The sequence below is a fragment of the Pelobates fuscus genome, chromosome 4 (assembly GCF_036172605.1).
Source record: "Pelobates fuscus isolate aPelFus1 chromosome 4, aPelFus1.pri, whole genome shotgun sequence".
In the NCBI taxonomy this organism is placed as follows: Eukaryota; Metazoa; Chordata; class Amphibia; order Anura; family Pelobatidae; genus Pelobates; species Pelobates fuscus.
Window position 1 is genome coordinate 381,223,879 of NC_086320.1, and position 144,179 is coordinate 381,368,057.

Genomic DNA, 144,179 nt, shown 5'->3' on the forward strand with positions numbered 1-144,179 from the left:
AGAATCTCACAAACAGCAACCAAAGGAATACTTAAAGGCGATTTATTCACTTGAAAAAAGGTTGAATTGAATAAAATAATAAAAACAAATAAGACAGAGATGCTGGTCCTACGCGTTTCGTCCTTCTACAGCAAGGACTTCCTCAGGGACCTCTTTCAGTAAATCAAATTTTACAGGTACAAATAACAGCGGAGGATGCTGTTATTTGTACCTGTAAAATTTGATTTACTGAAAGAGGTCCCTGAGGAAGTCCTTGCTGTAGAAGGACGAAACGCGTAGGACCAGCATCTCTGTCTTATTTGTTTTTATTATTTTATTCAATTCAACCTTTTTTCAAGTGAATAAATCGCCTTTAAGTATTCCTTTGGTTGCTGTTTGTGAGATTCTATGCTGACCTGGATACCCTATCGGCTATCACTTGAGGAGGGAATTTTAAAGGAACACACCCCCCATTTCTACCAAGGGGAGGCACCTATAACACGCATTATTATTCTGGAATATGTGAGTGCATTCTGATCACCGGCAATATTCATTATATTTTAGTAGCAATATTTGCACTATGTTTTGTCCTCTATTATAGGTACACTAGCAATATCCCAAAATATCCCATCAACTATACAGTCTTGCAATTTGGTTATCAGCTGGGAGATAACCCTGGGAGGCCGTGTACCTATCAGTTAAGTTAAAGTTTTTGTGTTTTTTATCACTTTTCCACGGGTGTCCGTGTTGTTTTGTTATTAACAGGAAGGTTTAGCTCTATCCTCAACCCTAGTGCAGCCAGAGGAAAACTTTAGGGCAGGAGAGGGAGGTTTTAAACATGGGAATAATATATGAATAAATGTGTAACTGTGTGTCTATGTATGTAACTGTACTTGCCATTTGATGTGTGTGCATGTGACTGTGTGTCTATACATGTGACAGTATATAATTGTGTGTCTATTTATCAGTCTGTGTGTGTGATTGTGTGTGTGATTGTATGTGACCATATGTCTGACTCTGTGTGACTGTGTGTCTATACATGTGACAGTATATAATTGTGTGCCTATTTATCAGTCTGTGTGTGTGACTGTGTGTGTGATTGTATGTGACCATATGTCTGACTCTGTGTGACTGTGTGTCTATACATGTGACAGTATATAATTGTGTGTCTATTTATCAGTCTGTGTGTGTGACTGTGTGTGTGATTGTATGTGACCATATGTCTGACTCTGTGTGACTGTGTGTCTATACATGTGACAGTATATAATTGTGTGTCTATTTATCAGTCTGTGTGTGTGTGATTGTATGTGACCATATGTCTGACTCTGTGTGACTGTGTGTCTATGTATCTGAAACACATCCACGTTATTACTTAGAAACACATTTTACTGAATTCAATGCTGTGAAAACAAACAATCAAGCTCTGAGTGATCGTTACGAACACTAAAGTAAAATTCCAGCTTTAATTCATAATTCAAGATCTAACATGTTTCCCAGTTTCCTGGCTGCCTGGGGGGGTTATTTCTTAACAAAAATATATTGCAACAAGTTGCAACGACTAATAGAAAAAAAAAGGACAAAAAAAAAAAGGTTTCAAACTATATAAAAGGAGCCCCCTGGGCTGTGTGTCTTGGAGACTGAATCACTGAGTGACCATGGACGGCTTTCTGAAGATTATCCTTACACTTGGGGTGAGCTCAGTGGTAACCGCTGCTTATCTACCCACAATTCCTGAGACTAATCAGAACATATCAGCCCTGGCAATAACCTGTACTGACTACTACAACAAGGGATCCAGTGAGGACTCAATCTTCCAGCTAGATGGCACCGAACATGGGACATTAATAGTAAGTATCGTGACTGGTCTATAGTATACACTGCACCATACAATCTACTAATGCTGTAACAGAGACAAATAGAAAGAGACAGAGACAAAGACACACATACACAGACTAATAGAGAAACATATAGCAAGCACAGACAGAAAAATAAATATATACAAAAATAGTAACCAATAGCAAGGACAGGTAGAAAAGGCAATGACAGACAAAGACACAGATAGCGAGTACAGACATGTATGTAACTAGATAAACAGACAGATATAGAATGATAGATGCCATGAGAAAGTAAAATTCAGAAAGAATGAAACATAGAACATTTATATCCAATTATTGTATTTATTAGATACTTAGCAGGATATTTATCATTACACGTGACCTGCGTACTGAGCCTACTAGTCCAGATTCTTCATTTATTTATTGAATAGGACAAAGATCCGACCTTCCAACAGCTCACTTTCATAATAAAGGAGACACGGTGTAAGAAATCAGAGGAAAACATCAACAAGCCGTGTGCTTTCAAAGAGGACGGAGTAAGTTACCTGCTCTTATTATCAACACTAACTCTGTGTATTATAACATAACTATAACATGTAAAACACCGGGACTCTACGAAGGTGGAGGAAATATTAATGTAGATAAATTCACCATTTGGAGACAGAGTTAAAAAAATACAAAGCGAACAATGTTTATACAGATATACATTTTATTTTAAATATTTGAAAAACAGAATAATAAGAAAATGCACTTTAACCATAAAGTGAGGAGAATTAAATAACTAAATATGGCAAAATAATCTTAAAAAAGAAAACTGTCACTTCGCCTTCACAATGCTCACGTATTCCTATATTAGATAAATACACATATGTGAAGTGTGAAAAATAAGATATTACAAGATCCTAATTAAAAATTTTTTTACATAGAACATTGAAATTATAAATAAAGTTATCACGGTGTAAGTGATTTTCAATGTATTCTTCAGTGTTCTCAATTGATGGATCCCATTTAAGTAAAAAACATATTACATTTAAAACTGAACTACTAAAATATACTTAAAGTAGATAAAAAGAAATATAGATGATTTGAACCTTGTATTTATGTTTGAATGACAGGTTTTCTATAATTATGAAAATAGGTTGTGAAAAGGCATTCCCAAATACAAACATATATATGGGCACTGAAACTCCTACTACTCCTGGCCGGCAGCAATGACTATAGTATTATCAGCCGCAATACCTAAACAGGGACAGTTGGGAGGTATGATACCGTGTGATTATAAATCAGGAGCTGGTGTATGACAGTAATAAAATTAGCTGTGTACAGTCACAGCTTCAGGAATAAGTGTGATGTAGCTTTAACCCCTTAAGGACCAAACTTCTGGAATAAAATGGAATCATGACATGTCACACATGTCATGTGTCCTTAACCCCTTAAGGACACATGACATGTGTGACATGTCATGATTCCCTTTTATTCCAGAAGTTTGGTCCTTAAGGGGTTAAGGGGTGAAATGACGGTGTTTGGGGAGGTTTGTTCCATTATGATGTTTTTGAGATGCTGTGCCATTTTTCCTAAATGGATTCACTAATGACATTGATATTTAATTTTCCTGCTGACTCCTTATTCAGTTTCTATGGGATCATTTCTATATCTGTTCACCTAGTGCAGTGGTAGTCAACCTGGTCCCTACCGCCCAGTGGGCTGTTTGGGATTTCAGGTGGGCGGTGGTGGGTTTTGCAGAAAATGCCCAGTGGGCCTCGATGGCCATGGGGGGGGAGGGGGGAGGGAGATGAAAGGATTGCGCAGAGCCAGCCTTGCTGTAAGCCCTCTCGAGCTGGAGAGGTGATCAAAGATCTTCCTCACTGGCCCACTGCCAACAGAGGGAACTCTGGTCTCCGCGAGCAGTCTGGTCGTAGCGTTGCCGTGCATTACCATGGCAACACTCTGATACACTGCTGTGCATGCAGGAGGACAGGAGAGTCAGCCTGCAGCCTGCACACACGGCACCCCTTACACACACTGCACTCTTCACACACACAGCTCCCTTCACACACACACACACTGCTCCCTTCACACACACACTGCACTCTTTACACACATCACCTCACAGACACAGATAGAAAAAAAAAGTAGAATAGAAAATAGAAAAAAAATGATACATTTAAGTATATATATAAAAAAAACCCTCCTTTCTAAAAAAATAAATAAATAAATCTCACTTGCGCTATAAAATTACTTACTGTGCCACTAATGGGCATTAAGGACATTTTACCATCAACAAAAATACAAAAGTGGGTGGTAGGTATTAAAAGGTTGATACCCCTGACCTAGTGTATAAAGAAATAAAGTATAAAGTGAAAATATCACAGGAATACAGTATAAAAAAAGGGTAAGGTTAGCGCTAATAATATAATGAACAGGCAGCGACCTTTTAGAGGGTAACCCTCTAACCCTCTATATAAAAGATACACAGTAAAGAGAGAGAAAGGTTGCGCCCGAAATAAAATAAATAAAAATAATAATAATAAAAATAATAATAAAAAATAAAGATAAAAAATAAAAACAAATATAAAAATAAGGTAAAATACAAAATAATAGGTAAGTTCCAATGAGTGTCAGGAGATAAGATAAGTATAGTCACTAATTCCGCTGTGGGGGTAGGTTCTCTTGTTGTAGTAGTTCACACCGTCTCGGTATATGGAAAACACAAGGAGAAAGGACCAATCGTGCGGAGTGTATACACTTAATGTGACAGTATTAAAAATATATATGTTGCACTCACATTTGAGTGAGCTATAGCCAGCTCAGGGTTTGTAGGCATATAGCGGTATAATCCCCGCTTACAGGATATATTGGTGCTTGTCCTCCAAGGGGTTTGTCCAACTCTCAGGAGAAGAAGGAGATAAAAACAGCAGATAGTGCTCTCTGATGATATTTTAAGGTGGTGAATAAAATAAGATAAAATATACTCACAAGTAAAGTGCAGGTCACACTGCACTTTAGAAATAGCGTTAGTGGTATAATCCCCACTTCAGGATATGTAGTATAAAATGCCAGGAAAAAAATAAAATAGTAATAATAGTGTGCAAAAAATTATAGTGGTACAAATATCTAACCAAAAATCATTTATTTTATAAATAACACAATATAAATAACCATTAACGCGTTCACCGCTGGGGCTTTATCAAAAATGGAATAACATATAACCTGGCACATAAAGAATATATATAGGTACACTAGTACTTTAAAAAATGGCGCCAATATGACATCATTACTTGGTAGCCAATCAAAATCATACAATGTACATTTTTAAAAATCTAATAAAAACTTTGAACATGAGTGTGTTTCTTTAATATACTGTATATCCTATCCTTGTAGGTTAAATGATATTTAAAAACGAGGTTCAAGAACATAAATATGATAGATTTAAACATTGCGCGTCACGTTTCTCGCACAGCACCTTGGGGAATGTAGTGCGCGAGTCACGTGATCGGCGTGGGATGGCTGATGAGGTAGTGCAGCCATCTTATTGGTGGCCGGCATGCACTACTCTGAAAACGGATCGAAGATCAGCACGTGACCCGCGGCCAATGGGAGAGTGATGTGCGGGTCAAGTGGTTGGCAGATCGGCGAAAGGGTGCATGGGAGATGTAGTTTTGAGCGCCCTTTCATCTGAAGCTGAATATAAATAAGAGGATAAGAAAAATTCATATTGTATATACATATAGATAGATATAATAGTGTAAAAAGAGACAGACTGAATAAATTAATTAGTCAATAGGTAAAAACAATATAGTTAAGCATATCATATATATACATATTGAAGAAACTGAGTATCATAGTTTAAATAAGGGGCGCAAAGTTAGTTAGGAGCATTTGTATAAAAAAATCAAATGGTGTGTACATAGTCATTGGAATACATAAAATAATTTAAGATATAATAAAACATTTAAAGAGCCATTATAAAAGAAAACAAATATTCATTTATACTACATATCCTGAAGTGGGGATTATACCACTAACACTATTTCTAAAGTGCAGTGTGACCTGCACTTTACTTGTGAGTATATTTTATCTTATTTTATTCACCACCTTAAAATATCATCAGAGAGCACTATCTGCTGTTTTTATCTCCTTCTTCTCCTGAGAGTTGGGCAAACCCCTTGGAGGACAAGCACCAATATATCCTGTAAGCGGGGATTATACCGCTATATGCCTACAAACCCTGAGCTGGCTATAGCTCACCCAAATGTGAGTGCAACATATATATTTTTAATACTGTCACATTAAGTGTATACACTCCGCACGATTGGTCCTTTCTCCTTGTGTTTTCCATATACCGAGACGGTGTGAACTACTACAACAAGAGAACCTACCCCCACAGCGGAATTAGTGACTATACTTATCTTATCTCCTGACACTCATTGGAACTTACCTATTATTTTGTATTTCACCTTATTTTTATATTTATTTTTATTTTTTATCTTTATTTTTTATTATTATTTTTATTATTATTATTTGTATTTATTTTATTTCTGGTGCAACCTTTCTCTCTCATCACAGGAATACAAACTGTCCTAAATCATCCTATTAGAAAGTTCTTCATGTCTCAGTCCCTGCCCTGTCCTTGTATTTACTGTGTTATAACTGTGTCTCCAACATAGGTGGTAAAGCAGTGCACAGCATCCATTTTCCCTGGAGACGGAGAAAGAAAAATGATCGTTACATGCGACACTTTGTATCAAAACGTAAGTTTCTCTGTTACATAAAGCGAAGTATAGTTAGGATGATTGGAGCTTGGTTTATAGACTATACAATTTACATTATGGATACAATCTCATTTCTAAGGGTTTCCTTTACTTGTTTAATTGATTCTAATCTGGCAATAGGTCTGTTCTTTCACCAGACATGGCCTGCAGGTTAGGACATCACAGGGAGGATTCTTACTGCGGGGAGGGGGTTATAGAAACATAGAATGTGACAGCAGATAAGAACCATTCGGCCCATCTAGTCTGCCCAATTTTCTAAATACTTTCATTAGCCCCTAGCCTTATCTTATAGTTAGGATAGCCTTATGCCTATCCACGCATGCTTAAACTCATTTACTGTGTTAACCTCTACCACTTCAGCTGGAAGGCTGTTCCATGTATCCACTACCCTCTCAGTAAAGTAATACTTCCTGATATTATTTTAAAAACATTTGTCCCTCTAATTTAAGACGATTTCCTCTTGTTGTGGTAGTTTTTCTTCTTTTAAATATAGTCTCCTCCTTTACTGTGTTGATTCCGTTTATGTATTTAAATGTTTCTATCATATCCCCCGTCTCGTCTTTCCTCCAAGCCATACATGTTAAGATCCTTTAACCTTTCCTGGTAAGTTTTATCCTGCAATCCATGAACCAGTTTAGTAGCCCTTCTCTGAACTCTCTCTAAGGTATCAATATCCTTCTGGAAATATGGTCTCCAGTACTGCGTACAATACTCCAAGTGAGGTTTCACCAGTGTTCTGTACAATGGCATGAGCACTTCCCTCTTTCTACTGCTAATACCTCTCCCTATACAACCCAGCATTCTGCTAGCATTTCCTGCTGCTCTATTACATTGTCTGCCTACCTTTAAGTCATCTGAATTAATCACCCCTAAATCCCTTTCCTCAGATGTTGACGTTAGGACTCTATCAAATATTCTGTACTCTATCCTTGGGTTTTTATGTCCAAGATGCATTATCTTGCACTTATCCACATTAAATGTCAGTTGCCACAACTCTGACCATTTTTCTAGTTTACCTAAATCATTTGCCATTTGGCTTATCCCTCCTGGAACATCAACCCTGTTACATATCTTAGTATCATCAGCAAAAAAAAAACATACCTTACCATCAAGACCTTCTGCAATATCACTAATAAAAATATTAAAGAGAATGGGTCCAAGTACAGATCCCTGAGGTACCCCACTGGTAGCAAGACCTTGCTTTGAATATACTCCATTGACTACAACCCTCTGTTGCCTGTCACTCAGCCACTGCCTTACCCATTCAGCAATATTGGAATCCAAACGTAAGGATTGCAGTTTATTGATAAGCCTTCTATGTGCAACAGTGTCAAAAGCCTTACTGAAATCTAGGTAAGCAATGTCTACTGCACCACCCTGATCTATTATTTTAGTTATCCAATCAAAAAAATCAATAAGATTAGTTTGGCATGATCTCCCTGAAGTAAACCCATGTTGTCTCTGATCTTGAAATCCATGTGATTTTAGATGTTCAACAATCCTATCCTTTAACAGGGTTTCCATTACTTTCCCCACTACTGAAGTAAGTTTACTATGTGAATGGGCACAACATTCGCTTGCTTCCAATCTTCTGGGACTACTCCTGTTAACAATGATTGGTTAAATAAATCTGTTAATGGTTTTGCTAGTACACCACTAAGCTGATTTAATAACTTTGGGTGTATTCCATCAGGCCCCATTTACTTATTTGTCTTTACTTTTGGCAGTTGAAATAGAACCTCTTCCTCTGTAAACTCACGTGTAATAAATAACTCATTTGTCCTTTTTCCTAACTGAGGTCCCTTTCCTTCATTTTCATCTGTAAATACTGAACAAAAATATTTATTGAGGCAGTCAGCTAGATACTACATACCTTCATTCTTTTGTTTTTAATCTAACTAATTCTTGTTTTACTTTCCTTTTCTCATTTTATATCTAAAGAAATGTTTTGAAACATAGAAACATAGAAACATAGAATGTGACGGCAGATAAGAACCATTCGGCCCATCTAGTCTGCCCAGTTTTCTAAATACTTTCATTAGTCCCTGGCCTTATCTTATAGTTAGGATAGCCTTATGCCTATCCCACGCATGCTTAAACTCCTTTACTGTGTTAACCTCTACCACTTCAGCTGGAAGGCTATTCCATGCATCCACTACCCTCTCAGTAAAGTAATACTTCCTGGTATTATTTTTAAACCTTTGTCCCTCTAATTTAAGACTATGTCCTCTTGTTGTGGTAGTTTTTCTTCTTTTAAATATAGTCTCCTCCTTTACTGTGTTGATTCCCTTTATGTATTTAAATGTTTCTATCATATCCCCCCTGTCTCGTCTTTCCTCCAAGCTATACATGTTAAGATCCTTCAACCTTTCCTGGTAAGTTTTATCCTGCAATCCATGAACCAGTTTAGTAGCCCTTCTTTGAACTCTCTCTAAGGTATCAATATCCTTCTGAAGATAGGGTCTCCAGTACTGTGTACAGTACTCCAAGTGAGGTCTCACCAGTGTTCTGTACAATGGCATGAGCACTTCCCTCTTTCTACTGCTAATACCTCTCCCTATACAACCAAGCATTCTGCTAGCATTTCCTGCTGCTCTATTACATTGTCTGCCTACCTTTAAGTCATCAGAAATAATCACCCCTAAATCCCTTTCCTCAGATGTTGAGGTTAGGACTCTATCAAATATTTTGTACTCTACCCTTGGGTTTTTACGTCCAAGATGCATTATCTTGCACTTATCCACATTAAATGTCAGTTGCCACAACTCTGACCATTTTTCTAGTTTACCTAAATCATTTTCCATTTGGCTTATCCCTCCTGGAACATCAACCCTGTTACATATCTTAGTATCATCCGCAAAAAGACACACCTTACCATCAAGACCTTCTGCAATATCACTAATAAAAATATTAAAGAGAATGGGTCCAAGTACAGATCCCTGAGGTACCCCACTGGTGACAAGCCCAAGCTTCGAATATACTCCATTGACTACAACCCTCTGTTGCCTGTCACTCAGCCACTGCCTTACCCATTCAACAATATTCGAATCCAAACTCAAAGATTGTAGTTTATTGATAAGCCTTCTATGTGCAACAGTGTCAAAAGCCTTACTGAAATCTAAGTAAGCAATGTCTACTGCACCACCCTGATCTATAATTTTAGTTACCCAATCAAAAAAATCAATAAGATTAGTTTGGCATGATCTCCCTGAAGTAAACCCATGTTGTCTCTGGTCTTGAAATCCATGTGTTTTTAGATGTTCAACAATCCTATCCTTTAACATGGTTTCCATCACTTTCCCCACTACTGAAGTAAGGCTTACTGGCCTATAGTTGCCCGACTCCTCCCTATTACCTTTCTTGTGAATGGGCACAACATTCGCTAACTTCCAATCTTCTGGGACTACTCCTGTTATCAATGAATGGTTAAATAAATCTGTTAATGGTTTTGCTAGTACACCACTAAGCTCTTTTAATAGCTTTGGGTGTATTCCATCAGGTCCCATTGACTTATTTGTCTTTACTTTTGACAGTTGAAATAGAACCTCTTCCTCTGTAAACTCACGTGTAATAAATGACTAATTTATCCTTTTTGTTAACAGAGGTCCCTTTCCTTCATTTTCATCTGTAAATACCGAACAAAAATATTCATTGAGGCAGTCAGCTAGACCTTTATCCTCATCTACATACCTTCCTTCTTTTGTTTTTAATCTAACTAATCCTTGTTTTACTTTTCTTTTCTCATTTATGTATCTAAAAAAAGTTTTGTCCCCCTTTTTTACTGACTGTGCTATTTTCTCTTCTGTGTGGGATTTGGAAGCTCTTATAACTTGCTTAGCCTCTTTCTGCCTAATCTTATAGGTCATTCTGTCTTCCTCACTCTGGTTTTTTTTATAATTACTAAATGCTAACTTTTTGTTTTTTACTATTTTGGCCACATCTGCGGAGTACCACAGTGGTTTCTTGAATTTTTTGCTTTTACTGACAAGCCTAATGCAATTTTCTGTTGCCTTCAGTAGTGCAACTTTTAAATAATCCCATTTATTTTGGACTCCATTTAAGTTGCTCCAGTCTGATAATGACTCCTTTACACATATTCTAATTTTAGAAAAGTCTGTTTGTCTAAAGTCTAAAACTTTTGTTTTTGTGTGGTGTGACTCAGTCACTGTTCTTATATTAAACCACACTGACTGATGATCACTGGATCCTAAACTTTCACCTACAGTAATATCTGATACCAAATCTCCATTTGTTAACACTAAATCTAGTATGGCCTCTTTACGAGTTGGCTCCTCAACGACTTGTTTTAGAGACAATCCCAGTAGGGAGTTTAGAATATGTGTGCTCCTGGCACAAGTAGCTATTTTTGTTTTCCAATTCACATCAGGAAGATTAAAGTCACCCATGATGATAACTTCCCCCTTCATTGTCATTTTAGCTATTTCTTCAACTAGTAAATTATCTAACTCTTCAATTTGTCCTGGGGGCCTATAAATCACACCTACACGAGTTACTGTGTGATTACCAAATTCTAACGTAACCCAAACGGACTCTATGTTCGCCTCACTAACCTTTATTAGGCTAGATTTTATGCTATCCTTTACATACAGGGCCACCCCTCCCCCTTTCTTGCCTTCCCTGTCTTTTCTATATAAAGAGTACCCTGGTATTGCTATGTCCCAGTCATTTTTATCATTATACCATGTCTCGGTAACAGCGACTAAATCTACACTATCAGTTGCCATTATTGCCACAAGTTCATGGATCTTATTCCCTAAACTGCGAGCATTTGTAGACATGACTCTAAGCTTATCATTTTTTAACACACTTGCTACAGGCACCTTCTGTCCTTGTTTTGGGGGACAATTGGATTGATGTTTTATCACCCTTTTGCCCCCCCCTCCTAGTTTAAAAACATCCTAGCAAAACCTCTGAACTGCTCACTGAGAACATTTGTTCCCTTTTGAGAAAGATGCAAACCATCTTTTTTGTACAATTTATTTCCATTCCAAACAGAGCTACCATGAGCAATAAAGCCAAATCCTTGCTCCCGACACCATTCACCAAGCCACAAGTTAAAGTCCCTAATACGCATCCGCCTGTCGTTCTGAGTGTTATGCACAGGCAGAACTTCAGAGAATGACAGTGTGGAAGCAACCTGCCGTATATCATTGGCAAAAACACTAAAAACTTCCTTAACCTCTGAAACCTCATTGCAAGCCAAGTCATTTGTCCCTAAATGGACAAGTACATCCAATTCCCCTTCCTGCTTTGCTTGCTTAACAATATTACAGATACGTCTCCTGTCTCTGTGAGCAGTAGCTCCGGGAAGACACCTCACAAGACCACCATTGTCCATCTCCACACCTCTTATGATGGAATCCCCCAACAACAACTGCTTTCTATTAGGCCTCACCATAGTCTTCAAGCCTCTCTGCACAACACCACTAGCCTCAGTGCCTCTCTGCACAACACCACTAGCCTCAGTGCCTCTCTGCACAACACCACTAGCCTCAGTGCCTCTCTGCACAACACCACTAGCCTCAGTGCCTCTCTGCACAACACCACTAGCCTCAGTGCCTCTCTGCACAACACCACTAGCCTCAGTGCCTCTCTGCACAACACCACTAGCCTCAGTGCCTCTCTGCACAACACCACTAGCCTCAGTGCCTCTCTGCACAACACCACTAGCCTCAGTGCCTCTCTGCACAACACCACTAGCCTCAGTGCCTCTCTGCACAACACCACTAGCCTCAGTGCCTCTCTGCACAACACCACTAGCCTCAGTGCCTATCTCCAGGACACCACTAGCCTCAGTGCCTGTCTCCAGGACACCACTACACTCTGAAAGTGCAGAAAATGAATTATGTAGAACAACAGACTGTGCAATATGCCTTTTATCCACAACTCCAAGTCTACCAGATCCTACAGTAATCCATCTGCCATTCCTAGTATGTCTCTGCGGCAATGGCTTTGCAGCAGTTCCAGCCTGAATTTGTTTACCAGATAATTTACAAATCTCAGACTTCAAAAATACAATCTCCTGCCGCAAGATAGAGAACTGTCTACAGATTAGACAACAACCAAACTTCCAAAAAGTGGAACGTGAAACAAATGCAAAGCAACTATTACACTGAACTAAGTCTGCCATTCCAATGAGGCGAATAATTTAAATCAAACAAATTTTACTTTTTTTTTTTTTTTTTTTTTTATTTATCCTCCTGGATACCTCAGATTACCTCCAGTTTATCTCCAGAATATCTCCAACCACACACACACTTAGAAGCAACACTCTCCAGAATATCTCCAACCACAGACACTTAGAAGCAACACTCTCCAGAATATCTCCAACCACACACACACTTAGAAGCAACACTTAGATGAAGCAACCAAGCTCTATTAGCCAAGCTAATGACAACTACCCTTATATACTCCTAAAATCACCTCCCACTAGGAATGTTTAACACCTGGGTAGGCCTCTGCTTATTAGCAAACAATAGCTAATTTAAATAGCAATCAATAGCAAGTAGCTACCTAATCCAATCAAATGCCTTATAATTACCAACAGGAAATCAAACCTTGTGCAGTCAGTAACCTTTTCCTACAGATGAATCTTACCTGTAACAGTAAAAAAGAACTCTTAGCACAACTCTTAGACAGTTGAAGCTTCTGTAAAACTCTCCAGAATATCTCCAACCACACACACACTTAGAAGCAACACTTAGATGAAGCAACCAAGCTCTATTAGCCAAGCTAATGACAACTACCCTTATATACTCCTAAAATCACCTCCCACTAGGAATGTTTAACACCTGGGTAGGCCTCTGCTTATTAGCAAACAATAGCTAATTTAAATAGCAATCAATAGCAAGTAGCTACCTAATCCAATCAAATGCCTTATAATTACCAACAGGAAATCAAACCTTGTGCAGTCAGTAACCTTTTCCTACAGATGAATCTTACCTGTAACAGTAAAAAAGAACTCTTAGCACAACTCTTAGACAGTTGAAGCTTCTGTAAAACTCTCCAGAATATCTCCAACCACACACACACTTAGAAGCAACACTTAGATGAAGCAACCAAGCTCTATTAGCCAAGCTAATGACAACTACCCTTATATACTCCTAAAATCACCTCCCACTAGGAATGTTTAACACCTGGGTAGGCCTCTGCTTATTAGCAAACAATAGCTAATTTAAATAGCAATCAATAGCAAGTAGCTACCTAATCCAATCAAATGCCTTATAATTACCAACAGGAAATCAAACCTTGTGCAGTCAGTAACCTTTTCCTACAGATGAATCTTACCTGTAACAGTAAAAAAGAACTCTTAGCACAACTCTTAGACAGTTGAAGCTTCTGTCCTTTTTTTTTTACTGACTGTGCTATTTTCTCTTCTGTGTGTGATTTGGAAGTTCTTATAACTTGCTTAGCCTCTTTCTGCCTAATCTTAATATTCCTCACTCTGCTAACTTTTAGTTTTTTACTATTTTGGCCACATCTGCGGAGTACCACAGTGGTTTCTTAAATGTTTTGCTTTTATTGACAAGCCTAATACAATGTTCTGTTGCTGTTATGGCTGAGCCTGATGAGAGTTGAAACAGAAATATGATTTATTGATGTATTGGTGATATTAGGCAGTTTAACAATCACCTGGCATTTCCCGTAGCCGGGGCAGATCCAGAGTGTGTGAGAATTATCTGTGATATCCTACAAGAACTAATACATTGACGTACATCTGACGTAGGTATGGAGAGAAAACCTACTTTGCTTTCACAAGTCATTGCTTGATAAAAGTGGGATTTTACCTTCATCACCTGATCACAGATGGGAGTAATTACAAAATTAAGTGATATTCCTATCTACTTGTCCTGACACAGAATAATTTGACATAGATTGATCAAAAATTAAATTAAAATGAAAAAAATAGCTGATCTGAAAAGCTTTTTTATCTCCACTATATTCACACATACATGGCTATTTTTGCTAAAATCCTGATTGCCTCACCCACAGGTGTGCGTAGCCCATTGCATGAGGGTGTGCACCCTAAAGCACAAACACACATGCCGCATATATATATATATATATATATAAATATATATATATATACATACACACACACTACTGTGTGTGTTTGTAGGCGCTGTGTGTGTGTGAAGGCGCTATGTGTGTGTAAGGGAGCTGTGTGTGTTTGTTTGTGAGGGTGGTGTGTGTGTATGTGTAAGGGTGCTGTGTGTGGGGTTGCTGTGTGTGTGCTTGTGAGGTTGGTGGGTGCTGTGTGTGTGAGGGTGCTGTTAGTGTGTGTGTATTGTGTGGGGGTGAGGGGGCCGTTTAGTTAATATCCCCCCACCCTTCTTACCTTATGTAGGGAGAGGGGAACTGTGCTGCTGCTATCCCTGGTGGTCCAGTGGAGAGTGAACTCTAGCCCCGCTACGCTCCGACCTCGCAATGGGAACCCGGCGGAGCTGCTGGCAAGAGCTCCCCGGGTCCTCTCCTGCCTCCACGGAGGGAGGCACAAAGCACGTGCCACGGGGATTATGGTGTGCCCTGGCACACCTAGCACACGCCTATGGTCTCACCTTGTGTCCTCTCATAGCCTCTCTCTTTGTCATAGTATGTACTGACTGCGCTTTGTTTGTGCTGCCTGTATGTGATGTGGCCTGTTTGTTCCCCTCCATTCCCCTGCTTAGCCTTCTGCAGGGAGTGGGACTATGATCTCTGGTATTCCAGCAGGAGTCCCTCTGGGAATCCTGGAGGTTGGGCTTCCTTGCCTTGTGCTCACTGGATGTGATGTGTGTGCATGCATGTAGTGTGTGTGTGTGTGTGCGTGAGGCGTGTCTATGTAGTGTGTGTGTGAATGTGGTGGGTGCTCGCTGGGATTCCTTGAATTGTGCCAGGAACAACATGTCCCAGACATCGGGTGATATAACTTCCACATCCTGATAGATTTTAATTCTTTGCTCACTGACAGAAAGATGGATGGTGGAAATAGGTGAGAAAATGTTGGAGAGAGGGGAGAAAGAGAATGGCGAGAAATTAGGGAAATTCTCTCTTCATCTTTACCATCACTTCTCACCATTCACTCTCTCTCTCTCTCTCTCTCTCTGTCCTCCATTATCACTCACTTTCCCTCTCTCTATCTCAGTCCTCCATACTCTCTCTATCTCAGTCCTCCATTCTCACTCACTCACTCTCTCCCTATATAATTTGTCCCTCATTCCTCACCTTTCTCTTTTCTTCTCTTCATTGAGATAAAGTTGTTTTGAGGGAAGTGAAACTCTTTAAGAAAGAAGAGAGAAAGGGTGTGGGGCCTGCCACTCAACATGGCCAGACATGCATTTGTGTAGCTCTCCAAGGCTTGACCTAATAATAAGCTTCTAAGGTAACTCTCACTACGGACAACAATTCTACAAGTCGATGCCAGAGAAGCATTTCACCCTCTTATGGATCCAAAACGCGATGATTGCCTGGTCTTCACCCACGTCTGGGTTTAGGCCAAGCGAGGCAGAGGTGCAGACTGCTGGGGGAAGCGGGCCGGTCTCTCGACATGAGACTCGCCTCTCAGCTTTGCACAGCGACAGCCCCTTACATCCCCCCCTTGGACCGGTGGGGGTTATCCCGGTATCCTCTGGGTCCATGAAAACCTACACCAGCCAATACGCCTACCACTCCAGCGAAGTCGCCACAAACTGCTCCCCAACGATCCAATATGGTGGACGCAACTCTTATAGACTCACATGGAGTAAACCCAGGGAGATCGTTGCAGCTCAACCGCTGACTTACAGTTGAGGCTCGATGAGCTCTTCTGGCAATTTTGGCGGACTCTGGAGCAGCGAGGCGCTGCAACTCAATCTAAACCTGATATGGATGACCGGAGACATGTGAAGCTAGAGGAGCCTCCTAAGGGCAAATCACCCAAGAGAAAACCTACACAACATTCTGCCCACCTGCCTGGGCCGAGAGCCATACGAGGCTTAACCGCCTTACATTGCCCACGCAGGCGGAAGATTACTCCCGCAAAGCGGAGAGTACCACCGCAATCCTCCGTCCACCTATAGAGGAGATATATGTGGACTGTAAAAGTGACTGGGTCTGTGGTTTAAATATGATGGCCCTCATGCAGGCTCAGGGCAGGAGGCAGACCCAGCTCCAGTACACAACCCTCCCTGGCTGTGAAAAGGCATTGCCACTCAAGGGAATCGGCTGATCTAAGCTGGGGGACTGCTGCCTGAGCTGTTTGTATCCGACGGTAGCGGACAACATACGCTCTACATTACATGCCATTAATACTATTGTTTCATGTTTCTAAGTTGGTTACATGACAGTGATCTAATGTTTAGCTTTTTCTCACCCCAGAGGCAATAGCAACTTCAATGATTTAATCTCATGGTCAGTCTATATAGCCTATGTTAATACTAATGTGTGCATTTGCTCACTGATTTATCTATTATAAATGTGTATATTATACCAAACGCTGGGCAGTTTCACATATGTCATTATTTTGTCCCCTATTGGCCTGTGTTTCCTATGGTGGCACCACACGTCCTTAATTAATTACCTATTGTTCACATGTCTCACGAGATATGCTTTTCTAAGAATGTCTTCAATTTACCTAGCAGTGGGACATGCCTTAATAGCCCAATACTCGTGCTTGAAATAATATAAAAATTGTGCAATTTCTCTCTATGTCATGACACTGCATGTTTTGTGATGTACTGCTGTTGTGGCTATGTAAGCCTGATTGTTATCGCATGCACTGCTAAAATAAAAAAAAAATAAAAAAAAAAGAAAGAAATGAACAAAAATACATAAAATGAGGTTTAAACAGTAATGAGATGAGAGTAAAGTAAATGTACCGTATATACTCGAGTATAAGCCGAGTTTTTCAGCCCATTTTTTGGGCTGAAAAACCCCAACTCGGCTTATACTCGAGTCAAGGTCTGTATTATGGCAATTTGCATTGCCATAATACAGACCGGGGGAGAGGGGGGCTGGCAGAGCTGTACTTACCTGTTCTGCAGCTCCTGTCAGCTCTCTCCTCCTCCGCGCCGTCCGTTCAGCACCTCGGTCAGCTCCCAGTGTAAGTCTCGCGAGAGCCGCGGCTCTCGCGAGACTTACAGTGTGAGCTGATAGAAGGAGCTGCACGGACGGCGCGGAGGAGGAGAGAGCTGACAGGAGCTGCAGAACAGGTAAGTACAGCTCTGCCAGCCCCCCTCTCCCCCCCACTCAACTGCCACTGGACCACCAGGGAAGGAGAGCCCCCCTCCCTGCCATGTATCAAGCAGGGAGGGGGGACGAAAAAAAAATAAAATAAGAAATAATAATAAATAAAAAAAATAATAATAATAAAAAAAAAGGGGGTATAAGGACCACTGTGGGAGGGGTATAAGGACCACTATGGGAGGGAGGGGGTGGGATAAGGACCACTATGGGAGGGAGGGGGGGGTATAAGGACCGCTATGGGAGGGAGGGGGGGGATAAGGACCACTATTGGAGGGAGGGGGTGGGATAAGGACCACTATGGGAGGGAGGGGGGGGATAAGGACCACTATGGGAGGGAGGGGGGGGGATAAGGACCACTATGGAAGGGAGGGGGGATAAGGACCACTATCGGAGGCAGGGGGTGGGATAAGGACCACTATGGGAGGGAGGGGGGGAGAAAAGGAACACTATGGGAGGGAGGGGGGGATAAGGACCACTATGGGAGGAAGGGAGGGGGGGGGATAAGGACCACTATGGGAGGGAGGGGGATAAGGACCACTATGGGAGGGAGGGGGGGGATAAGGACCACTATGGGAGGGAGGGGGGGGATAAGGACCACTAGGGGAGGGAGGGGGGGATAAGGACCACTAGGGGAGGGGAGGGGGAAGTAAGGACCACTAGGGGAGGGGGAAGTAAGGACCACTAGGGGAGGGGTGAGTCAGGACCACTGGGGGAGGGGGGTGAAGGAACACGGGGGTGGGGAGGTAAGGACCACTGAGGGAGGAGGAGGGGAGGTCAGGACATATGGGGGGGGCAAATATCCTTGCACCGGCCCTGCACACACTGCATTCATACACACACACTGCATTCATACACACACACACTGCATTCATACACACACACACTGCATTCATACATACACACGCTGCACTCATACACACGCTGCACTCATACAGACACTGCACTCATACACACACGCTGCACTCATACACACACACGCTGCACTCATACGCACACACTGCATTCATTATACACACACTGTAAATAAATATTCAATTAATATATTTTTTTTAGGATCTAATTTTATTTAGAAATTTACCAGTAGCTGCTGCATTTCCCACCCTAGTCTTATACTCGAGTCAATAAGTTTTCCCAGTTTTTTGGGGAAAAATTAGGGGCCTCGGCTTATATTCGGGTCGGCTTATACTCGAGTATATACGGTAATTATGTAGAGTAAAGGTGTGATATAAGGGCCTATTCTGTATGACTCTGTTATCTAACGGAATAAGGTCCAACTAGGGCAATTCATGGGCAAAGAGCTGGGCTTGGAGTAATTACTATAATTACTAAATATCTGTGATTATTGCACTAGATGTCGCTTATTATTGGACAATGCTTCAGGATGACATTCTATTTTTTTTTTTTTTTTCAGAACAAAAAGAAAAGAGATACTTCCAACCCACCATGTGATTGTAGATGTTGTTATCTCAAAAATAATAAGTGTCGCAGGAGACCAGGGTGCGGGGGCTCAATCGAAAGCCTTGATATAAATATTTAAGATTATAAGAAAAACGTATCTGTATCGGCTCCGTGTATATTGATACACTCCTGTTATTACTTAAATAAAAACACAGCATTTGACGTCTTATGTCTTATTAAAAATAAAGTATATTTATTGCTACAAACACATTACCAGAGACATCGAGGGGTTCAAGACAGATCTTCTTTATTCATAGAGACCATGACAGAGAGAGTGAAATAGAACAAATAGCCCAAAACTCAATTAATATAAAGGATTAAAGAAAGTGTGATGAACAGAAGGACCATAGAAGGACCCTCCTCTTCGACACTCCTGGCTTCCCCCTAAGAAAGACACCTGATTGGGAAGTGTGTACTGGCTGTGTGTGATTATACGGGGATGGCTGAGTTTGATTGTTTGTTGGGCTGGGTGTGGAATTGGTTGAGTGTCTGTCTGTGTGTCTTGCTGACTGAATGTGATATTGCTTTGATGGCTGGCTGAGTGTGGTTGTGTGTGGAGTTGGCTGAGTGTGATTGTGTGTGAAGTAGGCTGAGTATGATTGTAAGGGGTTCACTTCGAACTCTAAGTCAAACTAAATATACAAAAAGGAACCACGATTCAATCCAATTTCCAGGAGCTGGTGATTAGGAGGAGAAAAAACTTATAGAAAGGTAAACAAAATAATAGCCTATAAATAATACTCATAGATATTGATGCTAAAAGGTTATTGGTTAACAAAGTGTCCTTATTAAGTGAAACATAAGAAGAACAACCCTAACTCTATAAGGAACTTTCTCCACTAAGACATCATTTAAAAAGTATTTTGTAAGAATGTCCATAAAATCTCCAGACAGGACAAACAATCTTTTAGAAACACACAGTCCACTTGGGAATGTTACTGGTTGGCGAACAATGGTCACAGTCTTTATTAGTATGCTTGCAGCCACAATGCTGTATCCACACTGCGGCAATTTCTGAAATCGCAATGTCTCTGAATATCAAATGCAGAATAAATAACGCTTCAGGAACTACGGGATAACAGAAACAGCAGCTTTATTGGGGCAAAAGCATCAACGTTTCAACCCTGCTGGGTCTTTATCAAGCCTAAACCGCTATTTATTCTGCATATCTTGGAAGGGAGGCTTGGCCAACCCTGGCTTCAGAACACCTGGGTTATATGGTAAGTGCGGTATCCAGTGCGTCTCTGAATAGCAAATTGCAGAATACAATGTAACAGCTGGGATAAAGGGACTCCTGCGACCCGCGGAGCTGGAGACTCTGCATGGGAGCTGTAATTGTACCAGAATAGGGTCCGCATGTGAAAACACAGTAAAAATACTAGTACAGGGATGCTTCTGTTCCACTTTATGTTATGGGCCACTAAAATAGGTCCTTGGGTGCCCAGATACAGCAAATCTGTAACAGAAAATACATCGGAGCCATCACACTTTATTAGAACATTAAAAACGGGGATATAAAAATATTCACAGATTGTCCAAGATCATAAAGCACGCCAAATAAATTCAGACCAATTAGCATTTGTCACCTCTCAACACCTTCACTATAGCCGTTTGGAGGGAGATTGGGACACAGTTGCTGTAATTCGCCCCAAGCTCAGTCGCCTTAAGCGTTTCATCGCTAACCGTTCTGCGTTCCACCATGCTTACTTTTCCGAACTTTGCGTCTGGATGCAGCCTTGCGCATTTCATGATGCTTCAATCACGTCATCAGAGGCAATCCTCATATCTACGAAGCTGGGTTTTAAAGCCCATAGTCTCTGAACGCTCCAGGCTATTAGCCCTTAAAAGTCCAGAAAATTGTGGCTTCATGTGTATTATTCTGTTATACTAGAAAAACATGAATTACTCCAATTTGTTACAAAATATCAAACTAAGCACCTATTATATACATAAGATATTACACATAAATCCTTAAGATATTAACCCTACTGGTGAATTATAACAACGGGACCCCTGATCAGTGCTGGGAGGAAGGGGGTACAAGTCACTTCCTCCAAGCCTACCAAAGAGCTGTGGGGGACAGAGGGGAGGACCAGAGAGGAGGAAGCCTGACGTCTGGACCCGACTCCCATCAGACCCAGTCAGATGCCACTGGTTCCCAGGAAAACCATCCTCCTGCATGTGTTATCTGTGTGTCAGTATGTCTATCTGTTTGTGCATCTGTGTCTGTATATGTATCTGTGTGTCAATGTCTGCCCCTGTGTGCCTTTGTGTGTCATTGTGTGTGATTCTGTATCTCTGTATCATTGGAGGAAAGACGAGACATGGGGGGATATGATAGAAACATTTAAATACATAAAGGGAATCAACACAGTAAAGGAGGAGACTATATTTAAAAGAAGAAAAACTACCACAACAAGAGGACATAGTCTTAAATTAGAGGGACAAAGGTTTAAAAATAATATCAGGAAGTATTACTTTACTGAGAGGGTAGTGGATGCATGGAATAGCCTTCCAGCTGAAGTGGTAGAGGTTAACACAGTAAAGGAGTTTAAGCATGCGTGGGATAGGCATAAGGCTATCCTAACTATAAGATAAGGCCAGGGACTAATGAAAGGATTTAGAAAATTGGGCAGACTAGATAGGAAGGAATGCATTTATCCATAATTATTATTATTGGATGTAATTCTCATTTAGTTGCTTACTGGAGGGAACTGATATTGTGTTACCTATACTGTAAAGCATGAGGTAGAAGCAAGAAGAAGATTATAAGCCAGCGCACAGGTCCACTGCCTCCCCACCACCAGACAACAGGAAGGTTTAGCTCTATCCTCAACCCTAGTGCAGCCAGAGGAAAACTTTAGGGCAGGAGAGGGAGGTTTTAAACATGGGAATAATATATGAATAAGTGTGTAACTGTGTGTAACTGTAAATGTCTCTGCATGTGGGTCTATATATCTGAGTGTGTGTGTGTGTGTGTGTGTGTGTAATTTGACTGTGTGTGATTGTGTTTCTATGTGAAACTCAGCCACGTTATTATTTATTTTATTTTATTTTAAATTCTTTATTTTTGCAGTGCAAAGAAAAACATACACGCTTATGGATATATGACTACAAAGATACTGCACTGTTTGTTTGTTTTTGGTAACATGCAAAGAAGGCACATATAAGAGTTAGAGATCACAATGACAGCAGACTAGAAATGTTAGGTGAGTAAGACATAACACGATAAGCATAGTCAATGGAAACACAGCACAGTATACTGGGAGAATGGGTAATAAAAATACAAAGAGAAATGGACAACGCTTTATGAGCAATAGACAATCAGCCAATTCCCCTTTAATTAACAACTTAACTCACAGAATACAATTCCAGCTTTAATGCAGAATTCAAGATCTACACGTTTCCCAGCACTGGCTGTTTGTGGGCTATTTCTTAAGCACAGTTTATTGCAATATATTGCAACAACTAAACAACAAAAACACTCACAAAAATAGCCAACTGTTGCAAACTATATAAAAGCCGCCCTGGGCTGTGTGCCCTGGAGACTGAATCACTGAGTGACCATGGATGGCTTTCTGAAGATTATCCTTACACTTGGGGTGAGCTCAGTGGTAACCGCTGCTTATCTACCCACAATTCCTGAGACTAATCAGAACATATCAGCCCTGGCAATAACCTGTACTGACTACTACAACAATGGATCCAGTGAGGACTCAATCTTCCAGCTAGATGGCACCGAACATGGGACATTAATAGTAAGTATCGTGACTGGTCTATAGTATACACTGCACCATACAATCTACTAATGCTGTAACAGAGACAAATAGAAAGAGACAGAGACAAAGACACACATACACAGACTAATAGAGAAACATATAGCAAGCACAGACAGAAAAATAAACATATACAAAAATAGTAACCAATAGCAAGGACAGGTAGAAAAGGCAATGACAGACAAAGACACAGATAGCGAGTACAGACATGTATGTAACTAGATAAACAGACAGATATAGAATGATAGATGCCGTGACAAAGTAAAATTCAGAGAGAATGAAACATAGAACATTTATATCCAATTATTGTATTTATTAGATACTTAGCAGGATATTTATCATTACACGTGACCTGCGTACTGAGCCTACTAGTCCAGATTCTTCATTTATTTATTGAATAGGACAAAGATCCGACCTTCCAACAGCTCACTTTCATAATAAAGGAGACACGGTGTAAGAAATCAGAGGAAAACATCAACAAGCCGTGTGCTTTCAAAGAGGACGGAGTAAGTTACCTGCTCTTATTATCAACACTAACTCTGTGTATTATAACATAACTATAACATGTAAAACACTGGGACTCTACGAAGGTGGAGGAAATATTAATGTAGATAAATTCACCATTTGGAGACAGAGTTAAAAAAATACAAAGCGAACACTGTTTATACAAATATACATTTTATTTTAAATATTTGAAAAACATAATAATAACAAAATGCACTTTAACCATAAAGTGAGGAGAATTAAATAACTAAATATGAGGGGAAAAAAACTGTCGCTTCCCTTTCACAATGCTCACTTATCCCTATATTAGATAAATACACATATGTGAAGTGTAAAAAATAAGATATTACAAGATACTCATTCCATCTGTTTTACATAGAACATTGAAATTATAAATAAAGTTATCAAGTTGTAGGTGATTTTCAACATTTTGTTCATTGTTGTCAATTGATGGATCCCATTTAAGTATATAAAAAAATATCACATTTAAAACTAAAACATACTTAAAGCAGATAAATACAAATATAGATAATTTGAACCTTGTATTTATGTTTGAATGATAGGTTTTCTATAATTATAAAAAGAGGTTGTTAAAAGGCATTCCCAAATACAAATATACAAAATATGAAACTCCCATTACTCCTGGGCAGCAGCAGTGACTATAGTGAATATCAGCCCCAATACCTACAATAAAAAAAACAAGAAAACAATTACTTGTGCTCTATCCAAATCCCTGCGCACATTTAAATAACTGGAGGTATTTCAGTATCACTCCAATGCCTACTAGAGTGTAAGCTCACCTGCCACATCAAGGAAAGGTATGTCCTACACTAGAAAACAGGGCAGAGGTATATGGGTCCTAAATAGGGACAGTTGGGAGGTATGATACTGTGTGATCTATCCCCAAGTGTTCATTGTAAATCAGGAGCTGGTATATGAGAGTAATAACATTTACTGTGTACAAACACGGCTACAGGAATAAAAGCAATGTAGCTTTAAATGGCGTTTTTTGGGGAGGTTTGTTTCTTAATGATATTTTTGAAATGTTGAGCCATGTTTTCTGAATGGATTCACTCATAACATTGATATTTCATTTGTCAACTGTCTCGTAATTCAATTTCTATGAGATTGTTTCTATATCTGTAATTTTCACCTAGTATATAAAGAAATAAAGTATAAAGTAAAAAAAAAAAAATAAGAAAAGGAATTGGAAATTGGCCTAGATAATAATTCTTGTTTTTGGGAAGAACATTGGTTTAAAAATAGAGTACAGAGAGTTGTCATAAATGGTACATTTTCAGGCTGGACAGAGGTGGCAAGTGGTGTCCCTCAGGGTTCTGTTTTGGGACCGCTTCTATTTAACATATTTATAAATGATCTTGAAAATAGGCATTGAAAGCCATGTATCAGTGTTTGCAGATGACACAAAACTTTGTAAAGTAATAAAATGTGAGCAGGATATTTCTTTGCTGCAGGGGGATTTGGATAGACTGGGGGACTGGGCACTCAAATGGCAGATGAAATTTAATGTAGAGAAATGCAAAGTTATGCACTTTGGCGTAATGAAGACAAAAGCAACTTACACCCATAACAACACACGAGAAGGATTTGGGAATTGTTATAGACAACAGACTATGCAACAATGTGCAATGTCAATCTGCAGTGGCTAGGGCCAGTAAGGTATTGTTATGTATAAAAAAAGGACTTTAATTCACGGGATGAGAATATCATTTTGCCTCTTTATAAATCACTGGTAAGACTACACCTTGAATACGCTGTGCAATTTTGGGCACCTGTTCTAAAGAAGGATATTATGGCACTAGAGAAAGTGCAGAGGCGGGCTGCAAAATTAATAAAAGGAATGGAACATATCAGCTATGAAGAAAGGTTAACAAATTGAAATATCTTTAGTTTAGAAAAACGGCGCCTGAGAGGGGATATGATAACATTATACAAATATATTCGGGTCCAATACAAACCATTTTCTGGAAATCTCTTCACAAACCAGACTTTACATAGGACACAAGGTCATGCATTTAGACTGGAGAAGAGAAGGTTTAGTCTAAGGCAAAGGAAAGGGTTTTTTTTTTTCACCATAGGAGCAATAAGGATGTGGAATTCCTGCCTGAAGAAGAGCCTGTACAGATCTTTAAACAGCAACTAGAAGCCTACTTGCAAAAAACAGAATATGCAAGGATATAATCTTTCAATGTAGGGTAATAGCTCCTTGATCCAAGGATAAATCTGGCTGCCTTTCTGGGGTCAAGCAGGATTTTTTTTCCTAGTTTGTTGCAAAATTAGTTTTATTCTGTCTTTTTTTAATCAACAGCAAAAAACAGATGTGAGGAAGGCTAAACTTGATGGACATGTGTCTCTTTTCAGGCTATATAACTATATAACTATGTAAAACATAACAGGAAACAAACTGTCCTAAATCATCCTATTGGGAAGCTCTTCATGTCTCAGTCCCTGCCCTGTCCTTGTATTTACTGTGTTATAACTGTGTCTCCAACATAGGTGGTAAAGCAGTGCACAGCATCCATTTTCCCTGGAGACGGAGACAGGAAAATTCTCGTTACCTGCGACACTTTGTATCAAAACGTAAGTTTCTCTGTTACATAAAGCGAAGTATAGTTAGGATGATTGATGCTTGGTTTAGTTAGGATGATTGATGCTTGGTTTAGTTAGGATGATTGATGCTTGGTTTAGTTAGGATGATTGATGCTTGGTTTAGTTAGGATGATTGGTGTTTGGTTTAGTTAGGATGATTGGTGTTTGGTTTAGTTAGGATGATTGGAGCTTGGTTTAGTTAGGATGATTGGTGTTTGGTTTAGTTAGGATGATTGGTGTTTGGTTTAGTTAGGATGATTGGTGCTTGGTTTAGTTAGGATGATTGATGCTTGGTTTAGTTAGGATGATTGGTGCTTGGTATAGTTAGGATGATTGGTGTTTGGTTTAGTTAGGATGATTGGTGTTTGATTTAGATAGGATGATTGGTGCTTGGTTTAGTTAGGATGATTGGTGTTTGGTTTAGTTAGGATGATTGGAGCTTAGTTTAGTTAGGATGATTGGTGTTTGGTTTAGATAGGATGATTGGTGCTTGGTTTAGATAGGATGATTGGTGTTTGGTTTAGATAGGATGATTGGTGTTTGGTTTAGATAGGATGATTGGTGTTTGGTTTAGATAGGATGATTGGTGTTTGGTTTAGATAGGATGATTGGTGTTTGGTTTAGATAGGATGATTGGTGCTTGGTTTAGTTAGGATGATTGGTGTTTGGTTTAGTTAGGATGATTGGTGTTTGGTTTAGTTAGGATGATTGGTGTTTGGTTTAGTTAGGATGATTGGTGTTTGGTTTAGTTAGGATGATTGGTGTTTGGTTTAGATAGGATGATTGGTGTTTGGTTTAGATAGGATGATTGGTGCTTGGTTTAGTTAGGATGATTGGTGTTTGGTTTAGTTAGGATGATTGGAGCTTAGTTTAGTTAGGATGATTGATGCTTGGTTTAGTTAGGATGATTGGTGCTTGGTTTAGTTAGGATGATTGGTGTTTGGTTTAGATAGGATGATTGGTGCTTGGTTTAGTTAGGATGATTGGTGTTTGGTTTAGTTAGGATGATTGGAGCTTAGTTTAGTTAGGATGATTGGTGTTTGGTTTAGATAGGATGATTGGTGCTTGGTTTAGATAGGATGATTGGTGTTTGGTTTAGATAGGATGATTGGTGTTTGGTTTAGATAGGATGATTGGTGTTTGGTTTAGATAGGATGATTGGTGCTTGGTTTAGTTAGGATGATTGGTGTTTGGTTTAGTTAGGATGATTGGAGCTTAGTTTAGTTAGGATGATTGATGCTTGGTTTAGTTAGGATGATTGGTGCTTGGTTTAGTTAGGATGATTGGTGTTTGGTTTAGATAGGATGATTGGTGCTTGGTTTAGATAGGATGATTGGTGTTTGGTTTAGATAGGATGATTGGTGTTTGGTTTAGATAGGATGATTGGTGTTTGGTTTAGATAGGATGATTGGTGCTTGGTTTAGTTAGGATGATTGGTGTTTGGTTTAGTTAGGATGATTGGAGCTTAGTTTAGTTAGGATGATTGATGCTTGGTTTAGTTAGGATGATTGGTGCTTGGTTTAGTTAGGATGATTGGTGTTTGGTTTAGTTAGGATGATTGGTGTTTGGTTTAGTTAGGATGATTGGTGTTTGGTTTAGTTAGGATGATTGGTGTTTGGTTTAGTTAGGATGATTGGTGTTTGGTTTAGTTAGGATGATTGGTGTTTGGTTTAGTTAGGATGATTGGTGTTTGGTTTAGTTAGGATGATTGGTGTTTGGTTTAGATAGGATGATTGGTGCTTGGTTTAGTTAGGATGATTGGTGTTTGGTTTAGTTAGGATGATTGGAGCTTAGTTTAGTTAGGATGATTGGTGTTTGGTTTAGATAGGATGATTGGTGCTTGGTTTAGATAGGATGATTGGTGTTTGGTTTAGATAGGATGATTGGTGTTTGGTTTAGATAGGATGATTGGTGTTTGGTTTAGATAGGATGATTGGTGTTTGGTTTAGATAGGATGATTGGTGTTTGGTTTAGATAGGATGATTGGTGTTTGGTTTAGATAGGATGATTGGTGCTTGGTTTAGTTAGGATGATTGGTGTTTGGTTTAGTTAGGATGATTGGTGTTTGGTTTAGTTAGGATGATTGGTGTTTGGTTTAGTTAGGATGATTGGTGTTTGGTTTAGTTAGGATGATTGGTGTTTGGTTTAGATAGGATGATTGGTGTTTGGTTTAGATAGGATGATTGGTGCTTGGTTTAGTTAGGATGATTGGTGTTTGGTTTAGTTAGGATGATTGGAGCTTAGTTTAGTTAGGATGATTGATGCTTGGTTTAGTTAGGATGATTGGTGCTTGGTTTAGTTAGGATGATTGGTGTTTGGTTTAGTTAGGATGATTGGTGTTTGGTTTAGTTAGGATGATTGGTGTTTGGTTTAGATAGGATGATTGGAGCTTAGTTTAGTTAGGATGATTGATGTTTGGTTTAGTTAGGATGATTGGAGCTTAGTTTAGTTAGGATGATTGGTGTTTGGTTTAGATAGGATGATTGGTGCTTGGTTTAGATAGGATGATTGGTGTTTGGTTTAGATAGGATGATTGGTGTTTGGTTTAGATAGGATGATTGGTGTTTGGTTTAGTTAGGATGATTGGAGCTTAGTTTAGTTAGGATGATTGATGCTTGGTTTAGTTAGGATGATTGGTGCTTGGTTTAGTTAGGATGATTGGTGTTTGGTTTAGATAGGATGATTGGTGCTTGGTTTAGTTAGGATGATTGGTGTTTGGTTTAGTTAGGATGATTGGAGCTTAGTTTAGTTAGGATGATTGGTGTTTGGTTTAGATAGGATGATTGGTGCTTGGTTTAGATAGGATGATTGGTGTTTGGTTTAGATAGGATGATTGTGTTTGGTTTAGATAGGATGATTGGTGTTTGGTTTAGATAGGATGATTGGTGCTTGGTTTAGTTAGGATGATTGGTGTTTGGTTTAGTTAGGATGATTGGAGCTTAGTTTAGTTAGGATGATTGATGCTTGGTTTAGTTAGGATGATTGGTGCTTGGTTTAGTTAGGATGATTGGTGTTTGGTTTAGATAGGATGATTGGTGCTTGGTTTAGATAGGATGATTGGTGTTTGGTTTAGATAGGATGATTGGTGTTTGGTTTAGATAGGATGATTGGTGTTTGGTTTAGATAGGATGATTGGTGCTTGGTTTAGTTAGGATGATTGGTGTTTGGTTTAGTTAGGATGATTGATGCTTGGTTTAGTTAGGATGATTGGTGCTTGGTTTAGTTAGGATGATTGGTGCTTGGTTTAGTTAGGATGATTGGTGTTTGGTTTAGTTAGGATGATTGGTGTTTGGTTTAGTTAGGATGATTGGTGTTTGGTTTAGTTAGGATGATTGGTGTTTGGTTTAGTTAGGATGATTGGTGTTTGGTTTAGTTAGGATGATTGGTGTTTGGTTTAGTTAGGATGATTGGTGTTTGGTTTAGTTAGGATGATTGGTGTTTGGTTTAGATAGGATGATTGGTGCTTGGTTTAGTTAGGATGATTGGTGTTTGGTTTAGTTAGGATGATTGGAGCTTAGTTTAGTTAGGATGATTGGTGTTTGGTTTAGATAGGATGATTGGTGCTTGGTTTAGATAGGATGATTGGTGTTTGGTTTAGATAGGATGATTGGTGTTTGGTTTAGATAGGATGATTGGTGTTTGGTTTAGATAGGATGATTGGTGTTTGGTTTAGATAGGATGATTGGTGTTTGGTTTAGATAGGATGATTGGTGCTTGGTTTAGTTAGGATGATTGGTGTTTGGTTTAGTTAGGATGATTGGTGTTTGGTTTAGTTAGGATGATTGGTGTTTGGTTTAGTTAGGATGATTGGTGTTTGGTTTAGTTAGGATGATTGGTGTTTGGTTTAGATAGGATGATTGGTGTTTGGTTTAGATAGGATGATTGGTGCTTGGTTTAGTTAGGATGATTGGTGTTTGGTTTAGTTAGGATGATTGGAGCTTAGTTTAGTTAGGATGATTGATGCTTGGTTTAGTTAGGATGATTGGTGCTTGGTTTAGTTAGGATGATTGGTGTTTGGTTTAGTTAGGATGATTGGTGTTTGGTTTAGTTAGGATGATTGGTGTTTGGTTTAGTTAGGATGATTGGTGTTTGGTTTAGATAGGATGATTGGAGCTTAGTTTAGTTAGGATGATTGATGTTTGGTTTAGTTAGGATGATTGGAGCTTAGTTTAGTTAGGATGATTGGTGTTTGGTTTAGATAGGATGATTGGTGCTTGGTTTAGATAGGATGATTGGTGTTTGGTTTAGATAGGATGATTGGTGTTTGGTTTAGATAGGATGATTGGTGTTTGGTTTAGATAGGATGATTGGTGCTTGGTTTAGTTAGGATGATTGGTGTTTGGTTTAGTTAGGATGATTGGAGCTTAGTTTAGTTAGGATGATTGATGCTTGGTTTAGTTAGGATGATTGGTGCTTGGTTTAGTTAGGATGATTGGTGTTTGGTTTAGTTAGGATGATTGGTGTTTGGTTTAGTTAGGATGATTGGTGTTTGGTTTAGTTAGGATGATTGGTGTTTGGTTTAGTTAGGATGATTGGTGTTTGGTTTAGTTAGGATGATTGGTGTTTGGTTTAGTTAGGATGATTGGTGTTTGGTTTAGTTAGGATGATTGGTGTTTGGTTTAGTTAGGATGATTGGAGCTTAGTTTAGTTAGGATGATTGGTGCTTGGTATAGTTAGGATGATTGGAGCTTGGTTTAGTTAGGATGATTGGAGCTTGGTTTAGTTAGGATGATTGGAGCTTGATTTATAGACTATACAATTTACATTATGGATACAATCTCATTTCTAAGGGTTTCCTTTACTTGTTTAATTGATTCTAATCTGGCAATATGTCTGTTCTTTCACCAGACATGGCCTGCAGGTTAGGACATCACCGGGAAGATTCTTAGTGCGGGGGACGGGGTTATGACTGAGCTTGAACCAGAAGGATAATTTATTGATTGAATGGTGATAATAGGCTGTTTAACAGTCGCAGGACATTTTCAGTAGCCGGGGAAGAACCAGATTGTATAAGAGTTATCTGTGATATCCTAGGTGAACTAATACATTGACGTACATCTGACGCAGGTATGGAGACAAAACCTCACTTGCTTTCACAAGTCATTGCTTGATACAAGGGGGATTTTACCTTCATCATCTGATCATAGCTCTGGCTTTGATTTTTTTTATTTTTTTATTTAAATCTACTTGTCCAAGGGACTAAAGCGATAGTCCAATCTACTTGTCCCGACACAAATTAATTTAAATTACAAATATTGGGGCCCCTGCCAAGAGCCCTGGATATTGACAGGGGTGTTTGTTAATTCTGAATTTTTACAAATGAATGTGTTCATTTTACCACAGTTTTCCCCTTTCTGTTTAAATTTACCCATACATTTTATGTATCATGTTTTCAAGGAAAAATTGGGCTCTCTTTTGATACCCTACATGTATACATAATGCAATATTAAATAACAGAAAAATACTAAAGAATGGGAATAAATTAAATAAACAAATAGTGGTTTTACATCTAATAATTTCTACACACCAAGTGCAAGTAAAGACAATTAATTAAATAGTTTCACTAATTAATCCTGTTTGTTAAAATGCCCAAACTAACTTTTAGAAGTTCTCTAACAAATACTGCAAGGAGTGAACTAAGGTTTTATAAATAAAACTTGGCAAGATTTGGCATGCAGAGATTACAGCTTTTATTGCAATCACAGAATCCAAAACTGCTAAACTAAAGTTTATATTTGTAGAAAATACATCCCTCGGGATATATAGGTAATGCCAAAGAGAACAAGCAGAGTAAGAGATCTAAAAGGTACCAGGTAGTAAGACACAGTCTTAAAAGTAGTAAAAATCCATCTTCCACTATTAGTAAAGTGCTTGTTGGGCAGAGCGCATTCAGACAGAGCTACCTTTGCTCTATAAATTATATCCTCAAAGACGACCACATAAAGATTCCTAGGTGGGGATTATACCACCCACGCTTGATACAGAGAGCGGTCAGTCTGCTCCATCTATTGTTAGTCTATGTCTACAATGTGCATGTTATACTCCCCACAATAGAGAACACTATTGGCCTTGTTCTTGTTATTTTACATGTTCCACTCCATCATCATTCTGCTGTGAACCATTACCTGAAGAATATCCTGCAAGTGGGGATATAATACCACTGCATGCTGTTTTATCCAGAGCTGGTTATAGCTTATTTATTATACTACTATATTGCACTATTGGTCTCCCCCTGTTTGTGTGGTTTTTTTTTAATATGCTGCTACTGAATGAAGTTGTCCAACAAGTCCATTTATGTATTTAAATGTTTCTATCATATCCCCCCTGCCTCCAAGCTATACATGTTAAGATCCTTTAACCTTTCCTTGTAACTTTTATCCTGCAATCCATGAACCAGTTTAGTAGCCCTTCTCTGAACTCTCTCTAAAGTATCAATATCCTTCTGAAGATACGGTCTCCAGTACTGCGTACAATACTCCAAGTGAGGTCTCACCAGTGTTCTGTACAATGGCATGAGCACTTCCCTCTTTCTACTGCTAATACCTCTCCCTATACAACCAAGCATTCTCCTAGCATTTCCTGCTGCTCTATTACATTGTCTGCCTACCTTTAAGTCATCAGAAATAATCACCCCTAAATCCCTTTCCTCAGATGTTGAGGTTAGGACTCTATCAAATATCCTATACCCTGCCCTTGGGTTTTTACGTCCAAGATGCATTATCTTGCACTTATCCACATTAAATGTCACTTGCCACAACTCTGACCATTTTTCTAGTTTACCTAAATCGTTTGCCATTTGGCTTATCCCTCCTGGAACATCAACCCTGTTACATATCTTAGTATCATCAGCAAAAAGACATACCTTACCATCAAGACCTTCTGCAATATCACTAATAAAAAATATTAAAGGGAATGGGTTCAAGTACAGATCCCTGAGGTACCCCAATGGTGACAAGCCCATGCTTTGAATATACTCCGTTGACTACAACCCTCTGTTGCCTGTCACTCAGCCACTGCCTTACCCATTCAACAACATTGGAATCCTGACTTAAAGATTGTAGTTTGTTGATAAGCCTTCTATGTGCAGTGTCAAAAGCCTTACTGAAATCTAGGCAAGCAATGTCTGCTGCACCAGCCTGATCTATTATTTTAGTTACACAATCAAAAAAATCAATAAGATTAGTTTGGCATGATCTCCCTGAAGTAAACCCATGTTGTCTCTGATCTTGAAATCCATGTGATTTTAGATGTTCAACAATCCTATCCTTTAACATGGTTTCCATCACTTTCCCCACTACTGAAGTAAGGCTTACTGGCCTATAGTTGCCCGACTCCTCCCTACTACCTTTCTTGTGAATGGGCACAACATTCGCTAACTTCCAATCTTCTGGGACTACTCCTGTTAACAATGATTGGTTAAATAAATCCATTAATGATTTTGCTAGTACACCACTAAGCTTTTTTAATAGCTTTGGGTGTATTCCATCAGGTCCCATTGACTTATTTGTCTTTATTTTTGACAGTTTAAATAGAACCTCTTCCTCTGTAAACTCACATGCAACAAGTAACTCATTTGTCTTTTTTTCCTAACTGAGGCCCCTTTCCTTCATTTTCATCTGTAAATACTGAACAAAAATATTCATTGAGGCAGTCAGCTAGACCTTTATCCTCTTCTACATACCTCCAGGTAGCAAAAGATACCTGAATATCTACAAAAACAGAAAATGCAACAGTGCAATACAGTATAAAGTGCAGCTATAGGTGCTGAACGGAGTTATACTCACAGAATGCAGACTGGTAAAATCACCTAGGGGTGTCTACCCTTAGAATGATTGGGGGCTATTTCAGTACGTTTTGCATTTTCTGCTTTTTTTTTTTAGATCTTTGTATGCTCCGTATTTGTTTGGTTGTATTGCTGTAAAAGGGATATTTTAGAGGAAGTTGTTCATACTTTAAATAAGATAAGTTGTTTTAACCACACAAAACACAGATTGGTGAGGGTGTGTTTTGTTGTGTTTTGTGTGCATATATATCAAAAGAAATCTGGGTGCCCTTGGTACCAGCAGTGATTAAACCCATGCTAGTGCATTTACTGCATCATGGTCTATGCCATCACTAGGTGTTAGAGCCCTGCACTACGTGATGGCATAGACCATCATGTGATCTTTAAGTGGTGAAATCTTAAAACTGCTTTAGCTCCACTATAGTCACTACATGTGTATGTGATGTGTGTCCATGTGGTGTGTGCTGGCTATATGTGATGTGTGTCCATGTGGTGTGTGCTGGTTATATGTGATGTGTGTCTGTGTGGTGTGTGCTGGCTATATGTGATGTGTGTCCATGTGGTATGTGCTGGCTGTGTGTGATGTGTGTCTGTGTGGTGTGTACTGGCTATATGTGATGTGTGTCTGTATGTGATGTGTGTCCATGTAGTGCGTGCTGGCTGTGTGTGATGTGTGTCTGTGTGGTGTGTGCTGGCTATATGTGATGTGTGTCCATGTGGTGTGTGCTGGCTGTGTGTGATGTGTGTCTGTGTGGTGTGTACTGGCTATGTGTGATGTGTGTCTGTGTGGTGTGTACTGTCTGTATGTGATGTGTGTCCATGTAGTGTGTGCTGGCTGTGTGTGATGTGTGTCTGTGTGGTGTGTGCTGGCTATATGTGATGTGTGTCCATGTGGTGTGTGCTGGCTATATGTGATGTGTGTCCATGTGGTGTGTGCTGGCTATATGTGATGTGTGTCCATGTGGTGTGTGCTGGCTATATGCGATGTGTGTCCATGCGGTGTGTGCTGGCTATATGTGATGTGTGTCCGTGTGGTGTGTGGTGTCTGTATGTGGTGTGTGTCCATGTGGTGTGTGCTGGCTGTGTGTGATGTGTGTCTGTGTGGTGTGTACTGTCTGTGTGTGATGTGTGTCTGTGTGGTGTGTACTGTCTGTGTGTGATGTGTGTCTGTGTGGTGTGTACTGTCTGTGTGTGATGTGTGTCCATGTGGTGTGTGCTGGCTGTGTGTGATGTGTGTCTGTGTGGTGTGTACTGTCTGTGTGTGATGTGTGTCTGTGTGGTGTGTACTGTCTGTGTGTGATGTGTGTCCATGTGGTGTGTGCTGGATGTGTGTGATGTTGCTCTGTTTCACCTCTCCCTCCTACTTAGCATTCTGTAGGGAGTGAGACTATGGTCGCTGGTAGTCCAGCAGGAGTCCTCAGTGAGTACCAGTGCCTGTTGGGAGTCCAGACCTGCCTTGAGATTGAAATTCCACATCCTGATAGAGTTTAAACGTTTGCTCACTGACAGAAAAAGGGAGGGAGGCGAAAGAAGAGGGAGAAGCTGGAGAGAGAGCGAGAGAGAGAGAGAATGGCAAGGAGATGAAGTTGTTTTGAGGGAAGATAAACTCTGTAATAAAAAAGAGAGAAAATAAAGAAATGAACAAAAATAAATGAAATGATGTTTAAACAGTAAGGATGAGATGAGAGTTAAGTAAATGTAATTGTGTAGAGTAAAGGTGTGATATAAGGGCCTATTCTGTATGACTCTGTTATCTAACGGAATAAGGTCCAACTAGGGCAATTCATGGGCAAAGAGCTGGGCTTGGAGTAATTACTAAATATCTGTGATTATTGCACTACATGTCGCTTATTATTGGACAATGCTTCAGGATGACATTGTTAACTGTGACCGATACTGTTTGATTTGGAATGGTGAATGTTTATATAATGTAATACATTTATTTATTTATTTGTTTTTGTTTTTTTCAGAGCACAAAGAAAAGAATTGCCAGAGCTACATGCAAATGTATATGTTGTTATCGCGACAGAAATAATAAGTGTCGCAAGAGATCAGGGTGTCTGGGTGTATCAAGTGCATTTTAAATGTGGAAAAATATACAAGAACATAATAAACTAAAAACACATAAAAAAGAGCCCCAAAAATATTACACTCCACTTAAAATCAATATTACTCAAACATCAAATCAGCTGCTCTACACGTTAAGATTATTCCCCAATTCTCAAAGAACAAAATACATACATATGCGAGTTAGCGCTTAGCGAATGGTCCCCTGAAGCAATTATCTGGGGCGACACTATTAATATTACAGTCCGTTATAGTGAGAGTTCAGAATACTTCATCCACCCTCTCAGTTGTGGTCTGTGTGTCAGGGGAGCCGGGTAATAAATATCCACAATTCCCAGTAGAGACTTAAGAAATTTCTGTAAGGACTTTATAGGTTTTTTTTAGCTCAGGACAGTCCCACCAGATATGTTTGTGTCACATCTCCAACACATTTGTGATGTATTGGAGTAAAGTTTGTGCAGTCTACCTGGAACTAGGTACCAGCATAAAGTTATTTTGTACTGAGTTTCTATTAGAATCATGCTGTGAACATTCTTCCTAACAATCACCAAACCCTTCAACCATTCCTCATATTGCAATTCAACATTCATCTCCTTTTCCCATCTAATCCATGGAGAAATGTTTTCTTGTAGTTGGAATAGGGTGAAAAAAATTGGAAACCCTAGAGGTGATCTTATGTTTGTGATGTTTATAAAAAAAAAAAAAATCGATTACAGGGTTATCCGTTTCAATGTTTTTTTTGTTTTGTTTTTTTTTAATCTAAGATATTTAAAAACTTCCCTGGACGATAAGTCAAAACTCGTCTGGAGCAAAGCAAAAGGTAACAAGAGCCCCTCTGGTGCTAGATCTTTTAGAGTTTTGATGCGCTTTTCTCTCCACCTTAACAAACTAATGTCACCTATATCTAGTTCAATAGTTTCTAATGGTATATTACGCAAGAGGGAATTTCATAAACCCAGCTCTGTAATCTTTAAATTATAAAAAATTGTGTAAATATCTCCAATTATCGGGTTATGTATAAAAAAGTTCTACTTCCTTTCTCCTTAGGGTCTATATTGGACCAGAGTAGACAAAGAGGTTCTAGTTTCCCTAAATCTTGTTTTTCAATCTCCAGCCAAATGGGTCTGGAGGTTGATATATTATTATTATTATTATTATTATTGCCATTTATATAGCGCCAACAGATTCCGTTGCGCTTTACAATATTTTGAGAGGGGGGGATGTAACAATAAATAAGACAATTACAAGAAAACTTACAGGAATAATAGGTTGAAGAGGACCCTGCTCAAATGAGCTTACAGTCTATAGGAGGTGGGGTATTAGAAACATTAGGATAGGAAATATCAAGTAGGAGTGAAGCAGAGCTGGAGGAGAGCTCAAGCATATTGTTTTTATACAAAGAAAATATGTTAGGAAATGATAACCCCGTCCATTTTTAAATCCCTAAATAAAGTATCTGAGGAAATTTTAGATTTCTTGGAAAGTTTACATTCCAGTATTCCAACAGTGATATCCTTGATTTCTTTATCTTGTCTAATCTGGTTAGCTAACGGTTCCATTGGCATGATATACAAGAGAGGAGCGAGAGGACAACCATGCCTGGTTCCGTTTCGAATTTCAAACCACTCTGACAGCATATTTCCCGTGATCCTAGCTGTGGGGCAAGTGTACAAAAGCATAACACTCTTCCTAAATGTGCCCTTGAAATGTGCCCTCCCAGAACCTCATCCAAAAAACGCCAGTTCACCGGGTCGAAAGCTTTTTGGGCATCGAGAGCCATCATGGTCGAATCCCCCTCTTGTTGGTTTATATGACATAAAATATTTATCACTTTGCTAGTGTTCTCGTTCATGCACCTGCCTTTTATAAACCCACGTTGTTCTAAATGAATCAAATCAGTAAGAACTTCTTTCAATCTTTTGGCCACAATTTTAGAATAGATTTTAATATCCAAATTAATGAGAAATATTGGGCGATAGTTTGAAATAGAGGTGGGATCCTAATTAACCTTAGGTATTAGATTGATTATTGCTTGTAGTATTTCAGATGTAATGACATTATTAGTCATAAATTGATGGTATGTTCTTAATAATAAAGATGAAAGTAAATTTTCAAAAAAAAACAAAACAGCGGAGTACCCATCTGGCCCTGGTGATTTGTTCGATTTTAGTGATTTAATACAATTTTTTTTATGTCCAATAACAATATAGGTTTATTTAAAAAGTCTAATTTGGCAGGCGAGATTTTAGGAAGTTTAAGATTATTAAGAAACTTAGATATTTCGACTTTAGAAAATCTGTGATCTTCTAGATTATATAAAGATCTGTAATCGTCCCCAAAGGCCTGACTGATATGTCTGGGGGTTAAGAATTGTTTTCCCTTGACTACAATTTTTTTTATTATATCAACACTTCTTTTATTCTTTAACTTACTTATTAACATTTTACTAGATTGATTGGCAGCATGATATTATAAATAAATGTAATCTGGGTGCTAAAATTTTTTCCAAAAATTGCTTCACACTCTGGTGTAACCCCAAAACTCCACAAAAAAGAGAAAATTATGTGTGATAGTGAGTGGAGCAATTTCACCATATAAGAGACAAAAATAAAGATATATATATACAAACTGTTGTCGGTGTGTAATATATTTTCCAGTAGTATTGGTATATAAAAGGGAAGAAAAAAGACAATAATAGTGCAGATTGTCTACATAAAAAATGTAAACATATACATGTTGGAAAGTATCCTTTTAAGGAATACTAAGATGGAATTCCAATAGGAAAAAATGACATAAATTTATTGTCTGCCACATGCAGATAAACAATACATATAAACATAAAATATAGTAAAAGGAATAAAATATAGGGTGATAAGCCCCTTACTGGATTTGTTGGTGAGTATGGCACATATGTGGCAACTCACTATGAGAGCTCAATATATTGGGGTAGCAGGCTGCTGTGTCCGGCGTTCTCCTTATTCGGCTGCAGGAGTTTCTCCACGTGTGTTGCCGTGTACCGAAAAAACGCTATCAGGACTCCGTGGTCTGCAAGCAGCAAGCTCCTCCCCCTTTTCTGACGTCAACGCGTTTCGCCAATCCGCTTCCTCAGGACGTGCTCACATTCTCCATCTTGGTTGTGGGCTTAAGAAGGGCATCAGTCCTTCGTGATTGCTTGTTAGATTAACAAGTTTGGTTTTCAATTAAATCAAATGAAGTCCTTTAGCTTGATACTTGATAGTGCTTTAGTCTTTATATAAACCATTGGAAAGTCATACATAATAGAAAACAATTCTTTACTTACATAATAAACAACATTAATAAAAACATTTAGATTCAAAAGCATATTTGTTCATATTTATGTTAATCACAATTTAAAGCTATACTGACTAAAAAAGGAAAAAAAGATAAAAAGAGAGAACTATTAGTTGGCATATCATAAGGCATATCCTTATTCAAAATAGCAAGTGAATACACCATTTGATCTGAGAAAGAAAAGTGTCCCAGTGGGAAAAGTGCATAATAAAGTGCAATCACAAAGACTTTACGTCAATCCTTTACATCAAACACTTATACAGAAACATAATGTAAAAGCAGGGTAGGAATCAAATTGAGAGCATGGAGGTATAGGGAAAAATAATAATAGATAAAAAATTGGATAAAAATATTGAATAAAAGTATATAAATATTGTCTTATGAAAGGAGTATATATTCTTCTTAAAAAATAAATATATTAATTAAAAATAAATTATTCTTTTAAAAAATGACAGATTTCAAAATCATTATTCAAGCCGTGTGGAACCATAGTGTTTAAAGTAAAAATCCACTGCATTTCGGCTTTCCCTATTTTTTCCATAAAATCCCCACCTCTCCATGTTCTTGAAACTTGTTGGATTCCAATAAAATTTAATTGTGTAGGATCGGCCTGATGGTGTTGTGCAAAATGTAATGACACTTGATGCAGCGCATATTTCCTCTTTATGTTGTAGACATGTTCACCTATACGTGTGTGTAAAGATCTCGTAGTACGTCCTACATAATGTAGACCACAAGTACAGGTGAGCATGTATATAACGTTTTTGGAACTGCATGTTATACCCTCCTTAATTTTGTATTTGGTATTGTTAGCAGTAAAATCTTTAACATGTTGCTTTTTATTTCCTGTTTTATTGCATGCGCTGCAATGGCCACACCTATAAAAACCCTGCTGTTGATTTTAAAAATAGTTGTTCTGTTTATGTGGTTCATCTAAAACATTATTTACTAAAGTTTTTTTAAGATTAGGGACTCCTTTATGTATAATTTTGGGTACATCTGTTAAAATATCATTTAGAATAGGGTCATCCCTAAGTATTGACCAGTATTTCTTGATGATATTACATACTTTATAATTATGTCCTCCCGAAAACTGACATATAAATGGGACATTCAACATCGTTTTGTTTTCTTTCTTTTCCTTATACTGTAGGGTCTCATTTCTTTCTAGTTTGTCTACTTTTCTTTTAACTTCATTTAAAAAATCTTCCTTATATCCTCGTTCTTTGAAATCTTCTATAATCTTTTGACTTTGTTCTAGATAAATTTCTTCTTCTGTGCAATTTTGAATCTCAATGTTTTTATTAATGTTGTTTATTATGTAAGTAAAGAATTGTTTTCTATTATGTATGACTTTCCAATGGTTTATATAAAGACTAAAGCACTATCAAGTATCAAGCTAAAGGACTTCATTTGATTTAATTGAAAACCGAACTTGTTAATCTAACAAGCAATCACGAAGGACTGATGCCCTTCTTAAGCCCACAACCAAGATGGAGAATGTGAGCACGTCCTGAGGAAGCGGATTGGCGAAACGCGTTGACGTCAGAAAAGGGGGAGGAGCTTGCAGCTTGCAGACCACGGAGTCCTGGTAGCGTTTTTTCGGTACACGGCAACACACGTGGAGAAACTCCTGCAGCCGAATAAGGAGAACGCCGAACACAGCAGCCTGCTACCCCAATATATTGAGCTCTCATAGTGAGTTGCCACATATGTGCCATACTCACCAACAAATCCAGTAAGGGGCTTGTCACCCTATATTTTATTCCTTTTACTATATTTTATGTTTATATGTATTGTTTATCTGCATGTGGCAGACAATAAATTTATGTCATTTTTTCCTATTGGAATTCCATCTTAGTATTCCTTAAAAGGATACTTTCCAACATATATATGTTTACATTTTTTATGTAGACAATCTGCACTATTATTGTCTTTTTTCTTCCCTTTTATATACCAATACTACTGGAAAATATATTACACACCGACAACAGTTTGTATATATATATCTTTATTTTTGTCTCTTATATGGTGAAATTGCTCCACTCACTATCACACATGATACCCTTTTTGTTTTAAAATTAAGATGGCTTTTCGAGAATGATATTCAGTGGCCTATGTCGCTTTTTGTATCACAAAGCACGCAAAAATAAAGAATAAAAAAAAAAATTAAGATGGCTTTATTGATTTTTATGAGTGTCTGCTCCGCAATTTCCTTTCTCACTCTATTGATCTCTGTCAGGGTGAAGGGATCCAAGGTGACCTTGTGGCGTCTTTCTAAATTTGCTAAATTAATATATAAATTGCTCAGTGATTCTTCATGTTTCTTTTTTTTGTTTGAGTGCCTATTTTTATGAGTGTACCTCTTATATAAAGAGCAAAAAAACGAGGTGCAAGAGTATACTGAGAACGGACAGCAGCTGGAATAGTCTGTCCTTCAGTGCGTCCCCGCTCAGATCTCAAGCTGGTTTTAGCTCATCTTGTGCCATTACAGAGAGAACATATCTGAAGCAGTCGGGCAGTCCAGATCCGAAATGCCAGCAAGTTCCCTCTGCACGAGAGACACAGCAACCCCAGACGATCGTTTCAGCCTTGTTAGACATCATCAGTGAGGCGTAGCTGATATCTCTCTAGGCACCGTGAGCAAGGGGTCCACGTCTGGATTACCCTTTAAACATATGGAGAGCAAAAAAACGGGGCACATACCTCTTATATAACACTTCGAAGTACACCAAAAGGTCATATCAGAAACCTCGCCCCTGTTATTTTGATTAAAAAAAAGTCTTGAATGTGGGATGAAAGAGACAGAATGTTTTCGTTCTTACATAGCAGACTCTCATTAAGCAGCCAGTTATTCCTGAGTCCTGACCTTATGTTCTGCATTATTCTTATGAGAAACAAAAATGGGGAGTGGTCAGACCACGTTATTGAGCCTATTTTAGTATTTGTTACATAGCTCAATAAATTAGATCTTAACAAAAAGTAGTCTATGCGAGAATATGTTTGGTGCATTTGAGAAAAAAAAATGTATAGTCTCGCCCCTTTGGATTATTCACTCTCCAGCTGTCATAAAGTTGGTTACTATGTAAAACATTTTGCATTACTGTAGTTGACTTTAAGGTCTAAGAGTCTATCTTAAATGTAGGATTATTTCTATTGTCATATCATATTCATTGTCTATTATGCAGTTACAATCACCCCCTATTATTAATCTGCCTGCTACCCATTTGTCTATTCGGTTCATACATTTGTTTAAAAATCTTATAGGGAATTGATTTGTAGCGTACAAATTGGCCAATTGTATATAAAATATCATTAATTGTTGCAGTTAAAATTAGATAACGTCCATTCTCATCCATTTCCCAAAATTGTTCCTGAAATATAACTTTTTTTGACAGGATAATGGCCATCCCTCTCTTTTTTTGGGGGGGGTGGAGGTTTCCATATTTGCAGCGAATATATAGGGGTATTTAGAAAACCTCCCCAGCCCAGAAGCCTTCTCTTGCCAATGTGTTTCTTGAACCAGACTCCAGAGCTATATCCACATTATTTTCTTGCAAAAATTCGTATAGGTGACCACGTTTCTGGGGTGAATTCAGGCCCCTGGCATTTAAAGAGACTAAATTAATAGACATAATATTTACTGACTGTTACACATTTAAGTACATTGACTCCATCCACCCCCCCACCGCAGGACCTTCTCCAAACATACCACAAACCATGCATTTAACTTGATCTTCCACCGACACATACTCGAGGGATAGCCGATAAAGATCCGTACCTCACACCTGAAGCACGAGTAGTTCTAATACATTTTGAGTCCGTGCTTAAACCTGCTGCCACCGCAGTACGAAAGAAGGCCCAGCAAGAGGAGGAGGCCACACGATAATTTTCTCTGTTAATATTTACAAGCTAAAGAAGCTCAACGTCTGCACAAAGCCATAAATTAACAACTCTATGGAAGAACCTGCACCAGCGCCTGGCACAAGCTCCACTACCACCTACCCTCGAGATGAAGGTGAGAGGGATAGGGGAGCGAGCTGCCCTGGGCACTCCACGCATCCAGGCAACTCTTACACCAAATAACTGTGGTTGATGTCTCCAATAACCACAAAAAGCACACGGTACCGCAATATACAGCTTAGCAGTGTAACCACTCGGTCGGTACACTCGGTCACATCAGACCCCTGGGAACAAGCCGCAATGAGTGAATCATGAACAGGAGGAACACCAGAATTATACACCGCTAAATGATATTTGCTTGAATGCGTGAAGACCACTCTCCAATCAACGTGTTTCGCCCGTTCACTGCGGGATTTTTCAAGATAAAGAGGTGCTAGCACTGGGCAGCACTTATATATGCCCCATTCATAGTTCGTGCCTTCTTAAAGACATAATCATCATTGCTCATATCATGGCAGAACTTTTCATGTATCTTTGATTATTAATGATCAAATTATTATTATTATAATTACTATTATTAAATGGCAAAAATATAAGAAGTGTAAAAGTACATATTGCTTCTCATTATAATGCATATAATTAATTATCATTATTTGGTATTTATGTAGTGCAGACAGCTGCATAGCTGCACAGTAGAAGAAATAGCCCATTGTACAGTGTTGCAGAATTTGTAGGTGCTACATAAATTATAATAATAATCAATGAGTGCACATTTGATTTAAAGTGCTATGCGGTACTAATTTAAAAACAGTATGACAATATAGACATCAAGTGAACACCTCATTGACATATGTTTCCATACTTATAGCAATGAAATCCATTATACAAAAGTATATTTAAAATAAGATCAGTGTAAATAGAGATATTTTGCATTAATAGAGCTTTTTAAAATCACATAAACACATAAAGCATTTGCCCGGTGTGCCTGATGGCCAGTCCGGGCCTGGAGGTGGGCCTCCATAGATCGAATTTATTGTTACAGCACATCCCAAAGATGCTCAATCAGATTGATATCTGGAGAATTTGAAGGCCAAGGCAACACCTTAAACTCTTTGTAATGTTCCTCAAACCATTCCTAATCAATTTTTGCAGAGTGGCAGGGTTAATTATTACGCATAAATACATCACTGCTATCAGAGAAAGCCATGGCCATGAAGGTGCGCTCGTTGTCTGCAACAATCTCTGTGAAGGTGGTGCATATCAGAGTAACATCCACATGAATGCCAGTACCCAATATTTTCGCAGCAGAACATTGCCGTCTGCCTTCTTCCAATAGTGCATCCTTCTGCCATCTCTTTCCCAAGTGAACGATGCACACACACCAGGCCATCCACTTGATCTAAATGAACATGTGATCCGAGAGACTGGGCAAACTTCTTCAACAGCTCTAACTTCCAGTTTTGATGCTCACGTCCCGATTAAAGGTGTTTTCTGCGTTGGCAGGAGTTATCATGGTCACTCTGACCAGTCTGCGACTACGCAGCCCCATACTCAGACAACTGTGTTGCACTGTGAGTTCTGACACCTTTCTAAGGTGGCCAGCATTAAGCATTTCAGTAATTTGAGATACAGGAGCTCTGTGTGATCGGAGCAGATGGGCTCACCTTCACTCCCTACGCGCATCAAAAAGTCTTGGGCGCCCATGACCCTGACCCCAGTTCACCAGTTATCCTTCCTCGCACCACTTTTGATAGCTACAAACCACTGCATACTGGAGCACCACCAAGACTTGCCGTTTTGGAGATGCTGTGACCAATTTGTCTAGCTATCACTGTTTGGCCCTGGTCAAAGTCGCGCATATCTTTTCGCTTGCTCATTTTTCCTGCTTCCAACACATGAAATTCAATAACTCACTGTTCACTTACAGCCTAATATATCCCATCCTTTGAGAGGTGGCATTATAACAATATACTCAATGTTATTCACTTCACCTATCAGTGGTTTTAATGTTGTGGCTGATCATTATAACTTTGCATCAAAACTGTTTCGTAATCTAACTCACCTCATGCAAATAGATATATAAAAAGACTGTATGATTTAATAATGGTGGATACGTTTTTTAAAAAAAAATTTAGAAGTCATAAAAGATCGAAAAACAACAATAAACAAAGGATGTTAAAAAATAAATAATAAACTATCAAAAATATGTAAATAAAAAGCAGCACGTACAATTTATATTGTTTTTTCTTAACATTTGTTATTATTTTTACCTACTTGCTGTCCCACTTTTGTCACAATGGAAATATTCGTTACTAAACACACAGAAAGCAAAGAATAACTAGATACACAGACACAGCAAAGAATAACTAGATACATGGACACAGCAAAGAATAACTAGATACACACAGACAGCAAAGAATAACTAGATACACAGACAGCAAAGAATAACTAGATACAAAGACAGAAAAGAATAACTAGATAGACAGACAGCAAAGAATAACTAGATACACAGACAGCAAAGAATAACCAGATACAGAGACAGCAAAGAATAACTAGATACACAGACCGCAAAGAATAACCAGATACAGAGACAGCAAAGAATAGCTAGATACAGACACAGCAAAGAATAACTAGATACACACAGACACAGCAAAGAATAACTAGATACACACAGACACAGCAAAGAATAACTAGATACAGAGACAGCAAAGAATAACTAGATACACAGACACAGCAAAGAATAACTAGATACACAGACAGCAAAGAATAACTAGATACAGAGACAGCAAAGAATAACTAGATACACAGACAGCAAATAATAACTAGATACACAGACAGCAAAGAATAACTAGATACAGACACAGCAAAGCATAACTAGATACACAGACAGCAAAGACTAACTAGATACACAGACAGCAAAGAATAACTAGATACAGACACAGCAAAGAATAACTAGATACACAGACAGCAAAGAATAACTAGATACACAGACACAGCAAAGAATAACTAGATACACAGACAGCAAAGAATAACTAGATACACAGACAGCAAAGACTAACTAGATACACAGACAGCAAAGAATAACTAGATACACAGGCAGCAAAGAATAACTAGATACAGACACAGCAAAGAATAACTAGATACAGACACAGCAAAGAATAACTAGATACACAGACAGCAAAGAATAACTAGATACACAGACACAGCAAAGAATAACTAGATACACAGACAGCAAAGAATAACTAGATACAGACACAGCAAAGAATAACTAGATACACAGACAGCAAAGAATAACTAGATACACAGACAGCAAAGAATAACTAGATACAGAGACAGCAAAGAATAACTAGATACAGAGACAGCAAAGAATAACTAGATACAGACACAGCAAAGAATAACTAGATACGCAGACAGCAAAGAATAACTAGACACACAGACACAGCAAAGAATAACTAGATACAGACACAGCAAAGAATAACTAGATACAGAGACAGCAAAGAATAACTAGATACAGACACAGCAAAGAATAACTAGATACAGACACAGCAAAGAATAACTAGATACACAGACAGCAAATAATAACTAGATACAGACACAGCAAAGAATAACTAGACACACAGACACAGCAAAGAATAACTAGATACAGACACAGCAAAGAATGACTAGATACACAGACACAGCAAAGAATAACTAGATACACAGACAGCAAAGAATAACTAGATACAGACACAGCAAAGAATAACTAGATACACAGACAGCAAATAATAACTAGATACAGACACAGCAAAGAATAACTAGATACACAGACAGCAAAGAATAACTAGATACAGAGACAGCAAAGAATAACTAGATACAGACACAGCAAAGAATAACTAGATACACAGACAGCAAATAATAACTAGATACAGACACAGCAAAGAATAACTAGATACACAGACAGCAAAGAATAACTAGATACAGAGACAGCAAAGAATAACTAGATACAGACACAGCAAAGAATAACTAGATACACAGACAGCAAATAATAACTAGATACAGACACAGCAAAGAATAACTAGATACACAGACAGCAAAGAATAACTAGATACAAAGACAGCAAAGAATAACTAGATACACAGACAGCAAAGAATATCTAGATACAAAGACAGCAAAGAATAACTAGATACAGACACAGCAAAGAATAACTAGATACACAGACAGCAAATAATAACTAGATACAGACACAGCAAAGAATAACTAGATACACAGACAGCAAAGAATAACTAGATACACAGACAGCAAAGAATAACTAGATACAGAGACAGCAAAGAATAACTAGATACAGACACAGCAAAGAATAACTAGATACACAGACAGCAAATAATAACTAGATACAGACACAGCAAAGAATAACTAGATACAGACACAGCAAAGAATAACTAGATACACAGACAGCAAAGAATAACTAGATACAAAGACAGCAAAGAATAACTAGATACACAGACAGCAAAGAATAACTAGATACACAGACAGCAAAGAATAACTAGATACAGAGACAGCAAAGAATAACTAGACACAGAGACAGCAAAGCATAACTAGATAGACAGACAGCACAGAATAACCAGATACAGAGACAGCAAAGAATAACTAGATACACAGACAGCAAAGAATAACTAGATACACCGACAGCAAAGAATAACTAGATACACAGACACAGCAAAGAATAACTAGACACACAGACAGCAAAGAATAACTAGATACACAGACAGCTAAGAATAACTAGATACAGAGACAGCAAAGAATAACTAGATACACAGACACAGCAAAGAATAACTAGATACAGAGACAGCAAAGAATAACTAGATACACAGACAGCAAATAATAACTAGATACAGACACAGCAAAGAATAACTAGATACACAGACAGCAAAGAATAACTAGATACACAGACAGCAAAGAATAACTAGATACAGAGACAGCAAAGAATAACTAGATACAGACACAGCAAAGAATAACTAGATACACAGACAGCAAATAATAACTAGATACAGACACAGCAAAGAATAACTAGATACACAGACAGCAAAGAATAACTAGATACAAAGACAGCAAAGAATAACTAGATACACAGACAGCAAAGAATAACTAGATACAAAGACAGCAAAGAATAACTAGATACACAGACAGCAAAGAATAACTAGATACACAGACAGCAAAGAATAACTAGATACAGAGACAGCAAAGAATAACTAGACACAGAGACAGCAAAGCATAACTAGATAGACCGACAGCACAGAATAACCAGATACAGAGACAGCAAAGAATAACTAGATACACAGACAGCAAAGAATAACTAGATACACCGATAGCAAAGAATAACTAGATACACAGACACAGCAAAGAATAACTAGACACACAGACAGCAAAGAATAACTAGATACACAGACAGCTAAGAATAACTAGATACAGAGACAGCAAAGAATAACTAGATACACAGACACAGCAAAGAATAACTAGATACAGAGACAGCAAAGAATAACTAGATACACAGACAGCAAAGAATAACTAGATACAGAGACAGCAAAGAATAACTAGATACACAGACACAGCAAAGAATAACTAGATACAGACACAGCACAGAATAACCAGATACAGAGACAGCAAAGAATAACTAGATACAAAGACATCAAAGAATAACTAGATACACAGACAGCAAAGAATAACTAGATACACAGACAGCAAAGAATAACTAGATACACAGATAGCAAAGAATAACTAGATACACAGACACAGCAAAGAATAACTAGATACAGAGACAGCAAAGAATAACTAGATACACAGACAGCAAATAATAACTAGATACACAGACAGCAAATAATAACTAGATACACAGACAGCGTTAATGCAGAATTCAAGATCAAAACATGTTTCCCAGCACTGGCTGTTTGTGGGTTGTTTCTTAAGAAAACAATATTGCGACAACTGGAAGGGGAAAATAAAACGGTTGCAAGATATATAAATGCAGTCCATGGGCTGTATGTCCTGGAGACTGAATCACTGAGTGACCATGGACGGCTTTCTGAAGATTATCCTTACACTTGGAGTGAGCTCAGTGGTAACCGCTGCTTATCTACCCACAATTCCTGAGACTAATCAGAACATATCAGCCCTGGCAATGGCCTGCATTGACTACTACAACAAGGGATCCAGTGAGGACTCAATCTTCCAGCTAGATGGCACCAAACATGGAACATTAATAGTAAGTATCGTGACTGGTCTATAGTATACACTGCACCATACAATCTACTAATGCTGTAACAAAGTAACAGAGACAAATAGGAAGAGACAGAGACAAAGACACGCAGACAAATAAAGACACAGAAAAATAGACAAATACAGAGAATGACACAGGTAGCGAGTGCAAATAGGTAGATAGATAAACAGACAGATATAGAAAGAGAGTGACAGATAAATTCAAACCACTAATTCAGAGGAAACATTGAACATTTGTCTCGGCAATAAATCAGGTTATTAGATGGAATTAACCAGCGACAGTACATTTATTGAGATTATTCAGGCTATATCGGTGCCGCTGGCTGAACCTTAGAATAACGTTATTGTAGATTTTGTCTGAGTGCAGTATGTATACAATAACCATGTAATTATTGTATTTATTAGATACTTAGCAGGATATTTATCATTACATGTGACCTGCGTACTCAGCCTACTAGTCCAGATTCTTCATTTATTTCATGAATAGGACAAAGATCCGACCTTCCAACAGCTCACTTTCATAATAAAGGAGACACGGTGTAAGAAATCAGAGGAAAACATCAACAAGCCGTGTGCTTTCAAAGAGGACGGAGTAAGTTACCTGCTCTTATTATCAACACTTAAAAATCACCGAAACTCTGTTAATAACTCAAAACGGTGTGATTCTACGAGGGATAAAAAACAGTGGAGATAAATCCACTATTTCAAGATATAAGTAGTTTTATTAAAAAAAAAATACTTATCTTGTTTAAAATATACTAAAAACCAAAAATATTAACAAAACCATATTTATGTATAAATGATTATAGAATATAATGATAATATAACTTATAGAAATAGATTGTTAACATACATTCCCAAATACAATCAGAAGAAAAGAAATGATAATTGTTATAAGTAAACATTTCTAAGCAGGGCTCTTGTTCCCATATGCCAAAATTAGTTTTTTAATTAATTCTTGTATGTGTTTTTAACTATTCTGCAGCCCTGCAGAATATCTTAATAACGATAATATTAATAAATAGAAGGGTCAAACTTGTTTATTTGTCCTGAACTTACAAAAAAATTTACAGGCCATGTAGATAGTTCTCCAAATGATAAATATACACATACATACACACATATAGTACACACATACAGTATCTCATGAAAGTGAGTACACCCCTCACATTTTTGTAAATATTTTATTATATATTTTCATGTGACAACACTGAAGAAATTACACTCTGCTACAACATAAAGTAGTAAGTGTACAGCCTGTATAACAGTGTAAATTTGCTGCCCCCCAAAATTACTCAACACACAGCCATTAATGTCTAAACCGGCAACAAAAGTGAGTACACCCCTAAGTGAAAATTTACAAATTGGGCCCAAAGTGTCAATATTTTATGTGGCCACCATTATTTTCCAGCACTGTCTTAACCCTCATGGGCATGGAGTTCACCAGAGCTTCACAGGTTTCCACTGGAGTCCTCTTCCACTCCTCCATGACGACATCATGGAGCTGGTGGATGTTAGAGACCTTGCGCTCCCCCACCTTCCATTTGAGGATGCCCCACAGATGCACAATAGGGTTCAGGTCTGGAGACATGCTTGGCCAGTCCATCATCTTTACCTTCAGCTTCTTTAGCAAGGCAGTGGTGGTTTTGGAGGTGTGTTTGGGGTCGTTATCATGTTGGAATACTGCCCTGTGGCCCAGTGTCCGGAGGGAGGGGATCATGCTCTGCTTCAGTATGTCACAGTACATAGAAACATAGAAACATAAAATGTGACGGCAGATAAGAACCATTCGGCCCATCTAGTCTGCCCAGTTTTCTAAATACTTTCATTAGTCCCTGGCCTTATCTTATAGTTAGGATAGCCTTATGCCTACCCCACGCATGCTTAAACTCCTTTACTGTGTTAACCTCTACCACTTCAGCTGGAAGGCTATTCCATGCATCCACTACCCTCTCAGTAAAGTAATACTTCCTGATATTATTTTTAAACCTTTGTCCCTCTAATTTAAGACCTCTTGTTGTGGTAGTTTTTCTTCTTTTAAATATAGTCTCCTCCTTTACTGTGTTGATTCCCTTTATGTATTTAAATGTTTCTATCATATCCCCCCTGTCTCGTCTTTCCACCAAGCTATACATGTTAAGATCCTTTAACCTTTCCTGGTAAGTTTTATCCTGCAATCCATGAACCAGTTTAGTAGCCCTTCTTTGAACTCTCTCTAAGGTATCAATATCCTTCTGAAGATAGGGTCTCCAGTACTGTGTACAGTACTCCAAGTGAGGTCTCACCAGTGTTCTGTACAATGGCATGAGCACTTCCCTCTTTCTACTGCTAATACTTCTCCCTATACAACCAAGCATTCCGCTAGCATTTCCTGCTGCTCTATTACATTGTCTGCCTACCTTTAAGTCATCAGAAATAATCACCCCTACATCCCTTTCCTCAGATGTTGAGGTTAGGACTCTATCAAATATTCTGTACTCTGCCCTTGGGTTTTTACGTCCAAGATGCATTATCTTGCACTTATCCACATTAAATGTCAGTTGCCACAACTCTGACCATTTTTATAGTTTACCTAAATCATTTTCCATTTGGCTTATCCCTCCTGGAACATCAACCCTCTTACATATCTTAGTATCATCCGCAAAAAGACACACCTTACCATCAAGACCTTCTGCAATATCACTAATAAAAATATTAAAGAGAATGGGTCCAAGTACAGATCCCTGAGGTACCCCACTGGTGACAAGCCCAAGCTTCGAATATACTCCATTGACTACAACCCTCTGTTGCCTGTCACTCAGCCACTGCCTTACCCATTCAACAATATTGTAATCCAAACTCAAAGATTGTAGTTTATTGATAAGCCTTCTACATGTTGGCATTCATGGTTCTCTCAATGAACTGTAGCTCCCCAGTGCCAGCAGCACTTATGCAGGCCCCAACCTTGACACTCCCACCACCATGCTTGACTGTAGGCAAGACTTGTCTTTGTACTCCTCACCTGGTTGCCGCCATACACGCTTGACACCATCTGAACCAAATAAGTTTATCTTGGTCTCATCGGACCACAGGACATGGTTCCAGTAATCCATGTCCTTCGCCTGCTTCTCTTCAGCAAACTGTTTGTGGGCTTTCTTGTGCATCATCTTTAGCAGAGGCTTCCTTCTGGGATGACAGCCATGCAGACCAATTTGATGCCGTGTGCGGCGTATGGTCTGAGCACTGACAGGCTGTACCCCCACCCCTTCAACCTCTGCAGCAATGCTGGCAGCACTCATACTTCTATTTCCCAAGACAACCTCTGGATATGACGCTGAGCACGTGCACTCAACTTCTTTGGTCAAGTGAACCTGTCCTGTGAAACCTCTATATGGTCTTGCCCACCCTGCTGCAGCTCATTTTCAGGGTCTTGGCAATCTTCTTATAGCCTAGGCCATCTTTATGTAGAGCAACTATTCTTTTTTTCAGATCCTCAGAGAGTTCTTTGCCATGAGGTGCCATGCTGAACTTCCAGAGACCAGTATGAGAGAGTGTGAGAGCGATAACACCAAATTTAACACACCTGCTCCCCATTCACATCTGAGACCTTGTAACACTAACGAGTCACATGACACCAGGGAGGGAAAATTGCTAATTGGGCCCAATTTGGACATTTTCACTTACTGGTGTACTCACTTTTGTTGCCAACGGTTTAGACATTAATCCCTTCAGGACGGAGTCAATAGTACACGTTCTGATCAAAACAAAATGTAAACAAAAACTGGAATTTACGCTATATGTCTGTTCAACCGTAAATCACCTCTTTCATATTATGTGCACCCACACATATCATTTTGTTAAGGAGAAACAGGGCTTTAATTTCTCATGAACTATTCATATATATAACATCATTTATTATGAATAAAATAAAAAAAAATGTAAGAAATTTAAAAATGTAAAAAAAATTGTAGTTCTGCCTCACATTTTAGCTGTAAATGTCATAATACTGTTAGCTTTTACTGCACAAAAAGCACATATTTGGATTCAAAAAAGTCTCACAAGTACAGCAGTAGCCCCCATTAACAGTTTTTACGGTGTTTTGGAAAGTTACAGGGTTAAATGTAGCACATTCCATTTTTTAGTTTTTTTACATTGAAATTTGCCAGATTAGTAATGTTACCTTTGAGACCGTGTGGTAGCCCAGGAATGAGAATTACCCCATTATGGCAAACCATTTGCAAAAGTATACAAACCAAGGTATTGCAAGTGGGGTATGTCCAGTCTTTTGTAGTAGCCACTTAGTCACAAACACTGGCCAAGTTAGCATTCATATTTGTTTTTGTGTGAAAAAAGCAAAAAACAAATATTTGGCCAGTGTTTGTGACTAAGTGGCTACTAAAAATGACCGGACATTCCCCATTTGCAATACCTTGGTATGCCATCATGGGGGTAATTCTTATTCCTGGGCTACCATACGGTCTCAAAGGCAACGTAACCAATCTTTTGAAGGATTTGGAAATTGTTACAGACAACAAACTAGGCCACAAGGTGCAATGTCAATCAGCAGTGGCTAAGGCCAGTAAGGTTTTGTCATGTATAAATAGGGGCATTAATTCTCGGCATGAGAATATAATTTTGCCTCTTTATAAATAACTGTCAAGACCACATCTTGAATATGCTGTGCAATTTTGGGTACCTGTCTAAAGAAGGATATTATGGCAAAGGGCCGCCAACAGGTGGTGGCAACCATGACAGTTGTCACAGGCCCGGCGGTCCTGGGGAGCCCGGGCCCCACACCCCTCTATTAATTTAAGTTATCAACGGATTATGCGCAGTGAAGGAGCATTGATCCTTCGCTCTGCGGAATCCATCAATAGCCAAAAGGAGTAGCAGCGAGAAATGAGGTGGGGGGGAGGAGGGGCCCCGGAGTCCTATCAGATTTCCCTATTCGTCAAAATGCCCTTACCCGTAGGGAAATATGATAGAACACCGGTGTTCTATTAGATTTTGGGCCCCCTTCCTGGAGCTAGCAGGGAGATCAGGGATATCTTCCTGCCTGCTCTTAATTATGGAATCACTGGTGGCCCGGTGGGCTGCTGGTGGACTCCCTGGTGGTCTGGTGGGCTGCTGGTGGACTCTCTGGTGGTCCAGTGTGTTGTTGGAGCAGCCGCACTCCCTCACGGTTTCGGCGCATACCTCCTCAGATACACACTGAAACACATACAGATACACAGATATACACACTGACACACTTGCTGATACAGACAAATAATCTGACGCAGATACAGACAAACAGATACACAACCTGACACACATGCAGATGCTCATACACACAGGTATACATACTGACTACATATAGATACTACAGATACACATACTGATAACATACAGATACACACATAAAGATGCACCCACACATACAGATACACAGACACATATACTGTCAGACATATGAACACAGACACATACACTGGTAGACATATTGATGCATACACTGACAGACATACTGACACACACATACACTGACAGGCATACTGGCACACACACATACACTGACAGACATACCTCCTTCTTCTCCCTCCCGCACGACTCCTCTCTTTATGGAAGGAAATGACTCGCGGCTGTCACTTCCTCCCAGATGGCTGCCGAAAAGCAAGGGGCAGGTCGCACTATTTTTAGAGCGTGACCGGGCACCTGCTAAAAACAAGCCCAATGGGTGGACCTAAGTGCATGGGCCACCTGGTGGGCCTACTTAGTGTGTGGGGCCCTGGCTGTCGGCAATGGGAGGAGGGGGGGGGCGATTCTTGAGGGCAGCGGGGCCCACATGGCAGCTGCTTCGGGTCCCCTGAAGTCACTGTGCCCGGGCCAGCTGCCCTGTTTGCCCCGCATTAAAGAATGCCCTGCTGATGGCACTAGAAAGAGTGCAGAGGCGGACTACAAAATTAATAAAAGGAATGGAACAATTTGGCTAAATAGAAAGGTTAACAAATTTAAACCTCTTTAATTTAGAAAACCTGTGCCTCAGAGGGAATATAATAACATTATACAAATATATACTGGGCCAATACAAACAATTGTGTGGAAATCTATTCACAAACAGGACTATACATAGGACACGAGGTCATGAGATTTAGACTGGAAGAAAGAACATTTAGCCTAAGGCAAAAGAATGTGGAATTCTCTGTCTGAAGAAGTGATTCTATCAGGATCTGTACAGATCCAGCAACTACATGTATACTGGCAAAAACATAATATTCAATTATATCATTTTTATTTGTAGGGTAATAGCTAGGGGTCCAGAAGGATTTTTTTTTCTAGTTTGTTGCAAAATTGGAAGTGTTTTAAACTGTTTTTTTTTGCCTTCTTTTGAATCAACAGCAAAAAACTGATGTGAGGAAGGCTGAACTTGATGGACACATGATGCTGACTGGCCGGTGCAGTGTTTTGCTCCACCACATTTCCTTGGCTGAGATCATCAGAATTGACGATCACAACCAATCCAATGTTTTCCTGTAGTAAAGCATTGGATTGGTTTAGATTGGGTTAGATCATCAATTCTGATAATCTTAGCCCAGGAGGATGGGCGGGAGGGGGTGGGGTGGAGTCAAGAGCCAGCTCCAGCAGACCCTCAAGGTGCTGGAATAAAGGTGAGTTTATTACCTTTTTATGGGGGGCAAGAGGAGGCTGGCCACCTAAATAGTTTTTTTTAACACTAAATGTTTATTTACATTACATTTGTATTCCTGACTCTATAGTGTTCATTTAATATACCCTAAACTGGTTTTGTTTTACTTTGTTCATTTTCAGTTTTTTCATTTGATTTTTTTTAACATAGTACTTGTTGAGAATGCATTTCTTTGAATATTTTGTTTACCAGCTGACCCCTTATTCAGTTTCAATTACATAATTTCCATATTTGTAATATTCACAAAATATATAAAGAAATAAAGTATACAGTGGAAACATAACCAGGAAAACAAAATACCCTAAATCAGGGGGTGCCCAAAAGGTAGATCCCCAGATGTTGTAGAACTTCAATTCCCTAAAGCTTTGCTTGCCTTTAGAATGCCTTTACAACGGCAAAGCATAATGGAAGCTGTAGTTTTAAAACATATGTGGATCTACCTTTTGGGCACCCCTGTCCTAAATCATCCTATTGGGAAGCTCTTCATGTCTCAGTCCCTGCCCTGTCCTTGTATTTACTGTGTTATAACTGTGTCTCCAACATAGGTGGTAAAGCAGTGCACAGCATCCATTTTCCCTGGAGACGGAGACAGGAAAATTCTTGTTACCTGCGACACTTTGTATCAAAACGTAAGTTTCTGTTACATAAAACGAAGTTTAGTTAGGATGATTGGAGCTTGGTTTAGTTAGGATGATTGATGCTTGGTATAGTTAGGATGATTGATGCTTGGTTTAGTTAGGATGATTGGTGTTTGGTTTAGTTAGGATGATTGGTGCTTGGTTTAGTTAGGATGATTGGAGCTTGGTTTAGTTAGGATGACTGGAGCTTGGTTTAGTTAGGATGATTGGAGCTTGGTTTAGTTAGGATGATTGGAGCTTGGTTTAGTTAGGATGATTAGAGCTTGGTTTAGTTAGGATGATTGATGCTTGGTTTAGTTAGGATGATTGGTGCTTGGTTTAGTTAGGATGATTGGAGCTTGGTTTAGTTAGGATGACTGGTGTTTGGTTTAGTTAGGATGACTGGTGTTTGGTTTAGTTAGGATGATTGATGCTTGGTTTAGTTAGGATGATTGGTGTTTGGTTTAGTTAGGATGATTGGAGCTTGGTTTAGTTAGGATGATTGGAGCTTGGTATAGTTAGGATGATTGGAGCTTGGTTTAGTTAGGGTGATTGGAGCTTGGTTTAGTTAGGATGATTGGTGCTTGGTTTAGTTAGGATGATTGATGCTTGGTTTAGTTAGGATGATTGATGCTTGGTTTAGTTAGGATGATTGGTGCTTGGTTTAGTTAGGATGAGTGGTGCTTGGTTTAGTTAGGGTGATTGGAGCTTGGTTTAGTTAGGATGATTGGTGCTTGGTATAGTTAGGATGATTGGTGTTTGGTTTAGTTAGGATGATTGAGGCTTGGTTTAGTTAGGATGATTGATGCTTGGTTTAGTTAGAATGATTGATGCTTGGTTTAGTTAGGATGATTGGAGCTTGGTTTAGTTAGGATGATTGGAGCTTGGTTTAGTTAGGATGATTGGAGCTTGGTTAGTTAGGATGATTGGAGCTTGGTTTAGTTAGGATGATTGGTTTAGTTAGGATGATTGGTGCTTGGTTTAGTTAGGATGAGTGGTGCTTGGTATAGTTAGGATGATTGGTGTTTGGTTTAGTTAGGATGATTGATGCTTGGTTTAGTTAGGATGATTGATGCTTGGTTTAGTTAGGATGATTGGAGCTTGGTTTAGTTAGGATGATTGGTGTTTGGTTTAGTTAGGATGAGTGGTGCTTGGTTAGTTAGGATGATTGGAGCTTGGTTTAGTTAGGATGATTGGAGCTTGGTTTAGTTAGGATGATTGGAGCTTGGTTAGTTAGGATGATTGGAGCTTGGTTTAGTTAGGATGATTGATGCTTGGTTTAGTTAGGATGATTGGTGCTTGGTTTAGTTAGGATGATTGGTGCTTGGTTTAGTTAGGATGATTGGAGCTTGGTTTATAGATTATACACTTTGCCTTGTACTTTAATTTACTACTTTTTTTTTTTAAGTTTAGTTTTTATACCTTAATTGTTAGTAATTTGGCAGTAGGAAACTGATTACTGTCTAGTATTTTACCAGGCATAGTCTGCTATTTACAATGCATTTTTCCAGGGGAATTCATGGCTGAGCCTGATGAGAGTTATACCAAAAGTTTGATTTATTGATTGATTGGTGGTAATAGGCCATTTAACAGTCTCAGTACATTTCCCGTAGCCAAGGCAGATCCAGAATCTGGGAGAGTTATTTGTGACGCAAAATCTAAATTTTACTCACCGTAAATTCATTTTTCCTTAGTACAAGCGTCAGTCATAACAAGTGGGAAGTAGTTGCCCACTGAAAAACAGGTAGCACTGAAAGGTTAAAACAACAGGACAGGTAGCACTGAAAAGGTTAAAACAACAAAATGCAGTCCCCACCCCCAGTCTCCTCCCCTCCCAGCCTTATAAAGGGCATCTCCACCCTGAGCTCCCCAGTATACAGCAAGCTGAGAGAAGGAAATAGGTTTACACTTTTATTTCTTCATTTATTCATTTTTTATAGTATAAAGGGAGGGAAAGTATGACTGCTGCTTGGACTAAGGAAAAATAAATTTACGTGAGTCCTAAACGTCCAAGCGGCAGTCATAACAAGTGGGATGATATAGCAAGATAAAAACACAGGGCGGGAACTATTTCACCTAGAGAACCCACCCTACAGGAGCCTGTGGATTATGGCTCCTGAACCAGAAAGTACACCATCCCCAGCTGATGGCACTGCCTACTGGAGTAATTCTGGAACACCACCTGTATTAAACTGTAAGTTACAACCTGATTCGTATCTGCGGGGTAAGAAAATACACACAGTTAGTAATCAGCTCTTCCAGAGCTCAAATCCAATGTGACATGCAACACTTTTCATTGAAATATGCAAATAAATGGAAATAAACAGTTATACAGACATTAGGCAAGATTTGGAGGAATCATATACTCTCTCCAGTTTTCAGAATAGAGAAAAGGGGAATTGCTCATTATCCATATATTCACTGGTGGCATACAAGGTGTTTGGTTTAGTGTATTTTGTCACTTATACAGACAAATATATACATATATATATAAAAAAAATGATATATGCCATAAAATAGGGTGATTAATATAGCCCAGTACCAAAGAGAAAATAGGAAAAACTGATATAAATCCCTATCAGTGATTAACATGCAGGCTAATAAGACAAAAATAACCACTAATTAAACCCTTAGTGTGGCCAGGTTGTAGAGGTCTTCTCAACATTAGGAAGATAAATGTTAAACCTAGTAAGAGCCCCCTAATATCAAAAGTAAGAACACAGATATAGGTAAAGAATAGACCCAGAAGTGGATTGTGAGTTTGTGGTTAAAAATTAGGATGAGAGGGAATAAACGCATTTGGAGGCGTTAAAGTCTGGAAGAATTTTGCAGATCTCAATTTTAGAGAGAAGTGTAATAAAAACTTAACGTAGCAAGCTTATTACAGTCCTGATATAAAAATGTGTGCAGTACACCGAATACCGTACACCATGGCTTAATCTTTGGAAATCACTTTTGAAAAAGATGAATGGAAAGCTGCAAGATATCTCTGCACATGGGTAATGTGATATAAGCAGAAACAAATATAGGATTCAACTAAATTAAATCCTACATATATGCATATACATTTTAGAAGTAAAAAATAAAATAAAAAAATGCATATATCTCAAACTCTACACCTCTGGACCTGAAGTATGAAGTAGATAAAATCAAACCAACAGTTGGTTTACACCCAATGTGTGGACTCCTCCAAGTGCCACCATCTCACTGTAAAGCCACACACACACACACACACACACACTATGAAGTCCAGCCTCCGTGCACAGCACCTGCTGACTAGCGGAAAACTGATAGTCAGTTTGATCTGATAGTAGCCCCATTCGAGAGGGTGCAGCTCATTTCAGAATGAAAACAAAGAAATCATATGGTGGCCATTTGAGCTTATTTTAAAGCGTAGGTCCGGACTAGCTACTCCAGCGACACCTGTAATGACCTGGCCCTGCTGGGCTCGGCAGCAGACCCTTGTGGTGTACGACAGGGTATTTCAATAAATAGGGTGAGAAAAATCCCACCATGAAAATACTGAAACCTGGTTTGATAACATACCAATTAACCTCCCAAAGGAGTACAAACGGGAAGTTAATATTCCAGTCTTAGCCCAACTCACAGAAGTGAGAAACATGGCCATACTTGACCCAGGTGAGTGAAAGTTATTAAAAGAAACAAGGAAAACAAAATGTTCACTGCGGACATAAAGTAACAATAAAAAGCTGTGAATTGCTAATACCAGCAAGTCTGGGTTTCATACTAGACAGGAATACACATCCTAAAACGGGTATATGTATAGTTTAAAATATAAACTTAGGAAGAGAAACAGAATTAAAACTTGATTGGCTCAAGGAAGGAACTACACCTATCACCCCACTCACAGCTAAAATGGAACTTAGAAATCCACAGAAGGGCTCACAAGTTGATGCTTGAATGCTCAGAGACCGACTTGGTAACAGTCACTATAGAAAAGAAAGAGCATGACTAAGACAGCTTAGTACCAGAACCAGCTTAGTTCTTCACCTGGCCCGAATCGCACGGATCACAAATGGGAAATAGGGGATCAATTAAATGTAGGTGTAACTCAATTGTATTACTAGCTGACAATTTAACCCTTATAAGACCAGGCCAGCGTAGAAAAAAACCTTCATCCATAAAAGCCCTGGAATTCGGTTTAAGATCAACCTTTTGTGATGTAATTCCAGTAAAATACAAGTTTAGCAGGCTAAGATTGCCACAAGGCATATGTATGTATATGTGTTTGTAGTACACGTAGCTAAGATACTGTTATCACTGTACTGACCAGGTGCAGGAATGTAAGAACTGGAATTACGCGTCCCTCTCCTTTGTATCAGATGAGCCACGTGGTTAGACCGGATGGATGAGTTTAGACTCTATTTATTAAATAGGTTAAGGGTATGTGTGGGTGTAGTTAATTGTGGGAGGAGCTACAGTGCTATATAAGGAATGTACTCTATGTATTCAGTACTCAGACTTTGCTGTATTTTGGTGACGCTAGTCCCTCTGAGTCCCGATCGGTGATCCAATAAAGAATCTCTTCCTTCCTGAAGAAACCTGTGTCCATCTCTCTGTGCTTGGCTTCCGTCAGTTTCTCCGGTATCATTTGGTGCATTGGCCGGGAAGCTCATCGTTCAACGGTAGCTGAGAGGCAGAGGCGTGAGACGGTCTATCTTTGCCCACGTTCTCTACGGCTGCACCCCTGAACTTCTGCGTGGACCTCCCTTCGTCTCGGCGCCACTGGTCTGTTGTCCAGGAGATCATCGGCCTCTACGTGAGAAGTGCTGGGGTGTCCCCGTCGATGAGTGTGAACTCAGGTTCAGGAACGAGGAGGTAAGACAACTGCTGTTTTAGACGGCAGGACCCACTAGGGGTATACCGATTGTGCGGTAGGCCCAAAGGGGTTTTGAATCTGTGTATCTGCCCCCTCTGTCGGAGGGAAGGAGCGAAGGCGCACCGCTCGATCGAACGCTCTTTAGTCAGACCGTTTGATTTGGTTAGTCAGGCGGGGTCCTGGTGTAAATAGCCCTAGCCGGACACCGGTGTCTTGTCTAGACTAGCGTTCTAGGGTGTATATTACGTTCGCTAGGTCGGAGGGACCGGGAGACTAAGCGGCGCCTGTGTAAATTCGGTTCGCTAGTTCTCATCCTATCTGGGCTAAGTGGGAAGGCGTGTAAATTTGGAACCCACTAGACTTTTGATAGTGCGACTAAGAGGCGCCTGTGTAAATTCGGTTCTCTAGCTCGCTATATATGTGGTGATTGGGCAGTGTGGCTAACCAAAACGGGTGTATATAGTTTTAGGTAGTCCATTCAAGGTACTGGCCAATAGTTTAGTTGGGAATTGTAAATGTGTTAACGATTGTTTTAGTAAAGTGTATATCTTGTTAGATAGCGCGAGCTCAGCCGTCTAGCGAGAGTGTTAATAGTGTGTTGCTGTATTATAGTGCACGGTACCATAACCCTGTATATTTACTGACATTATATAATAAGTACTAATCATTGTCGTCCATTGCATGTTTAACACCATAACCACTAATAATTGTATTGTGACCTTAACTTGTGCTTTGACCTATGCTAACCGTACTGTAACCGCTATTTGTAAAAGACGATGTTACTGGGGTGTGTTATAGACGGGTAATTCGTATATAGAGAATTATAGCGTGGGTGACTGTATAGTTACGCCAAAGGGCATAATATTGATTATATAGTGACTGGTGTAACAGCTGTGTGTGTACGGGAATTCCCTGAGTGTTTATTGTTATTGTGTACGTTTCACTTGGTAACCGTACCACGTGGTGCTGTTGCCAGAGGAAACGGGTGTGACTGTTGAATAGTACGCGTGTATAGTATTCGTTGTCGACGACGTTCCATTGTTAAGTATGGGTGCGTCGCAGTCAACGATTCCGGATCCCTTAGGATGTATGGTTAAGAATTTTAAAAAGGGATTCAAAGTTTGTGATTTTGGGGTAAAGATGTCTCCTGTACGTTTGGTCACTTTGTGTACTAGGGAGTGGCCTACTTTGGTTGCGGCATGGCCGCCACGTGGCAGTTTGGATCCAACTCTGGTACAGCGCTTACACGTGGCTGTATCGGGTAGGCCTGAACTTTACGGCCAGTTTCCTTATATTGACTGTTGGAGACAGGCCGTAAATGACTCGCCAAAATGGCTCCAGACATGCCACGAGGAGCAGTGTCGCCTCATGGTAGCTAGGACTTGCTCGTCCACTAGGACTGGTGTTAGGCCCATTTTGGACACGCCCCCTGAGTCCGAGATCCCTTTGCCGCCCCCTTACTTTCCGTTAAGAAGAAGTGACGCAAACGCAGGAAGTCCTGCACCCCTCCCCTCATTACCCTCATCCACTTCCGCTTCCTCCTCCAGTACAGGATCCACCCCCCCTCGTACTAAATCTCCCCTTCCGGAACCAGAATCCACCCCCATTAGAAACGAATATCCTGATTTGGCGCCACTTCAGACTTCCGGTCAAGCTTCATCTAGCTCGGCTCGAAGTGTTTTATTTACGACCTTTTCCCAAAACCGACCTCCCACATCCCCATACCCTATCTCTCCCCGACCGGAACCCATGACTGACGCCTCTCTACGTAGCCCCATCCAAACCCGACAGTTGACTGGTGCCCAACAATTAAAGCACTATCAGATGCCTCTTCGTCTGAATCCCGGGTCAGCTTATATCGATGCCGCAGGTCAAATGGCACACGCTGACCCAGTCTTCGTATATGTCCCATTTACCACAACCGATCTTTTAAACTGGAAGACCCATAATTCCTCGTATACTGAGAAACCACAAGCTATGACTGATCTGTTCACCTCAATAGTACAGACGCATAATCCGACATGGGCTGATTGCCAGCAGTTACTAATGACTTTATTTAACAATGAGGAAAGGACAAGAATAAATCAAGCAGCCATTAAAGCATTAGAGGATAGAGCCCGTGCTTTGAACCAAGCCAATCCAGCAGCATGGGCCGCGACACACTATCCCAACACCGATCCCGATTGGAACGTAAATGGTGCTGATATGGTTCAACTCAGAGCCTATAGAGACGCTATAATTGCTGGCATGAAAGCCGGAGGAAAGAAAGCCATTAACATGTCGAAGACAGTTGAGGTGATCCAGAAAAGCGATGAAGCGCCCAGTGTCTTTTATGACCGATTATTGGAGGCATACCGCTTGTATACCCCCTTTAATCCGGAAGACGCAGACAATTCCCGAATGGTTAACTCCGCCTTTGTCAGCCAAGCATACGGAGATATTAAGCGCAAGCTACAAAAGTTAGAAGGGTTTGCAGGTATGTCCATCACCCAACTAATGGAGGTAGCAAATAAGGTCTATATGAACAGGGATACAGAAAGTAAGAAAGAGGAAGAGCGCAAGATGCGTAAAAAGGCTGATATGCTAGCGGTAGCGATCGCAGGCGTAGATAAACGGGGCCCAGATAGAGGCAATAATAGATGGAGTAGGGAGCCTTTGAGTAGGGATCAATGCGCGTATTGCAAGGAAGAAGGGCATTGGAGGAACGAATGTCCGCAAAGAGAGCAGTACGAGAGAGACCAACCCAGGGCAGGCTACGGAAACTTTAGAGGTAGAGCGAGAGGTAGAGGAGGCCCCGGAGGGAGTAATGGTTATAGAGGGAGTAATGGGAACAGAGGAAGTGTTAGGGAAGACAGGTATATTCCAGCAGCGCAAAGGTCCCGCGATAGAGAAGGTAGGGACTTTGTAGGATTGGCTGACACTGTCATGGAGGACTATTGATACCGACCGGGCTCCATCCCCCTTGGTCGAGCGGAGCCTATGGTCGATGTATCAATAGGGGGGAAAAGGAGTGCGTTCATGATCGACACTGGTGCTGAACATTCAGTGGTGACTAATCTAGTTGCTCCTCCATCTGGAAGGACTATTACTGTGATAGGAGCAACTGGAAGAAGTGCTGAAAAACCGGTTCTTAAAAGTCGACTCTGTACATTGGGAGGCCACGTAGTAAAACACCAATTCCTTTATATGCCTGAATGTCCAGTCCAATTGCTGGGACGTGATATGCTATCAAAATTACAAGCGCAGATTACGTTCCTACCAAATGGAACAACATCCTTAAAGTTTAATGGACCTTCAGGTATTATGACTTTATCCGTACCAAAGGAAGAAGAGTGGCGACTTTATACAGTGTTGACTAGCCAAAACCCTAGGAGTGATGAGACATTGTTTAACATACCAGGAGTTTGGGCAGAGAACAACCCACCAGGACTGGCCCGCAATATTCCACCAATAAAAATTGAACTGAAACATGGGGTTTATCCAGTGAGCCTAAGACAATATCACATTCCGCAGAAGGCTAAGAAGAACATCCAATCCTATCTGGATAAGTTCATACGGTATGGTATCCTAAAATTCTGTACTTCCCCCTGGAACACCCCATTGCTGCCTGTTCAAAAGCCCGGTACAGATGAGTATCGACCTGTACAGGACTTAAGAGCAGTCAATGATGCGGTTGTTAGCATACATCCAGTTGTACCCAATCCATATAACCTGCTTGCTTTAATTCCGGGCGGGGCTACTTACTTCACAGTCTTAGATCTCAAAGATGCCTTCTTTTGCCTCCGAATTGCCGCAGAAAGCCAATGTATTTTCGCTTTCCAATGGGAGAACGCTGTAACGGGCTCAAAACGCCAAATGACTTGGACAAGACTGCCCCAAGGGTTTAAAAATTCACCTACCCTATTTGGTTCAGCTCTAAGTCAAGATCTACTGGATTTCGAGTCTATCCCAGGAGAATGTGTATTGTTACAATATGTAGATGACTTGTTGATAGCAGCAGTTACAAAAGAAAAATGTCAGCAAGCAACGCACGATCTACTACATATTCTCTGGAAGGCAGGATACAAGGTGTCCAGGAAGAAGGCTCAGTTGTGTTTGCCAACTGTCAAGTATCTGGGATTCCATATCTCTGAAGGTCAAAGGATTATGGGGCCAGAGAGAAAAGAAGCTGTCTGCCAAATACCAATACCCAAGAATAGAAGACAAGTGCGAGAATTCTTGGGGGCAGCAGGCTTCTGTAGGATATGGATTCCCAGCTATGCGATACTGGCAAAACCTCTGTACGCAGCCATCAAAGGTACAGAGCACGACCCCTTCTTATGGACCCAAGAACAGCAAACGGCATTTGAAGATGTGAAGAAGGCTTTGATGAGTGCCCCAGCATTAGGTCTACCTGATCACACACGACCATTCTACTTATATGTACACGAGCAAAGAAGAATGGCTGTGGGAGTATTGACACAGTACTTGGGATCATGGCAAAGACCTGTTGCCTACATGTCTAAGCAACTGGATGCAGTGGCCAGCGGACTTCCACCTTGTCTAAGAGCCGTAGCTGCAGCCGCCCTGCTAGTAGCTGAAGCTGATAAACTCACTCTGGGTCAAGAACTTTATGTACGAGTCCCACATGCAGTACAGACGTTGTTGGATTACAAAGGAAATCATTGGTTTAGTAACAGCCGTATGACCAAGTATCAAGCAATGTTGTGTGAAAACCCAAGAGTGCATTTAGAGACTGTAAACACCTTAAATCCAGCTACCCTTTTGCCGCAACCTACTGAAAGTCAACATGATTGTTTGGAAGTAATGGATGAAGTATTTTCAAGTAGACCAGATCTTCGTGATTTTCCCATCCAGAACCCCGATGTTCAATATTACACCGACGGCAGTAGTTATGTGAAAGAAGGGATCCGCTATGCAGGATATGCAGTGACAACAATAGACAAGGTGATAGAAGCTCGGCCACTGGCGAAAGGAACATCAGCACAAAAGGCAGAATTAATAGCACTAACACGAGCGTTACAATTGGCTGAAGGTTTAAGAGTAAATATCTATACGGACTCTAAGTATGCGTTTTTAACCACTCATGCCCACGGAGCTTTGTATAAAGAAAGAGGACTACTGAATTCAGAAGGCAAAGAAATCAAGTACGCAGCTGAAATCCTACAACTATTGGAAGCAGTGTGGGAGCCGAAAGAAGTCGGTATCATACATTGTCGAGCGCATCTGAGAGGAGATGGTGATGTAACCAAGGGAAATCGGATGGCAGATAGTGCAGCTAAGCGTGCTGCTGAATCAGGAAGACAGGAGTATGTGGGGCATATAGCTGCTCTTATACCAACTCCACTGTCCCAATGGACTCCAGTTTATACAGCTCAAGAAGAGGAGTGGTTAAAGACTGAACCGGGAAAGTATTTGGAGAACAAGTGGTATCAGCTAGAAGATGGAAGAATAGTCATACCAGCATCACTAGCGGTAGAAATTGTCCAAAATTATCACAACGGGACACATTCTGGGAGAGACAGTACTGAAGAATCTCTCAGGAAACATTTCTACATACCAAGATTGTCCAACTTGACTCAGGCCATTGTACGCAGATGTGTAACGTGTGCTAAGAATAATGCAAGACAAGGACCAGTAAAGCCACCAGGAGTCCAGTTTATGGGGGGACTCCCCATGTCCGATCTACAAATAGACTTTACAGTAATGCCTAAATCGGGTGGACATCGTTACCTGTTGGTAATTGTGTGCACCTATTCAGGCTGGGTAGAAGCATGTCCTACTCGTACAGAGAAAGCAGGAGAAGTTGTAAGATTCCTGCTACGAGAAATAATACCCCGATATGGACTACCCTGTTCTATAGGATCGGACAATGGTCCAGCTTTTGTTCATCAGTGCCTACAACAACTGACTCATATGCTTGGTATAAAGTGGAGGCTTCATACTGCATATAGACCCCAGAGTTCTGGTAAGGTAGAGAGAATGAATAGAACTATAAAGAACCAGTTGGCTAAAATGTGTCAGGAAACCCAACTTAAGTGGAACGTTCTCTTACCCATAGCTTTATTGCGAATCCGCAGTACCCCTACCAGAAGGATGGGCCTCTCTCCTTTTGAAATCATGTATGGGCGACCACCTCCCGTACTTGGTAACTTAAGGGGGGACTTGAGTCAGTTGGGAGAAGGAATTACCCGGCAGCAGGTTGTAGAGTTGGGTAAGACTATGGAGGAGGTACAGAAATGGGTACAAGATAGATTACCTGTGAATATTTATCCCCCTGTTCATAGTTATCATCCAGGAGACCAAGTGTGGATTAAAGAGTGGAATAATGTACCGTTAGGGCCCAAGTGGAGAGGTCCTTATGTTGTTCTTTTGTCTACCCCTACAGCGATAAAAGTAGCCGAAGTAACTCCGTGGATACATCACTCCAGGGTTAAACCAGCAGCAGTCGATTCTTGGCAAATTACAGCAGATCCAGAGAATCCCTGCAAGATCCGGTTGAAACGCACTACTCAGTCGGAGTAACGAGGAATTATTGTGGATTACAAATTTTATTGTTACAGGTGTGAGTGAGAAGGCCATAATAAAGCCTGTCCGCTTACCAACACATAGTGTATAAGCCAGGAAAGTCTCGAAGGGACACCTGTGAAGACGAGCAGAACTCCATTCCCTGCAGCCCTCACATCCTGGAAGCTGAGGTTCCATCGCACGGACGAAGACTGAGGATGACGGCGAAAGATGTGCTTTTGATTGTGTTTATTTATATGTGTTTTTATATTCAGGAAGGTAGAGGTACCGACACTCCTAGCTGTGAGGTATGCATTAAGACTACGAGAACAGGTAACCATATTTCCCAAACCCTAATTTGGCATTCACAATACGAATGTAAAGGAGAGGTATCAAGATGTAGATACCTAAATATAGACTATAGTGTGTGCCATTTAGGAGTAGGAGAACCTAAGTGCTTCAGTCCAGAGTATCAACCTCGTACAATTTGGTTGACTCTCAGGAATGGAGATCCTCAGGGGACCCTAATTAATAAGACGGTGTTAGAATCCGTACATTCTTCGGGTGTTCTGCTATTTGATGCATGTAAGGCGATATCAAGTGGTAGAAAACCGTGGAATGTATGTGGGGATCTTAGATGGGAGAGGACGTATGGGTCTAATGATAAATATATTTGTCCCAGTAGTAAAAATAAATATGTGAGTCCTAGATGCCCAAATAAAGACTATAACTTTTGTCCATATTGGTCTTGTGTGGGGTGGGCGACTTGGGGACAGACAGTAGATAAAGACATGATAGTGACTAAGTTGCCGACTAGCCCTTACTGTAAGTCTATGGAATGCAACCCAGTCCATATACTTATTAATAACCCCGACAAGTTCCTAGATAAGTATGGAAATTTATTTGGGTTTCAGATATACGGGACGGGTTTAGATCCTGGGACATTATTGTTTATAGGAATAGAGACTGATACGGTATCCTCCCAGACTCATCAAGTATACCATTCCTTTTATGAAGAGATGAGTATAGATAATAAGATCCCCCATAACGCTAAAAACCTGTTCATTGACCTAGCTGAAAGTATTGCCGGTAGTCTTAATGTTACCAACTGCTATGTGTGTGGAGGTACTAACATGGGAGACCAATGGCCTTGGGAAGCAAAGGAGGTAATGTCCGGTTCTGAGGCAGTTGACCAACTAATATCTACACAAGCCGATTATCATTTGAGTGTTAGAGGTAAATCTGAGTGGAGATTAAAGACCTCCATCATAGGTTATGTTTGCATAGCAAGGAAAGGAATAATGTATAATACTTCTGTAGGAGAATTAACTTGTCTAGGGCAAAAAGCTTATGATGATGATACTAAAAATACAACTTGGTGGTCGGCTTCAAATGTCTCAGAACCATCTAACCCGTTTGCTAGATATGCCAGTTTAAAGGATGTGTGGTTTGATTTATCCATCACATCTACCTGGAGAGCCCCAGCAAATTTGTACTGGATCTGTGGTAAGAAAGCCTATTCGGAGTTGCCACAGGACTGGGAAGGGGCATGTGTGTTGGGTATGCTCAAACCATCCTTCTTCTTGTTACCGATTGAAACAGGTGAGACTTTAGGTGTTAAAGTGTATGATGTGAATCATAGGAAGAAAAGGGGACCCTTAGAGATAGGCACCTGGGAAGATAATGAATGGCCTCCCCAGCGTATCATAGATTATTATGGGCCAGCCACGTGGGCAGAAGATGGTACCTTTGGTTATAGAACCCCAATTTATATGCTCAACCGTATTATAAGATTACAGGCGGTGGTTGAGATTATTACTAATGAGACCTCACAAGCACTCAATCTTCTAGCGAAGCATAATACCAGGATGAGGACAGCAGTGTACCAAAATAGATTAGCCTTGGATTACCTTTTGGCAGTAGAGGGAGGTGTATGTGGGAAGTTTAACCTGAGCAATTGCTGTCTTCAAATAGATGACGAAGGGCAAGCAATAGCTGAGCTTACTAGCCATATGGTTAAACTAGTGCATGTGCCTACTCAGGTATGGAAAGGGTACAATCCAAGTAGTTGGTTTGGTAGCTGGTATGAGTGGTTTGGAGGGCTTAAGGCAGTGGTAGGTGGAGTCCTACTGATTTTACTGTTGTGTCTACTCCTACCGTGTCTTATACCCTTAGTAGTTAGGTCTGTGCAAAGCCTGATAGGAAGTATAGCAGAGAGGAAGGCTGCTGCACAGATAATGGCGATATATAAGTATAAGGCTCTAGATCAAGGAGAACCAATGCAGGAAGATGAGTGTTAAAAGATTCACATCATAAGATAAGTCTGGTCTGGTTCATGGTAACCTGAGGTATATGCAAACCAAGGTTAAGTGATGCCTCAAGTAATTGTGAAATATCAGAGGCATCAAAGGGGGGAATGTGATGTAATTCCAGTAAAATACAAGTTTAGCAGGCTAAGATTGCCACAAGGCATATGTATGTATATGTGTTTGTAGTACACGTAGCTAAGATACTGTTATCACTGTACTGACCAGGTGCAGGAATGTAAGAACTGGAATTACGCGTCCCTCTCCTTTGTATCAGATGAGCCACGTGGTTAGACCGGATGGATGAGTTTAGACTCTATTTATTAAATAGGTTAAGGGTATGTGTGGGTGTAGTTAATTGTGGGAGGAGCTACAGTGCTATATAAGGAATGTACTCTATGTATTCAGTACTCAGACTTTGCTGTATTTTGGTGACGCTAGTCCCTCTGAGTCCCGATCGGTGATCCAATAAAGAATCTCTTCCTTCCTGAAGAAACCTGTGTCCATCTCTCTGTGCTTGGCTTCCGTCAGTTTCTCCGGTATCACTTTCATAAATAGAAAAGCTTGGTCCAAATTTAGATGATTTACAGGACGGTAACATCTCAGTCTAACAACTCCTCTACACCTCTGGATCATATGTTATTGGAGTTATAATCTCAAGGGTAAATTATATTTTACCACATTAAACCCTTTCCTGCACAGATAGCAGGGGATCTGATACTAATCAGACAAAACTGAGGATAACCACAGGTTAATAAAATTCCACCAGTAAATTATATTGGCAGCAAACAGTTAAAACAACCATGATAATGGTAACACTGTTGAGGAATTCCCTTTGTCCAAGAAAAAAACAACAACAAGCTTTTAGATAATAGGCTTATTTGGGTAGGTACCTCTTCACCTACCAAACTGTATGTCAAAACAGGCTTTTAAAAAATTGTTTGTGTGAATTAACTTATTGCACAGCGTCACATAATATGTTGGCACTATATACATAATTGCAATTAAATCTTTGGGAGAAATTCACATACACTTAGTATGTATATACCTTAATAGATCCCACCAGTGCTTTAACTGAAACAAGTGTATGAAATATCTTAGAGTGTGTTTAAAGAAAGGAAACAAAACACACAAGTGATCTGAACACTTCCCCTAAACATGCATTGAGGCTGCACATAGGAGGGTCTGAACACTTCCCCCAAACATGCATTTAGGCTGTACATAGGAGGGTCTGAACACTTCCCCCAAACATGCATTGAGGCTGTACATAGGAGGGTCTGAACACTTCCCCCAAACATGCATTGAGGCTGTACATAGGAGGGTCTGAACACTTCCCCCAAACATGCATTGAGGCGGCACATAGGAGGGTCTGAACACTTCCCCCAAACATGCATTGAGGCTGTACATAGGAGGGTCTGAACACTTCCCCCAAACATGCATTGAGGCGGCACATAGGAGGGTCTGAACACTTCCCCCAAACATGCATTGAGGCTGCACATAGGAGGGTCTGAACACTGCCCACAGACATGCATTTAGGCTGTACATAGGAGGGTCTGAACACTGCCCACAGACATGCATTTAGGTTGTACATAGCTGGTCTGAACACTTCCCCCAAACATGCATTTAGGCTGCACATAGGAGGGTCTGAACACTGCCCACAGACATGCATTTAGGCTGTACATAGGAGGGTCTGAACACTGCCCACAGACATGCATTTAGGTTGTACATAGCTGGTCTGAACACTTCCCCCAAACATGCATTGAGGCTGCACATAGGAGGGTCTGAACACTGCCCACAGACATGCATTTAGGTTGTACATAGCTGGTCTGAACACTTCCCCCAAACATGCATTTAGGCTGTACATAGGAGGGTCTGAACACTGCCCACAGACATGCATTTAGGTTGTACATAGGAGGGTCTGAACACTTCCCCCAAACATGCATTGAGGCTGCACATAGGAGGGTCTGAACACTGCCCACAGACATGCATTTAGGTTGTACATAGCTGGTCTGAACACTTCCCCCAAACATGCATTTAGGCTGTACATAGGAGGGTCTGAACACTGCCCACAGACATGCATTTAGGTTGTACATAGGAGGGTCTGAACACTTCCCCCAAACATGCATTTAGGCTGTACATAGGAGGGTCTGAACACTGCCCACAGACATGCATTTAGGTTGTACATAGGAGGGTCTGAACACTTCCCCCAAACATGCATTGAGGCTGCACATAGGAGGGTCTGAACACTGCCCACAGACATGCATTTAGGTTGTACATAGCTGGTCTGAACACTTCCCCCAAACATGCATTTAGGCTGTACATAGGAGGGTCTGAACACTGCCCACAGACATGCATTTAGGTTGTACATAGGAGGGTCTGAACACTTCCCCCAAACATGCATTGAGGCTGCACATAGGAGGGTCTGAACACTGCCCACAGACATGCATTTAGGTTGTACATAGCTGGTCTGAACACTTCCCCCAAACATGCATTGAGGCTGTACATAGCTGGTCTGAACACTTCCCCCAAACATGCATTTAGGCTGTACATAGGAGGGTCTGAACACTGCCCACAGACATGCATTTAGGTTGTACATAGGAGGGTCTGAACACTTCCCCCAAACATGCATTGAGGCTGCACATAGGAGGGTCTGAACACTGCCCACAGACATGCATTTAGGCTGTACATTGCACAACATACATAGGTGGGTAATTTTTTTTTTTTTTGTAATTCTTTATTTTTGTTGTGCACATTAGTAACATATAGCTCTGGTGCGCCACAACAGCGACATCAGGATGAGATTAGAGAACATTTGCAATACAGATTGTGACATATGTTAGTCAGGCACATTTTTAAATTATTAGGATTATTATTTCAACAGTGTAGATTCTCGCTTGAGTAATTATAAAACATCATTAATTGAGCTCTGCGTGTCAGGTGATGTGGACCAAGGTTAGGTAAGCATACAGATACTGATCCTGACACTATTTGCTAGTCAATGCCATATTTTCTTTTGGTATTGCTTTAAACAAAATTAGCTAGACACAAATATGAACAAATATATGAACAGAGATATGAACAAAGAAAGTCCGCTGATGACAGAGAGCTATTACCCTCCACCCTGACCAGCTATGCTAAAGTTCAAACTGCTAGTAATCAAGCTCTTCTAGGCTGACCAGAACAGCGAGTGAACATCTTTCTTGGCTGTCTGAGCGTTAAGAGAGTGGTTGCAAGTTATACTAGGAATAGGTATACCTTGGCATTGCATGTTATGGCAATCGTTATTCTAGCACATTTTTGTTATAATAATATGATCTCAATAGATATGAAGTTAGCAGAAAGAAAACATAATGAGAGAGATTACAAGAGAAACATGCATAAAACGAGTGTGCTACGAGTGAGACCCCTCGGGATCCCCTGCATGTGCTAACATAGGACATAAAATAAGATAGAGAGAGAGTATGTGTCCACAAGTAGTATACTTGTCCAATTGAGGCATATAAACACGGGTGGCAATGGGCACCTTGCCTGATAGCGTGTTACAGGCAATATGGGGTCATCCGATGCCTTGTTGTGGCTGAGTGCTGTCTCCCAGTGTTGTTCGCCATATCACTTGCCTTTTCTCCGGTGTGTGGGAGCTCCAAACCGCTGTCTCTTGCGGAGGTGTGGTTATCGGCAGGCTTGTTGGTGGGTAAGTTGCCCCCTTTTCTGGGTGCTGCACGGCGTTCTCCTGTGTTTGGCAGGGGCATCGCTGTTTGCGCCGTCGTATTGTGGTCGCCTGTTTGGGCCTGTCGCCTCTCAGGGTCGCCTGTCTGGTGGAGCTTTCCTTACTTTTCCGTGGCTTATGTCTCCGATGAGGGTGCCGTTGGGGATCCTGTTTCGATGCCTCCCGGGCCCCAGGTCCCGGTTTACCGCTCTTCACCCTATGTCGCGGGTGTAGTCTCGGGAGGGTGCCCTGCTGGAGCTCCGCTTTTGCGGGTGTAATTTTTGGGGGAGCCCTTGCGTTCCGCTTCTGGATACCTCGTGAAGAGTTGTTTGGTCTGTCGGCTTTTGGAGATGTGTGCCCCGGGCACCTTAGGTGAGCCTTCAACCGCTGCCAAAAGGCGGTGAATATCGCTGTAAGTCGGCGTTCCGTGTCTAGCCAGGCAGGATGTGGACATGTTGTGTGTGTGGCGTCCGCCATTTTAAGGAGCTTTGTGGTAGCACTGTCCGGGCTCGTTGTGATGGTCGCTGACCCATCGTTTAGCAGGGGTATCTTGTGGGGGTAGACCGGGATGACCCCCACCGGTCCAGAGGGGGGGGAACGAGGGCCCAAGGTCTGATTCTTGGCCGGTCGTGGCTGCAGGAAAGCGGCCGTCCCTCCTGCGCCCGCCATGCTTGTAGGCCTCACCATTGTGCTGGGTGTATGGGGTGTTGTCCGTCGCTTGTTTGGTGTCTACCTGTGCACCCCGATGTCCCCACACTCTGGGTAGCCTTTCTGTCTCGCTTATTAGCCGTTGTGGCCCTTAAAATTCGCTATAATTGCTGTATTTAGCAGGAGCTGCTATGATTTGTGTCCTTTCTGTTTCGAGGTCAGGCCCCGCCCCCCAGGTGGGTCATTTTTCACCAAAACAGAAGAAATACTGTGCACATGCATTTGCTGGTAGAGGAGATGAATCACAACCTGTGTGTACATTCATTTTCTGTTATCGTTGACACAGAGCAACCTGTGCGTGTGTTCAATGAGGTCGACTTTCACAGGCATTATTGGAAACCCAAGCTTCCTGAAAAATAAACCAGTATGTTCTTACCTAAAATGTGCTTGTGCCTTCTATAGTGATAATGAGGAATTTATTTTTATTTTTTTTAAACTTACGGCACCTGACGTTCCTAGTTGGTCTCCCATACATTTATTAACCAGGTCAGAGTCTGGATGGCTTCTAAGATCTCACGAGATCAGGCACTTTCAGACTGGTAAGGCCATAGGCTTATTTAGGAAAGAAAGATTATTAAGATGAAAGCTACTTGTCTCACTTTAATAAGCCTCTGGTGTGCTGGAGGGCTGGTGAGAGCACACTGGTAACTAATCTGAAACACACCCGGTGGCCAGATCTTTTGATAATGTTTAATTATCTTGCCATTAGGCTCAAGATTCAAGAGTTCTCACCAGGTGCCGGGATCGCTTTGTGCACTTGCATAGCACTCTGCGATTCATAAGTGTAATGCAACAACACCCCAGTGTGTTGTCCACATATGGAGCCTCCCAGCTGTGCGTACAGACGCACCTTCGCCTCTTCTGTCATACGGATTGGGTGGAATGATAAAGGAGTGAAACACAGGAGCTGGTCATGTGTTCACACAACCTGATAATTGAAGGACCAGAGCACTGGCTAAGCAAAACTTCAAAATCAAGACAGAGCCCTCCAGGAGCCGCAGCCCCCTCACCACGTCTATCCAAAACACAAAAAAAAGGTGAATAACTTCACCAATTCTGCCTAGGGAAGGCAGAGCTCTGCTACCTGACCTGTCTCTCTCAAGGACAGGTAAAGACCCGGGAGCTCAGATTGGAGTTGCCCTTTATAAGGCTGGGAGGGGAGGAGACTGGGGGTGGGGACTGCATTTTGTTGTTTTAACCTTTTCAATGCTACCTGTCCTGTGGTAAATGGGTAACTACATCCCACTTGTTATGACTGACGCTTGGACTAAGGAAAAATATGACTTCAATGTAACAAATGATGACAAGTAGCAACATTCCAATGAGAAGTATTTTGGGGGAAGTTGCACGGCATCTCTTTCTCAACAAGTAATTACCAACAGTAACCAAACTGTGGTCACACTCTTCGATTGCTCGAAATAGAGCAAACTAACGGTTATTCATTAATGTTCGAAACCTATACTTATAATGACATATATATAAAGGGGTAGGAAAGACAATAATTAACACAAAACAACTCTCCGGCTTGCAGAAATAGCAATATGCAAATGAGCAAGCTTTGCTATTCAGGCCGTGCATACAGCAGTTGCTAGATCCTTGCAACCAACAGGTGGCGCTGTACAGGTCCACAGCCCAATCCACCGAGTTGATTGCAAGCATTAGGAAGACAGGAGAGCACAGTAACATTGAACACTAAACAATTACATTACACACACCCTGCACCTATAATTGATACAGGATGACTAAATCATAAGAAAAGTCCAGCAACCTACACAAATAGTCTGTCTGAAGGTCCAGGTGATGGTGACTAGCATCACATCCCTTCTCCTTTCTATTCTTTTTACCACATTTATCTGTCCATGTCCCTCCCACTACTCCTAGAGTAAAGCCTCCTCAATCTTCTATTTATCCTGTCCCCCAGCACAAAAAGTCCTCTTCCATTTAGCTTCGAAATATTATTTATCTGTATCTCAGAAAACACCATTTAAGCCAAATACACTTTAGATTTTTTTTATAACTATTGCATTACACCACATGCCACAACTGGCATTTCACACTCTGTGTTTATGTTTGGAAGTTGCCTGGGATCTCCTCTTGCACAAGTTTGGCTTAAACATCCAAAAAGGAAGTTCCATAGTTTGATATTCATGATAGAGTATAGATTAGATTCTACTGTGGGCTGGATAAATGGATTCCAGACATCACAATAAAATGCGTTTGCAAAAGAGTTTTCAAAGTTCATCTACAAGTGGGTGGCACAGTTTGTCGCCACGTAGAAAATATGAGCATATAGATCTTCAATAGTTAAAATACCATCCTAGTATTCAGACACTGAAGATATCTGGCCTGTAGCTGGTGTCCACCTGAGTGTCCTGAGAAATAAACCTCTGTGCCCAAAAATGACACAGAACATCAGAATGATCAGCAACAACTTTTCACTGGTGATCTACAACCATTGGTTACTTTTCCAGAGGCTACCCTCCAGATGTCCTTGTGAATCTGGACCCCACTCTGAATGTTATGAACATTGACTGTACAGATAAACTGTTCTAGTTGAAGGGTATGGTTTACCGGTTCACTGTTCTATGTATATTTAATGTTTTATTAAATCAATGTTCCAAAGTCTCTGTGATATTACCAACCCAAGGTAATAACACAGCACAAATGTTATCATTCCGACCACACAGGAAACATAACCCAAAATTGGCAGATCAATAACAATGGCTGTCGTGGTAAACTAGATAAATGCACTGTCCATTAGAAATAATCACTAAAAGGCAATAAACCAATGAGAACAGGGCTTTATAAGGTATAGTGCAATTCTATTGGATAGTGAAATTACTGTAAGATCAATGAGGCAGCAGAGGGTATAATGTAACTAGTAATTGTCATATATGGGCACATGTATGCAGCATCCTTCGTCTTTAAGACTCCATCTTTAAGGTGCGAACTCTCTGTTACCTTGATGACATCGTGCGGCTTCTCTTATTGCAAGATCCTCACGCGGTACGCAACAGAATCATGGTTGCCACAGCAAGAGTGGTTCATGGTAGACAGGTATATGATAAGCTAACACTCTCAGCCAATCACTGGTGTCCAATCTTTCTTACACATTCTTTTCTCTGCTCAGTATGACGGCCAAACAGGAAAGGGATCGGAGAGCATCTTATGTGTTAAATCGTTCAATAATAGTTTAACAGCTTAAGGTAGGACATCTCAGAGGGACACCAACAACCAAAACAACTTAATTGAGATAAATATAGTTCCTTGAGGGGGGGGAAAGAAAAAAAAGAAGGAAATACGTGAAGAGAAAAAAATAAATTTTAAAAAGATTAATGAGATAAGGGTAAAATAAAACTGATTGTGTAGATATAACTGCCTATCCAGCACCTGGTGTCCTCTGTATTGTGTTATCACTAGATGTAATGCATTATAGAATATTTCAGAATTAAAGTCTTAAATATATCCAATTTAATTTAAAATGTTGAATTTTATATATAATATCTAATGTCATGCAATATTTACATATATTTAATTAAATAATTTTTTTATTTATTTTTTTTCAGAATAAGAAGAAAAGAGAAGAGAGTAGAGCTGCTGGATGCAGGTGTTTCTGTTGTTTTCCTGACCGAAATAATGTTTGTCGCAGGAGAGTAGGGTGCAACAATGTAATTGGAAGAAAAGAAGATTTCACTCTAGCAATTCATTAACGAGGAGATCACGGGCAGATCGCAAAAACAATCTGCTTGTGTAACCAATTACCATTTATATTATTGCTTTTTATTCTTTTATAACTGGTTTCTATTTTCAAATTCATCCTATGTGAACAGGGCTGCTATAAGAAATGTTTGGGCTCTTTACTTATCTACGGCCCATCCTGAGTCTGTACAGAGCCCACCACTGAGTCCAGCCATGAGTCTACCTACAGGGCCCGCCATCCATTCCACCACCATCCTGCAGACACTTAGAGCAGCAGTAGACTATGTAGTGTGTTTGTGGATGATGTAATCTGTGTGTTTAGGGAACATAGTGTAAGTGTATGGGCTTGATGGAGAGGAAGGAACCAGCAGAGGAGCAGATAGAGAGCCTTCCTCTCCAGCTATACAAGTGTGCCATGGAGGAAGGAGATCTTTGATCTCCCTTTCCCATAGCTCTACATATGTAACTAAATGTACAGACAGCAAGCATAGCCATATACGTGGACAACAAAGAATGACTAGATACACAGACAGCAAGAACAGCCATATACATAGACAACAAAGAATAACTAGATACTCAGACAGCAAAGAACAGCCATATACATGGACAGCAAAGAATGACTAGATACACAGACAGCAAGAACAGACATATTCTGGTCTTTCCTCCCTCAAGTGTTGTTACTCCTGTGTCAATGGTCCAAGTCAATGGTGCTACCATCAGCTCCACCACGCAGGCTCGCTGCCTAGGTGTTCTCTTTGACTCCGACCTCTCCTTCAAGCCTCATGTTCACTCTATCTCCAAATCCTGTCATTTCCATCTCAAAAACATTGCGCGCATCCGCCCCTACTTAACGCCAGATGCGACAAAGGTGTTGGTCCATTCCACTGTCCTTTCTCGCCTTGACTACTGTAATCCGCTTCTCAGTGGTCTTACGTGCTCCCAACTTGCGCCGTTACAGTCCATAATGAATGCGGCGGCGAGGCTCATCTTCCTGTCCGCCCGCACCTCCCATGCCTCACCCTTCTGTCAGTCCCTACATTGGCTTCCTATAAAATATAGAGCTCAATTTAAAATTCTGGTTCTTACTTTCAAATGTCTACATAATGCTGCTCCCACCTATCTATCCTCCCTTATACACAAGTATGTCCCGTCTAGGCCCTTACGATCTGCTGAAGACTTACGTCTATCTTCTGTCCGTACTCCCACCTTTGATGCTCGCCTTCAAGACTTCTCGAGGGTTGCACCGTTCCTGTGGAACTCGCTTCCCTCCTCCGTTAGATGCTCACCCAGTCTCCACTTCTTCAAAACATCATTAAAAACCCACTTCTTCATAAAAGCGTATCAATTAAACTCTTAATAGCTCCCAACTGATTCCTCTTCTGCAACTGTCACTAGTCTAACACTATCCTTACCTTTTGTGTCATTTTACCCCACTCCCTCTAGCATGTAAGCTCATTGAGCAGGGCCCTCAACCCCTCTGTTCCTGTGTGTCCAACTTGTCTGGTTACAACTACATGTCTGTTCGTCCACCCATTGTAAAGCGCTGCGGAATTTGACGGCGCTCTATAAATAATATAATAATAATATAATAATAATATAAATAGACAGCAAAGAATAACTAGATACACAGACAGCAAGAACAGCCATATACATAGACAACAAACAATAACTAGATTCTCAGACAGCAAAGAACAGCCATATACATAGACAACAAAGAATAACTAGATACTCAGACAGCAAAGAACAGCCATGTACATAGACAGCAAAGAATAACTAGATACACAGACAGCAAAGAATAACCAGATACACAGACAGCAAAGAATAACCAGATACACAGACAGCAAAGAATAACTAGATACACAGACAGCAAAGAATAACTAGATACACAGACAGCAAAGAATAACTAGATACACCGACAGCAAAGAATAACTAGATACACAGACACAGCAAAGAATAACTAGATACACAGACACAGCAAAGAATAACTAGATACACAGACAGCAAAGAATAACTAGATACACCGACAGCAAAGAATAACTAGATACACAGACACAGCAAAGAATAACTAGATACACAGACACAGCAAAGAATAACTAGATACACAGACACAGCAAAGAATAACTAGATACACAGACAGCAAAGAATAACTAGATACAGAGACAGCAAAGAATAACTAGATACAGAGACAGCAAAGAATAACTAGATACACAGACAGCAAAGAATAACTAGATACACAGACACAGCAAAGAATAACTAGATACACAGACAACAAGAATAACTAGATACAGACACAGCAAAGAATAACTAGATACAGAGACAGCAAAGAATAACTAGATACAGAGACAGCAAAGAATAACTAGATACAGAGACAGCAAAGAATAACTAGATACACAGACAACAAGAATAACTAGATACACAGACACAGCAAAGAATAACTAGATACAGAGACAGCAAAGAATAACTAGATACAGAGACAGCAAAGAATAACTAGATACACAGACAGCAAAGAATAACTAGATACACAGACAGCAAAGAATAACTAGATACAGAGACAGCAAAGAATAACTAGATACAGAGACAGCAAAGAATAACTAGATACACAGACAACAAGAATAACTAGATACACAGACACAGCAAAGAATAACTAGATACACAGACAGCAAAGAATAACTAGATACACAGACAGCAAAGAATAACTAGATACAGAGACAGCAAAGAATAACTAGATACACAGACAGCAAAGAATAACTAGATACACAGACAGCAAAGAATAACTAGATACAGAGACAGCAAAGAATAACTAGATACACAGACAGCAAAGAATAACTAGATACACAGACAACAAGAATAACTAGATACAGACACAGCAAAGAATAACTAGATACAGAGACAGCAAAGAATAACTAGATACAGAGACAGCAAAGAATAACTAGATACAGAGACAGCAAAGAATAACTAGATACAGAGACAGCAAAGAATAACTAGATACACAGACAACAAGAATAACTAGATACACAGACACAGCAAAGAATAACTAGATACAGAGACAGCAAAGAATAACTAGATACAGAGACAGCAAAGAATAACTAGATACACAGACAGCAAAGAATAACTAGATACACAGACAGCAAAGAATAACTAGATACACAGACAGCAAATAATAACTAGATACACAGACAGCAAAGAATAACTAGATACATAGACACAGCAAAGAATAACTAGATACACAGACAACAAGAATAACTAGATACAGACACAGCAAAGAATAACTAGATACACAGACAGCAAAGAATAACTAGATACACAGACACAGCAAAGAATAACTAGATACAGAGACAGCAAAGAATAACTAGATACAGAGACAGCAAAGAATAACTAGATACACAGACAGCAAAGAATAACTAGATACACAGACAGACAGCAAAGGATTACTAGATACAGAGAAAGAGCAAAAAATAAGTACATACACAGATAGCAAACAATAGATAGATACAAAATACACAAAGAATAACTAAATGCACAACAAAGAATGTGTGAATAAGTGTGTGACTGAGTTTTTGTATGTAACTGTGATTGTGGCTGCACGTGTGTATGTCACTGTGCATTGTGCATGGGATTGTGTATCTATTTATGTGGGGGATGTATGTTCTAGAGCAGGGCTGCCCAACAGGTAGATCCCCAAAGCTATAATAACCTTCACCAGTCAGACCCCAATGCCTTACGACTAACCTTGTAAAAACTTTCACCCACGCTCACTGTGAAACTCAATCATGCTATTAATCATCATTAATCATCAACAAAACAGCTGAATAAAATTCTGTGAAATAAAAAATAAAATAAAAAAAGTTTAATGCAGAATTAAAGATTTACATGTTTCCCAACACTGGTTGTTTGTGGGTTGATTCTTAAGAAAAATATATTGCAATATATCACAAGTGCAAAAAAAAGCACCCATATAATACAAACAAAAATAGCCAACCGTTGCAAACTATATAAAAGCCGCCCTGGCTGTATGTCCTGGAGACTAACTCACTGAGTGACCATGGATGGCTTTCTGAAGATTATCCTTATACTTGGGGTGAGCTCAGTGGTAACCGCTGCTTATCTACCTACAATTCCTGAGACTAATCAGAACATATCAGCCCTGGCAATGGCCTGCACTGACTACTACAACAAGGGATCCAGTGAGGACTCAATCTTCCAGCTAGATGGCACCGAACATGGGACATTAATAGTAAGTATCGTGACTGGTCTATAGTATACACTACACCATACAATCTACTAATGCTGTAACAAAGTAACAGAGACAAATAGAAAGAGACAAATACATACATAGCAAGGACAGACTGAAAAATAGACAAATATAAATAAAAACAATAGCAAGGACAGACAGAAAAAGACAAAGACAGATAACAACACAGTTAGCAAGTACAAATAGTAAGATAGCTAGATAAACAGATATTGAAAAATTATAGATACAGGGAGAAAGCAAAACAAACGATGGAAAAATTGAACATCACTTTCGGCAATAAATTAGGTTATTGAATGGCTTTAACCAAATGCTCATAATTTTAGTCGCCGACAGTACATTTATTGCGATTATTCATGCTATATCGGTGACACTGGCAGAACCTTAGAATAACGTTAGTGTAGATTTTGTCTGAATGCAGTATGTATACATTTACCATGTAATTATTGTATTTATTAGATACTTAGCAGGATATTTATCATTACATGTGGCCTGCGTACTCAGCCTACTAGTACAGATTCTTCATTTATTTCATGAATAGGACAAAGATCCGATCTTCCAACAGCTCACTTTCATAATAAAGGAGACACGGTGTAAGAAATCAGAGGAAAACATCAACAAGCCGTGTGCTTTCAAAGAGGACGGAGTAAGTTACCTGCTCTTATTATCAACACTTAAAAATCACCGAAACTCTGTTAATAACTCAAAACGGTGTGATTCTACGAGGGATAAAAAACAGTGGAGATAAATCCACTATTTGGAGAAATTGTGAAACAAATATAAAATAAAATACTCATTTAACTTATTCTATAAAGAATAAATAATCGCACGTTCATTTCAAAGTGAGGAGAATGCCACTTACTTAATATGAGAACAGAAACTTAAAGCGGAACTCCATATAATTGTTAATATTATGGTAACTTATCCCTATATTAAACTAATATGCATTTGGGAAGTTTGAAAAATGAATTTAAATGTAGAAATTCACAGAAAGTAGATAAATACAGTTATAAACAAAATATGAGATGATTTCTCGAATTATAAAAATAGATTGTTAAAATATATTCCCAGATACAATCAGAATGAAAGAAGTGAATATTATTGTTATAAGTAAGCTTGTCTAAGTAGGGCCCTTCTCAGCTCTTCTTCCCATTTGCCAAATATGTGTTATCAATAATTCTCGTATGTTTCATTAACTATTGTTCAACGCTGCAGAATATGTTGGTGTAACGGAGCTCCAGTATTCCAACTGAGTACCTCCGGTGATGGATGCTCTTAGTGCTTCCCGAGGGCTCTAAGCACTTCCCAGACACCATAAGCACTGCAGACCAAACCTCTCTTCCTGCAGAGAGCGAAGCTGGAACAAGCTCTTAAAAAAGCTTAGTGATTTTAGCTAGGGGAGTATGTAGAGTATAGCAATCCCCCAGTGTAAATGCAGCCTTTTCCCCCAATCATGAGACGAGACTCATGTTGATGGTAAAACAGGAACTCAGCAGTCTGAGGGTTTATTGGCACGTATATGCAACTTTTCCCACAAGGTTACCACCCACATGGTCTTGTGGAACAACCAATCAAAACATTACAATACAGTCAAACACTCCCATTCATTCCAGCAAAATCCTCCCCTCTGCCTGTGATAGAATTACTGTACACAATGGGCTAATGTAATTATCACAGGAAAATACACAGTTTTACACAATTTGTCACATAAAGAACCAGTTACAAAAGGCAGTTTGTAACAGTTGGCTTCTTAATAATTATTATAATTTTATTAAATACAAGACAGAAAAGTGTTCCTTTCCCCTATACTAACAAAATAATTAATACAAATCTCTTTCTGCCCTTATTTCTGCAATATTTAGCATAGGTCAGGGCTGTCAAACCTTGGCTAATCCAAGGGCCGCATGCAAAGTTATACATTCATCTGTTAATAGAGAGACTTACATTTTTTATGAATACAAATTTCCTAATGCAATAGTAAAAACCTAACTGGTGACAAATTTAAGCATGTTTTGTGTTATCATGTCTTGAATATATGTATGTATGTGTGTGTAGTGTTGGGATTTGAATGCAGTTGTATGTTTGTATGTTCTGTTGCTGTTTAAAAGCAGTGGTGTACATGTGTTTAGTATTTGTGTTTGAATATAGAGTTGGTTTTTAATTGTTGACATGTATGCACATACACCTTGATACACACACTGACACACACAGATCCACACACTGACACATACACACAGATACATTCATATACACAGATACACACTGACACATACACACACACAGATACACACTGACACATACACAGATCCATACACACACACAGATACACACTGACACATACACAGATACATACACACACTGACACACATACATATTGAATCGCACACACTAACACACAGAGATACACACTGACTCACACACATAGATACACATTTACACATACACACACATTGCGGGAGGTTGTTCCACCAAAACCCACAAGTGGACCGCATAAAATACCACAGCGGGCCGCGGGCTGCGTTTTGGACAGCCCTAGCATAGGTCATGTAGATAGTTCTCCAATTGATAAATATTGCATTAAGGTGAGTTCTAAATTGGGATAAAGAAATCAGATTGCGAGGTGTAGGCCAATGTAGGGTGGGACAAGGAATGAAGTAGAGGACACAAGATAGGGCTATATAGTTTTACCAGACAAAAGGATTTCTCAAGCATACTAATTAAGTGTCTATTTAGGAGGGACAGTCCCTATATTGGGCCCAAACCTTATTTCCCTCTTTTTTCTCCTAATGTCCCTGTTTTCTAGGAGCTCCATATTGTTGGTGTGTCTGAGTGTATAAAAGAGTTCCACAGCAATAATACTCCCAGTAATGTGTCTCAGTGTATAACAGAGCTCCACAGCAATAATACTCCCAGTAATGTGTGAGTGTATAACACATGCATGTATGGGGATGATGAGTATGTCTGTGTGTCTAACATTATGTACATGTGTACGGGAGAGAGAGAGAGAGAGTGTGTGTGTGAGTGTGCGTGCATTTCTGACAGAGTGTGCCTGTGTCTCTGGCATTGTGTAACTGTTTATGTGCCTGAGCATCCACGTGTGTGTCTGAGCGTATGTGTGGGGTAGTAACTTGTGTTGAGTGCAAGGGGGTCTGAATGCGGTCTTTGCATGTTGTGTTTATGGTATGACTGTGTTTCATGTGTGGGAGGTGATTGGTCTTCAGTGGGTGACTGTGATAGGGTGAGTAGGGGAATGACTGTGGAAGGTCGAAGGGTGTGAATGTGAAAGGGTGAGGGGTGTGAGAGTGGCAGAATGACAGGGGGTGTGACAGGGTTTGCAGGGTGAGTGTGCAAGGTTAGGGAGTTAGGTATGACAGGGTGAGGGCTTGCTTAGAGGAGGGCTTGCTTAGAGCTGGTGCTCAAGGCTGGGCCCCTGTCTCAACCCGGGCCTTTGGCAGCCACCATGGTTGCCTACTGGGTAGTACAGTTCTGGAGCAAACAACAAACATATTCATATTATTCTGTCAGGAAAACAAACTGTCCTAAATCATCCTATTAGAAAGCTCTTCATGTCTCAGTCCCTGCCCTGTCCTTGTATTTACTGTGTTATAACTTTGTCTCCAACATAGGTGGTAAAGCAGTGCACAGCATCCATTTTCCCTAGAGACGGAGAGAGGAACATTCTCGTTACCTGCGACACTTTGTATCACAATGTACGTTTCTCTGTTACATAAAACGAAGTATAGTTAGGATGATTAGAGCTTGGTTTATAGACTATACAATTTACATTATGGATCCAATCTCATATGTAAGGGTTTCCTTTACTTGTTTGATTCTAATCTGGCAATAGGTCTGTTCTTTTACCAGACATGGCCTGCAGGTTAGGACATCACAGGGTCCTGAGATAAGGCTCCTGTGACAGGGAGGGGTGCAAAACCAAGGAGCTGGCTAGACTCCTAAATATATACATATAGAAGAAAACAAGGATTTGGCTGCACTCACCTGAACATGTTTAAATGGGGTGCTGCCACAACAAAGATGGGGTACATTGACGGTGTGGCAGGCTTATGCAATGCATGATCATATAATGTAACTAAACCCCCATTGTTTTTTGCCTAGATTAGGTGTTTTTAATAAAACTAACAAAATTATTCAGAACCAAAATAGCTGATAGTAGATAAGTGAGTTCACTGGATTTTCATTTTTACTGTACTTATTGGCCCCCAGCAGCACCCCATTTAAACATGTTCAGGTGAATGCAGCCAAATCCATGTTTTCGGCTCTGTAAAGTCATCCACAGTTTTAAATGGGTATCGGGTGGGGGCATTTCAAACTGCCCAGCGACTGCCCAAGCACTACTTTTACAAATGTTGTAGATATGCACCCAGGTGGGGGCACAGGGAGGTTTATTTTTCTCCCCCATAGGCCTATTTATATTTTTTTCTTTTTTACAGTTTTACTGAGGCTGTTGTCTAGCAAGTCCTAATCAGCCTCCACTTAATTAGCCGTCTTATTATTAAGGGTTATTAGCAATTTGCCACTGGCCCAGATTAGTGTTTGTGCTCAGATTCTGTCTCGCAGCGTTCAGTCAGGTTGAAATCGGACCTAATTCACACCCGCTCAGTGCCGGACATGTTTAAATAATGTGAGCAATTTCCATATTTTGCCGTTTTGCTCCATTCAGTACTGGGTCATTCGGACTTTAGTGGATCATCCTGTAGGTGGTGGACCAGCAACTCGCTTAAATAGTCAGTTGGTTTCTGGATTTTAGCCAGTGGTTTTAAATTTAGCCAGTGGTGGGATTCAGTCGGTTCGAGCAAACTCATTGCTAGCATTTAACAAGTTTGCCGAACAGTTGGTGAAACGGCTCATTGGCATGATATACCCAGTTTATGTATTGACTTTTTATTGGCGTAAAATACAAGGTTTATGTATTTAATGCATTAATTACATTCCCTTGCCCCCCAGGGCTTATATGTGTGACTGTCGATGTACTCTTATTATAGGACCAATTTTATATCTGATATCTCAAATAATGCAATATTTACCTATTTATTTCAGAGTAAAAAGAAAAGAGAAGCCCGAAGAGTTCCATGCAGGTGTGTGTGTTGTATTCGTGACCGAAATAACATTTGTCGACGGAACGCAGGGTGTCTGAATCCTATAGGAACAAGGGAAATATGACTCCAGTAACTCATTAACGGGAAATTAGGAATTATCTTCATAAAAAGAATCTTCTTCGGGAACAATTAATAATTTTTATTACTTATCTCATTCTTTTATAACTGTTCTCTGTGTTCAATCATGTTATGTAAAAAAAAAAAAAAGACTCAAAGTTAACGTCATACTTGTGCACAGTGTAAAATTCAGCTCAGTCAAACCATTTTCCCCCAAGTAGAGAATGAGTGGGTGTGAAGAAATCCCTTTTTATGTGTAATATTTCTTCCCTATTCATTTGGTAGATATAACTACCGAACAGAGACCAACCCCCTGGCTCATTAAACTTCAAAGAATGCCTCAATTGAACCCTCTATCTGTGCGGCCGGCGTTCGTACTACCGAACGCCACGTGGCTGAGAAAAGGGCAGCCATATTTTTTCATGCGAACAAAGGCAGCGGGACTTGGTCGTCGAGTGTCTGGAACTAAAATCGGACACTCGACTTCCCGAACACCGGTCTCAACAAGCGAACGCTGGATCTCTATTTCCCGAACAGCTAGAAGAGCGCTGTTCGGTACTTTTGTGCATTCGAATGAGGGGAACATTTTGTGGAATCATTTTTGCCACTTAACTGAATAGACCGGCAAAACCACCCAAACTCCTGGAACTATTTGGGGCAGGCACCTCGCGGTTAGCCGGTCACAAAAGACTTCCATACTTTTTGAGAACCCCTGAACCGATCTGGGTGAAATTTGAATATGTTGGTCACCCAGATCGGGGCTATAAGGGGACATATTGTTTGTGGGGATACCCCATGCTTAAAGGGGTGTTCTGAATATTGGGGAAAATTTAAATTTTTCTGCATGGAGATAATCAAGTTATTACTTTATCAGACTTGATTATCTCCAGGACTATGGGACGGAATTGTATGTTTGTGCTGGGTGTGTTTTACGGTTTTCCTGTAACTGATTGGTTGTACTGTGTCCCACCCTGTGGGATGTCCCCTTGCATGGGGACTTACATAAATGCCTGTGTGTGGTCATTAAAAGCCGTTCTGTTGTACCCTTCTTCTTGACTTCAGCTGATGTTTGGGGATTCGTATGCTTTATTAAGGGAATTATCTTGTAAAGCTATTGTGTTCGTATGGATTTAGTTTATTTCATCTACCGAAAGGAGCGCTATAATCACTGAGGCTCTGGCGGTTCGGGAGGAAACTACCGAATGAGGATTGGATATACTAGGTTTCCTTACAGTGGGGAACACCAGATTTATGCCATATGTCGCAAAACTTCAAAAAATCAAATTAGAAGAACAGAAAAGGAGAGAAAATGGGCCAATCAGCGTGCTGCGTCTATATTTCGCAGATCACTGATAGGAGCATTTTTCTGGCATGTGGTTCACAGACCACCAGGATTTATTCACTAAAGTGAGAATTCAAAGTGAAGTCAAAGTGAATTTCAAATATTAAGTAAAAAGCATTGCTGAATGGAAAATATTTCTAATTCAGTTATTTTGGCACATATGTACACATGCAGATAAACATTCACAGAATGACACGCAAACAGATACAACCAGTGACACACATACAGATACATAGAGACACACACTGACACACATGCAGACAAACAGATACACATATACAGACAGATATACATATAGACAGGCAGATACACAGACACACTTAATGACAAACATTCAGATACACAGAATGACACATATACAGATATAAACTGTGACACACATACAGATACATAGGGGCATGCACTGACTCACATGCAAAACAGTTACATATACAGACATACAGATACCAATACATACAAACAGATACACATACAGACCCACATGCAGACAAAGGGATACACATACAGACATTCACACACACACACACACACACACAGAAATACAGACAGATATTCACACACACACACACACAGACACACAGATACAGAAAGACATTCACACACACACACACAAACTGTTGTAAATTTCAGTTACCCTCCTGTTTCCTACCTTTAGGTGCCGGAGGGTGACTTCCCCTGGTCTAGTGGTGGCTCAGGCTAATGTGAGTCAGAGCTTCCACTCTGACTCCCTCCTCTCCTGCCTGGCGCTCTTCACTCGCACAGCTCTCTTAGCTGGGAGGAAGTGATGGCTTACTCCCAATGGGCGCTCTGACATCATCACTGGGGCGCTGAAAAAGCCCCAGGTAATTAATTGCCATTGGGTGGTCCCAAGAGCATGGGCCATCCGATGAACCTCTTCAATGCGGCCTCGGTGATTGTTTCTGCGTGGCCGGGCTGCTGCACAATGCTGGTGGGCACCCCAGTCGCTGTGGTCGGCAGGGCAGACGGGCCCCCTGGGGTGACCGGCCCGGTCACACCTGCGACCCCTTGCGACTGCGGTCTGCAGTCTCACTGCTCAATTCTCTGCCATTTAGGAGTTAAAGCACTTTGTTTATGCAACCCTAATGACACCGCGCAGCATGTGACTGTGGCGGAACCAGCCTCAGCACTGGGCATTGGAGAAGACTGGTTGCCAGCCTCCTGCCCTGTGACTATGGCCCCATGTTGAAATGCTTGATTTTCCCCTGCAAAGACCCGAAAGCCGGGTCATTCGATACTTTCCCTATGTGAGCAGTGTTACCCCAGATAGCTATGCCATGGAGCCCATTCGTATAACGAAAGACTATGTGAAAGACTTTGGCTCCATGGCAATTGAACTGTATGTATGTGATCTGAGCGTCATTCAGTAATAATGTGCACTCAGATCTAAGCTACCTGGGGATATGTTGAATGTACCTGTTTTATGCAATAGCTGCACAGTTATATATTTTTATGTATTTCATTGTATTTTGCTACCATGTGGCTAATGGAGTTTTGCCTCTGTCCTTGGAGATAATTGGACTACTTCCCAATTATCTCCAGGATAGAAGACTCTGTGGAACTGGTTTTGGGCAGAAAAGCCATGCTTCATTTGGTCACAAAGGACGTCGATCTAACTTTTTACCCACTGGACCAATTTGAATGATTTTGACATATGTTGGTATTTGGAGTATGCTGATTCTGAAACGTTAAGTTTATGTGAATGTGATGCATACTTTTAAAGTTATGAATAATGTGTAAAACTGTGTATTTTCCTGCCTGTGATAATTATATTAACCCATTGTGTAAGGTAATTGTATCACAGGCAGAGGGGAGGATTTTGTGTGGGAGTGTCTGAGTGTATTGTACGTGTTTATTGATTGTTTTACAAAACCCTGTGGGTGGTACTAATGTGTAAGTATGTGTATATAAGAACATTAAACCCACAGCTCTGTCACTTCTACTTCACCCTCAGTTTGGAGTGCCATCTCTTATTGAGGGAATCTGCTACAAGGGATTGCTATATCACTACTAAGCTCTTGTAAGAGCTTGTTCCTGCCTTGCTTTCTGGAGGAGTCTACGGTGGTTATGGTGTCTGCTGCAGTGCTTAGAGTCCTCAGGAAGCGCTAGGAGCATCCTTCAACGGAGGTACCCAGTCGGGGTGCCCATCGATCCGTTACAGTGACTTACACAGCCTTCCTAAAGACTTCCTGTAAAGAGTTATCTAATGTTTAAACTTCCTTTGTGGAAAATTCTGTTCAATTTAGAATTTCTTATCTCCTGCTTTGTTAGTAGCTTGCTAGACCCTGCAAGAGCCTCATGTATGTAATTAAAGTTCAAGTTACAGAGCAGGAGATAAATACTTTTAAAGTAAGTTACATTTGATTGAAAATTAAACATTTTTTTTTTCATGCAGGCTGTGTCAGTCACAGCTGGGGAGGTGTAGCTAGGGCTGCACAAACAGAAGCAAAAGTGATTTAACTCCTAAATGGCAGAGAATTGAGCAGTGAGACTTCAGAGGCATGATATATACACCAAAACTGGTTCATTAACATAAAGTTGTTTTGGTGACTATAGTGTCCCTTTAAGATTGCTGGAGATAAGTCCTGGAACACACAGAGATTTTTAGAATCAGGAGGTAGGGTAGATCCCTGGTGGAATTTGGTCATAACTTTTAACATGTAGAAAATGGAATCTTGCTAAAGTGTATAAATATTTCTGTGGTTATTATGTTATCTATGTTACCTGATATATGTCATGTTTGTGTGCAATGTCCTGTGATCACATTTGTGTTTAACTGATTATAGATAGAGGATTGTTTTCACACTTTTTTCCCTGTTTTTCTCTTTTGTACCCTTTTCTATTGTTATTGTTTTCCTTTTACATTTTATAAAACATTTAATTAAAATTATTTGGAGAAAAAAAATGCCATTACTTTATGATAATATCTGTCTCAATTCCAGTTAATGTTAAAGATAGAGCCCGCACTCTTCTTAAGTGATAATCCATGTGCAAATCTGGACCTGACGCTGCGGGCCCCAGTACTTAAGTGGAAAATGCAGAATGATTCAGGCATGAAGTAACAAGAGCAACGAAAGAGGTTCATGGGATGGGTTTACCCTCCATGGATTAAATCCACTCTGCATGACATTTGCACAGACGTTATTCGGCATGTGCTAAACTTTTATATAAACCTTTGTACAGACGATATTCGTATGTACTATAACCTTAAACTGAATAAGACACGGACACAGTTAATTCTGTTGGAGTATAAAGTCCACAGCTTTTATTAATTAAATTATTAATTAAATTATCATAAAGTAACATAATTTGGGGTCATTGTCCAACTATACATTAACTTACTATACCCCCCACACAGTACCCCTGACAATGACCCCACCAATTGAACAATATATAACAAATAACAATTCACTTGAAACACGGCCTACCAAAGAGGCCCCACATCATATTGTTAACTGTAGGGGTGTACCTCAGACACCCCTACACCCACAGGTTCGTCGCCACCGAAGAGCTAGAACCAACCAGTCCTTAATTCCATCAGGCCTACACCTCGGCCTGTCCAGTCCAAACTCTACGCCAAATTCCAATTTCTACTATGCCCTGTTCCGCCACAGCACATGGCTTGACCTCCTTAAGCGCATGTGCGACCCCCACCACACCTAAACAGGGCCTGCTCAATACCTTCGTGGAACCCAAGGTTCAACAAATCGTTCCCCACATCTGACAGGTGTACACCGTCCCTCCTGAAATACCCAGGTAACATGCCCTCCAACTCTCTGTGACGCACCACTACGCCCCCAGAACGTCTAATGAAAACTGACATCATCTTATTCACCTTACCCCTCGATCGAGCTATTGCAGCCGGGTCCCTGGCGTGCCGCCACGCAAAACGTGGCACCATTTCAGACCACACCACCACCACGCCAGGAACCAGCTCCCTCAGCCGATCTACATCCCTTTTCATCCTTCTCACCAATTCCCTTTGTGGAATCCCACCTAGGTCGTTCCCTCCTCCATGAATCAATACCACATCCGGGACCGACCCTCCAACCACTTTCTGAAACAAGAAATTACACAAACTCTGCCAACTTGCTCCCCTGAAACCAAACCAACATAGAGTCACTCGTTCCAAAGGAAAGCCCAGCTGTGATCCGCTTCTGCGAACTGCGGCCCTCTTCTCCGCCCAGTACACATACGAGTGGCCCAGCAACCAAACTTTCAAACCTGAAAAGAGACAAAGTTAGTGGCAGAAAAAGGCAACGTCCCCATCCCCAGATACTTGCACCCTAGCAATTATACCAACATATCAGGCCTTACATACGAGCGGAATCGCACGGACTCCCACCTCCCAATTTGCTTGATCTTCTCGTCCCCCAGACCTAAACGCGCAGCTTCCGTCGCTGCCCCAATGCGAAAGGAGTGCGTCCCAAATTGACTCGGCTCTAAACCCATTCTCTGCAGACCCATTCGAAAAATCCGCAGAAACTGAAATCTCGACAACGCTGAACCATCGGCGTGTAAAAAGAAACAACTCTTACCTTCTGGCCGCACCTCACAGTACCTTTTGCCACAAGCCACCGGGCAAGCCTCTGATCCTGGCAACTCATACAGTACCACCGCACGGCCCTTGCCGTACACGTCCGTTTTAGACCGGCGCAGCCATATCTGCACCTGATCAATACCCACGACCACGTCCTTGAACATCAAACCGCCGTTCCCCAACTTGTTGGCACTCACCAGCTCACTAATGCGAAAAGCCCCAAAAAACGCCCAGACAAACGCCCCGGAAAATAGTGTCACTTCGAAAGGGGAATTACACAAATCAATCAACACACTTAACAGGTTTTGCAAAACCGAAAACGACACCGGTCGCCTCGGGTCCGCGAGCTTCTTACCCTTCTTAAAGCCCTTCAAAGCCTGGCGTATTAGAAAATTCTTCGTAATGTCCTCCCACCCGTTGAACTTGAACAAAAACGCCATGGCGGACATGCACCTATCTATCACGGCCGGCGACGCTTGTTTAGCAAACAAGCGACACAGTACCCACAACAGCACGTCCACCCTCTGCCCTTGCGAACTGTCACCCCCTACCTGCTGTACCGCCTCGTCCCATTCTTTCCACACCTTGACATAGCCAGACCACGTGCTCGGCGCAAGAGAATTCTTTATACACTCCCCAAGCATGCGGTCCCGAGCTGCCACATCTCGCCAGGGCAAGCCTGCCCCTGTGCCAAAGCTTCCGGCGCCGCTTCCCGAAATCGTTCCCACTGAAAACGAGAAAGCGCATCAGCTACCACATTCAACATACCAGGGATGTGCCTAGCCCTAAACACCAAATTAGAAGACATACAAAGAAGGACAAAACGCCGCAGCAAACACAAAACGGGGGGACGACGCCGACAAACTATTGATCGCCTGTACGACCGCCATGTTATCTGAGTGAAATATAATATGCTTGTTGGATAACACCCGTCCCCACAAACTCACCGCTACCACTACCGGGAATAGCTCCAGAAACGCCAGATTTTTAATCAGCGAGCTTTGCCTCCAGGCCTCCGGCCATGGCTCAGCGCACCAGTGACCCCCCAGGTAAGCCCCAAAGCCTATGCTACCAGAAGCGTCGGTGTATAAACCAACAACCTCCCCCGATGCCGCCGGCTCTCGAAAAATCACCGTTCCGTTAAAATCTTGCAAGAACCGGTCCCACACCATTAAATCTGCCTTCATATCCGCCGAAACCCTAATGTAATGCGACGGCAGCCGCACCTTACTCGTAGCTTGCGCGAGGCGCCTACAGAAAACCCTCCCCATGGGTATGACCCGGCACGCGAAATTAAGGCTCCCCACCAGCGATTGGAGCCCTCGCAGTGTCACTTTCTTGGCCCTCCCTACCGTGGCCACTAGCTCCCGCAGCCGTGACAATTTGTCCCCCGGTAACCTGCATTCCCATTTACAGGAGTCAATTTCTAAGCCCAAAAAACTAAGGCACGTCGTAGGCCCCACCGTCTTGTCCTCCGCCAAGGGGACCCCTACTTTATGCGCCACCCACTGAAACACGTCCAATATCTGTTTACAGCGGTCCGAATCCCTCGGGCCCACGCAAAGAAAATCATCTAGGTAATGCACCACCGCACCCTCTGCCGATTCCGTCCGCACAACCCACTCCAAGAAGGTACTAAACTTCTCGAAATAGGCGCACGAGATCGAACACCCCATAGGCAGGCACAGATCAACAAAATATTCCCCTTCAAAACAACACCCGAGCAGATGATGGCAGTCCGGGTGTATCGGGAGCAGTCGAAATGCCGCTTCCACATCCACCTTTGCCATCAGTGCACCATGCCCCAGCCTCCGAACCAACTCGACTGCCTTGTCAAATGACGTATAAGAGACGGAGCTAAGAGCCGTGTCGATGTCATCATTCACCGAAGCCCCTTTTGGGTACGATAAATGGTGAATCAACCTGAATTTGCCTGCCTCCTTCTTGGGGACCACGCCCAACGGGGATATTCGCAAATCGGGCAATGGCGGTGCCGAGAACGGCCCTGCCATCCTCCCCAGTTGCACTTCCTTACTTAGCTTGTCCCTCACCACCTCTGGGTGTTCCCGCACTGACTTAAGATTCCCACATAGCGTACCAGGTCCCCTAACTACGTAGGGAATAAAGAACCCTTCCCGAAAACCCCGCCACAAGAAAATAGCATCTTCCCTGTTAACGTATCGCCTTAGCCAAGGCAACATCGCGTCTATTTTCACCGGAGACGCTCCCAACGGGAGCTGCGGTGGCTGCCGCCCCTGCGGGCCCGCTTCCCCCTCCAGACTTACCCTTTTTGAAACAACGGTTGACACCGTGGGACCCCCCGCAGCCTGAGCATTCGTGCCGGAACCTGCAATTATTTCCCCATTTGCAATGTCCCTCGTTGAACATCCAACAGAAACCTTTCTTTTGCCCAGCCGACCCGGCCCCTGAGGCCGTGCCGGCTGCCCCAGGAAAGGGCGCCGCCTTCTGGGCCATCATAAGGCGCATCCATAACGGCAGGTCCATTTGGTCCCACCGCATGCTCGCATTCGCTGCCAGCCGCTGACGAAATTGTTCGTCGTACCTCCACCAAGCCAAACCTCCGTAGGTTCGGTACGCGTCACCTATCCCGTCCAAGTAGCAAAATAGTTCTGAGCAACGCCCCAGCGCCTTTTCCCCGATTACGCTAGCTAGAATGCAGAAGGCCCTCAACCAATTCCCAAAGGTCTTAGGTATCTTGCGATACCTCCGCCTTTTCTCCTCTTCCTCCTTTTTAGCATCCTTCTTATCCTCCTCCTTCAAGTCTAAAAACTCCTCTAGGGGAAGGAGGGAAAATATCTCCACAAACTCACCTTTCCATATCTTCTCCTTCACTTCTATTTTTAAATGACATCCGAGGGGGCCCGCGAAGGACACGTGCACATTCTGCCGCGCCGCATCCGGGACATCACCTACCTCCCGCTCTTCGCCCCCTCCTTCCAACCCAGACAAATCAGCCCCGGCTCCGGACTCACCTCCGCCATGCACGGACAGCTGTGTAACCCCGAGCCCTGTAGCTATGTCCCGGCTACTCTCTCGTGCCCACACCTTCCCGAACTGCGCAGGCGACCCCTCTTTCCCAGACCAAGAATCTAAAAATGTTCTTAAATCATTTAACAACTGTCCTGGGTGTCGTGTGTGTGAGAACTCACCACTCGAACCTCTGGCCGTAACTGGCTGCAGAGGCGCTGTCCTTCCGTCCACCTTTTCAGGCACCGGAGAATCCCGTTGTCGCCGACTCCCATCTGCCTGGACTCGCCTCGAGACCGTAGGGGTATTGCTCCGAGACCTGTAGGGAGAAGGAAATCTGGGTAGTCTGTCCTGAACCTTCCTCACCCGCCTTTCCTCCCTACGTTCCTCCCAATCCTCCTCCGCAACGCTGCGTCTCGCAGGGCGACTGCCCTCACGAGATGATCCCCTCCACCGATCACTGAGCCTCTCTCCCGGCGAACCCGATCTTCTCCGCTGACTCCTCCTCATGCTATCCCTGGAATCACGCCTCCTGCAACATGAGCCTGCTAAGCTGCACCCGCTCCGCGCAGGTGATCCTTCCCTGCTCCCTGAACTCCTTGCTCTGCTCTTCGAAACGCTGCGCCTGACGCCAGAGAAGCGTCGTTCTGCTCTCCACTCACTCCCTGAGGCCTCCCTGTCATGAAGCTGACCCTGGGAGCGGCCAGATGGGCCCTCCCGCCTACCGCTGACATCCCTAACCAGCTTAACAGTTTGAGCACCCTGTCCCTCAACTGTCAGTGCCGAGCCTGGCCTCTCCTCGGCCGTCTGCCCCATGTCCGATTCATCTCCGCTATCCTGGCAACCTGCCGTGTGCCCAGACCTACTCGCTTCTTGTGAGGTCCCCTTGTCCCTGCCTCTGTCTCCCTGACCTGCCTCAGCCTGAGACGTCCCTGCCCTCACACTGCTGTCCTGGCCTCCCCCCACAGCTTGAGGGGCCGTCATACATCCGCCATCACCATCACACCCCTGCCCTCCAGCATTCGCACTAGTGGCTGACTCACCGGGACGTGTCCGCTTCGTGCCGCCGCTCACATGACTCCCAGCCGGCCTGGCCTCCGTCCCGGCCGTCTTCCGAGATCCGCCCGGACCGTTCCTCCTGCCAGCCGCGGAACCGCGTGGCTTAGATCCATCCGCTACCATGCGCTGTGCGGCCGTCCTCGCCAGGCCGCTGCCGCGCCCACCGGAGCGAGCCGTGCGCCTGCCTGGCTCTGTTGACCGGGGCTCACCCGGACCGTCGGTCACCCCACTTCCCGCTGAAGGGCTCCTCCGCCGCCGTGCTGCAGGCCCAGCGCCCGGGCTCAAACGCTGAGGTGGTCTCGTCCTCCTTGCCGGTCGACGGGCCAGTACCGCAGGAGCAGGCCCGGCAGTCCCCAATTGCTGATGAAGCCAATCCTGTCCTCTGTCCTTCACCGCTGCCCGAACACCATCCAGAATCTCATCTAGCGACGCCATAATCCTGCAGAAACGACAAAGAAAAAGAACCTCGCCGACCTGACACAATTTACAGGTAAGAAAGGCTCTGATTAAAATGGCCCCTATTCTAAAATGGCTGCTCTTTATACTCCCTGTCTCCGCCCCCAAGCTCCATTAAACTAATCCAACCCCCAAACACTAGCACCTGCCCACTTCCTGGCTCTGTCAAGGCCCACTCCTCCTACTGCGTTGTTCCATGGGCTTCACGAAAGAGGTTCATGCGATGGGTTTACCCTCCATGGATTAAATCCACTCTGCACGTAAGAGGTTCATGGGATGGGTTTGCCATCCATGTATCAGAATGAGTCTCTTGTGATTGGGGAAATCAATTCATACAAGTTTAGGAACTTTGAAGGTAATTGTTTTTGTTTTTTTGCTCATTTAAATTTATTAAAATCAAATGTCAGGTTTTAACATGCACTATGGTGTTTTAATGGCAGTTACATTTTTTTTTTTTACTTTCTCTCTTTTTGTTATTTTGTCACCTGGTGTCAGCCAGTGATGGAATTCAAGGAACACTCCAATAACCATAACCACTGCAGCTCTCTGCCTAAGGTGCCAGGAATACACTTGGTACCACCCTAATGTAAGGAGTCAAACCAATTTAGATTAGTTTGACTTCTTACTTGGAGTACACCTGGAGCCCCTCCCTGCCTCTTCTACAGCTCAGTAACAGACAGAAGCTCTCTTCACTGAGATAAGACGTGCAGGACTTAGATCATTGGCTGAGAGTGGTCTGTTGGCACCAGGACACTGCTGGTACCATAACCACTACATAATGCTGCTCATCCATCCCTTATATAATTTCCTTACAGCTGTAAATCTAAAGTATTTTTAATTTTTTTTTTTGCTGTACACAGTTGTATATTACAGCATGCTGTACTGGTTATGGTGTTTGGAGTGTTTACAAGTGTTTCTTGCTATTTTTCTTTAAATAGACGATTTTGGCTATAGTTAGAGAATGTTTGTTCTAACTGTGGAATGTAATATTATACCGGAAGTTCATATCGTTATTCTGTCCGTAAGACCTAACAGAATAGTTTCCTACGTTTGCTATTTAAGAGCTAATTCTCAAGAAAACTGAATTGAAACGCCAACAGTATAAAAGCAGATGTGAGTCTACGAAGCAGACACGGCATTACTCAGCAAACATGCAGAGCTTTGTCAATGTTATCCTTGTACTTGGGGTGTTCTCCATGGTAACCCCATTTTATCTACCTATAATTACTCAGACCAATGAGGAGAAATCAACCCTGGCAACAGCCAGCCCTGCGAGCGACGACATGGAATACGATGATTACTCCATCTTCCATTCACAGGAGGCTAAGCATGAACCTATTACAGTAAGTATACCGTAACGCCTTGTAGCAGTCACCTAGTGCCATAGCTAAGGGTTGATGGCAACATTTGGGGGAACAATTACTGTTCTTACACGTTCTCCTTTTTCTATTATGAAGGCTGCGTGTGTCTTTTCTGTAGGTTTTTCATAGTGTATTTTTATCTTGGAGAAAGTTAGGCCATGTCAGCCGTGATCAGGCCATTCAATCCATTACATAAGTTGCAAATAGCTGTGAATCTATAGTATTTTTTTTTTTTTTTGCTGTGCACAGTTGTATATTACAGCACTTTATAGAGCACTCGTTATGCACGAAATGTATCCACCAAAAGCTTATGTTCTTCAATACACTATGGAATTGTTATACGGTGCCCTAAAAGCTCTTTATAACAAAAAAAATGGATAGATAGATTGTGCCTGATGTAGTGGTTACGGTGCTAGGAGAGCCCCACTCCCTCCCCAAGCATCAGTAGTCTTACCAATTTAGAACACTTTGGCTTTTTATCATAAAGTGCGTATTCAACGTGAATTTGAAATTTAATGCCAAAATGGCTGGTTATTGAGTTAGCCATCCTTTCAGTTTGGCTACTCTGGCTACTTTGAATTCTCACTTTAGTGAATAACCCTGTTAGTGACAGTTAGTAAGGCTAAGAAGTATTTTACATGATTCTCAGAGCAATTTTAAACAAAGAACACGGTTAATCAAATGGCTTTACATAGAAAATTAAATATATATATATAACAATAGACCATTTACTACCTATGAAATAAAAGACAAAAATAATACCCTTCAAAATAGTGAGGACAATTTACTATTTATGCAATATATTTAACAGTGTACAATTCACAAATAAGGGTATTTACAATTATGGGTTAAAGACACCAACAGGGCCGGCCTTAGGGGTGTGCGAGCTGTGCGGCCGCAAAGGGCGCCATGGTGCAGGGGGCGCCCTGCGGCCGCATAGCTCACACGGCATGTCTGTTAGCCGCAATGCTAACAAGACATTTGCCTTGGGCGGCATTTTCCAGGGGGCGGCAAAAAAAGCCGCCCCCAAATGCCCAAGGCAAATGTCTTGTTAGCCTTGCGGCTAACAGACATGCCTGGCTGCTGGGCTGGCGGGCGGCTGGCGAGGGAGCACTTCCTCTGAGCTGTATGCTCAGCTCCCTCGCGCGCCGCAGAGTGAGGCTGGGAGCCGGAATATGACGTCATATTCCGGCTCCCAGCCTCACTCTGCAGCGCGCGAGGGAGCTGAGCATACAGCTCAGAGGAAGTGCTCCCTCGCCAGCCGCCCGCTAGTGCCGCCCGCCCAGCCCAGCAGCCACTGGACCACCAGGGAGGAAGAGACCCCCCCCCAACATTCCCAAAGGTAAGGAGGCTGGGGGGGGTGGGTCTAAATAAATGTTAAAAAATGTGTTAATGTGGGTGAGTGTGTGTGTCTGTTAGTGTGTGTATGTTAGTGTGTGTGTGTCTGTTAGTGTGTGTATGTTAGTGTGTGTATGTTAGTGTGTGTCTGTTAGTGTGTATCTGTTAGTGTGTGTCTGTGTATGCTAGTGTGTGTCTGTGTATGTTAGTGTGTGTCTGTGTCTGTTAGTGTGTGTCTGTGTCTGTTAGTGTGTGTCTGTTAGTGTGTGTCTGTTAGTGAGTGTGTCTGACTGTGTGTGTGTGTCTGACTGTGTGTGTGTGTCTGACTGTGTGTGTGTCTGACTGTGTGTGTCTGGCTGTGTGTGTGTCTGGCTGTGTGTGTGTCTGACTGTGTGTGTGTCTGGCTGTGTGTGTGTCTGGCTGTGTGTGTGTCTGGCTGTGTGTGTGTCTGACTGTGTGTGTGTCTGACTGTGTGTGTGTCTGACTGTGTGTGTGTCTGGCTGTGTGTGTGTCTGGCTGTGTGTGTGTCTGGCTGTGTGTGTGTGTGGCTGTGTGTGTGTGTGGCTGTGTGTGTGTGTGGCTGTCTGCCTGTGTGTGGCTGTTTGCCTGTGTGTGGCTGTTTGCCTGTGTGTGCGTGTGTGTGTGTGTGTGTGACAGGGTGTGTGGGAAGGGGTAAGGAGTGGGGGAGGGGGGGACGGGAAGTGGAGGCGCTGTGAAGATTTTTTGCACAGGGCGCCCATATGCCTAGGGCCGGCCCTGGACACCAATACAACTCTAATGCATTTCATAGGTTTAAGCCCTAATTTAGATGCTATATTTTTTTGCCTGCTCAAATCTTTATAGTTTTTCCATAAAACAATGTTTTCCCAGAATGCTGCACAATAAGACGGCCTCTTTGGCCACACTCCAGCAAAATACTTCCTTATCGGATGTATGTACACAGCTCAGTCACTGACAGCACTGATCTAGACAACAAAATAAGCTGCATTAGAAGGAGAGGACACATATAGTAAGGCTATCATTACCTGTTTCTCTGACTAATAGTTTATCTGACTGTCTGTAACGAGTATATACCCCTACACGCAGGATCCAGCCTAACAGAAGACAGTACAGAGGAGAGATACGTCTACCGGACCTTAGAGTGGCCGGACTCGACGTAATAGGATAAGACAGAGTCAGGAACGATCCGAGGTCAAGGGCACAAAGAGACAGCGTAAACGAAAACTAGCCGGGGACTGGTACACAGGAATCAGCAAGTCGGCAAACAGTACAGAATAGGATAAAGCGAAAACGAAGTCAGAATACAAAGCCAAGGTCAAATACGGAGAAACACAACTGAACACAACAAGCACTAAAGGGAACTGTAGCAGAAACCACGATAGGGCAAGGAACTAAGGGAAAAGGGTAAGTATAAGTAGCCTTCAAACTAATGTGATTGGCTCCTGTCACTTCCACTCCCCCAACAGGTAAGTGTATGGGGTGATTGGCATGACAGGAGCCAATGGGAGCCTTTTTGCAATTTAGGCTCCCACTGTCTCTTTAAGAGCGCGCCCGAGATTCGCGGCGCGCTCTTAGCTGCAGGCGGGACACGTGACCGCTTCTCGCGGTCACTGCCCGCCTTCCTGTCTGAACAGTCGGACGAGCCGCGCGCGGCTCGTGCAGCCGCAGGACCGCGCGCGGCTTGAAGAGAGGACCGCGACCGGCCCCCGGATAAGGTAAGTACCGCTACAGTACCCCCCCCTGAGGACACGCCCTCCGGGCGGGCAGGACCAGGCCTGGCAGGAAAACGCGAATGGAAAGAACGTACAAGGCGGGGAGCATGAACAGCATCCGCAGAAATCCAACTGCGCTCCTCAGGCCCATAACCCTTCCAATGTACCAAGTACTGAAGCCGACCCCTAAGAAAACGAGAGTCAATAACAGCAGATACTTCGAACTCCTCATGACCCTCCACAGAGACAGGAGGGGGAGGGGGAGTATGCCGGGTATAGCGGTTGCGTACGTAAGGCTTCAACAAAGAGGTGTGAAATACATTGGGTATACGCAGATTCTTAGGCAGACCCAAGGCATAAGAAACGGGATTAACCTTATGTATAATGCGATAAGGACCAATGAAGCGGGGAGCCAATTTCATAGAAGGCACCCGGAGGCGAATATTCCGTGTGGAAAGCAAAACCCTGTCCCCCACAACATAGGAAGGAGCCGCTCTGCGATGCTTGTCAGCCTGAGCCTTCTGGCGGGCAGCAGAGTCCACCAAAGAACGCTGAACCTGCTCCCAAGTACTACGCAAACCAGCCAAATGCTCATCCAGAACTGGCATGCCCTGAGAGGAGAATGCAGCCGGAAGAACAACGGGATGCTGGCCATAGACAACGTAAAAAGGGCTTTTGCCGGAAGAATCATGAGTGGCATTATTCCGAGCAAATTCAGCCCAAGGAAGCAGGTCAGACCAATTGTCCTGATGGTGAGACACAAAACAACGGAGGTACTGCTCAAGAGACTGGTTGGCACGTTCAGCAGCTCCATTAGACTGGGGATGGTAAGCGGAAGAAAATGAGAGGGAAATACCCATCTCCGAACAAAAGGCTTTCCAGAACCTGGAAATAAATTGGCTACCCCTATCGGATACAATAGATAAGGGAATACCATGTAATCGAAACACTTCTCTAGCGAAGATAAGAGCCAATTCCTTGGAAGTGGGCAACTTGCGAAGAGACACAAAGTGAGCCATTTTGGAAAACCGATCTACTATCATTAGGATGACTGTGTTACCATTCGAAGGGGGTAATTCAACAATAAAATCCATTGATAGATTAGACCAAGGTCTCTCGGGAACGGGCAACGGATGCAACAGCCCACAAGGAACTCTACGAGAGGTTTTCATACATGCACAAGTAGTACAAGCACTTATATAGTCAGTAACATCCTTACGTAAGGTATCCCACCAGAAATACCGAGAAACGGCTGACACTGTTTTGGAAATACCAGGATGTCCAGCAGTCTTAGTATCGTGATAAAGTGACAGAATATCCCGTCTCTCGGGAATGTCAACGAACAATTTATCATTAGGCCTCTCGCTGGGTGCCATGCCTTGTTTCGCTTGTATGGCCTGCAAGAGGGACGAGGAAATAGACAATATAGTAGTTGCTATTATCCTGTCTGGGGGAATGACAGGAGTGACATCAATCTCCTGTTTGTCAATAGTCTCGAATTGTCTGGACAGAGCGTCCGCTTTGGTGTTCCGGTCACCTGGCCTATAGGTGATTATATAATTAAAATGAGACAAGAACAGTGACCACCTAGCCTGCCTTGAAGACAATCTTTTAGCTTCGCTAAGGTAGGATAGGTTCTTGTGATCTGTAAATATGAGAATAGGATCCTTAGTTCCTTCTAGCAAATGTCTCCATTCTTTGAGTGCTAAAATGATAGCAAGGAGTTCGCGATTACCCACATCATAATTCCTCTCTGCCTTGGACATTTGTTTAGAAAAGAAGCCACAAGGATGCAATGGCTTGTCAGGAGACTCTCTTTGGGATAAGACAGCACCTACCCCTATATCGGAAGCATCAACCTCAAGTATATATGGCAATGAGGGGACAGGATGCTGTAAAATAGGGGCAGAGGCGAACGTAGTTTTAAGAAAGTCAAAAGCCTGAAGTGCCTCAGTAGACCAGACACGTGTATTGCCCTCCTTTTTAGTCATACGAGTAATAGGCGCTACTATAGACGAAAAACCTTTGATAAAACGTCTATAATAATTAGAGAAACCCAGAAAACGCTGGATGGCTTTCAGACCTTGCGGCAGAGGCCATTCTATGACTGCAGCGAGCTTCTGGGGATCCATCCGAAAACCTTCGGCGGAAATCAAATACCCTAAAAACTGGACCTCGGACTGGTCGAATAGACATTTTTCTAATTTGCAATAAAGACCATTAGCAAGAAGGGTCTTCAGAACTGTTGTAACATGTCTGTGATGAGCGTGAATGTCAGTAGAATATATTAAAATGTCATCCAAGTACACAATAACAAATGAGTGAATAAAGTCCCTTAAGACATCATTAATAAATTCTTGGAACACTGCTGGGGCATTGCAAAGCCCAAATGGCATGACGGTATACTCATAATGACCTGACCGAGTGTTAAAGGCTGTCTTCCATTCGTGGTCCTTTTTAATACGTATCAAATTGTATGCTCCTCTAAGATCTAATTTGGTGAATACCGTAGCATGTTTGAGCCTGTCACACAATTCTGTTATTAGAGGTATAGGGTAAGCATTTTTGATGGTGATCTTGTTAAGACCTCTATAATCAATGCAAGGTCTTAAATCACCTTCTTTCTTTGATACAAAGAAGAACCCCGCTCCAGCCGGAGAGGAGGATCTTCTAATAAATCCCTTGTCTAATGACTCTTTAATGTACTCCTCCATGACACGGTTTTCTTGAACCGATAGGGGGTACACCCTGCCCTTAGGAGGTATAGTACCAGGCAACAAATCAATAGCACAATCGTAGGGTCTGTGAGGCGGTAATTTGTCAGCCTCTCTTTTATCAAAGACAGTCTTTAAAGTTAAATACTGAGAGGGTATTGTCGTAGATAAAGGAGGAACAGTAGGAACGTTAATAGAATTCACAGGCGTGACTTCAATAGTACATGACTCATGGCAGGCTTCACTCCATGATTTTATCTGCCCTGTCTCCCAGTCAAAAATGGGATTGTGGGCACGTAACCATGGATACCCTAACACCAACTGTGAAGAGGGAGAGGTGATGACCTGGAACCGAATGGTTTCATAGTGTAGAACCCCTGTGTACATGTGTAGCGGTGCAGTCTCGTGAGTAACAACAGGAGATATCAATGGTCTACCATCTATGGCCTCAACGGCCAAGGGTATCTCCTTCTCTCTGATGGGAATATTGTTTCTCTTTACAAAACCAGAGTCTATAAAGTTCTCGGCTGCCCCAGAATCAACCAGGGCGTCTATGTTTTCAACTATACAACTCTCTCCCATATGTAAAGAAACAGGGAGAAGCAGTCGGTTAGGAGGCAATGTAGGAGACTTAGAAATCACACCCAAGGCCAGTCCCCTATAAGGTCTTAGGTGCGAGAGTTTTCCGGGAGCAGAGGACACTCCTTTACCATATGGTCTCTCTTACCACAATATAGGCAGAGTCCCTCCCTTCTCCTATGTAATTTCTCAGTATCTGAGAGTTTGGCAACCCCTAATTGCATAGGTTCCTCTTCAGATACTTTAACACTCTCCGGTATATTAACTCTGGGTTGAATAGGTGTAACAAAACGTCTATTCCTGTTCTTAGTATAGAGCCTGTCACGAATCCTATTATCTATATCGATGAGGTAGTCAATAAGGTCCTCTAAGGCAATAGGAAGCTCCTTAGCTGCTACCTCATCCAATATAGAGTCTGATAAACCTTCCATGAAGGCCGTAGTTAACCCATTATTGGTCCAATCGACCTGTGAGGCAAGGGTACGAAACTGTATAGCGTAATCAGCCACAGACCTAGAACCCTGTTTAACCCTCATTAATGCTCTAGCGGCATTCTTAGACCTTTTCATAGTATCAAAAGTTCTGCGGAAAGCTGTTAGGAAACTGTGAAAGTTATGCACCATAGGTCCATTAGCCTCCCAAATAGGGTTTGCCCATTCAAGTGCTTTGTCGGTAAGTTGGTGCATAAAGAACCCAACTTTAGACCTCTCTGTGGGAAATGAACGTGGATACATTTCAAAATGAAACTCTATTTGGTTAATGAACCCTCTGCATGTCTTAGAATCCCCTCCATACCTAGGAGGAGGCGTTAAATGTGCTGTAGCGTTAGGCATAGTCGATACTTCAGGAAGCAGGGGTGCAGGAGGGTTAGGTGCGGTTGCTGGAATGGTTCTAGCTAAGAGCGTCTGGAGAGCCTGAGCTATTTGATCCATACGGTGATCCTGCTCTACAAATCTAGCCTCATGGGTCGCCATCTGTTGAGCTAAATCTGCGGGGTCCATGGCCCTATCGTAATGTAACGAGTATATACCCCTACACGCAGGATCCAGCCTAACAGAAGACAGTACAGAGGAGAGATACGTCTACCGGACCTTAGAGTGGCCGGACTCGACGTAATAGGATAAGACAGAGTCAGGAACGATCCGAGGTCAAGGGCACAAAGAGACAGCGTAAACGAAAACTAGCCGGGGACTGGTACACAGAAATCAGCAAGTCGGCAAACAGTACAGAATAGGATAAAGCGAAAACGAAGTCAGAATACAAAGCCAAGGTCAAATACGGAGAAACACAACTGAACACAACAAGCACTAAAGGGAACTGTAGCAGAAACCACGATAGGGCAAGGAACTAAGGGAAAAGGGTAAGTATAAGTAGCCTTCAAACTAATGTGATTGGCTCCTGTCACTTCCACTCCCCCAACAGGTAAGTGTATGGGGTGATTGGCATGACAGGAGCCAATGGGAGCCTTTTTGCAATTTAGGCTCCCACTGTCTCTTTAAGAGCGCGCCCGAGATTCGCGGCGCGCTCTTAGCTGCAGGCGGGACACGTGACCGCTTCTCGCGGTCACTGCCCGCCTTCCTGTCTGAACAGTCGGACGAGCCGCGCGCGGCTCGTGCAGCCGCAGGACCGCGCGCGGCTTGAAGAGAGGACCGCGACCGGCCCCCGGATAAGGTAAGTACCGCTACACTGTCTTCAGCCAGTTCCTGAATTAAACAGCATACAAGATCCAGCGCACTTGACAATAGAATAAACAGCAACTTCAAAAGTCATAGATCTAAAAAACAAAAACGAATCTACAAAAGAACATTGGCGGGGGGGAGGGGAGGAGAGTTAGTTACACTGTATGATCGTACATTGTATAAGGCTACAACAGTGTCAATGTACCGCATTCTTGGTAGTTCCTATTCTAGCAGCCTAACCTAATGCTTGCTCTTATGAGATTAATCATCTTACTTGGGAAATACTTCCTCCTGGGACTCTCTGCAGTTCAAGGTTAAATAGGACCCTTGAGATGAGGCACCTGTGACAGGGAAGGGTGCAAAACCAGGGAGTTGGTCCAGACTCCCTAATATATTTATGTATGAAACATGAGGGCTGCACTCACCTGAACATGCAAACATTATAGGGTGCTGCCGGGGACAAATTTTTACAACATACAGGATGCAGCGCACTCACTAGTGATGTCGCGAACATAAAATTTTCCGTTCGCGAATGGCGAACGCGAACTTCCGCAAATGTTTGCGAACGGGCGAACCTGGCGAACCGCCATAGACTTCAATAGGCAGGCGAATTTTAAAACCCACAGGGACTCTTTCTGGCCACAATAGTGATGGAAAAGTTGTTTCAAGGGGACTAACACCGGGGCTGTGGCATGCCGGAGGGGGATCCATGGCAAAACTCCCATGGAAAATTACATAGTTGATGCAGAGTCTGGTTTTAATCCATAAAGGGCATAAATCACCTAACATTCCTAAATTGTTTGGAATAACGTGCTTTAAAACATCAGGTATGATGTTGTATCGATCAGGTAGTGTAAGGGTTACGCCCGCTTCACATTGACAGACCAAACTCCCCGTTTAACGCACCGCAAACAACCGCAAACAGTCCATTTGCACAACCGCAAACTCCCCATTTGCACAAGGTTGGATACCAAGCTAGCCATGTTCTGTTCCTTGTCCTCACTGATGTCATTGAAGGTCTCTTCCTCCACCCAGCTACGTACAACACCAAGGGTACCCGAAAGGTGACAACAAGCCCCCTGTATTTTTTTTTTTAAATGTACACTACTGTTACACCAGATATGAGTTGCACTGGTGTGACACTGTGCCCTGGCAGGCCCTGAAACGCACACGTGTGAAGGAAACTGACTGCTATTATATTACAGTCAAAAAAGATTTTCTTTTTTTTAAATGCAAGCTATTGTGACACCAGATATGAGTGGTGGCACTGGGACCACCTTAAAAATATTGGATATCGCTAAAAATCATGATCACTATATACTTTCCCTACAAACCTCTAAAACGAACCAAACTACTCATCCATCCGCTATACCACTTTATCCCACCTAGAACTAGTGCCCAGTTAAAATACTTGACTCTTACTTACCCACACTCAGTCATGCCATACACATTTCACCATTACTCTAACTGAATCCCTCTGACTACGGCTAAATTCATCTTCTACATCAGAACACTACTCCTAAGATTGGGTTGTATCCATGTCTTGGGTCTTTCATTTAGAATAGGGGCAGCTTCGGTCTCCTTCAACACTGACACTCCGGTGCATATTATTAAAAGATTGGGCAGATGGAAATCCTCAGTCTACAACCGATATATTCCTCATCCCGAGAAAGAAATGAGGAAAGCTTTTAAAAGTTTGGCTTTGTAAATTTGATGCAATAAGTGTGTTTTTCTTTAATACCTTTACACCCTCTTTGCATGAACCCGATTTACATATATTACTAATATGTCTCTGAACATATATATTATATTATTCACTCACTCACTCTCTGGACTGGCCTAAGACATCATGCTGCCTAGGTCCAACGATAAATGACTATGGGGATAATGTATAATAAACACAGGTTACTGGCTATGGGGGGGATAATGTATAATAAACACAGGTTACTGGCTATGGGGGGATAATGTATAATAAACACAGGTTACTGGCTATGGGGGGATAATGTATAATAAACACAGGTTACTGGCTATGGAGGGGATAATGTATAATAAACACAGGTTACTGGCTATGGAGGGATAATGTATAATAAACACAGGTTACTGGCTATGGGGGGGATAATGTATAATAAACACAGGTTACTGGCTATGGGGGGATAATGTATAATAAACACAGGTTACTGGCTATAGGGGGATAATGTATAATAAACACAGGTTACTTGCTATGGGAGGGATAATGTATAATAAACACAGGTTACTGGCTATGGGAGGATAATGTATAATAAACACAGGTTACTGGCTATGGGAGGATAATGTATAATAAACACAGGTTACTGGCTATGGGGGGGGTAATGTATAATAATCACAGGTTACTGGCTATGGGGGATAATGTATAATAAACACAGGTTACTGGCTATGGCTATGGATGATAATGTATAATAAACACAGGTTACTGGCTATGGGGGATAATGTATAATAAACACAGGTTACTGGCTATGGGAGGATAATGTATAATAAACACAGGTTACTGGCTATGGGGGGATAATGTATAATAAACACAGGTTACTGGCTATGGGGGGATAATGTATAATAAACACAGGTTACTGGCTATGGGGGATAATGTATAATAAACACAGGTTACTGGCTATGGGGGGGGGGATAATGTATAATAAACACAGGTTACTAGTTGTGGGGGGATAATGTATAATAAACACAGGTTACTGGCTATGGGGTATAATAAACACAGGTTACTGGCTATGGGGGGATAATGTATAATAAACACAGGTTACTGGCTATGGGGGATAATGTATAATAAACACAGGTTACTGGCTATGGCTATGGATGATAATGTATAATAAACACAGGTTACTGGCTATGGGGGATAATGTATAATAAACACAGGTTACTGGCTATGGGGGGATAATGTATAATAAACACAGGTCACTGGCTATGGGGGAATAATGTATAATAAACACAGGTTACTGGCTATGGGAGGATAATGTATAATAAACACAGGTTACTGGCTATGGGGGGGATAATGTATATTAAACACAGGTTACTGGCTATGGGGGAGATAATGTATAATAAACACAGGTTACTGGCTATGGGGGGATAATGTATAATAAACACAGGTTACTGGCTATGGATGATAATGTATAATAAACACAGGTTATTGGCTATGGGGGATAATGTATAATAAACACAGGTTACTGGCTATGGGGGGATAATGTATAATAAACACAGGTTACTGGCTATGGGGGAATAATGTATAATAAACACAGGTTACTGGCTATGGGAGGATAATGTATAATAAACACAGGTTACTGGCTATGGGGGGATAATGTATAATAAACACAGGTTACTGGCTATGGGAGGATAATGTATAATAAACACAGGTTACTGGCTATGGGGGGATAATGTATAATAAACACAGGTTACTGGCTATGGGGAGGATAATGTATAATAAACACAGGTTACTGGCTATGGGGGGATAATGTATAATAAACACAGGTTACTGGCTATGGGAGGATAATGTATAATAAACACAGGTTACTGGCTATGGGGGGGATAATGTATAATAAACACAGGTTACAGGCTATGGGGGATAATGTATAATAAACACAGGTTACTGGCTATGGGGGATAATGTATAATAAACACAGGTTACTGGCTATGGGGGAGATAATGTATAATAAACACAGGTTACTGGCTATGGGAGGATAATGTATAATAAACACAGGTTACTGGCTATGGGGGATAATGTATAATAAACACAGGTTACTGGCTATGGGAGGATAATGTATAATAAACACAGGTTACTGGCTATGGGGGGATAATGTATAATAAACACAGGTTACTGGCTATGGGGGATAATGTATAATAAACACAGGTTACTGGCTATGGGGGATAATGTATAATAAACACAGGTTACTGGCTATGGATGATAATGTATAATAAACACAGGTTACTGGCTATGGGGGATAATGTATAATAAACACAGGTTACTGGCTATGGGAGGGATAATGTATAATAAACACAGGTTACTGGCTATGGGAGGATAATGTATAATAAACACAGGTTACTGGCTATGGGGGGATAATGTATAATAAACACAGGTTACTGGCTATGGGAGGATAATGTATAATAAACACAGGTTACTGGCTATGGGGGGGATAATGTATAATAAACACAGGTTACTGGCTATGGGAGGATAATGTATAATAAACACAGGTTACTGGCTATGGGGGATAATGTATAATAAACACAGGTTACTGGCTATGGGGGATAATGTATAATAAACACAGGTTACTGGCTATGGAGGATAATGTATAATAAACATTAAAAAAAGAATACAAAATAAAAGAATGCAGCTTCAGAATTAATCTCAATTGTATGCTGTCTAGGAGGTGGGAGGGTCTGGGAGGGAGGGTCTGCTGCTGATTGGCTGGAATGTGTCTCCTGACTGTGAGGTACAGGGTCAAAGTTTACTCAATGATGACGAATAGGGGGCGGACCGAACATTGCATATATTTGCCATCCGTGGCGAACGCGAACACGCTATGTTCGCCAGGAACTATTCGCCAGTGAACCGTTCAGGACATCACTAGCACTCACTCATTCATTCATAAAACACCATCTTCAAAGCTATTGTGGCAGGCTTATGTATGTTCCTATACTGCAAATAAACTCCTATTGTGTTTGCCTAGATTATGTGTTTTAGAAAAAAAAACACGGGAAAGAAACTATTACATCTTGTGAGCTTTGGTGTTTTATAAATGAGTGAGTACACTGGATCTTGTATGTTGCATAAATTGGCCCCAGCAGCAGCCTTAAAATATATGCATGTTCAGGTGAGTGTAGCCCTCTTGATTTCATAGGTTGTGAATTAAATGTAGCACACTCAGTATTGTCAGTGGCTGAGCAGTGTACATGCATTTGATAAGGAAGTATTTTTTTGGAATGAGGGGGCGTTGCTGTGGAGGCAGACTTATGTAGCAGCATCCCAACATGCCAATATATTAAGATAATATCTTCCAACCAATCGGCAGACGAGTTCCATTGGTTTCTCTGTTAAGTGCCCAAAATTGATCTAATTACTGACTTATAATTACTGACAATAAAAATGTACATATTTTTTCTGCAGCCTATCCCGAGAACAACGAAAAAACAAACTTGTTGCCTCAGGAGAAAATGTTTTTTGTGTTGGTCGAGATACTCTGTGATTGCCAGAAGTGTTATGAGCAAAGACGAATCCACCTATGAATTTCCATCAGAAGATGAACTTCAAAAACTTTTAAATAAGAACTGACGAGTCACCTGAAAAATAAGATATCTGCTTCCAAAACCAATAAATAGACACATATCAATATTCATGTTTTTTCTTTTGTGCTAATAAACATGTTATTCACATTGCGTCTAATATCCTAATATTAAATTATCTCAACCAAATAAATTGGTCTAGATGAAAATTCTTGTTCTTGGGTCGAACACTGGCTTAAAGATAGAGTACAGAGAGTTGTCGTTAAAAGTAAATTTTCAGGCTGGACAAAAGTGATAAGTGTTGTCCCTCAGGGTTCTGTTCTGGGACCACCTCTGTTTAATATATTTATAAATTATTTTGAAATAGGCATTGAAAGCCATGTTTCATGGTTTGCGGATGACACAAAACTCTTGACATGTGCACAGTCGTTATTCGGCATGTGCTATAACCCCACCCAGACCTTTAATGAGACACAGACACCATTTCTCTGTTGGAAATATGTAGTCCACAGCTTTATTTAATTAAACATAAATTAACACATTGCGGTCATTGCCACATAATAATAATACTTTAATACAGTCCCCCTCCGTACATAATTACCCCTGGCAATGACCCCATATCAATAAACAATAAATAACAGTATAAATAACCTATAACATAACACACGGCCTACCAAAGAGGCCCCATAACCCGGCCTACCAAAGAGGCCCCATGTGAGGAGACCAATCTCGCCACATTGCATTGGAGGAGCCTGGTCGCCCGCCTGCTGCCTTTGGATTATGGACCGGCAGCTAAAGGGTTAATTTTACTGTGCAGAAGGATTTATTTCTCCCTTTCTGCACAGCCGTTCGGTAGATTCTATCTACCGAACAAACAGCTTTTTTTCAGCCTCCCCAGAGCCGTGGGAAGCCGGCCACCCAGAAGCTGGAGTGTGCCTTCCATTTACCTCCCTGAAGCTGCGGTTAACCGCAACTTAATTGATTGTTACTGGGTGGCCGTGGTTACACTTAGCGGCCGCTAGGTGGCGGTGTTCTGGAGCTCCCCGGCAGCCAGCGCTTTTCTGCCCGGCTTTCATGCAACAAACCCGGACACTTTTACGTGCAGGCACCGCTGAACCTCCAGCCCCTGGTTCTAACTCGTACGGATTTAACGAATGCATGTTAATTCAGTATTTTATGTTGGAGGAATGTTTTAACCCAGATAGCCATGCCATGGAGCATATTAGTGTAATTAAAGACTTTGGCTCCATGGCAATTAAACTGTATTCGTGTGGTCTGAGTGCCATTCACCTAATAATGTGCACTCAGACCTGAGCTATCTGGGGATAGGTTACATGTCTGTGTTTTATGTGCAAAAAGTAACTTTGTGTATTTTAAAGTGATAGTCTGTCTTTGTGTCCCCACGTGTGTAATGGAATTTTGCCTTTGTCCTGGGAGATAATTGAATTACTTCTCCAGGGCAGAGGGGAGGAAGCCAGGATGCATTGTTGGGATGTCTTACTTCTGTATGTCTGTAATTGCTACTTGTCTGTCCGTTGTTACAGTCTTCCATATGGTCCCCTAGGGGAGTGTCCACCAGGTGGGAGACCTGCATAAATACAGGGGCAGGTAGCCCTCAATAAACAGACCACTGTTTGACCCTCAACACGGAGCCTTGTCTCGTTCTTGGGGGGATTCACTGTATGCTGATAGGGACTGACTGCCAGGAGTGTAAGCCGCTTGGGAGCTTTTCCTGTTCGTCTGCTAGCAGTTATTCGTGAGGTTCCAGTTTGGGAGTTTGGTGCATTAACTTATATCCAATTCGTGAGTTTTGGTGATTTTACAGTAGCTGTGCCTGTCTTTGAAAAGGAGATTATCACCTAAACGGATTTTAACCCCTTGTCTGCTGAAACGGTCCGTTACACCCCATAACCACTGTTTAACTTGTAGGGATGTACCGAGACACCCCATACACCCTTAGATTCGGAGCCACCGATGAGCTCGAACCTACCAACCAATTGAACCACTCCAGCCTACTCCAGCCTAAACCTTGCCATGACCACTTCATACTCCACCTACTTCCCATTTATCCTAGACCTTTCCCGCCACAGAACATGACTTGACTCCTAAAGCTCATGGGCAGCCCCCACCACAGGAAAACAGGGCCCTGATGATACCCTCCTGAAACCCCAGGTTCAGGAACTCACACCCCACATCTGACAGGTGCACCCCATCTTTCCTAAAATATCCGGGGAGCATGCCCTCCAATTCCCTATGGCACACCGCCACACCACCCAATCTACGAATGAAAACCGACATAGCTTTATTGACCTTTCCCCGGCAGCCGTGTCCCTGGCATGTCTCCAATTAAACTGGGGTACCATCCGACCACACCACCACCACGCCAGGGACCAGCCCCCGCAGCCGGTCCACGTGCCTCTTCACCCACCGGACTAACTCTCTCTGGGGAACTAGCCCCAATCATTCCCCCCACCATGAATCAACACCACATCAGGGGTGGCCCCCTGTGCTATCCTCCGAAACATCTCCCCAACAATGCTTTGCCAGCTGTAACCCCGAAAGCCCAGCCAAATCAATGACACAGTCTCCTGAGTAAAACCAGTTGTGCCCCTTGTCTCCAAACTGCGGCCCTCCTCTGCGCCCAGTAGACAAATGAGTGTCCCACCAGCCAGGCTGTCCAACCTAGAAAGAAACGAAACATAGAAAAAGCAACACAACAGCAACCATCCTGCTTCCCGCACCCATTTAAACCAACAAGTCCGGCCGTAGATATGAGCCGAACCGAATAGATTCCCAACTCCCTGTCCTTTTAATCCACTCATCTCCCAGGCCCAGGCGCGCCACCTCCGTCGCCGCCCCAATTCTGAATGAGTGTGTCCCGAACTGCATCGGGTCCAAACCCAGTCTCCGGAGACCCATACGGAACACCCAAGCAGTGGCGTACATACCAGGGTCGCAGGGGTACGCTCTGGGCCAGCCTCTTCTCCTGGGGGGCCCAGGAACCGGCCACCTCCGGGCCCCCCGAGGCTGGCCCTGCTTACACCCAGCGGGCAGTCAGGCTGGCCGGTGCGCGAGGGAGCACTCTCCCCTGAGTGCTTCCTCTTCAGCCCCCTCGCGCACCGCACTGATACCAGAGCCGGAAGATGACGTCATCTTCCGGCACCGGTATCCGTACGCGGCGCGCGAGGGAGCTGAAGAGGAAGCACTCAGGGGAGAGTGCTCCCTCGCGTGCCCGCCAGCCTGACTGCCCGCCGGGTGACCGGCCCCCCAGGAGCCCAGCAACACCACTGGACCCCAGGGAATCCCCTCAGCACTCCAAAAGGTAAGGAGGCTGGGGGGATTAAATTTAAAAAAAATGCATTAGTGTGTGTATGTGTGTGTGTTAGTGTTACTGTTACTGTGAGTGTTAGTGTGTGTGTTACTGTGAGTGTTAGTGTTACTGTGTGTGTTAGTGTGTGTGTTAGTGTTACTTTGTGCGTTAGTGTTACTGTGAGTGTTAGTGTGTGTGTTAGTGTTAGTGTGTGTTACTGTGAGTGTTATTGTTACTGTGAGTGTTAGTGTGTGTTAGTGTTACTGTGTGTGTTACTGTTACTGTGAGTGTTAGTGTGTGTGTTACTGTGAGTGTTAGTGTGTGTGTTAGTGTGAGTGTCAGTGAGTGTGTCTGCAAGTGAGTGTCAGTGAGTGTGTTACTGTGCGTGTCTGTTACTGAGTGTGTTTGTGTTAGTGAGTCTGTTTGATGTCTGTTAGTGAGTGTGTATGTTTTGTAAGTGAGTGTGTATGTATGTCTGTCGCTGAGTGTGTCTCTGTCAGTAAATGCGTGTGTCTGTTAGCTAGTGTGTATGCATCTGTTCGTGAGAGTGTGTGTGTGTCTTCAGCACTTACCTTTCTCCAGCGCCAGACTCCCTTGGCGCTGGGGATCCCTCCGCTGCTCAGCTCCGAATGCGCATGCACGGCAAGAGCCGTGCGCGCATTCAAACCGCCCATAGGAAAGCATTACTCAATGCTTTCCTATGGACGTTCAGTGTCTTAGAATCGCGGAAGCTCCTCTAGCGGCTGTCAGTGAGACAGCCGCTAGAGGCTGGATTAACCCTCAGTGAAACTGCTATGCTTTCAGCTGCAGGGTTAAAACTAGAGGGACCTGACACCCAGACCACTTCATTTAGCTGATGTGATCTGGGTGTCTGTAGTGGTCCTTTAAGTGTGTGTGTACATACCGCGGTCGCAGCCCTGCAACCCCTGCGACTAGGTGCCCGCCGCCATGTGTTGCGGCCCCGGCCTGCGCAGAGTAAGCGTGCGCGGGGGGGGGGGGGGGGGGGCCCACGGATCAATTTTCGCACCGGGGCCCCATAGGTCATGTGTACGCCACTGCACCCAAGTAAACTGAAACCGAGACAGTGCTGAACAATCCCCATGGATTAAGAAACAACCTGCCACCCCGGGCCGCAGACCCATAAAGTTAGCCCCGCAATAGACCAGGCAGACCCTGGACCCCTGGACCCCGCCAGAAAAAACAGAACCACGGAGCAGCTTTTACCGTAGACATCTGTCTTGGAGGCGGATCCACACTCTATCTGCTCTAACCACCACGTTCTTGCACCGAATCCCACCACGACCCGATTGGTTGGCACTCACCATCTCCCCGATTCGTAAGGCTCAGAATTATGCCCACTGAGAATAACGCCACCTCATATGGAAAGGAACACACCGCCAGTAAAACAGCCCCTGCAGGACATCAAACGAGACCGGTCTCCAAGTGTCCGCGGACGTTCTCCCCTTCCGGAAGCCCCAAAGCGTTTGGCGAATTAGGAAATTTTTTGTCACATCCTCCCAACCATTGAACTTAAACAAAAACGCCATCGCTGACAAGTACTGATCAAGTACCAATCAATCATGGATGGCGATGCTATCTTCGCGAACAGCCGGCACAGGATTCATAGGAGGGCATCCAGCCTGCCAGCTGGCGACCGCTCTACCCCAGCCTGCTCCATCGTCTCATCCCATTCATTCCAAACCTTAATGTAAGACGCCCACGTGCCCGGTGTCTCCCAAGCAGGATGTCCCGAGTCGCCACATTTCGACTGGACATGCCTGTCCCTCATTCTGTGCTTCCGGTGCCACCTCCCGAAAACGTTCCCACTTTGAACGAGACAACGAATCAGCCACGACATTCAAGTTCCCGGGCACGTGACATTCCTGAAACACAACGTGAAATGACATACATAGCAGCACCAGGCATTGCAGCAGCCGCACCACCAGTATGGAAGAAGCCGTCAAGCTATTAACCGCCTAAACCACCGCCATATTGTCTGAATAGAATATTACCATCTTGTTATCCAGCTCCTCACCCCACAACACCACTGCCACAACCACCGGGAAGAATTCCAGAAACACTAGGTTCCTGATCAGCAGACTCGTCTTCCACGTTTTAGGCCATACTTCCACGTACCATCTGCCTGCCAGATATGCCCCAAAGACTATGCTCTCCGACGCGTTTGTGAATAAACCGACGTCTGCCGACGATGACGCCGGAACCCGGAAGAAGGCCCGCCCGTTAAAATCCCTTTAAACCCGCTCCCAAACCGCCAAGTCCTCTTTCATGGCCGCGATCACCCTGATGAAGTGGTTGGGCGATCGCACTCCCTGCGTCGCCCGTGCCATCAGCCTGCAGAAGGCCCAAACCATGGGTATCACCATACATGCAAAATTGAGGCTGCCCAATAGGGACTGCAGCCCCCTCAGCGTTACCTTCCTCGCCCCTTTCATGTCCCCCACCAGCCGGCGGAGCATGAGCAATTTGTCCATGAGCAACCTACATTCCACTTTTACCGAGTCTATTTCCAGGCCCAGAAAACTGATGCAGTCGGCAGGGTCGACCGTCTTATCCTCTGCCAGCGGAACCCAAATGCCTGAACCACCCATTGGAGCACCCTCAGTATCTGACTACACCGGTCGGAACCTGCTGGTAATCGTCCAGGTAGTGCACTATTGCACCCCCGCCCGATTCCAAACGGACTACTCACTCCAAGAAGGTGCTAAACTTTTCAAAGTATGCGCAAGAAATTAAGCATCCCACGGGCAAACACAGGTCCACGTAGTAGTTCCCTTCAAAACAACACACCAACAAATGGTGACAGTCCGGGTGTATGGGAAGCAGCCGGAAGGCCGCTTCCATGTCTGCTTTCGCCATTAGCACCCTGTGTCCTGCCTTCCGAACCACTCGACCGCGTGATCGAATGATGCAAAGGACACAGAACACAGGGCCGCATCAATATCATCATTTACCGACGCACCCTTCGGATACAATAAATGATCTATCAAACTAAACTTGCCCTCCTCCTTCTTGGGGACCACCCCCAATGGCGGGGATGCAAACTGCCCCATCATCCTCTCCAGCTGCACCTCCTTACCCAACTTATCGCGTACCACCTCCGGGTGGTCCACAACAGATTTCAGGTTCCCACATACGCTCCCCCCTGCCCCCCTGTCTTTGTACAGAATAATGAAGCCATTCTAAAAACCCTGTAGCAAGAACTCTGCATTGTCCCACCTAGCGTACTGCTTTAGCCAAGTAAACTTCTTGGTGACCCTCACTGGGGTTGCCCCCAGTGGCAAGGTTGGGGGCCGTAGCCCCAATGGCACTCCCAGCATTAGCCTGCTTACCTTTCTTGAAGCACCTGTTGGCTCTGTGTGTTCCACAGCAATCGGAAAACTCGTGTTTAAATCTGCACAACGCCCCCCATTTGCACTGGCCCTCGTAGAACATCCAGCAGAACCCCACGCTTTTGGCCGGCCGATGCGGAAGTGCCTGTTCCCGCGCCAGCCGAACCCTGAAAGGGCGCAGCCTTCTGCGCCATCAGCAGTTTCATCCAGAAAGGTAAGTCCATCTGGTCCCACCTCATGCTGGGATTCACCGATAACCGCTGGTGGAATTGTTCATTATATTTCCACCATGCCAAACCCCCATAAGTCCTATACGCGTCCCCAATCCCGTTAATGTAACAAAAAAGTTGCAAACAGCGCTTAGGGAATTTCTCCCCCAGCACGCTCGCTAGTATGCAAAAGACCCGGAGCCAGTTCCCAGATGTCTTGGAGATCTTTCGGTATCGGCTCCTTTTTTCTTCCCTCTCTTTCTTGATATCTTTTTTATCCTCCTCTTTTAGGTCAAGAAATTCCTCCAGAGGAAGGAGCGAAAAGATTTCAAGAAATTCCCCCTTCCATATTTTTTCCTTGACCTCTATCTTGAAGTGACAACCTAGGGGGCCCGCGAAAGACATTTTGTACATTTTGCCGCGCTGCGTCGAGAATCTCGCCACCCCTCTCCACCCTGTCCCCAGGCCCGCCGGATGTGCCCGCCACCTCGACAACCCTTCCCGCATCGCCCGTTTCGCTGTCCCCATACCTGGAGCCTCCCCTGCTCATGCCTCACTGTGCCGCACCTGAGAGCGGGCCCTAGGGCCCTCCCGCTCTCCCCTTTTCTCCAGTCCACTATCCGCATGCCTAGCCTCCTTGGCCGCCCTGAAATCCTGGGATCCTCCACCCTGCGCCATTCATCTTGCGCTCAACTCTAGGTGAACGGTTGCACCAGCCCAGCTTGGTATATATCTATACTATCTACACTTCATTTCCATTTCATTGTTAAGCATGTCGATTGTTTTGCACTGCACCTTATAGGTGATTGTTTTTATAACAGTATATGACATTACGTAACACAATAGACAGAGCAGCTTACATACCTTTCTAATTTACCTAATTATACTATTTTACATAATCCTTGTATTAATATAACATAATCATGTAACAGGATCACAGAATATGGGGTTCCTATCAAATGACTTGGTTTTCCGATGAATGTACTGTTTCTTAAAAAAAATAAAAATACTTCCTTATTCACATTTTGCAATCTTGCAAATATTTCTGTAAACAGGATAAACATTGCGGTTTCTTTCACTTCTACGTGTGTCCTAATATGTATTTGTTGAGTAATATCCTATTTATTTCATTGTTGCTATTTAGTTGACACAGTAGCGTGGCAGGTGCTGTCACAGTTAACTGCGCTGAAATCCGAGGATCTACAATGGGGAATAAACAGAATTATTGGAGGCTAACATCTAAACACCACCATGTTTAATGCTCAATAGTTACATATTGTTTTAATAGAGCAAATTATAATAGCCCATAAATGTGTCTAACTAGACTGGAAACCATTTTAAATGTGGCTAATGGAAATACTAGAAGATCTGCATGTACTTACTTAAAGGAACATTATAGCGTTAGGAACATTATAGCGTTAGTAGGATAGTTTTAACCAATGCTAGTTTCCCTCCTGCTGTACGAACGCTCAAACGGTGAGTTTACTTACCTTAAGGCCCTCGCTGTACCAGACTCACAGCCCTCACTGTACCAGACTCACTGCCCTCATCATACCAGACTCACTGCCCTCACTGTACCATACTCACTGCCCTCATCATACCAGACTCACAGCCCTCACTGTACAATACTCACTGCCCTCATCATACCAGACTCACAGCCCTCACTGCACCATACTCACTGCCCTCATCATACCAGACTCACTGCCCTAACTGTATCAGACTCACTGCCCTCATCATACCAGACTCACAGCCCTCACTGTACAATACTCACTGCCCTCATCATACCAGACTCACTGCCCTCATCATACCAGACTCACAGCCCTCATCATACCAGACTCACTGCCCTCACTGTATCAGACTCACAGCCCTCACCATATCAGACTCACAGCCCTCACTGTATCAGACTCACTGCCCTCATCATACCAGACTCACAGCCCTCACTGTACCATACTCACTGCCCTCATCATACCAGACTCACAGCCCTCACTGTACAATACTCACTGCCCTCATCATACCAGACTCACTGCCCTCATCATACCAGACTCACTGCCCTCACTGTATCAGACTCACTGCTCTCATCATACCAGACTCACTTCCCTCACTGTATCAAACTCACAGCCCTCTCCGTACCAGACTCACAACCCTCACCATATCAGACTCACAGCCCTCACTGTATCAGACTCACAGCCCTCACCATATCAGACTCACAGCCCTCACTGTACATGACTCACTGCCCTCATCATACCAGACTCACTGCCCTCACTGTACAAGACTCACTGCCCTCATCATACCAGACTCACTTCCCTCACTGTATCAAACTCACAGCCCTCTCCGTACCAGACTCACAACCCTCACCATATCAGACTCACAGCCCTCATTATACCAGACTGACAGCCCTCAATGTACATGACTCACTGCCCTCATCTGTGCCTAAGTAAGCTGGAAAAGATTTGTCCTTTGTAATTAACACAACAGAATCCTCATTTATGCATACTTTATGCAAAATAGAAGAGTTCTTCACAGGTCTATTATCTGAAAGATTTCAGTCAAACAAACTAAAATGGGAACAGATTCTCCTATTCACGGGCTGGAAAACTTAAACTAATTGACATTATGACAAAAGTGTATAGAAAATCACATTACTTATACTAGATGGGCCGAATGGTTCTTATCTGCCGTCACATTCTATGTTTCTATAAAAACTACCACAACAAGAGGACATAGTCTTAAATTAGAGGGACAAAGGTTTAAAAATAATATCAGGAAGTATTACTTTACTGAGAGGGTAGTGGATGCATGGAATAGCCTTCCAGCTGAAGTGGTAGAGGTTAACACAGTAAAGGAGTTTAAGCATGCGTGGGATAGGCATAAGGCTATCCTAACTATAAGATAAGGCCAGGGACTGCCCTCATCATACCAGACTCACTGCCCTCACTGTACAAGACTCACTGCCCTCACTGTACCATACTCACAGCCCTCACTGTACCAGACTCACAGCCCTCACCGTAGGAGACTCACAGCCCTCACCGTACAAGACGCACTGCCATCACCGTACAATACTCGTTGGCTTCATCGTACCAGACTCACAGCCCTCACTGTACCAGACTCACAGCCCTCACTGTATCAGACTCACAGCCCTCTCCATACCAGACTCACAGCCCTCTCCGTACCAGACTCATAGCCCTCACCGTACCAGACTCATAGCCCTCACCGTACCAGACTCACAGCCCTCACCGTACCAGACTCACTGCCCTCACTGTACCAGACTTACTGCCCTCACTGTACCAGACTTACTGCCCTCACTGTACCAGACTTACTGCCCTCACTGTACCGGACTCACAGCCCTTGCCTTACTGGACTCAGTGGGGAAAGCACTGGCTGGTTAGCTGATGTCATATTCCGGCTCCCAGCCTCACTCTGCGGCGCGCGAGGGAGCTGAGCAGAGAGCTCAGAGGAAGTGCTCCCTCGCCAGCCGCCCGCCCAGCAGCCAGCCCATCAGCCCGCTCAACATGTCAAGGCTAACAAGACATTTGCCGCAAGGCTAACAAGACATTTGCCCTGGGCATTTAGGGGCCGCTTTTTTGACGTCCCCTGGAAAATGCCGCCCAAGGCAAATGCCTTGTTTGCCTCGTGGCTAAAACGTCCCTGCAGGTAACGCCAAGGAAGATAACACACTATACAAAAATAGATAAAATATTTCAAGGTGTGCTGTGCCTTTAAGAAAATGTAAACAATGTTATATATCTAAAAATCCACCTAATTAGGTGAGTGTAGCAGTTATAGTGCGAAATATATATGCATAATTTATACAGAAAGTGCACTTCACTCTGGGCTAAAAAACTTTTTATAAAGTGCAAAATCTCTATGACATGCATAGAATAAAACACTTATTTAAAACATTCCTTAATGGTATGCAATATTGCAATTGCAATCACGTGACTTTAACTAAGGTTACAAAATATTAGATTATACTGTTTATTTAACATTAATTATATAATAAAAACATGTAAAATCTTAAACATTAAAATGAATGTTAAAAAGAGAGATACTTGAACATATAAAGAACATGGGATACGGATTATTTATTGCGGAATTAAGCACAAAACATTTTGGAAAATGTAGTTGTGAGGAGACCAATCTCGCCACATTGCATTGGAGGAGCCTGGTTACCCCCCTGTTGCCTCTGGACTATGGTCCCTGGGAGGTTTGACCCTTGAAATAACAGATTTGGGCATAATGGATTTTTGTTGTGCTGCTGCTGGCTCCCAGAGAAAGGACTTGTACTTTTAAATTGGCACTTCGAGTGCAGTCGAAGTAGTCGAAGTGGCCGCCATTCGAAAATTGAACACGTGGCGGCGGGCATTTTAATTTAGTCGAACGCGGTCAGCGGTGTGTGCCCTTGAATCTATGGAACTAAAATCGGTTACACCTTTGCATGAATACCGCTGACCGTTACCTTCAGGAACTTCGACGCTTCAACTGGAATTGAAGTGCGTTCGACAATTCGAACGCACTGTTAGACTGGGCTATTTGCATGAACGGTCCCGTGCATTCGAATGGGACTTAGACATTTTTCTGTGTGGAATTGACCGACCGTCAAATAAGACCTTCCCTTAACTTTTTAATCCCTGAACCGATTGCCCTGATTTTTGAGTATGTGTTTATTTCCAGCATACTGGTTATGAAAATGTATGTTTTATGTGAATGGCATGTATATTTTAGAAGTTATTCATATTTTGTAAAAACTGTATTCCTCTGCCTGTGATAATTATATTACCTATTGTGTTCAGTAATCATATCACAGGCAGAGGGGAGGATTTTGTGTGGGAGTGTCTGTGCTATGTTTGTGGATTAGGAATAAAGGAGGCTGTATGTGCCAGTACAGGCAGACCACTGCTTGACCCTCAAAACGGAGCCTTGTCTCGTTCTTGGGGGGATTTATTGTATGCTGTTCCAGTTTGACTGCTAGGAGTGTAAACCTATTCGTATGGTTCTTCCTATTCAGTTGTTTACAGCATTCGGATGGTTCTGGTTTAGGTGTTTACGGCATTCACATGCTTCTCCGGTTCGGTGGATTGGTGTCTACAGTAGCTGTAGCTGTGACTCTGGAAGGGGAAGATCTACTAAACAGCGGTTTAACCCTTTTTATGCCTGGGGGGTGCTGTTACAGTAGTCATAGTGATGGCCGAGCAGATAACTAACGTACTTTTGGGGCATGTGGTTCACTAAGTGGGGAAGGAAGGGAACTGGACACGTAATTGGTCCAGGGGAGGAGCCAAGTGGCTATCTAATCAAGTGTCTGAGTGGCTGTCTGAGAGACTGTCTGGGTGGCTGTATGAGAGACTGACTGTCTGATTGACTGTCCGAGTGGCCGTCTGAGTGACTGTGAGTGGCTGTATGAGAGACTCTCCTCCAGCTCTGCTTCACTCCCACCTTCTTTGATTGCTATTTCCTGTCCTAATGTGTTTTATACCCCACCTCCTATCAGGGCCGGACTGGGAATTTAAAACAGCCCTGGAAAAAAATATTTACCAGCCCCATAATGCGTTGCGCCAGCATAGTGCGCAGATACAGAGTTAGAAAAGAGAACTTAAAATGAAAAATTATTACTCCAACGTGAAAAAAGCACTCATAGGCTTCAAAATAAACAAAAGTGCTGATTTATTTTAAGCAGACGTGCCTTTGCATGTAATCAATGTTTCAGTCCAACTACCTTGACATATTAACCCCTTCGGGACGGAGTCAATAGTGCACGTTCTGATCAAAACAAAACGTAAACAAAAACTGGAATTTGCGATATAGGTCTGTTCAACCGTAATTCACCTCTTTCATATTAAATGCACCCACACTTATTATATATCATTTTGTTCAGGAGAAACAGGGCTTTCATTTCATATAAAATATTTATATATGAAACAATTTATTATGAATAAAATAAAAAAAAACTGTGAAATTAGATTTCTTTTTTTTAATTTGTAGTTCCGCCTCACATTTTAGCTGTAAATGTCATAATACTGTTAGGTTTTACTGCAACAAAATGCACATATTTGTAATCAGCGATGTCTCACGGGTACAACAGTACCCCCCATTAACAGGTTTTATGGTGTTTTGGAAAGTTACAGGGTCAAATATAAAACGTTCCATTTTCAAATTGAAATTTGCCAGATTAGTAATGTTACCTTTGAGACGGTGTTAGCCCAGGAATGAGAATTACCCCCATAATGGCATACCATTTGAAAAAGTAGACAACCCAAGGTATTGAACGTGGGGTATGTTTAGTCTTTTTTAGTAGCCACTTAGTCACAAACACTGGCCAAAGTTAGCGTTCATATTTGTTTTTGTGTGAAAAAAGCAAAAAACTAATATTTGGCCAGTGTTTGTGACTAAGTGGCTACTAAAAATGACTGGACATACCCCATTTGCAATACCTTGGGTTGTCTACTTTTGCAAATGGTATGCCATAATGGGGGTAATTCTTATTCCTGGGCTACCATACGGTCTCAAATGCAACATAACTAATCTGGCAAATTTCAATGTCAAAAAAATGAAATGCAAGCCTTATATGTGACTCTCTAACTTTCCAAAACACCATAAAACCTGTACATGGGGGGTACTGTTATTCACGGGAGATTTCACTAAACACAAATATTAGTGTTTTAAAACAGTAAAACATATTACAACAATAATATAGTCCATAAAAGTGCCGTTTGTTTGTAAAAAATGCAAAAAACTTCACTTTTACTTAAAATATCATCGTTGTAATACAATTTACCAGTTTTAAACACTAATATTTGAGTTCAGCGAAGTCTCCCGAGTAAAACAGTACCCCCTATATACAGGTTTTATGGTGTCTTGGAGAGTTACAGGGTCAAATTTAGTGCTTGCGAATTAAATTCTCTGCACTTTCTCCCTGTGTTGTCAGGCATGTCAATCAAATTTTAATTAATCAAATGACATAATTATGTTAAAAAATTACTTAAATATACACGTAGAATTTTAATATATATGCATTTATAGGTATTTAAATTCTACGTGTATACTAATGTAATCTTTTATGTAATTATATGTATTTATCTATATATATATATTTGCGGTTATTTGTATTTTATATATAGATATATATATATAGAATGTCATTCTAAGTGTATTCTGTTTCCAATATATATATATTAATAACAAAATACAGTTAGAATGAAATTACATATGAATATATAATTTATTTTAAATTTTGTTTCAATATTTTATTTATTTAATTATTTATCTTATTTATTTATTATTTTAATTATACGTATATATATATAATATATATATGTAGATCTATTATATATAATATATATACATATTATATATATGTAACGTCATTCCAAGTGTATTTTAATACTAATATATATATTAATATTAATATTAAAATACACTTTGTATGACGTTACATATATATAATATGTATATATATTATATATATATAATATATATACATATATTATATATATATAAATACTTGTATTTTATTTTAACATGTGTATTTTTTTTTTTTTTATACTTTCCTACCAGCAGGGGGACTGTGTAATATTTTAGACAGTCCCCCTACTGGCAGATCCATAGCCAGCTATAGGGGGCCATGTGATCGCTCTTTGAGAGCGATCACATGGCCCCTGGGGGCCTCATTTGCCGGAGGGGGGCTGCCTGGGCTCTCAGGCAGCCCCCCAGAAGAGGATCGCGGCGGAGGTGAGTACACAGTACCTCCTGGGGGCTTCAGCCGTTACGGCGTTCTATGCCGCCGCAACGGCTTTAAAGCCCTTTAAAGCCGCGACGGCATAGAACGCCGTAACGGCGTTAAGGGGTTAAGGAAAGCTTGGTAATGGGACTGAAATGGTGAATGTATGTAGGGCACAACTGTAAAAAATGACGTTATCTTGTTTATTTTGAAGTCCTGTGAGTGCGCTCTTCACTTTAAATATGTTATTGTGCTGGAATATGCACCTAGCAACAAGACTCGGCCAATATCTGCTCATTACATATGGTACATATTAATGACATTTCTCTGTGTATTATGCATATATAAATGTACACTAATATATGTGTAAATATAATAGGTATATATATATATATATATATATATATATATACGAATACACACATTAAAATACATGTCATATACCAGTGGCGGATCCAGAGCCTGATCTCAGGAAGGGCACCTATAGATTATTTAAAGAATTAATCCATGCACAATAACCACTACTGCTCTGTGTAGGGGTTATGGTGCAAGGAGTGCCAGGACCCCCTCACAGAGTAAGTAGTCAAATCGTTTAAGAACAGTTTGACAACTTACCTGTGGTCTGCTGGTATATGGGGCTGTAGTAAGGTATAGAAGCAGTGGTGCGATGTGTGAGGGGTGCAGTGTGTGTGTGAAAGGTTCAGTGTATGTGTGTGGGGGGGGTGTAGTGTGTGAATGTGTAGGGTGTGTGGGGAAATGTGTGTATGGGGGGGCTGTGAATGTATGTGTGTGTGTGTATGGGGGGCTGTGTATGTGTGTGGGGGGCAATGTGTGCATGGGGCAGTGTGTAAATGTGTATGGTGTGTGTGGAGGCAGTGTGTGTGTATAGGGCAATGTGTGAATGTGTATGGTGTGAGGTGTGTGTGGGGGCAGTGTGTGTATGGGGGCAGTGTGTGAATGTGTATGGTGTGTGTGGGGGCAGTGTGTGAATGTGTATGGTGTGTGTGGGGGGGCAGTGTGTCTATGGGGCAGTGTGGTAACCGCGGCAACTCTCTGTGCTCGTGCGAGAAGGACGCAGAGGAGCTGCAGGCTGAGCTCCCGGGTCCTCTCTTCCTCCCTCCCCTGCCGGCTGCCCGTACGGTGAGGGAGATCGGCTGGAAGGGGAGAGTCTCATGGGGGGGGGGTATCCCCTCTCCTTCCCAGTCTCTCTCTTCCCCCTCTGCCTCTTTCTCCCCCTCCCCTTGTGTGTCTCTCTCCTTTCCCCCTCTGCCTTTTTCTCCCCCTCCCCTTGTGTGTCTCTCTCCTTTCTCCCTCTGTTTCTCTCTTCCCCTCCCCTTGTGTGTCTCTCTCCTTTCTCCCTCTGTCTCTCTCTTCCCCTCTGTCTTTTTCTCCCCCTTTCCCTGTTTCTCTCTCTCTCCCCCACATCTCTCTTCCCCTCTATCTCTCTCGCCCCCTTCCTCTCTCTCTCCCCCTCTGTCTCTTTTTCCTCCCTCCACCATCTCTCTATTTCCCCTTTTTCTCCCTCTGTGTCTCACTCTCCCCCCTCTGTCTCTTTCCCCCTCCTATCCTTGTGCCTAATCCCCCTCTGTTTTATTTCCCCCCTCCCCTTGTGTCTCTTTATTCCTGTCTTCCCCTCCCATTTACCTGACAGGAGTGAGTGGGGCCGGCTGCATTCCACGCTGGAGCCGCCGGACCGGGTGGCAGCCTCGCTGGTCCGGCGGCACTCCTGTCACTGTCACTAATGCTGACTCGCTGAGGGCTGAAGGAGGAGGGAGGAGCATGTCTCTCTACTGTGCTCCCTCGCGGTTCCCACAATTCCCAGCACAGGAACCGTGAGGGAGCATGGTAGAGAGACATGCTCCTCCCTTCTCCTTCAGCCCTCAGCGAGTCAGCATTAGTGACAGACAGCCTGACAGGAGTCTCCAGCGTGGAATGCGGCCGCCGGCCAGCCCCCTCAGAATGTGTGCCACCGGATCGGCCACCCGGTGGCACATACATGCTCAGCGTAGCCCCCAGGTGCCGCGGCCCACCGGGAAATTTCCCGGTATCCCGGTGGACCAGTCCGGCCCTGCCTCCTATAGACTGTAAGCTCGTTTGAGCAGGGCCCTCTTCAACCTATCGTTTCTTTAAGTTTTTTTGTAATTGTCCTATTTATAGTTACATCCCTCCTCTCATAATATTGTAATACATGTCTGAGTGGCTGTCTTAGTTGCTGTCTGAGTAGCTGTCTGAGTGTCTGTCTGAGTGACTGTCTTAGTTGCTGTCTGAGTGACTGACTGTCTGAGTGGATGTCTTAGTGGCTCTCTGAGTGAACATCTGAGTAGCTGTCTGAGCGAGTGACTGACTGTGTGTCTGTCTGAATTACTGACTGTCTGAGCGGCTGTCTTAGTTGCTGTCTGAGTGGATGTCTGAGTAGCTGTCTGAGTAGCTGTCTGAATTACTGACTGTCTGAGTGACTGACTGACTGATTGACTGAGTGTCTGTCTGAATTATTGACTGTCTGAGTGGCTGTCTTAGTTGCTGTCTGAGTGACTAACTGTCTGAGTGGCTGAGTGGCTGTCTGAGTGAGTGACTGACTGAGTGTTTGTGACTGTGTGAGTGTGAGTGACTGTGGCAAATCTAGCCACTTATTAAACAGAACTGTATATTTTTTGCTATTAACGGTATTGTGAAATGTATACGGAATTCTTGTGTTACAGCACACGAATACCGCTAATGTTCAGCCTAGTTATCCACGAACAGTGAATCACTGCACTGTTCGTGGAATAAGCAAAGTACCGAATGGGAGACCACCCATAGCAGGTCGTGTGTCTCCAATTAGGTAATTTGCAACAATGTATCCGTGCTGATTGCGGTCTGTTGCGGGTGGCCGCCATTCGTGTACCGAACACGAGGCGGCGGCCATCTTTGTTCGCGGAAAGCCAGCGGGGTTTTGTCGTCAAGTGCCTGGAACTAAATTCGGCTACTCGGCAACATAGGCTGGACTTCCGAGCCGTTCGAGAGATTTTTCAGTTTTCGGGACTTTTATTCCCTAAGTTAACACAATTGTTTGAAACTAAGTGGTCCTGATACTGAAAATGAACCACGTTCGGTTATTTGTGCTGGGATCTGAGCGCAAGTTTTCTTAACTGTGCTCCCAGGTCCCAGCTATGTAATTTAGTAGCTGCATAGCAGGAATATTGGGTCGGTTATGGATTTTAATGTAAAAACTGTATTTCTCTGTACCAAGAGATAATCCCATTAGCAATGCATTCTGTGTTAAGTATCTCCTTGGTACAGCAGTGTATGATGGGTATTCTGTCTGTAAAACTCAGTCCCCCATGTAGTCCCCTACTGGACAACCCTGCAATGTGACTTGGGAAACCCCTTACATTTGTAACTACATAAATACTGTGCCCTGTGATTAAAACCTCAGTTGACCTCCAAGCTATGTGTCATCTAGTTCTTGGGAGAAAGGGATTGTAACTACGCTACCTGGATTTTGTCTGCTTTGTACCTGCTTCATTCTGTCTACCAGCGGAGATACCGTGGATAATACTACTACTCCGCTACAATTGGTGGCAAGCAACAAGATTTAAACCACACAGAAAAGCAGCGTTCGGAAACGAATTATGCACTTTTGAAATGGAGCACATTAAAGGAATTACTGGAGGCAAGAGGAACAATAGCCAGCAACAAGACAAAGGCTACCCTTATTGCTGAGCTCATGGAAGGAGACAGAGCAGCAGCGGCTGCAGCACCTCCAAGGGAGGTGGAACAAACTGAATTTCAGAAAGAATTCAGGAGTAGGTTGGCCCTGTATCCAACCCCACCATCTCAAGAGACTTTCGACAGGATCATGGCAGACATACAAGAATACCTCATAGCCAGAGGGGTTCAACCAAACCAGCAAGCCAGAGGGGAGTCACCAGCGTCATCCAACATGATCCAGGGGAAAACAAAGATTCCCTATCAAGCTTTTAAAAAATGTATGGACACAGAGGGGGATATTGACAGATATTTGCAGGACTTTGAAAGACTGTGCCAGCTGCATGATATCAGGCCCCATGATCAGGTACCCCTGCTAACCGGTAAATTATCTGGCCGTGCAGCGGAAGCCTACCGGGCCGTGCCTGATGAGGACAGCAGAGATTACCAGAAGGTAAAACAAGCCATCTTAGCCCAGTATGCCATTACTTCTGAGGCATACAGACTCCAATTCCGGGACCTGAAAAAACAGGAGAAGGACTCCCACACTGAGTTTGCGCACCGCTTACAACAAGCAGCCACCGGGTGGATTGAGGCAGTGCAAGCAACTACACGGAACGAGATTATGCAACTACTGCTGTTGGAACAGTTCTACCGGAGGTTATCTACAGAGATGCAGAACTGGGTAAGGGACCGTAAACCGTGTACCTTACAAGACGCAGCTAAACTAGCAGACGAACACCAAGACACTAGGCGAGAACAACGCCGACCACCAAAGGTATTTCCCCAGCCAAGCACCTACCGGCCTGCCATGGCCGATCCAGCTCACCCATGATCGCGGGGAGCCAACAATCAGTACCAACCTAGGTACCCCACATCCGATGCCATACCTGCAACCAACTAGGGCATGTACAAAGAGAATGTCCCTGAAACAGGGCACGACCACCATAGACTAACCAAGGCCAACCGCCTGGCCATAGAGCTGCAGTACACTGCTACCAGACGGGAGCATTCATCCAGCCCTCCACAGCCACCCAGGTGAAGGAACCTCTAGGCACTCTCCACAAAGTTAACACCGTTCAAGCGGCATCCGACAACCGTCAAAGCCATCGACAAGTTGTCCACGTAGAAGGGAAACGTATGGAAGGACTGAGAGATTCTGGGGCCACCATCACCTTGGTCCGAAATCACCTTGTCCCAAAAGACTAGCTTACGGGGGATTGTATTGCAGTACGGGTGGCAGGGGGAGCAATCTACAAGGTTCCCACTGCCAAGATATATTTGAATTGGGGAGCCGGGGAAGGGACGTGGAAGTGGGGATGATGCAAGACTTGCCAGCAGATGTTATTTTGGGAAATGACTTGGGGAAGCTCCCCTCCGCTTTTGTTCCATGAACCACAGAACAGGAGGCATACCCAGTCGTCACCAGGCAGCAGGCTCGCACCACGGCACAACCCAATGACTGAGGCTCAGGTAAGCGATGCAACCCACAATCACACTGCCCTTCCCTGGGATGCCCCTCTAGAATTTGGTAGCGTGGTCGCTCTAGACCCTTCCCTGCAGGTTTACAAAGACCGAATAGACAAGAACCAGGCAGGCTTAGAAGGAGAAAGATAGGCTTGGGATAAAGGGTTATTATACCAGTATGCAGAGAAGGTAATAGCCGGGTCTATCCCCATTCCCATAAAACAGTTAATTGTGCCTCGGAAGTACAGACAAGAGTTACTGCGTATAGCACACGAAATACCTTTGTCGCAACATTTAGGAATCAGCCGAACTGAACATCGGCTTGTGGTGACATTCTGTCATCAAACTAACATGGTGACCAGGGGTCATGTGATCAAGTTCATGTAGATCTTTCTTACAGCGGGATAAGCTTATGGTAAGTAGGTAATTCAATACCTTTACAAGTCAGGAGAGAGATAGCCACTCCCTCCTATCCTCATTTCTCTCTGTTCTTTCTTGGCTGTACTGCAGAGCAGAGATGTGCAGATGCCACGTGCATGTTACTGTCTGTTTCTTCCTTTTCTTCCTTGGTGGATGTGATGTTGAACTTGCAGCAGTGAGCCATTACTAGATGTGAAGGCCTAACCGTGGGTGAGATCAAACGTGTGGGGAAGGGGATTACTATATAGATAGTAAAAAGGGTTGTTGCTCCCTGGGTCTGGGCTGTGTGTTTGTGATACATTTATAGTATTGTGTTGTTGCCTTCTAAATAAATACCTTTTAATGTAGACGAACCTTGTGTAATATATATATTAATTTGGTGATACACCACATTTGGCGACCAGGAATTTTAGACTTCTACAAAGGTTATTTATGAGGTAATAACACATTAATAGATAGTCAGATTTAATTTTGGGGAAAAAAAAGGGTTCTTTGTTTAATTATCCTCTGCATGGGAAATCAAGGGCTGATTGTGTTTGGAGTCTAGTTCAGGCCTCCATTTTAATGTACCAACTTAGGCATCAGGCCTCAATTTTGAATATATTATTACAGTTTTTTGTGTGTTTCAAATATTCAAGTTGAGTTTTGTTGTGTTTTGACTATCAGAGTACAGGCCTAGCCCTGCATTATATTAGGCTTCCATGCTGCTTCTTTATGTATTTGAATGCTGATTTGATTACCTTAATTCAGGCCTAGTAGTTTTTTTCAGGCCTTCATTTTTTAATACACTACCAGCATAGGCCCTCATTTTTGAATATATTAGATTGTACTAGCTTATTTTGCTACATAAAACAAAGGTATAATACAGGTTGTTTTTTGGGGGGGGGGTTCAAATATCTGAGTTTTGTTGTGTTTTGACTATCAGAGTACAGGCTTAGCCCTGCATTTTAATACACTATAGTAGGCTTCCATGCGGCTTCGTTTTGTATTTGAATGCTGATTTGATTATTTTGTATCCTAGTGCAGACCTCCATTTTAATATACAAGCTTGGGCATCAGGCTTCAATTTTGAATATAGTATTAATTTTTTTTGTGTGTTTCAAATACCTGAGTTTGTTGTGTTTTGACTACCATAGTTCAGGCCTAGTAGTTTTTCAGGCCGTCATTTTTTTTTTATTATTTGAATACACTACCAGCATAGGCCTCAATTTTGAACATACTATTGTTTAATCCTTTATATTGTACTAGCTTATTTTGCTACATAAAACAAAGGTATAATACGGGTTTTTTGTGTGTTTCAAATATTTGAGTTGAGTTTTGTTGTGTTTTGGCTATCATAGTACAGGCCTAGAAAAAAAAATAATAATTTTTTTTTCAGGCCTGCATTTTAATACACTATAGGCTTCCATACTTTATACTTTTTTTGTGTGTCTTGAATATCCTAGTTTAGGTATAACTCCTACCCTCCAGGCCTTGCTATTATATTTTAATATGCTAATTTAGGCTAATTTACTGGTTTTGAAGTTAATTAGCAAGTATTACCTTCACCATACTAAGGTAAATATAATTTGCATTGTGTTTACATGATAAAGGTATTAAGGCTAATACAGTGTGGTGGCTATTGTTTAGCCAGGTTAACATTTCCATTTTTACACTGGAGTGTGTTTAATAGAAAATGAACAGTTTGTATTTGAGGTAAATATTATGAAGTAAAGGTGCCTATGTTAGATTGTTATATGGTTGGGAATTATCATTGTGCTGAAGTTACAGTCAGGTATTTTCCAGTTCCCATATCTTCCTCTAAATCATTCTGTTTATTTGTAACTCCCTCCTCCCCCCTACTGCACTTAAAGGCAGAAGGGTGGTTTTGTGTTTTGCTATCTGTGGGCATTTGTTGTATTGAGACTGTGAAGTTTTTTTTTCTTAAAAGACAAGAGTTTGTTTGAATAGGTTAATGTAATTAAGTTTCTCAAATGGTTCAATCTCTTTGGAGCCAGTTTCAGTTTTTGTTAAAAGCTTGTTGTTTTTTTACTTAGTCTGCTGGTGTATTTCGATTAAAGACTCAGGGAGAGCTCAGTTTTAAAATGTCATTTCTAGGTACTAAGTATTTTTCTGCAGAAGTACTAGAGTACTTCAAGAATGCCATTGACAAACATGATGGACCATATGAGCTTCCAGAACCAGCAGGCCCCAATTGTGGAAAATATGAAGGTTTCATGGATGTTTTGACACAGATTGTTACTAATAAAAAGTGCAATATTAAGAAAAGGAAAAGCTTGGTGGCACAAGCGGTTGTTGCTGCAACAGGGGGTTTGGCAAGCATGGTACTCGAATTGCAGCAAGCTAATTTAGTAACCACTAATAAAATGGAAGATGCTCTTGATGAAAGAGATTGTTTTAAAATAGCTGCCCTAAGAACAAACAAAATGATTGAGGGGTTGGAAAAGGAGTTAAGAGAAATAGAACAACAGAGAGATGCATATAGTGCTAAGATCACTGAACTCCAAGACCTAGTCATGGAATATAAAATGAAAATTAAAGAAAACACAAATAAATGGGATAAGGAGATTCCTAGAGTATGCCCAGGCCAGTCTTATTTTAAAGAACCAGTGCTGGGAACAAAACAGAAGGGAAATGTGTAAATTCTTAACTGTGTCCCACAAGCCCCTTTAATTATAACTGAACACTTTAATGCAAGAGAAATGCCTACTAGCTTCTCTAGGCAGACAAGGACTATGTCAATCACAGATAAAGATAATTTCCAGAAATGGTGGGGAAGTATGCCAAATAACGACTTTAATACTTTTACACATTGGTTTATGAGGGGAGCAAATAGAGCTAAAAAAGGAGGTCTTAGAAGAATGGACAGAACTTTTAGAATATGCTATGGGGCCTTTGGCTAGTAGACTATTCGGATTTAAAAACAGTGTGTCTGATCAGGCAGGAAGAATTGCTGCAACTAATTTCAATCTACTTAGCATAGAGAAAGAAATCGCTAATATTACGATGAGGCCAGCAGATGGTCCTAGAGAGGTAGCTCAAAGGATGTTGTTCTGGTATACGCTACGCCAACCTCAACAGCCTCTGGTCTTGGGCTCACCAGAACACATTGCTAAAGTAATGGAAGCCCTTTCCTGGGAGTGTCAAGAATTTGTGAGGCTTTTTGATCCAACATTAGCAGACTTAGAAATGGTACTAACTAGAGCTGACAATTGGTGGATCAAGCATCCTTCCTCAGAACAGGCCTTCTCTGTTTCAGCCATAAGAACATTCAAGGTTGACTCTGGTAAATATATAGATGGTAAATGGAGAAGCCAGAGGTGGGATGTACCCCAGAACAAGAGGGATAATGAGAACTGGAGACCAAAACAGGACTTTGACAAAAGATGGAGAGATCCACAGAGGGACCGTAGAAATAGGGACAGTGCAAAAGGAAGCAATATAATTGGAGATAGTTGGAGAAATAGATTAGAGGAGTCTCAGGGAATCAACAATAATTTTAATAATAATACCTGGGATAGGCTAAAAAAAAGAGATAATAACTGGGAAAATCACAGTTAGGGAGAAAAACATAGAAATAACAAGAACAGTTATTGGGAGAATAATTGGAGAAGGAACCATAGATGGGCTGAGCGTCAGACCAATAGACGGGACTGGGATAATTGGAGGAATAAAGAAGGGAATAGAGACTACTGGGATCTAAAGAGACAGACTGAGAGATTGGAGGCAGATGTGAAAGCGCTTAGGGAACAGATGAGAGACGAGGAAGAGATTGATCAACTGGGGGGTCCCAGCAATTAATAACTCCCATAATTTTTTTTGTTGCTTTCTACATCTGTATGTATGTTTGTTTTTATTTTGTTTTGTTCTTTCTCTCAGTCTTCCAGTCTCCCATTTAGCTATACCTTTCTAATGATGAGATCTAGTGTTCCCACAGAGCAAGGCAAAGCTGTATTAGGATGATGATGTGTGACAACAGAAGATTGTGGTGGATCCTTGCTACAGGATGGATAAGTATAAGCTGTATCACAGTAGGGATGGGGAGATAGGCAATATAGCCAGAAGATACTCAAAATAAGGGAGAAGATTAGAGTCTACATTTTAATAATCCTTCTTTTCCTTCTTCAGATCTCATAGTTTAGATGGATAAGAGGGATATATTATTATTTTTAAATGTGCTCAACATAAGAGAAGAAAAAGTGAGGGAATGTGGTGACATTCTGTCATCAAACTAACATGGTGACCATGGGTCATGTGATCAAGTTCATGTAGATCTTTCTTACAGGGGGATAAGCTTATGGTAAGTAGGTAATTCAATACCTTTACAAGTCAGGAGAGAGAGAGCCACTCCCCCCTATCCTCATTCCTCTCTGTTCCTTCTTGGCTGTACTGCAGAGCAGAGATGTGCAGACGCCACGTGCTAGCATGGGGAACCATGTTACTGTCTGTTGCTTCCTTTTCTTCCTTGGTGGATGTGATGTTGAACTTGCAGCAGTGAGCCATTACTAGATGTGAAGGCCTAACCGTGGGTGAGATCAAACGTGTGGGGAAGGGGATTACTATATAGATAGTAAAAAGGGTTGTTGCTCCGTGGGTCTGGGCTGTGTGTTTGTGATACATTTATAGTATTGTGTTGTTGCCTTCTAAATAAATACCTTTTAATGTAGACGAACCTTGTGTAATATATATATTAATTTGGTGATACACCACACGGCTGACTCAAAACTTCTTCTGGCCAGGTATCTCCAAGGATATTAGACAATACTGTAATACCTGCGATACCTGCCAGAGGGTAGGGAAAAGGGGAGACCACTATAAGGCCAAACTCCACTCCCTACCCATAATAGAAGAACCTTTTAGTCGAGTAGCGGTAGACATAATCGGACCGCTGAAAAAGCCTAGTCCCTCCGGCAAGAAGTACATCTTGACCGTAGTGGACTACGCCACCCGATACCCTGAAGCAGTGGCCCTAACAAATGTACATGCCGAGACCGTAGCGGACCCCAGGAGATTATTTTGGATAGGGGTGCCCAATTCACAGCAGAGGTCACCCACCAGCTCTGGAAAGTATGTGGGGTAAAATCTTTCCTTAACTCACCCTACCACCCCCAGTCTAACGGTCTCTGTGAACGTTTCAACGGAACACTTAAACAGATGATCCAGATGTTCATAGACACACAGAAAGACTGGGATCGGTTTCTACCTCATTTGCTGTTCGCCTAAAGGGAAGTGCCCCAAGAATCCACGGGGTTCTCGCCCTTTGAATTATTGATTGGGAGGAGAGTGAGGGGTGCCCCTAGATTTAACACTAGATTGAACACTGGGAGGGGGGAGTTATCACTAATGGTACCCCTATTGTACCATAGGTACTGGAATTTCGGGAGCGCTTGGAGGCTTTAACTCAGACAGTATGTAACAACCTCCAGGCCGCCCAACAACGACAATGCAGATGGTATGATAGGGGGGCCAGGGACTGCAGCTTTCAGGTCGGGCAGAAGGTGTTAATCCTGCAGCCAGTCCCTAGTGACAAGCTGCAGGCCTCCTGGCAGGGTCCATTCAAGGTGGTGGAGCAAATCTGCGATACCACCTATATAATTGGCCCGTGCGCTGGCGCAGGAGGCAGACGCATGCTCCATGTGAACATGCTGAAACCCTACCATGAGCACACAGAGGAGGTGCCCCGCGATCTGTGCCTCGGCCGCAGAGGATGTGGATAACCTGCCGCTACCAGACCCCATAGCGAGAGAAGGCCAAAACGAGGATCTGGAAGCCGTATAACTAGGGGAGCGCTTGAATCCTCAAGGAGGAGAACCCAGGCCCAAAGTTTAATTAGGGAAAAGGGGGCCACCTTTTCCAATCTCCCCGGATATAATCCATTAGCCACCCACCGGGTAGAAACCCCAGGACAAACACCCCTCCGTCAACCGCCTTACCGCATCCCCGAGTCGGTAAAAGAGAATATGCGTAAGGAGATTGAGGAAATGTTATAATTAGGGGTCATCGAACATTCGGATAGCCCATGGGCTTCCCCAGTGGTACTAGTGCCGAAGCGGGATGGAACTACCCGCTTCTGCGTAGATTATAGAAGGCTCAATGATAAAACAGTATCAGATGCCTACCCGATGCCACGGATAGACAAGCTCTTAGACAAGATGGCCAGAGGCCAATACCTAACCACGATAGACCTTTGTAAAGGGTATTGGCAAATCCCTTTAGCCGAGGACGCCATCCCTAAATTTGAATTTGTCACTCTGTTTGGCCTGTACCAGTTTAGGGTCATGCCATTCAGAATGAAAAACGCTCCGGCCACCTTCCAAAGGATGGTGGACCGACTACTAGGCGGATTTCAGGAATACGCATGCGCCTATCTAGACGACATAGCGATCTTTAGCTATTCCTGGACCGACCACCTGAGCCATGTAGGAGCCGTATTAGATCGCATTAGAGAGGCAGGGCTAACCCTTAAGCCCAGTAAGTGCCATATAGGGATGGCCGAAGTTCAATATCTAGGACATCGGGTAGGAAGCGGCCAGCAAAAGCCAGAACCTGCCAAAATAGAGGCCGTAGCCAAATGGCCAACCCCCCTCACTAAAACCCAGGTCCTAGCATTTTTAGGTACCGCAGGGTATTATCAAAAATGTGTGCCTAATTACAGCACCCTGGCCAAACCCCTCACAGATAACTCGCAAAAACCTCCCTAAGTTAGTAGTATGGGCCCCAGAGTGTGAACGGGCATTCCAACAACTAAAAACTTCTCTTGCTAACGCACCTGTACTTGCTGCTCCTGATCCAACTAAACGCTTTCTCGTCCAAACAGACGCTTCTATGTTTGGATTCGGAGCAGTACTGAGCCAAGTCGGAACCATCGAAAAGGAATGCCTTGCCGTGGTGTGGGCCCTCAAGAAACTGCAACCATATTTATACGGACAACCATTTTCGCTACTCACAGATCACAACCCGTTGGTCGCGCTGAACCGGGTATCAGGAGACAATGCCAGGCTGCTGCGCTGGAGTTTGGCGCTGCAGCCTTTTGACTTTACTATCCACTACCGCCCGGGAAAGCTAAATGGCAACGCCGACGGGTTATCCAGACAAACTGAACTTGAAAAGTGATCTGTGGGTACTCCTCCGGACATCCCCAAGCCGATCCGTTGGGATCAGACTGTGTATGCCGGCTTGGTTCTGGGGGAGCATTGTGGCAAATTTAGCCACTTATTAAACAGAACTGTATATTTTTTGCTATTAACCATATTCTGCAATGTATGCGGAATTCATGTGTTACAGCACACAAATACCGCTAATGTTCAGCCTAGTTATCCACGAACAGTGAATCACTGCACTGTTCGTGGAATAAGCAAAGTACCGAATGGGAGACCACCCATAGCAGGTTGTGTGTCTCCAATTAGGTACTTTGCAACAATGTATCCGTGCTGATTGCGGTCTGTTGCGGGTGGCCGCTGTAAGGGACCGTTTCAGCATATGAGGGGTTAAAATCCGTTTAGGCAATAATCCCCTTTTTACAGAAAGGCACAGCTACTGCAGAACATCAAAACTCACGAATTGGATAGAGGTGAATGCATCAAACACCCGAACTGCATACCAGGGAATAAGATAGCACTCCAAGCTGGAACCTCACGAATAGCTGCTAGCAGATGAATAGGAAAAGCAGACATCAGCTTACACTCCTAGCAATCAATCTCCAACAGCATACAGTGAATCCCCCCAAGAACGAGACAAGGCTCCGTGTTGAGGGTCAAGCAGTGGTCTGAGGTGCTGGGCACCCAGCCTGGTTTTTATTACATGAGTACACATACAGGCCACACCCAGGGGGAGGCATAAAATAACCAATAACATAGATGTTACCTCCCACACATCCCCTCCCCTTAGTGTGACACTTAATCCCATTATGTGTACAGTTCAAAATATACTTTTACATAACTTTCATAACTTTACAACCATACATCGTATCCACATAACAATCACATATTCAGACTCAGCATACTTTAAACATAACCACTCTAAAAAATCATACAAATCCCTCCAGTAAATAAAAAGTTACACCGAAGTCCTTTTATGACCGACCGCAAGCACCTTTTCTTGCCCAAAACAGTTCCATGGATTTGGGCTGTGCGGTCGGTCACTTTCTAGCATAAAAACGGCTACGTCCCGTTCGAAGTATGGCCGGTACTTCGACTTTAGTCGAAGTGTCGAAGTGAAGTCGATGGTACGGGTCGGCGGTGTTCGAGTTAAAATGGCCGCCGCCACGTGGTCCTTTGTCCGATGCTGGTCACTTCGACGACTTCGACAACTTCGGAAACTCCGGCACTTCGGTAACTTCGGCACTTCGGCTGCATCCGAAGTGCCCTATAAAAAGTGTAAATTCTTCTCCCATAGTAATAAAAGGGCCGAACACTGTTTGTAAAGGGCCCAATCTCCCAGGGCCATAGTCCAAAGGCAGCAGGCGGGCAACCAGGCTCCTCCAATACAATGTGGCGAGATTGGTTTCGTCACATCTCTCCCCCTTTCCAAAAAGACTAACAGGGTACCTGACCTCCTGCCGGTCAGTGCCCTTGTTAGTCCAGCAACCCACCCACAAAGCAAAAAAAACAGTACAGCCCACCCACAATAAATAGTTACTACACCTGGGTAGAGGAGAAGTTTGTCCATGTCCAGGTGCCTCACCACGGCTGTGTAGGGGACTGGTAGGCTGCCTTGGTGGGTTGCTGAGTGGGCAGAGACCAGCGGTACTCTGTCCTGGTGCCAGCACTACCACCGGAGTAGTCTGGTTGGAGCCTGGTTGCTGGAGACGGACTGTCTCCCCCTTAGTTGCATAGCTCTGCTGCTGAGTGGGGAGACCGGTTGTCTCCCCCTTGGATACACAGCTCTGTCGTGGGGGGTAGGACCGACCATCCCTACCCCCTGTGTGGTAAGTGCAGAGACCACGGTCCCATCTGCACTAGTGGGGAGTTTACAGTCTCCCCCTGGTACATTAAGCTGCCGCTGGGGAGAGGGGGTAACAAGCTCCTCTCCTGATAGAATACTCTGCCCATTAATGATCCGCCGCTGGGGAGAGGTGGTAACAAGCTCCTCTCCCATAAATACTTTTAGTTTTTGCTTAGGGAGACCGACTGTCTCTCCTCCCAATACAGAGTCCTGCTGCTGGGGAAAGGCGACAGGGCTCTCTATTCCCTGCTGGATACTCTGCCGCTGGAGAATGGAGACTGGGCTCCCAATTCCCGGCACATCACACTGCCGCTGGGGAATGGAGACTGGGCTCCCAATTCCCGAAAAATCACGCTGCCGCTGGGGAGGGAGGACGCTGCTCTCCTCTCCCTGTACTTCACATTGCCCTCCTGGCATATCACTCTGCTGCTGGGGGGCAGGAACAACTAACTCTGCCCCCTGTAACTCAGCCTGCCGCTGGGGAGGGAGGAGGCTGCTCTCCTCTCCCTGCACTTCACATTGCCCTCCTGGCATATCACTCTGCTGCTGGGGGGCAGGAACAACTACCTCTGCCCCCTGTAACTCAGCCTGCCACTGGGGAAGGAGGAGGCTGCTCTCCTCTCCCTGCACTTCACATTGCCCTCCTGGCATATCACTCTGCTGCAGGGGGGCCGGAACAACTACCTCTGCCCCCTGTAACTCAGCCTGCCGCTGGGGAGGAAGGATACTGCTCTCCTTTCCCTGCACTTTACACTGCCACTGGGGAATGGAGACTGGGCTCCCAATTCCCTGCAGGCCCGGTGGAGAGACCTCGGTCCCATCTCCACTGGCCACCTGGGGTTCTTCCCAGTAAAATTGTACCATCTCTTCCCAGCTGAAGGGGTCTGGATCTGGGTCTGCGCTTCCCTGCTGAGCCTTCTCACTGGAGTGGAACAGATTTTGGTAGCCCTGTTCCAGCTCCATCTCCCGGGTCACCAGGTGGACCAGGTCTTGCTCAATCTTATGAGTGTCGTCCCAGTCATACCTTCTCTCCCTCCACCCCAAGAGATCCTGGAACCGGGCTTGTGTAGCGCTCCCAAACTCAGGCTCTGCAAAAGTCTCCCATAACAAGCCAGGACCATCAAACTCGTCTCCCTCTGGCTTGTCATGCTCAGCTGTCCAGGGTAGGTACTGAGCTTCATACCACCAGAGCGCCTGGTAGGCATCCTCCAGCCACATTTCCTGCCATACTAGGTGTTCCAATTCCCTCACCCATTCCTCCAGGGGCTGCTCTCCCAGGAAGGGCATCCGCAGGGCTACTCGCTTCTGCAACCGCTGCTCCTCCTTGGGGAATCTCCCGTCCTGTTGGTATTCCACCATACCCAGTGCCTTGTACCAGATGCCTTTGCGTACTGCATCTCGTTCGTCCATGTCACCCTCCTCGACCTCTACTGCTGGTTCCATGCTGGTGCGGTCAAATTGTAAAATCCAGAGCAATGGTGTCTCCTGTAGCTGTCCTTCTGGCTGTAGGAACGATCCCGCCGCTTGCCACCAATTGTTACGGACCATTTCAGCATAAAAGGGGAAAAATCCGTTTAGGCGATAATCCCCTTTTCACAAAAAGGCACAGCTACTGTAAAAGCACCAAAACTCACGAATTCGGATATAAATGAATGCACCAAACTCCCGAACTGCATACAAGGGAATAAGGTAGCACTCCAGCTGGAACCTCACGAATAGCTGCTAGCAGACGAACAGGAAAAGCAGACATCAGCTTACACTCCTAGCAATCAATCTCCAACAGCATACAGTGAATCCCCCCAAGAACGAGACAAGGCTCCGTGTTGAGGGTCAAGCAGTGGTCTGAGGTGCTGGGCACCCAGCCTGGTTTTTATTACATGAGTACACATACAGGCCACACCCAGGGGGAGGCATAAAATAACCAATAACATAGATGTTACCTCCCACACATCCCCTCCCCTTAGTGTGACACTTAATCCCATTATGTGTACAGTTCAAAATATACTTTTACATAACTTTCATAACTTTACAACCATACATCGTATCCACATAACAATCACATATTCAGATTCAGCATACTTTAAACATAACCAC

General features: G+C 42.5%; 2 protein-coding genes across 3 annotated transcripts; both read left to right on the forward strand.

Moving 5' to 3' along the window:
* The first annotated feature begins 1,574 nt into the window (after positions 1-1,574).
* On the forward strand, positions 1,575-19,436 carry LOC134608177 (cathelicidin-related peptide Oh-Cath-like). The gene is made up of 4 exons (XM_063450842.1): positions 1,575-1,826; positions 2,246-2,350; positions 6,482-6,565; positions 19,221-19,436. The coding sequence occupies exons 1-4, from the start codon at positions 1,635-1,637 to the stop codon at positions 19,344-19,346; spliced, it is 507 nt and encodes a 168-aa protein (XP_063306912.1). The 5' UTR covers positions 1,575-1,634; the 3' UTR covers positions 19,347-19,436.
* Positions 19,437-22,798: 3,362 nt separating this feature from the next.
* Positions 22,799-87,966, forward strand: LOC134608186 (cathelicidin-related peptide Oh-Cath-like). 2 transcript variants are annotated; one of them, XM_063450851.1, is made up of 6 exons: positions 22,799-23,025; positions 23,445-23,549; positions 26,065-26,148; positions 49,962-50,066; positions 56,684-56,767; positions 87,829-87,966. In XM_063450851.1, the coding sequence occupies exons 1-6, from the start codon at positions 22,834-22,836 to the stop codon at positions 87,949-87,951; spliced, it is 693 nt and encodes a 230-aa protein (XP_063306921.1). In that variant the 5' UTR covers positions 22,799-22,833; the 3' UTR covers positions 87,952-87,966. The 2 variants fall into 2 exon arrangements, with proteins under 2 accessions (XP_063306921.1, XP_063306920.1); XM_063450850.1 differs by lacking the exon at positions 87,829-87,966 and adding an exon at positions 78,389-78,580.
* The last annotated feature ends 56,213 nt before the right edge of the window (positions 87,967-144,179 follow it).

Excerpts from the sequence above, each read along its gene's own strand:
- LOC134608177 (XM_063450842.1), top strand. The coding sequence starts at position 1,635 with ATGGACGGCTTTCTGAAGATTATCCTTACACTTGGGGTGAGCTCAGTG. Across the intron at positions 1,827-2,245 it reads CCGAACATGGGACATTAATA|GACAAAGATCCGACCTTCCA; the intron begins GTAAGTATCGTG and ends TTTATTGAATAG. Across the intron at positions 2,351-6,481 it reads GTGCTTTCAAAGAGGACGGA|GTGGTAAAGCAGTGCACAGC; the intron begins GTAAGTTACCTG and ends TCTCCAACATAG.
- LOC134608186 (XM_063450850.1), top strand. The coding sequence starts at position 22,834 with ATGGATGGCTTTCTGAAGATTATCCTTACACTTGGGGTGAGCTCAGTG. Across the intron at positions 26,149-49,961 it reads GCGACACTTTGTATCAAAAC|GACAAAGATCCGACCTTCCA; the intron begins GTAAGTTTCTCT and ends TTTCATGAATAG. Across the intron at positions 50,067-56,683 it reads GTGCTTTCAAAGAGGACGGA|GTGGTAAAGCAGTGCACAGC; the intron begins GTAAGTTACCTG and ends TCTCCAACATAG.